General features: G+C 36.5%; 2 protein-coding genes and 1 long non-coding RNA gene across 6 annotated transcripts; all 3 read right to left on the reverse strand.

Moving 5' to 3' along the window:
* Window positions 1-272: 272 nt before the first annotated feature.
* On the reverse strand, window positions 273-29,285 carry LOC115211818 (folate receptor gamma). 4 transcript variants are annotated; one of them, XM_036503350.1, is made up of 7 exons: window positions 29,277-29,285; window positions 18,143-18,145; window positions 10,027-10,060; window positions 8,649-8,798; window positions 4,680-4,862; window positions 4,012-4,150; window positions 273-1,245 (listed from the first exon to the last, which is right to left on the reverse strand). In XM_036503350.1, the coding sequence occupies exons 4-7, from the start codon at window positions 8,796-8,798 to the stop codon at window positions 941-943; spliced, it is 777 nt and encodes a 258-aa protein (XP_036359243.1). In that variant the 5' UTR covers window positions 10,027-10,060; window positions 18,143-18,145; window positions 29,277-29,285; the 3' UTR covers window positions 273-940. The 4 variants fall into 4 exon arrangements, with proteins under 4 accessions (XP_036359243.1, XP_029636385.1, XP_029636386.1 ...); XM_029780525.2 differs by lacking the exon at window positions 18,143-18,145; XM_029780526.2 differs by lacking the exons at window positions 10,027-10,060; window positions 18,143-18,145; window positions 29,277-29,285 and adding an exon at window positions 10,809-10,945.
* A 3,261-nt stretch (window positions 29,286-32,546) lies between these two features.
* LOC115211775 (leucine-rich repeat-containing protein 58) lies at window positions 32,547-63,759 on the reverse strand. The gene is made up of 3 exons (XM_029780450.2): window positions 63,094-63,759; window positions 43,768-44,171; window positions 32,547-33,798 (listed from the first exon to the last, which is right to left on the reverse strand). Exons 1-3 carry the CDS (start codon window positions 63,555-63,557, stop codon window positions 33,605-33,607), a joined length of 1,062 nt encoding a protein of 353 aa, XP_029636310.1. The 5' UTR covers window positions 63,558-63,759; the 3' UTR covers window positions 32,547-33,604.
* On the reverse strand, window positions 34,094-40,421 carry LOC118763645. The gene is made up of 2 exons (XR_004999409.1): window positions 35,516-40,421; window positions 34,094-35,328 (listed from the first exon to the last, which is right to left on the reverse strand). It is a non-coding gene; the product is annotated as an uncharacterized LOC118763645 (long non-coding RNA).
* Window positions 63,760-121,064: the final 57,305 nt, after the last annotated feature.

Genomic DNA, 121,064 nt, shown 5'->3' on the forward strand with positions numbered 1-121,064 from the left:
TGGCATGACAAATGTTTCTGCTTAGTGGATGCCACATCTGACACCTGATCAAAAGTGCACCAGACTAATCATATCACAGGAAAATTTGATATTGTTTGAGGCAGATCCAACTGGCTTCCTTGAACATTACCTAACACAGGATAAGTGTTGGCTTTATCACTTTCAGCCAGAGACAAACAGACAATACATGCAATGGAAACACCCTTCCTCTCCTGCTCCAAAAAAGGCAGAGGTCATTTTATCTACAGAGAATGTGATGGCCTCAGTTTTTGGGGATGAGAAAGGAATTGTGTTTATTGATTATCTTCAAAAGGACCACACCATCAATGGAGAATACTATTTCAGTTTGCTAAGACAGTTATAAAAGGCTATCAAGACCAAACACCCAGGAAAACTGATGAAAGGAGTCTTGTTACATTCAAAGATAGTCCCAAACCAATCAAAGTCTTGTAAATGGAGTACACAAGTCCTTCTTTTCAATGGTTGCTGTGCATGACTGTGGCTTTGAACTGGTTGATCACACTCCCTGTTTTCCTGATTTGGCCCTATCTGACTATTACTTGTTCTCCACCATGAAAAAGCACCTGGCTGGGAACTGGTATTGCAGTGGTGATGATGTCATATCTACTGGTGATGACACTTTTTCACCAATTGAATCCAAGCACTGCAACACTGATGGAAGAGTGAGGGGACTGCAAGGGGTCTTGTTGAAAAATAAACCTCATTGGTCGCATTGCATGCGAGTATCTTGATCAGTCTATGCACTTTACAGCTGACCCTCAGGTGTCAGATGTGGCATCCACTAAGCAGAAACATTCGTTATGCTAAGTTTATTGTGTAGAATAACTCTCTAATGGGATATACTAATAGCATTGGCTATTTGATTTATAGTGAATTGCCTGTCATCCTTCACCAAGAAAGTACAACAGTATTTCTTTTATCACAGAATATCACAATACGAATATTGCAAAACAAAGGCAAAAATAAAATTATACACTATCATAAAAACTGATGAATAGCTGTAAGGTTTTGGATAAGAAGCTTCAGATGTTAATCTATAAGCTTCTGCAAAAGCTACTTGATTGTTTGGATTTCCATTCTTTTCATCAAACCAAAGAACAAAACAAGGTTTTTGAGAAACTACTTTCCATGAATGATCCCAAACCTTTTCACAAAAGTTGGTAGATGTCTTAAATACCTCTGAAATTTTTTGACATTTACTTCCAGTTACGCAAGTATTTGTTCCTGCAATTAAAATAAAATGTAAAGATTATGAGAAACAAAAAAAAAAACAGCTTCTTTATTTGTTTATAAGAAAGTAAAAAGTGCTTACTTTTTTAATTATTTTTTGTACTAACATTGACTTTTTAATACCATACACACACACACAAGTTTGATTTCCAAGTGTGTGGTTTCAGGGTTCAGTCCTACTGCATGGCACCTTGGGTCATAATATCTTCTATAGCCCCAAGTCAACCAAAGCCTTGTAAATGGATTTGGTAGATGGAAACTGGAAAAGGAGTGGACGTTAAATGATGATGATGATACAAGCACACATTCAAGAAAGTCATATAAGAATATACTAAGTACCATACAAGATAAATTCTTGATTTATTGAAATTATCTCCACTTCTAGAGAAAGTAACACAAGTGCTTGGTGACAACTGGGATCAACTTCAAATGAGAAGGGACATAATCAAAAGAAACGAGGGTTCTCCAAAACTGATATGCCATTTAAGGAAAAGACAATCTGAGTGTCTGGAGATATGAAGACAGCAATGTAAATGTTTCTACCTGATTAGGTGTCATCAGCACAGCAATTGCCTTACTTTATTACTTGCAGAAGATGATTTCATTTTCGCAAAGTAACTTGTTCTACTCCTTTTTGTATATATATCTGTTTCATTTGGGACATCAAACCCATTACAAATGTTTTATTATATACTTAGGCAGGACCCTATACTGCAAATTTGTTTGCTTCATTGTAAAGAATAGATGATAGTTGTTCCGGCACACTTGGCGATAAACTAATGTCTTCTCCAATAAAGAATTAACTTAATGTTATAGAAACCAGTTTAGAACTGAGGCTAGTGTCATTAAGGATTCAACAAAGGCGTTATCTTCCATATAAGTAGTATATAAGTTTTTTAGGTAATGCAGTTAACAACAGAAATAAAGTTGGTCATAGAACAGATATAAAATGACAAGAGAAATTCACTAGTATACAGAAAATAATTGGTTTCTTCTTCCCCTGAAAAAAGGAGGCATAAGTGTGGCTCAATAAGAAGTTTGTTTTCCAGTTACATGGTTTCAGATTCATTCCCAGTGTGTAGCACCCTAGGTAAGTGTCTTCCACTATAACACCAGGCCAACCAAAGCATTGTGAGTAGATTTCATAGAGAGAAACTGAAAGAAGCTTGTCATTATGTGTCTGTCCACCACTACTGCTTAGTGAAACCAAATAGTGTTGGTTTCTTCATGTCCCCATAACTTAGTGGTTCGGTGAAAGAGACCAATAGAATAAATATCAGGCTTTGAAACAATAAGCACTGGGGTCAATCTGTTTGATTGAAACCTTTCAAGGCAGTGCCCTAGCATGGCCACAGACCAATGAATAAAACAAATAAAATGGAAAATGGTAAAAGAACCATCTGCTGGTATGTTCCAACGTTTCATACTATGCAAAAATTCAAATGCATTAAAAGCAGCTCAAGCCATATAAACAATATCAAACACACATACACAAGGTAGGTGTTTTGCTCCTTCATGGATTGGCTATGTTTATAGGTGTAAGAAAATATGTTCTTATCAATTCACCTAGTGTTAAAATACCTGGAAGTCAGGTGTATATGTATGTATGTATACAAGTGTGTTAGTTTTGTTTGTTCCTTCTCAAGCCACGCCTGGTTCATACTTTACTTGTACTTGTGGGGACATTCACCCTGGGCGGGTTGAGTCGGCTTCTTCTACCACCCTCGAGGCATCTCAAACCATGGCTGCCCATGCACGACGGTCCTGTGCCAGTTCACTGGAGATAGCGAGCCAGTCACAGTTCCATCGGCACAGGCCGACCACCTGCGGTCCTGTGAGCATATAGAGGTCCTCCTTGATCGTCGTAACCCAGGTCTTCAGCTGCCCGCCCGCGCGTTTCCGCCAGTTGGGAGGTGGAGTTGGGAGAAGGACATCACGGCTCATAGGTGCTGGTTTCCCAGTTTCCTTGGCATATAGGTTCTCCACCTGGACGGGACGTTGGTCCGTCACAGCTGAGTTGTAAGATGCAGGAGGAAAGAGTGAGAGAAAGTTGTGGCAAAAGAGTCAGCAGAAGCTCGCCATTACCTTCTGCCGGAGCCGCATGGAGCTTAGGTGTTTCATTCATAAACACACACATCGCCCGGTCTGAGATTCGAACCTGCGATCCCTAGACCACAAGTCCGCTGCTCTAACCACTAGGCCATGAGCCTCCACAAGTGTGTTAGTGTTTGTCCATCACTACTGCTTGACAATCAGGGTGGATTTGTTTACATCCCCATAACTCAGCAGTTCAGCAAAAGAAACTGACAGAACTATTGGGGCCAATTTGTTTGACTAAAACCTTTCAAGGCAGAGCTCCAGCATGGCCACAGACTAATAAGTGAAACAAGTAAAAGATAAAAGAAATGGAATATAGGTGATGTAAAATGATACTAGAACATGAGCAGTATGTGATGAGAATTAACAGGAATGAACTAGAATAAGTTGAGTATAGTCTATTGAATGTAGAATATGCTCTAAAATCAATATAAATGGAAGAATATCAAATACAGTGGTCAACATATGCAGGATACATGTCTATTTTTGTATGAAAATGGATGATATGTTCAAACTGAAGACTGACATGAGTAGGATGGGTGACACCTACTTTTGAAGTAATTTCATTAAACCTGAGAAGGTTGTCATTGTCAATAAGATAAACAGGGTTATTGAATGACAAAGTAAAAGAGATTTTACTATTGACTCAATATGAAAAATTACCTGTTGTCCAATTGAAACCTCGCATCCAGTTTCCACTGCACGTTTCATCATCTTTACAGCTATCCCACCACTCTTCACAAGTATCTCGACACAGTGGAAGTTCAAAATATCTTTCTTTTCGTATTTTCATGTTGGATTCCTGTCAGTATATCAGTTTGAATAGATGTCACTATAGTATTTCTATACAGCACTACTTAAAAGTCAATCTCATGGAGTTTTTTTTATTTTTATTATTGTAGTCAAGGCAAGGTGCAAATTCATCTAATTGATTTTTACCATCTTAATAATGTAATAATTTATTTCATACTTTTGAGGTACTGATAGAAAATAGTTAAGATATTAGATATTATATGAAATTTGGGTTGCAGATAACACAACTCATGCCATCATGAAAAGAAATTCCAAAATAAGGATGAAAATATTTCATGTGTTACAAAAGCAATTTTAACACGTATGATTAAATTATATCACATATATTATGGTTAAATTTTATGTCCATTTCAAACTCTTTTTAAAAGAATCTAAACAATATTGAACTGATTTGTATGAAAACCATTAGCACAGCTCCACCAAATATGTTGGAACAATTATATTTCAAACACTGATTCCATAATAATACAGCGAACTAACTTTAAAATAGTCAAGTTTTAAATCCTAATATAACTAACCTTATGAATCCATGGTCCACCATTTGGTGTACACTGATAGAAACACAAATCTTGGATGAAATGTTGTAAGCAACGTTTTGAAAGTCTCTTGCAGTGATGAATATTAAATTTGTACAAAGTCTCTTTATGAATATTTTCAGTTACATTTGCCTGACAACAAGACCATTTCTTCCATGGAGAACACTAAAAATCAATTAATCAAGCAAAGAACATTAAAGTTAACATTTGTACAAAGGAAAATATAGAAAAATATGCAAGAAAATAAAGAAAATGGAAAATAAAGCATGATAGAAACAAACTTTTTTTTCAAAAATGCTTCAATATATTAAAATAATACTTTTGTAGAGTATGATTTTCCAAAATAGGTAATATATTAAAAATATTGGTCAGTAAGGATGAATTGCTGATTAACAAGTAAATAATTTAACCATTTAATTTTTTTACCATCCATGTTATTAGCAAGTGGAATATCTATAGTTTCCTTGAAGCTAATAAGGGAGATTCTACATAGTTGCATGAACTGCTAGAAATGCAACCAGATCATTCTTAAATCATTGCCTGCCATCTTGAATAAGATAAAGACAGATAAAGGGAGTTCTATAGATGCAGGATAATCATGGATGGAATGCCTTTCGGTAATAGATTTTTTTCATTTAAGGTTGATCAGGGTCTAAACAACAACTCTAGTTGCCTAAGCTAGTAAATAAAGTGTGATCTATGTTTAGTGCATGATTTATTAAGCAGGAGTATTTAATATGAATACCTTATTTCTTAAACAATGCTCAATTATCAATGGTTATAGATAATATATTAGGACAAGTCATTAAGAAAAATATCAGCTGAAATTGGGTTACACTTTGCATTTTCTATATATATTTGTAAAGGTCTTTTTTTTTAATTCTTAAATGCATCCTTTTCCATGATTTTCCATGTTATCAGCAACAAAGTAAAATTATAGGTTTTCAATTCATTTTCCTACATTATTTAAAATGTGAAAAGCAAAAACATTTTAAAGCCATTTATACAGTCTATGGCACTACAAGTCTTTGATGGAACATGAAAAAGTATCAAGATTTATATATCACTGATTTATCATAATTGAGAATATGTTTGAAGTCCATTTTGCCTCAAGGGAAGGGAATTAAATGCATACTTTAATATCAACTAGTATATATCAAGTGTATAAATCTTACGTCTTGTTATTTGAGCTGCACTTCATCAATCAATGCATAATGGTAAAAATTCATGCTTAATTCTCACAAAGACAAAGGCAGCAAGCTGTCAGAATCATTTGCACACTAGGCAAAATGCTTAGTGGCATTTTATCTGTCTTTGAGTTCAAATTCTGCTGAAGTCAAATTCACCTTTCATCCTTTTGAGGTCAATAAAAGAAGCACCAGTAATAAACTTATCCCTTCTCAAAATAGCTGGACAATGCCAAAATTTGAAACCAATTCTCACAAAGAGATTTTCTTATTTAGCTAAAAGTTAACACTTTCTCCCGAGTAATTTAATCATTTCCCAATCCCAACAATCCATAGGGACTCAGCTCTGGTTTCTATAACATTAAGCGAACGTGTGACAAAATCTTTTGAACAGAACACAAGTGACTTTTCCAATAAAAGGAACTGACTATAATCTAACAAAATAATTGTTAATTCTACATTACATTAATGCTACTACTTGAAATATTCAATTGCACTCCTAGAATATCTACTTAAAGAATAAAGAACTTACTATTAAGAACAAAGGGGTTTAGTTACAGATATGATGCAGTACAGGTAATATAATATAAATAGCTGACCCATTACCTAGTTGTTTGAAACTGTTACCCTTGGTATCTTTCATCTTAAAGAATATGCTACAATAAATGTTTTTACGTACAGAATGCTGATGATTAGCCTATAAAATTTAGAATCTCCTTTTCATATACAATTCAAGTTGATTCTATTTACTTTCAAAGAAATATCATTCATCATACATTTTCATTTAACATACATTTTCCATGTTGGCATGATTAGAGAGTTTGACAAGAACTAGTAAGCTGGAGAGCAGCACCAGACTGTTTTGGCTTGGTTTCTTCCTACCACCAACAATTCCACAGTGTATTAGGTGTGCCTTTCACAAGTCACCAGCATGAGTGTGCTTTATGCGTCACTGGCACAAGTGCTGGCTTTTATTAATGCCTTGTATTTAGTGTATTTAGAGTGAGGTGGAGGAAAGACAATAGATGAAAAATAGGTATGTATATTGAAGTTATAAATCCATTTTTTAGGCAGAATGGTATACATGTAATATTCAAATACCCTATGAGTAAAATCCAAAAGTCCAACAGAGTTTAAAATGGGTCCTTCCAAATATAGAGTTTATACGCAATGTAAGATTCCCTTATGAGTGAGATCCAGCAGTTTTTAAACTTGGTCATTCCAAGTAGAGAATTTATATACAGTGTTGCAGAGTCAAAGGTTTTTATTTAAAGTGGATCTCACTCATTCGGATGGCTCTTTTTATGTACCAGTCAGGTAGTCCTGACATCGATCACGTTAGAATAGTGCTTTTTACGCTCCACCATCACGGGAGCCCATGTTTGGATGGTGCTTTTTACGTGCCACTGGCATGGGAGCCAGTCAGGGGGCACTGGCCACTGCTACGATTTTGGTTTTACTTGACTCAACAGGTCTTCTCACACATATCATACCTCTATCAGGAATTCTTCACTATACTTGTTGCCAACCCTCACCTTACTGACAGTATCCCTGTACATGGCTTGTACAGCTCTTACTAAACACTCATCTATCCCTAGTTTCTGCATTGACCACCAGATCAGGGATTGGAGGACCCTGTCAATGGTGCTTTCCATGTCAACGAAAGCCAGGTACAGAGGTTTACCTTTGGCTAGGTATTTCTCCTGCAGCTGTCTTACCAGAAATATAGCATCAGCGGTGCATTTCCCTGGCACAAACCCAAACTACATCTTGTCTAAATGAACTCTCTTCCTAATTAGTTGGGCTATGACCCTCTCTGTGACTTTCATTACCTGATCCAACAACTTGATTTGTTTCTAATGACTGAAATAAATAAAAGATAAAAAAATATATGTGTCTGTGTGCATGGGTGGGAATCTCTTAAAGTAACTATTATTTACAATAAAAATTTTCACAACTTCTGAGTAAAATCTCACACTACAGTTTGTCTGACTGTCACTCATTCCCACTCCATTTGTTGTTTTAATTCTCCTCAACTGGTGTGACTGACAGGACATAGATAGCATTATATTATATGTGAGATTATTTCGCTTCAAAGTGTTTATAAATACCTTCCTACATTAGTATTTGTCTGAGTTTGTAAGCAATCTTTAGTTATGGTCTTTCCAAATAAAATGCAAATGGGTTGGAAGGGATGAACAGCAGTTGATGTGCATCCCCACCACCATTTACCAAATAACTACTTTTTAAAGTCTCTTTCAATTTTTAAAGCCTCTTTCAATTACTCTCTCCCTTTCTCTCTGCCATTACAATGTCACTCTCATTATATCTTACCATTACTGTTTCCCTCACAGTATTCATTCAAGCACTTTCTCCTTTTGCTTTTCTTCTAATACTCTGACTTACTAATCTATACTCAATTCTTACACTATCTTGCCCTAGATTAGCTGTCATTGCTCTCTCTTCTATTCACCTTCTTGATCATAGCACTCCGTATGAGTGGAGAAAACAGAGTAGTGAGGACTTGCAATGTACAAGATAACCTATTTAGTGCTGATGCCTTAATAAAATGTACCCAGTAAATTCTGTAAAGTGATTGGTGTAGGAAAGGCATTCAGATACAGAAACCATGACAAAAATTGGAATGCATGAGTGAGATTGATCCTCCAACCCATCCACAAGAATAACAGCTGCATATAACATATAAAAAAATACATAATTTTAAAAGAAACATTAACAAGTACAGCTTTTGGTTATACAACACCTGGTCATAGAGAGATCCTTCAGGACCAGGTTTCTGTTTATGATGTAATCCATCCAAGCATCGGTTTAAATATTGTTCAACAGTTTTCCTTTCATCACCTTCAGCCAATGAGCAAAGCACCAGCAGAAATAATACAATGTATGGAATCATCTGTAAAAAAAAAATACAAAAAAAAATGGGCAATCTTACGATTCTAGTATACTTTTCCGTCGATTTCCGTAAAAAACTATTATTTTTTTACATATGGGCTTGCGGGAACTTTTGAAGTAATGAGAGCGAAATAGTCTAAGAGAAAGCGATTGTATGACGAGGGAAGTTCTTTTGAAGTTACCGTGCATGGGAAGCATTGATGTACATGTGTGTGTGTTTGATGGGGTGTGGGAGACAGAAAGTATGTTGTAAGTGAAGTGATTCTGTTAGTGTGTGTGAAGAGACAGAGAGAGTAATGTATGAAAGAGAGAGATAACTGAAATTTTTTACTCGGTTTTTGTAGTGCGTGCGCGTGTATGCATGTATGTGTATATGTATGTATGCATGTATGTGTGTGTGTGTATGTATGTGTGTGTGTGTGTGTGTATGTATGTATGTATGGCCGATTTAGTGTTTACATTATTTCGAGTTAAAACGAAAGATTACCAAAAGGCAATCGGTACAATAATATTTACTTTGTGTAAAAAATTATTTATTTTGTTTTTAAAAAAACCCTATTTTTGCATACGCGCACTATTTTTGCATACGCGACTATTTACGACTAGCTAGCGCGGGTGCACAAGTACCGTGAAAATTTTTGATGTTGTCGAGTTATATTGAAGGAATGCCAAATTTTTCTTTCCTGAATCAAAATTCTTCGTTTTTTTTTTTTTCGTATTTTTCGTACTTTTCTCACATATTACGCAACAAAAAATTTCTGAAAGAAGTGAAAAATGAAGAAATTGGGGGTGGAAACTGAAATTTCGAAATGCCGATTTTTTTTTTTCAGATTCGGAATGTTACCCGTAAACGGGAGGTTTCTGTAAAAAAAGAGGGTGTGCAAATAGAAGCCAGTGTAGCAACGCAACGCATTTTAAATAATTTAGGATAAAAAAATAATTCGAAATTACCTACACGTATAGTAATACATAAAGAGAATACGAGGTTCCCCCTTACCTGATTTCTAATGAAGTCAAGTTATATAACTAAGCACAACGTGGAGGTCGTGATATTAGGAGACTGCTGAATATTCCAGCTACAAGATGAGATACAAACTCTAGCTAGAACAAGATACAAGATACCGGTACTTGTGACAAGTACCCAAGATACCTCTACCTACACATACATACATTCCATCATGCTTTATTAGCCGAATTCTACAATGAAAATAAATTCCAAATATTATTACCTCTTTGTTTTGCTGTCCAGTTTCCAAATTCGCGCTTTATACGTGTGTGCGTACGCATAGCAAGGGCAAGACTTCCTTTTGTTACCCGCCGCTTTTATTTTTCATATTTTTTTCGACACACCTCCGTTTTCGGCTACGGGGAATGCAAATCTGCTAGGGTTTGAGGGTTAGGTTTAGGGTTTTAAGGGTTAATATCTAGATCCGCACCCGGTGGGAAAAATGGATAAATGCTGGTGGTGGTGGTGGGGGGGAATCTCAAAATGCCAATTTTTGTATCCGATAACGGAGGGTTTTGGCAAAAATAAATATAAAAATAAAAAATTTGGGAGAAAGTCTTTCCAATAGCGTATATATGTAGGCAGGTAAAAATTTACTTCTTTGCTGTCAAAAAATGGATCAATTCTCAACAAAACACTCTAAACTCATCTTTGTGTGGGAAGGCAGATGAACGATGTATGTATGTATGTATGTGTGTGTGTGTGTATTTAATAATGAACCATTTCTTAAACATAAACGATATAGTCTATAAATTTAGGATGTTTTTGAAAGATAATATATTTTGTCATCAGAACATATATACTTTCTCACACAACAATTAAGATATATTTATTTTAAATCGTTCATGTTCTCCCACCCCCACCGCCGCTCGCAAAAGTTAGTTTGGGCGCGGAAGATTTTTTTGTTTTTTCTTAAAACGCTGGTATGAAACTGTAAAACTTAGAGAGAGAGAGAGTGTTGAGAGGGATCAGAAACACAAAAATAAGAACGCGACATTTGCTGACCTGTCGTGTAATAGAAAGGATGTCCTGCGCATCTTGTCATCATCTTCATCATCGTCATCATCGTCATCATCGTTTAACGACCGCTTTCCATGCTAGCACGGGTTGGACGATTTTGACTGAGGGCTGGCGAACCAGATGGCTGCACCAGGCTCCAATCTTGATCTGGCAGAGTTTCTACAGCTGGATGCCCTTCATAACGCCGACCACTCCGAGAGTGTAGTGGGTGTTTTTTACGTGCCACCGGCACGGGCGCCAGTCAGGCGGTACTGGCAACGATCTCGCTCGAATCTTTTTTACACGTGCCAGTGAAGCGACGTTGGTAACGATCACGCTCGAATGGTGCCCTTTTACGTGCCACGGGTATGGAAGCCAGTTGGCTGCTCTGGCAATGTCCACGCTCGGATTAGCACCCTCCTAGCACATGCACAAGTACCAGTAAGGCGATGCTGGTAACGATCATACTCAAATGGTGCCCTTTTATGTGTCACTGGCACGGAAGCTGGTTAGCCGCTCTGTCAACGATCACACTTGTTTGGTGCTCTTTGCACCCTGCTAGCACGGATGCCAGTCATCGAATTGATTTTGGTTTTGATTGATTTTGATTTCACTTGCCTCAACAGGTCTTCGCAAGCAGAGTTTAGTGACCAAAGAAGGAAAAGGTATGCATAAGTGGGCTGGTTACGCTCCTGGCATAGGCCACAGGTTATGGTCTCATTTGGCTTGCCGGGTCTTCTCAAGCACAGCATATTTCCAAAAGTCTTGATCGCTAGTCATTTCCTTGGTGAGGCCTAATGTTCGAAGGTCGTACTTCACCACTTCATCCCAGGTCTTCCACAGGTTCCCTCAACCGCTAGTGTGTGGCACTTTTTCACACAGCTACCCACATCCATTCTCACCACATGACCATACCAGCGCAGCCGTCTCTTGCACACCACATCCAATGCTTCTTAGGTCTAACTTTTCTCTCAAGGTCGAGTATGCACACTGACATTACACATCCATCGGATCATACTGGCTTCATTCCTTGCGAGCTTACGCATGTCCTCAGCAATCACAGCCTATGTTTCACTGCCGTGTAGCATGGCTGTTCGTACACATGCATTATACAGTCTATCTTTTACTCTGAGCGAGAGGCCCTTTGTCACCAGCAGAGGTAAGAGCTCTCTGAACTTTGCCCAGGCTATTCTTATTCTAGCAGCTACACTTTCAGCGCACCCTCCCCCGCTACTGACTTGGTCACCTAGGTAACGGAAGCTATCAACTACATCTAGTTTTTCTCCCTGGAATGTGGCGGAAGTTGGTCTCTGCGCATTTTCGGTGTTTATCACTCCCAACCATCTGCCACATACAAAAACTATCTTCCCAGTTAGCCTTCCTTTGATATTACTGCACCTCTTATGTGTCTATAGTTTACACTGGGTACATCTTATACACCTCTACTACAGATCAAGCAGGGCCATCTACCTGAAGGGATTTGTGGTTTGCCTGTCTTCCTACTTATTAGGACTTTGGTTTTAGCTAGGTTGATTCTAAAGCCCTTCAATTCTAATCCTTGTTTCCACACTTGAAACTTCTCTAGTTTTGATAGTGACTCAGCAATTAGAGCAAGGTCATCAGCATAGAGGAGCTCCCAGGGGCATCCTGTCTTGAATCCCTCCGTTATTGCCTGGAGGACTATGATAAATAGGAGGGGGCTGAGGACTGAATTCTGGTGGACCCCAACCTCTACCCGGAATTCTTCAGTGTACTCGTTGCCAACCCTTACCTTACTTACAGCGTCCCTGTACATGGCTTGCACAGCTCTCACTAACCATTCATCTATACCTAGTTTCCTCATTGACCACCAGATAAGGGATCAGGGGACCCTGTCAAAAGCTTTCTCCATGTCAACAAAAGTCAGGCACAGGGGCTTATCTTTGGCTAGGTATTTCTCCTACAGCTGTCTTACCAGAAATATGGCATCAGTGGCTGACTTGTCTCTGATTGGTTGTAACAAAAACCACAACCATCTTCAAACTGCCCGCTTTGACTGGAATAAAGCAGACTGGAGCTCTTATTGTACCGAGCTGCAATGCCCAAACTGGCTCAAATTTTATGCCTCTGGAGATGTAAACACTATACTTTAGAACATTCTGAATTCAATATGGACTGCACAAAAAACCACCCAATAGTGCAATTTGGGAGACTGCAGCAGTCCGACTTGCCAGGAAAGAATGCCGTAATGCTGAACAGGAATGCAAAATTCACAGATCAGAGATCAACAGGAAAAAGCGCAATAGATCAGCCAACCATCTCAAGCAGGTGACAAAAAAGGCAGTGCTTGAATTCAAACAGCGCATAGCAACCAACCCTGACAGCAAAGTGTTCTAGAAGTATGTACATTCAAAGCAGAGACCTCACTCTCCAGTTGGTCCCTTTCGCAATCTCCACACAGGCCAGATTACTGACAATCCCAATGAATGTGCAGAAATCATTGCTGGATGCTATGCAGGCATCTTTACTGTCAAAGATCAAAATGTTCCATCTCCATCACCTCTGACACCGTACTCTATAACTACTATGAAATTTACACCAGCAATGCTACAACGCCACCTTAAGAATAAACGTAACTATGCCTCTCCTGGTCTCAAGGGTGTTACATACCTACTTCTCAAATGTGGTGGATACTTTCTTCTAAACCAACTTTCACTATTCTTTCAATTCTGTCTTGACAATGGTGTTACTCCAAAGCAGTGGAAAACTACCAATGTTATCCCTCTGTTCAAAAAAGGTGACCGCACATCGCTGGTTAAATATCGCCGCCTTAGTCTTACTAGTTGCATTGCCAAACTGATGGAATCCTGTGTCAGAGAAACCCTTTGGAACTTCTGGAAGTCTCACAACCTCATCCAGCCATCACAATTTGGATTTATTCCTAACTCCAGCTGATGCAATCAACTCATCGAGTTTCTTGAGGACATTGCCCGAATCACTGATCATGGATCCTGGGTGGATGTTGTTTACCTGGACTTTGCTAAGGCTTTTAATTCTGTACCACACAAAAGACTTATGGTGAAACTCTCTGCCATGGGTGTAAGAGATGATCCCCATAACTGATTAAAGTCCTTCATTATCAGCCGAAAAGAGGTTGTCACAGTTCTAGGACAGCACTCTTCACCCTATGAGATGACATCTGGTGTACCACAGGGATCTGTTCTTGGCCCCCTTTTATTTGTTGCATATGTTAAAGAATGCCACAGTGCTGAAATATGCAGATGACATCAAGCTGTACCTCAAAATAAAGAGGACAGATCCTGTACACTGTAGATCTTTATTGCAATCAGACCTGGACACAATGCAGCAGTGGATCATGGACTGGCAACTCAAGCTGGCTGTGGACAAATGTACCACCATGCATTTTGGGAGGAAAAACCCAGCATCTACTTACTCCCTCCACAACACTAACCTCAAAAAGGCTTCTTGTGAACATGACCTGGGCATTATTGGCGACAGTGATTTGCGTTGGACAAAACATTGCTAAAATTGCCAAGAAGGCTGAGGGTGTCTTGGCATCACTCACCAAGTCCTTTGTGAGCCGCTCTCCTGCTATCTATCTGCAGCTTTATATAGCTATGGTGTGACCTCACACATGACCATACCAGCACAGTCGTCTCTCTTACACACCTCATCTGATGCTTCTTATGTCCAACTTTTCTCTCAGGGTGCTTACACTCTATCGTGAATGCACACTGGCATTACACATCTAGTGGAGACACTAGCTTCATTCCTTGCAAGCTTATGCATGTCCTCAGCAATCACGGCCCATGTTTCACTACCATGTAGCATGGCTGTTCACACACATGTGTCATACAGTCTACCTTTCACTCTGAGTGAGAGGCCCTTTGTCACCAGCAGAGGTAGGAGCTCTCTGAACTTTGCCCAGGCTGTTCTTATTTTAGCAGCTGCACTCTCAGAGCATCCACCACCGCTACTGACTTGGTCACATAAGTAATGGAAGCTATCAACTACTTGTAGTTTCACGCCAAGTGAAGGGGAGATGCTCATGGGCTGGTGGAGGGGGCGTATCAGACCAAGTTGGAGCATGTGCTCAAACTCGGCCCTAGCCGTTTTCAGACAGTCAGGTGCAAGATGCTGTGGCCGCAAAAAAGCAGGCAGCCCAGTGGTAGCAATAAAATGAAGGGTCGAGTGGGCAGGCTTTGCCAGCTGAAAAGTAATGTCTGCTAGCTCCAGAAATGAAGCCAAAAGAGAATGAAAAGCATTTCCAGAGGTGGCAACAAAAAATGTCGGGCTAAGGACCACATTGGTAGAACCTCTAGTCAGCGTGGTGAGCGAAGTAGTACCGTTGAGAAGCCTCCGGCGCCTGACATCTGCCTATAGATTAAAATGATCCAAGAAATCAGCACCAAGAATAGGATGCGGTATGTCATCGACGACAAAAACCCATTGAAAATCTCAACGAAGATTAATATTGAGGCATAAATAAACCTGACCAAAAGTAGTTATGGGAGACAAGTTAATGGCATGCAAAACAATGGAAGAATGCTTAAGCTTGTCTGCAGTGAGTTGAAGAGGCCAAATGCTACAACAAGAACCAGTGTCTACCATGAAGAATTTCTTCAACACCAGATCTTTGACAAAGAATGCACGATAAGTAGGAAGAGAAAAGGAGGAAGGTGCCGTGCCCAACTCCTCCAAGCCTAGTTTACCGAAAGTTTGAAACTGCACGGCTGGATGCACTTGCATGCTTTATCACCAAATCTGGAATGGTACCAGCACAGTCCTGAAGGTAGCCTAGAGGCACGAGAGGCAGAGCGACTCCGACTACGCGAATGGCGCCTATTTTCCACGCATAGCTCATCCATGCATCATGTCAGCGCGTCAAGTTTGTTTGAAATGGCATCATGTGACAGAGAAGAGGATGAAACTGAGGCTGTCGAAGTGTCCTCGGTACAAACGTACACACCACTCGACGATGGCTGGCCAGAAGATTATAAAATTTGATCTGCCATCATGACAATCTGGTCCATGGTGTTGTGTTCAAAAGCCGTGGCCAGAATCGTCTGAATGTTAGATGGCAATCTGGAAAAAAAAATTTTACGTAGTAATGGCGCGTCAGTTGGGCCACCACTTAACTCTGTGTAAAAACTGCGATGAGGTCCTGTCCCCCAACTCCTCGTCCACCTCCTCAGACCTGGTGTTGCGGTGCAATATTTCTGCTTTAACGGACGTGTAGGTCGCGTCTGGGCTACAATAATTGTAACTAGATCCTTAGCAGAAATGGCAAGTGGTGCGGGCATTCCGCAATACAATAATTGTAACTGTTGCGCTGGGGAAAGACCATGGGCTGAGAAATAAGCCTCTATTTGAGCAAACCACAAGGCTGCATCCCCTGTAAATAGAGGTAACAATGGCAGGGACATGATGTGTTTCAGATTTATCCAATGACTCTTAGAGAAAATGATAGAAAAAGGCAATAAGAAGAGAAGAGTAAATACTCTGAGATGAAACAAGAAATAAAGAAACCAACCAGTGAACCAACAGAAAAAAAAAATTTATTAAAATTTTTTTTTGTGTGTGTAGCAGTGTGTGCACAAACAAGAAAGAAAGAAAAAATATATATATATATAAAAATCTTAAGAAACAAAATTTTTCTTTCGGTTTGTGTACTGTGTGCAGGGAGAAAAAAACGTTTTTCACCAACGTTTGTCACGCTGAAAAAAAATATATGATAAACAAGAAAATACCAGAATGTTAGTGTGTGCGTGTGTGGTCTGGTATTATCATTTTTTTTTTCTTCTGGAGAAGCTGACAAAAACAAAAAATAAATGTTCTGGGAGACAAAAGTCAAAAGGTAATGTCACTGTTAGAAATAACAGCTGAAAAGGAAAACCCGCATAGAAGCACATCGCTGAAAAAAATTGTCTTCCTCTGACGAAGTTGGGAAAAGATAGATGGAGCTTATTCACTGACGTCGAAATCACAAGTCTGACTGGGTTCGTGCCATTTCATCAACCGATTCCAACCGCCACAATAGAATCTGTTTCTACCAATGCTCTTTGTCTGGGGCCACCAATTTGTAGGACTTTTGTTATCTATCTCTGTGTGATATCTGCATCACACATTTCCCTACAATGTTATAGAAAGGAATAAAACGGCAGGAACATGAATGGCTGAACAAATAACAATAATAGTTAATTATTTTCACAGAAGGAGATACTTCATCGCTGGTCATCAGCAGCATGGACGCCTAGGTTAGAAGGCAGCAGGTCAGATTAAATCACCATGGTTAAAACAGTCTTCACAGCCCGCGAAGTCTAGTTTGCCCTTCGAGTCTGGTTCGCTCCTTCACTCGGAGCTTTGTCGGGACACGTCTTAATTCATCGACCACCAAGAGACTTGGAATAGCAGGAAAGGCTAACTGCTCCTGATTACTGTGCATGCGCATCAGGAGACTTCCGGCAGCCTACCAGAAGACACCAAACATTGCACATGCGCAGATGGACATCCCAAAATGGCGTCTAAAACCTGGCATCACTACACCAGCGAATGGTTCTTACACTATTCCTATATAATCATAAACCAGTGATTCATTTCATCCCTGGTTTGACTCAAGTGCATAAATATGATAAAACATAAAACCGACAAAATATCAGTATCCATCACTCCTGAATGAGAGTAGAGGTGAGTTGTCTCATCTGTGAGTAACTTTCAGGTGTTCTAACACCTAGTGTTATGAAGGAGTCATCACTAGACTGTTGTATGGCAGTGAACCAGCAAACGAACAAAACACATAGATTGACTACTATGCATGTGTGGTTCATAAAGCTTATAACATCAGTGCTGCTTTTAATTTGTAATTGAAGATATAAGGAGAGAGAGAGATATGTTCTCAAGACAATCTGATGAGGGCTATTAGATCCATGGTTGATGTGAGGTTCAGCCCAATGAACATGGTGGTAGAATAATATTGCCGATAGTACCATGAAAGTTAAGAGATACAGGATTGGAAGGAATGGATGAAAAGTGATACAGTAGAGAACTATATCAAATAGTTGTCAGGTATTCTTAGAAGCAGAAAGCAAGTTGTTTACATATGTTCTACAATGTAAAGATCAGAGGTATGAGGTGTTGCAAATTGCAAGGCAATGTACTAAAGCTGAATCATCATTAAGAAGCATAGATAAATACAAACAATCATACACACATATATACATACACGAAATGTGTTCAGCTATTTCTCCCCATACTATAATATTTATTGTCATATTTCTCCCCATACTATAATATTTATTGTCATATTACTCCCCATACTATAATATATATTGTCATATTACCAGCTAGCATTGTATTTTTTTTTTGTCATGACAAAACAAAGGTAGTAATAGAAGTCAATTGTGAATATTAAAAAAAAAGAAATTGTGATAAATAGACTGTTCATTCTCCAACAATTAGTATTGAATTTCATAGTTTACATGATGATTAGATTTTATTCCGGTCATATTCTAGAACAATATAAACTGATGACTGAAATGCTGTATACAGATGAATTCAAACTGGCATCAGCAAAAGAATCTGCAACTGAAAGCAACCTCAAATAATACTCTTTACAAATTCATATTTTTGATAAAGGAAAGGGATGAAGCTATTTACATCACAATTTGGTCATTACATATACAAAGAGGAAACTAAATTACTATGTGCAATTGTATCATCACAAGTTCTAACTTATGATTTGTTTATATGATATTCCTGGATATATAATCTATTAATTCTTATGAAATTTTTGTTCAACTGCAATTTGATCCATATCGTGAAGCCATTTTTCTTTTCTTTCTAAAATTTTAAAATAAAATATTGTAAGTAACAAATGTTAAACCTTTTAATCAGTTAAGATAACCTATCTCTCTAGATGCGCATATGTGTGAAATTTTTATGATTATAAAAAGTTCTGAATAAGCATTATTAATTTTTAAAATGAAAAATGCTTTTCTACAACATTGGAAGTAGAAGCTTTTTATAGCAGTAGAAGAGGCTGGAAAAACTGCTTTATAGTGAAACAGTGAGACTTACTTATCCAGTGCGGTCTTCTGATTGTAGTTTAGAATATGTATATGGCAGGCATTCCTTAGTACAACTGGTAAGGTGGTCAGAATGGCTGAAATTAAGTATGTAGCAGTGACAGTGATTGTATGATTAGAAAATGAAGAAACCTGAATGATGCATTAAGTTCTATGAGTGAATATTTTTTCTGAAAGTTTCACAAATTTGTTGTTATTTAGTAGTAAATTTTGAATAAAAATTTATAAGACATTATTTAAATAAAACATAATTAAATATATATATCAAAAGTCTTGGATTTTCAGGAAAGAAGAAAACAAGACTGTGTGATCTTTATACTCAGATGATAAACCCTGAGAGGGAATTTGACTTTATAGTACATTGCTGTTATCTATATATATATATAAAACTCAGAATTTGTGTGTATCTGTCTGTGTGAATCCCTAAAACTTGAGAACTACCCAACCGATTTCATTCAAATTTTATACATGCCTTACTTAGGGCCCATGCAGTGTCATTGGCCCAAAAAATTTTCAACTTCTTGCCTAATACATGCCCGGAGCAAACTCCTATCTCTTACACTATTTCAGTGTTATGTGTCAAAAGTGAAACAATAGCATCTCTATTGTAATGTGAGATAATACTTTCAGTTTTAGTAGTTACACTATTAATACTTTCACCATGTATATAATATATACATAGTAAAACTATTATCTCACATATATATATATATATTTGTGAACAAATACTGTCCACACCCTATACATGACACTCTTCTTTCAATCTGTCTTTACCAAATCCAGTCACAAGGCTTTGGTCAGCCAGGGGCTATAGCAGAAAATACTAGGTTTGAATTCCACTATGTAGTGGGACTGAACAACTAAATCAAAATAAATTAAATATCTTACAGTAATTCATTCTATTACCTATTGTGTGGATGTGTGTGTGGAGAGGGAGAGAGAGAGAGAGTGTGTACACAATAAATTAAATGATAAAAGAGGTTACATCTTAACCCCTTCACACAGAGAAGTGGTTAAAATGTAACCTCTTTATCATTTAATTTATTCTGTAATACACGTGCTGATAAAGGTATAAAGGTGACAGATAACAATTTCTTTAAAATTCAGAGGACACATCAGATAAGAGTGGGAAAACAAACATATTTTGACTTATTGTTGTTCATTACTTTGAAAATGAATTGTCTTCAATACATTTTTGCTTGTCTTTTAGCAAAATTTACAATGAATTACAAGCAACCATCCATCACATTAATAAGACCATATATAATGAATCTTTACCAGTAGTTACACCAAACACCTAACAACAGATAACATGACAACAAATGCAATGAGAAAAACCAGTATGAGATGACTCTGAAACAAATACAATAACAAATCCAAAAATAGGGTCAAAACACAAGCTCATTAATATATGCAAATATCAGTTGAATAAACAAAAACAAAGACTAAATATAATGAAGAGTACTGTGAAGTAACACCAGTTGTAATATTAGTCTATTTTACAGAACATACCTAAAGGAATTTAATCTCTAATACAGAACTAAATACAGAAAGACTCCAAGTAATGAAAGCAAACTGAAAAGCTAGAAAATCAGGACTATGTATTTATTTTAAGAACAATATTCATTCAAAAGTGGTGGAATAGAGTAGTTTACAGGGCCATTACAGTAAAGAAACAGGCTTGGAAGGACTGGAAGGGTGGTGGTAGCAAGGAACTATATCAGGCAGCTAGAAGGGAAACTAGGAAGCAGGTATACTTAGCTGTGGTGAAGCAGAAAGGAAGAAGTTTGTCAGCATTCTATGGCATGAGGACTGGTGACTTGAAGTGTTTCGGTTTGCAAGACAGTGTGCCAACGGAAATTGTGATGTTGTTGGAGAGACTTGGAAGTGCTACTAAGAAAGACTGCTAAATGTAGAGAACTCATGGGAAAAGGAGAGTCTGCCTACTGTGGATCCAACAGAGAGGCAAGCAATCCAAATAGACAGTACCATGTTAGATAAAATCATGAAGATAGGGAAAGCCCCTGTCCCATCAGAAATCAATATTGAGATGCTTAAAATATCTGGTGGTGTGGGTTATGGTCTACTTACTCGTATAGTTAATCAGGTTGTACATGAGAGAGTCATACCCAATGACTGGTGTAGCAGCATCATAATCAACTGCTACGAAAGTAAAGGTGACACCTTGGACAGGAATAATTACAGAGGTATAAAACTGTTGGATCAGGTGATGGAAGTTATGGAGAAGGTCATAGCCCAACTAATTAGGAAGAGAGTTAGTCTAGATGAGATGCAGTTTGGTTTTATGCCAGGGAGAAGCACCACAGATGTTATATTTCTAGTAAGGTAACTAAAAGAGAAGTACCTAGCCAAAAATAAACCTCTGTACTTGGCTTTTGTTGGCATAGAGAACGCTTTTGACAGGGTCCCCTGATTCCTTATCTGGTGGTCAACACAGAAGCTAGGGATAGACAAGTGGTTGATGAGAGCTGTACAAGTCATGTACAGGGATACAGCCAGTAAGGTGAGGATTGGCAATGAGTATAGCAATAAATTCAGGGTACAAGTAGGGGTTCACCAAGGATCAGCCCCTCTTGTTCATCATAGTCCTCCAGGCAATAACAGAGAGGAATTTAAGATGTGCTGCTCCTCTATGCTGATGACCTTGTTCTCATAGCTGAATCACTTCCAGAACTAGAGAAGAAATTTTAGGCATGGAAGTAAGGTCTAGAATCAAAGGGACTTAGAGATAATCTAGCAAAAACCAAAGTCTTAGTAAGTAGGAAAGCAGACAAATCACAAATCCCTTCAGGTAGATGGCCCTGCTTGATCTGTAGAAAAGGCATAGGAAGAAACTCCATAAGATGTACCTGGTGTAAGCCATGAACACAGAGATGTAGCAATCTTAGAAGAAGGTTAACAGGGAAAATAGTCTTTATGTGGAAGGTGCATATGCACAATAAACACTAAAAATGTACAGAAAATAAACTCCATCCAATGCGAGTGGGGAAAGCTGGAAGTAGCTGTTGGCTTCCATTACCTAGGTGACCAAGTCAGTAGCGGAGGTAGATGCTCCAAAGGTGTTGCTGTTAGAATAAGAATAGGCTGCATAAAGTTCAAAGAGCTCTTACTTCTGTTGGTGGCAAAGGGCCTCTCCCACTGAGTAAAATGCAGACTGTATAATACCTGTGTGCTACACGGCAGTGAAACATGGGCTGTGACTGCTGAGGACATGTGTAAGCTTGAAAGAAATGAAGTTAGTATGCTTCACTGGATGTGTAACATTTGTGTGCATGCATGACAGAGTGTAAGCATCTTGATAGAAAAATTGGTCATAAGAGGCATCAGATGTGATGTGCAAGAGAGATGACTGCATTGGTATGGTCATGTGATGCATATAGATGAGGACAGCTGTGTGAAGAAGTACTATACTCGAAGGTGAAGGAACCTGTGGAAGAGGTAGACCCAGGAAAACATGAAATGAGGTGGTGAAGCATGGTCTTCAAATGTTGGGCCTCATGGAGGCAATGACAAGTGACTGAGACCTTTAGTAATATGCTGTACTTGAGAAGATCTGTCAAGCCAAGTGAGATTGTAATCATGGTTGATGCCACTGTTGTGCAATTGGCATCTAAAAAGCACCCTTCAAATGCTGGGCAATATTACATGCTTGAGAAGACCCGTCAAACCACGTGAAATTGTAGTTGTGACCAATGCCAGTGTTATGTAATGGCAACCATGCCAGTGGTATGTAAAAAGCACTGTTCAAACATTGGGCCTCACAAAAGCAGTGACAGGTAACTGACACCTTTGACGATATACTGTGCTTGAGAAGACCTGTCAAGCCAAGTGAGGTTGTAGACATGGCTGATACTAGTGTTACATAACTGGCACCCACTGTACTCTTGGAGTGGTTGGTGTTAGGAAGGGTATTCAGCTGTAAAAACCATACCAAATCAAATTAGAACCTAGTGCAGCTTACCAGTTTTCAGTCAAACCATCCAACCCATGCCAGCATGGAAAACAAATATTAAATGATGATATGTATGCACACACACACAATATATATATGAGAGGTGTAGGTATCCAAATGTATATATATATATATATATATATATATATATATACACACACATATATATATATACTTACATACATATATGTATATGTGTGTGTGTGTGTGTATATATATCCATTCATGAAGATTTTCCAAAATAAATTTTATCAAAAGTTTCTTGGCTTTTATACAAATGGAGAGGAGGAGAGGTGAAAGAGAAAGTTAGGGAGGACTGAAAAGAAAGCAGAAAGGAAAAATATATATTTGAGGAAGGCCTGTGATGGACAGGTAGCTAATGACATTTCAAGATTTCAATTTTGTTTTTTAAACAAAGGAAGAAAAAAAGATAGGAAGAAGCACAAGAGGAAAAGAGAAAGAAAAAACAAAAGTGATAAAAGGGAAAGATCTAATGCCACAACCCTGGCCAAGCACATTTGATCTTTGAAAGAAAGTGCTATTGAGTACAGCATAAAGTGGAAGATTCTAGAGAAATGTAAACCATACTTCAATAGCAGCAGGAAATGCAGGTTATGCCTGGTTGAGAAAAGAGTGTATCTAAGGAGCACCCAGCACTCAGGCATTTATCTGAATAGTAAAAGTGAAAGTTTTAGTTCTTGCCCACATGAGAGGAAGTATATCCTATCATATCTGCATGCGCCATCGTAGCTATAATCACCAGTTCCCCGACTTTGGCCCTCCATCAATACCTTGCAGTCTAGCAAAGAGTTTGATCAGAGCATACATTAACACACACACAAACAAACAAACACACACGCCCTAACGCGGTAAACACCTACCCAACAGAGTATTTTCCACCACCCCCAATATAAACTCCCACACATATTGCACCCTACACACACCACATGCACACATAAAGGTCCCACAAACTTAACCAATATATAAGAGAAAGAAAATAAACTAATGAACACAAATGTATATGCCCACACTCCCTGCAAAGGTTATACATATAGTACCACTACACAAATTCCATTTCCACAAGAACACCAACCTTTAGGACACATTTCCCACAAACTTTCCCCAAAATCTCTGACTTGCAACATAACCACACCAGTGGTGATGTTTTGGTACCGAGGGACATAACTCAATCCCCTCCTCATTTCATTTCATAAACTTTTTCACAGCAACTGCAAACTGGGTATGTCTATTCACCTCCAACAGCAGATGCCATCTTTCATTCCATAATGGCTACATCTGATGGGTTACATAATTGGGTTGTGATCTAACACTCCGTTGAATCCCTGCCATCTTTCATTCCATAATGGCTACATCTGATGGGTTGCATAATTGGGTTGTTATCTAACACTCCGGTGAATCCCTTGTGTAAAACCAATTGATAAGATTGGTCATAATGGGTATATAATACTGTACACTTCAGATAATATATCCACTCTATTGACAGATATACGAGTGCATTTTTTTCCTGACTTATAACTCTTAGATGACACACACACATATATATATATAGTGAAGAATGGAAAGTTCTGTATACACGTGGGATAGGTGTATAAGAAAGAAAAGAAATGTAAAAGTCACAGAAAGTTTGTATAATAAAGTTTATGGTGATATTAGGATTTTCAGTGTTTTTGGCAAGCATACAGTTACAGGAATCATTTCATTTTATACACAGTTAATTATATTACTGTACTAGGTTTTAAAGATTAAGTAGTAACGTGTGAATGAGTGTATATGCATGTATTTTATGCTCTAACATCTCATTTTCTCTCTTGTAAAATATATTTGTATATATATATATATATATATATATATATACATATAAGTATGAACAGTAAAAATTGTGGTTGGTATACATATATAACTTTTTTGTATATGTTGAAATTCCATAATTGAATAAAATAAATCAGTCCAGTAGAAAATGAACAACAAAGCAATTGCCAAGATTTGAATACTTTCTTCATAAGAGTCATGTCGGACCTCTCATGACTCAGGTTCGAATATAAATGGGTGTCCAGGAGTCAAGCAATTAAGTGACAATTAGTAATACAATTAAAATGAATTGGTGTTAAGTTCAGGTTTGTATTTTTGGATGAAATATGTCTCTTTATTGAGTTGGGCTTGTGTAGAAGTTTCTTTAATTACTTAAGTTGTTTGTTGCTTTTGACAATTTTAATGTCAAGTAAAATTCTTTTTAGTTTTGGGTCCTTGTGTAGTATTGGTAGGTTTTGTATGATTGTGCTGAATCCTTCTTTGTTTCTGGGGTTGTATGTGGAAATGCAGGGTAGTGTTTTAAGGAGAGGTTTGTCAATGTCTTTGGTTTTTCTTAATGTCTTGGTGTTGATAGATTTGGCAAGAAGAATCTGCACTATTGTCTCAGAGAAAAAAAAAACTTGAGATTCAAGATTACAAGAACTGAAAAATGTCCTCCTGGATAGATACCACCCAATCCAACTCATTAATGAAGGAATAAAACGTGCCAAATCTATCAACACCAAAACATTAAGAAAAACCAAAGACATTAACAAACCTCTCCTTAAAACACTACCCTACATTTCCACATACAACCCCAGAAACAAAGAAGCATTCAGCACAATCATACAAAACCTACCAATACTACACAAGGACCCAAAACTAAAAAGAATTTTACATGAGGGTAGAAATTGATATTAATCAATTAACATCAATTTAAACCAGTGTCTAGCATATTCAAAATTATTTTATCAATTTTCATTTGCCTTGCTTATTTTTTACATTTTGGCATTTGCTGGGTTTTTTTTCTTCTTGAGGACACACTCTTTATGGTAAGGCGATTTGACGTCTATCTCTAGCATATAGGAATCCACTTTAGTGTCATTCCTCTTATTAATTGTAATATGTATGTATATATATATATATATATATATATATATATATATATTTGTATCTATGTGTATATTTATATATGTATGTATATATATATATATATATATATATATATATATGTGTGTGGAGGTGCAATGGCCCAGTGGTTAGGGTAGCGGACTCGCTGTCGTAGGGTCGCGGTTTCAATTCCCAGACCAGGTGTTGTGAGTGTTTATTGAGCAAAAACACCTAAAGCTCCATGAAGCTCCGGGATGGGGTGGTGGCGATCCCTGCTGTACTCTTTCGCCACAACTTTCTCTCACTCTTCCTTCTGTTGGCCTGCTCGCTTAGCCAGCGGGGTGGCGTCATTTGAAGGCTAAAACAATGTGAAGTGCATTGTGACCAGCGATGTGTAGCAACACATCTGATAGCCTGGTCGGTCACGGTGGTATATATATATGTATATATATATGTATGTATACATATATATATATATATGTATATATGTATGTGTGTGTGTATATATATATAAGAAGTATTGGGGGTGATGTACAGAATGCTGGATGGTTGTAAAAAATATATATATTTACATATCACATTATTTCTTCAAATCACATATTTAATTACATATTTAACCCTTTAGTATTTAAACCGGCCATATCCGGCCAAAATAGCTAATCTGTTTTATGTTCAAACTGACCAGATCCAGGCTCTCACACCTACCCTACAATGTTATTCTACATTAAGTAATTACACCATCAAGATCTTGAAGATATGAGATAATGCATGATTAATTCAAATCAATGGGAATCAATAGGCATTATGTTTGATAGAATAATCTGAACACTAAAGGGTTAAGTGCTTTCAACTGTAGTCTCATCATAAATGTCAGTTTGTAGAGTTTTGCCTGTTTTTATATTATTGGTGAATGAAGTGGGGGGAGAGAGAGAGTGTGTATATAATGGGAAATAGAGGGAGAGAGAAGGTGAAAGAGAGAGGGGGGAGTGATAGGGAAATAGAGGGAAGGAGAAGGTGAAAGAGAAAGAATATGGGTATGTGTGTTTTAAAAATGTGTTTTTTTCTTTTTTTTCCTTTTGGGTCCTTTTGTATTTTTTAGATGACCTTTGTATCATCACTCATGTTGATACCCAGGCCTCGCACTGATTTAGGCTCTGGGATTGTAATCCCTTGTGGACTAGTGTATCCTATAAGTTTCATATTCAGTTCTGGATATTGGCAGTGCAGGGCTTGGAATTTTTCAGTATTAAACTGCATATTATTGTCCTTAGCCCGTCTGTAAATTGAGTCCAACTTTTGCTGCAGGTGTTCAACATCGCTGGGATTCTGTATTTTCTGCAAGACTTTAGTATCGTTTGTGTAGCTAGCAAAGGTGGCTATCCAGGCAGTTGAAGGTATATCTGAGAGGGCCACTATGAAAAGCAGTGGACCCAAGACAGTGTCCTGTGGAACCCCACTCACTATTTGTGTTTTCTTTGAGGTGGCTTCATTGGCCTCTACTGCCTGATTTCTATTTTTCAAAAAGTCATGTAACCACTCTCCAAGTTTTTCAGCTATGCCAAGATAATGCCATTTGTAGCATATCATACCACGATCAACTTCATCAAAAGCTTTTGCAAAGTCAAGGTATATTACTTCCACATTTAAGTTGTTAAGTAACTTCCTCAACACCCAGTCATAGTGCTGTAAGAGCTGGGTCAGGCAGCTCCTACCTGATTGAAAGCCATGCTGGGTACCACTCAGCAAGTTATTTTCTTCAAGGTATGCGATTAGTTTCCCTCTGACTATTCATTCCATGACTTTGCTGATGTGTGAAGTCAGTGAAATAGGCCTATAGTTTTTTGGCATCTACTCTATTTCTTCCTTTATGGATTGGGCATATTATTCTGTCCTTCAGTTTGCCTGGCAGTCTGCCATTTGCAAGAAAGTTCTGGAAGAGGATGTGCTAGGGCATGCTTACATGATTTGAGGAGGATTGCCTGGAAACCATCAGGACCAGCAGTTGAGTTTGCATCAACCTCATCTATGGCTAGTAGTATATCCTCTTTACTAATGTCAATGTAATCCATCATAACTGCCTCACTGGTTATAGGTGAGGCAGCAAAGAAATCCACTGGTTCATTCACTTATCTGTGTTCCAATGGAGTGGTAAAGGCACTTTTGAACTGGTCATTTAATACCTCACTGGTTCTGGTTGGACTATCTGTGAGGGAGCCATCCTTTTGGAAGAGCGGTCCTATTTTGCAGCGTACTGATGCTGTTTCTTTGGCATAATGAGAGAAGGCCTTTGGGTTTGATTTAATGTTTTTTATAACCCAGGCTTCTTTGTCTACTCTCTCCCTCACATAAGATTGTTGCAGGCTTTTTTCAGTCTCCATTAGTGTTGTTTTTAGATGGGACCTTTCCCTACTTTTGGAATGTTGGTTGAAGCGATTTGCAAACTTCGTCCATCGTCTCATGAGGATCTCCCTCTCCCTTGGAATCTTGTTCCTTTTTGTGTTGGCCTTGTGCTCTGAGACATATTTCTGGCATGTGATTTACAAAACAGACATGAAATATTCTAGCTTCATGCCAATGTCTGGTGTGGAGAGACATTTTAGCCAGTCTTGTCTGAGGACTTCTTTTTGGATCTATTTCAAGTCTGCTTTGTGGAAGTTCAGATTGGAGAGATTTTGGGTGCTTCCTTTAGGCTGTCTGTCTCTGGCTACTTTTGGTCCACACATAGACAGCTCTATTATGTTATAATCCAAAACTAATGACGACATCACTTTCACATCATGAACAATGTTCATATTGTTTGTGAAGCAGAGATCCAAAATGTTATTCGCCCTAGTTGGTTTGAGCACAACTTACTCCATGAATAGGGCATTGGTAAGGTTGAGCAGGGACTCCACCTGTGCTTGTTTGCAATGAGTCATTCCTGAGAGCATGAGGCCTTTGGGCCATTTGACATTGGGGAAGTTGAAATCACCCATAAATGATGTTCCAGTTTCATGAGGATTTCTTTAATTCTTATGAGGCAATCTTCAAATTTGCCCATGTGGTTTGGAACACCTGGTGGGTGATATGTATTGCATATGACTATATGGTGTTGCCTTATGTATACTATTAGTGTCACATACTGAATTTGAGTACGACAGTAAGACCTGGGGTGTGAGTTCTTCCCAGATATATACAGCAACTCCACCATGCCCCCTTTCTCTTCTGTCTGTTCGCAGTATGGTATATTTTGGTACATGTACTTGTGATCCTCTATATCAGGGTTCAGATGCTATGCATAGGACTTGATTGCATGCAGCAAGGTCTCAGGAAAAAGATTTTGCTTTTGTTGTTGTGATGCAACAAGCCCCCAATATTTAGCAAAAATATTGACATGACTGTACAGGCATTAGGGGAGGCCATCCCACATCTGTTGATTGTGGTGGTCTTGCAGAGTGGTGGGCAAGGTTCCTTGTTTGCACTTGATGTAGCCAGGTCAGCTGCTGCCTTGTGCATAACATCTGAAGAGCACACTGCATTTGTATAGTTTTTTTTTTTTTGGAGATGATTGGTGCTTTTCCTCAGGGAAGTATTTCTCCTTAAAGCCCCTGTAGTTTTGGTGAGGTCTCGGGTGAACAAACCAGCAGTTTGTACTGTCTTCCCCATGCCAACACTTGCCTTGCAGGTAAAATTTGCATGTCCTTGACTGCACTCCAAATTTCTTCTCTAGGATTCCATTGGAGCCTCCATATTTGAGTTTTCTGTTTTTTGTTTGATGGTTTGGGGTTTCAGTTTTAGTTATTTCATATTTTCCTTTTCCTTCTTTATGTTTGTGCTTGTGTTCTTTCCTTCCCTTTCTGGTGGTAGTGCTTGCATCCCTCTAGTTGTCCAATGGAGTGAGGGCTCCATTCCTTTATAGGACAACTGACACAGGGAACTTCTGGTTGTTGCTTCTTCAGCTTCCTTATCATCCTGATTATTCACAGGGGTGGGGGATCCATTCTTTTGTGGGACCACTGAATCAAAGAGACTTCTGGTTTTTGCTTCATTTTCCCTATCCTTATCAGCCTTGTCACAGTAGTTTTCCATGATGACATCAAGAGTGTCAGTGAGTAGTCTAGTAAGGGTATAGGATCAGATGAATTCATTTTTCTTCCGCTCTATCTGCTCAATGGTTCTAAAGAAGCCATTGTTTTTCAGTGTAGCAGTGATGATGTTGTGTGGTGGATTGCCACTAGCAATCACCCATGCTTACAACAGAAGATTCAAATCTATACTCTCCCACTTTGGTGCCATCTTCATCTTATTCTTATTTTATTTATTTTTATATTTCTTAGTTACATAATCAATCATTATTACAAGGAGGTGCTGAAAAGTTCCTGGCTTTAAGGGTGTTGCAAAAGGCCTGATTAGAGGCCTAACCTTCCAAGTTCTTTTACAAGGCTTAAAAAAACTGAAGGACCGCTGCAATAAGTATGTGAATCTGAGAGGGGAACATATTGGATGAAATCATAACTGATCCTCCTGTATTTTCTTTTACACAAAGCCAGGAACTTTTCAGCACCCTCTCATAGTTTGTTGTATTTATCACTACTTACATATGTTTAGTGGGAAGGCAATAATATAAATCATATAACTTCATTATATGGAATATTTGTAAAGAGCAGCAACTATCCCAGTCAGAGTGGTAACTTGATGTGTGTGAACAAGATTCTAAAATCTCAAGTATCCTTGTATAGCTGTAATTAGGCAACATACAAAATACAACTTGTAGCATTAATGCTTCCTTACCTTGCATTAATAAATTCAAATTGTCCTACTTTGAAGAGAGATGAGTTATGGAAGGTTGACTTATCCTAGATATACTACAAGATCTTCAAGTACTGTCATTGTATTCACTTTATTATGCTTATAATACTCTTTCCCTTTCTCTGGTTTGAAAAATGTTTACTAAAGTTGATTTCTATAAAAATAATCAATAATCACAATACTAGTGTATTTAAAAAAGATACATTGGACTTACCATTATTACTAATTTTGTAGAACTGGTAAATCTATTTCCCTGTGTTAGATCCAATGTTTCTTTTTGCAAAAAATATAATATTCTGTAATACATAATGAGTTGAACTATTGATAATTAAATATCTTCCCCAGCATACTGAGAATTAGTTTAAAAATAAAAGGATCAGTTGATTCTTTACCCATTTCTTTCTAATATCTGAAAAAGAAGGGGTCTGGAGTAAAATAAGGGGTGCTAGATTGATTCCATTTTGTATTTGAATATTTCTAATTTATCTTATTTTCTCTGATGCAACAAGAATATGTTAATTGAAAATATGACAGTGAAGTGTCTGAATAACTATCTTAGGGTATTTAGTTATATCCTTTCTTTATATTTTTGAGTTGAAATTCAGTTGAAGTTGGATTGACCTTTCATTCTTCAGCTATCAATAAAATACTTTACAAGTTGGATACTCAAGCCAGTTTAATTAATTGTAATGCTCACAATCAAATTTGTGTCTGTGCAGTAAAGTTAGAAATTACGAGAGAAGGGAGGTGGCACTTTGAGTTCAAATTTCACCGAGATGGATTTTGTTTTTCATTCTTCTGACTCCAATAAAATGAATATCCTTAAGTTTGGTAATTAAATCAACTATATTACTCCTGATAAAAATATAGCCCATAGCCATTATAAAACATTGTTAATACCATTTCATCAAAGGAAAATTCTGTTACCTCCTTCTCACTGAGCCAACAATTCATAAAGAAAAAAAAAAAATTTTTTTTGTTATAGAGTTTTATAAACATGAGTGGGTATCTTATTTTATCTGAAACATGAAATCTAGACTTGTGATACAGTCTTGACTTTATGCTGAATATAGAGACCGAATTAGAAGTTACATGCATTTACAAGTCAGATTTGATTTGAATACAAGTTATTTATGAGAACAGAGCTTAAGTTCGGCAAATAAAAACACTGAATTTAAGTCCCCCCAATTACTAAAAGCACAGAATTTTAGCAAATAGTATTTTTTAAAATTCTTCTTCCATCAATCTTACAGGTGACCAGTTCAGTTTTTAACTATAACGCAAACTACTCTGATTCAAAGCCTAACTGTGAAAACAAAATTTTTTAATTTGTGTTCTTTGTTTTGAGCCAATTCTTTTAACTGATGAAAATGCTTAATCCACACATGAAGCTTTTGTTTTGAAAATTATAAAACAGGAGCCTAATAATTTATGTTGAATTTCATGAGTATTTTATGTGAGGTTACGAAGGTAAAGTACTAGAGTATTGGTAGAATAGCCATTGATTTATACCCCTGAGGTATAAACACCGCTAGAGTTTGAATGAGCAAAAAGTAAGCTCCACTCCTACTTCACTATCAAAGTGATTATCTGTAAGAAGGATATCCAGTTGTAAGACATTGAGAAATTGATGTAAAAAAACAAAAATTAAAACACACTCTCCAATCTGTTGTAAATACTTTATTTAAATTCATTTCTTTTTATAAATAAATAAAATTAAATACTATTGGATTTTTAAAAGTAATATAATTAGACAAGTTATAACAAGTAAATTACTATATAAACAAATCATTTTCTTTTTAATAACAGCATTCATTCAGTTGATTTGTATTTACTTTCTTCAGTAAATCAAATGCAATAAAATCGCTGAATTTTGATGAAATATGAAGATATATTTAGAAAAATAAATATGAAAGGCAAAACTTATTTTTGAAGATGGTCTCTTAAATATAAACTGCATGATTGTGTGTATGTGTCTGCTTTTCACAACTCCTAAAGTTGTAGTTTAACCCTAAGTCAGCCCTGATTGAGCAAACCTATGATCCAAGGCATTTTAGTTGCAACCATCCCACACTTTTTTTGTATATGAGAGACTAGATTGTTCAGTATAGTATACTTAAAATAGTGGGGTGTGATTAGAAAATTTGGTTATTATTTTCTAGCAGGTCATGCAACTGCTGACTCAACAACTTCATCTCTATAGGTAACTAGACTTGAGTAAGAAAATGAAGCTTGGTTGCAGCAACATTACACAAAAATTGCAAACATTTACATGTTGGGAAGCATTAATACAAACTGACTTTCCTATTTATTTTAATAAATTTAGCTAGATGTAATTTAGAATAACATATTTACATATGTAGAGTATCTATCTGTCTTTATATATATATATATATATATATTATATATATATATATATATAAGAGAACCACACATACAACCAGCAGTAAGTAATATGCTATAAATGATGTAGCTGTTTAAGTGATATGCATTTCTACATAACACTCATGCCAGCAACCAGGTTTTTAATCACAGTTGAATTCAAATTAGTCAATGGTAAATCATTAAATGTTTAGTATTTTAAAAAATTCTTTACCTGAGATAAAAATTGGTTTCTATTCACAGAACATAACAAGGCAAAACATGAAATAGTGATTTTTCCCCTGAATTTTCTTAGTTGTTGCTATGTGTAAATTTAGAAAGAAAATTTACTATTTATAGTATTAACTAACTTTTTTTTTCTATGTATTATTGCAGAACTAAAGACAAATCTGACAGAGGACCAGCCTGCAGAATAAAATAAGACAGGATAAAATTATATAGTCAAAAGGTTTTGTTGTTTTTTTCCCTTTTTCTTTTTAAGTTATAAGATATTTAATCAAAGATAGATTATTTGAAAAATACAGTTCAATAAACTTTGATTTTCATGAAATGGCTTTTGTGACATGCAGGGAGGATGTCTTAAATATTTTGAACATCCAATGGCAGTGAGATTAAATCAAATGCAAAGGGGTAAAATATTAACAATTTGTAAATAATTATCCTAAAAGAACTTTCTTCATGATTCCATTAGCTACGTCCTCTTCATCTGTTTCTGTGTCACTGTTACCTCGCACTGACGGCTGGGATGTGGTACATCTTGGAGTACACAAGTACTGTAACAAGGGCAAACGATACTTGCCACAAAAGTCAACAAAGTTCACACTTTCAAAACGTGATGAAAAGTAAACACCTATAAAATATAAACAGATAATTATATATATATATATATATTCACCATGTTGGACCACTGAACTCAACAAATTTTTTTCTCATTCACTCTCTATTTATTGTCTCTTATTCTTTTTTGTCAAAGAGTGTAGGCTCAAAACTTAAAAGACTTTTCCATTTTTTTCTGAGTGTCAAACTAATACACTTGCTTGTTGTTCCTACACCTGTCTTCATCTTTGTTTTTCTATAAATTTGAACTATATATACACACACACACACACATTGACATTTTAGTACTAATTTTTACTCATAGTTTGGACTTTAGACTCCTGAAAAACTTGGATGAGCTGGTGCAGTTGTGCACGCATTGGACAAGTGTGTTTGGCACTATGCAGGAGGACAAAAGTTTGAGTCCTAAGGTCTCTGGTTCTCCCCGTCTTACTCTATAGTTGTGAGACTTGGACACTGTCTGGGGCCCTTAGGAGCTGCCTGAACTCACTTGGTAGCAGGATGTTATGCAAAATTATGGGTTACCATATTGTATCCAACCAATAGCTCTGCTCAAAAACTGGGATGCATCCTGTTATTTGCTTGAATTGGGAGCATCTGTTCAAACTGTTTAGCCATGTTGCTTGATTTTCCAAGCTAGGCCCTGCTTACCATGCTCTCTTCACTGAGGATCCAGCTGGGTTGACAGCTCATGTTGGTCAGCTACATGGTCACAGCAGATGAGGAGGTATCACGTGGAAATGAGGACTGACTGGGACTTTGTTCAATGGGTTGTCTGGAAGGACCCAAAAATATACCAACAAATGGTGACTGCAGTAATGCACTGCAACAATGCATACCCCAACATCTGGCCTGACTCATAGTGCTGATAAAATAGAACATTGCATATGTTGTATTTTAAAGGGAAATTTAATTCAGTTGTACTTTGCTTTCATTCAGCCTGTTAATATATTTATTCATATGTCACCAAGAATACATACACACACATTCAGTAAAACAAAATAGAGCAAGTGATGAGTTAGGTAGAGGAAGCTTTTGACAACTAAATTTCAACAAGCTGTCAGGAAATATTAGAAAACAAAACAAAATTTTGAAAAATTGAAAATATTTTTGAAAGAAGTGCCTACTTCACTTACAGTCTACTACATTTAAAACAGATGGCATTACTGTTATACCTCCTTTCTACTATCATGTTCTTTATAATTACTGATCTCTTGTGACTTCCTTCGGCTTTCTTACGTTGCTAATTATCAATGAGAACAAAACTAAATAGTATTTGGTAACTATAAGCTTTTTATCAACTTAATGGATATATTAAATCATATGTCAGTAGCAAATATTGTATAGTACTCCACCACTAGTCTTTAGCTATAAGAACTCATGATGATTAAAGCCAGCAATCCAGCCTCTTTGTCTTTACGTTCTCCATCTATTCATCTTATTCTCTCCTGCATTTGCTTTAATGAAGTTTGAAAATGCTGAGGAATTTTGTCAAATAACCTTGTCACTTTAAAACAGGAAGTTTATGCCACAGATAGATGGTCTCAGATAGATTGGTATCAAAAGGGTTAATGTCAATAGTAATACAAAAGAATAGTAGAGTAGGCTGTTAAGTGTTACCAGGATAATATCAAGGAAAAGTTCAAGCCCTAATCAAATCAGTATCATCCAAGTATGTGGATGCAGAGTCAAAGTCAATATTGTGGTGGAATAATGTAGGTATAAAAGACCAAGTGAAAGGTTTAAAAGAAGCAGAACAAGTAGTCTGAATCCTAATCAAGAGGCTAGGCAGAAAGCAAGAATCAAGTTTTCTTCAAGGAAAACTTAGAGTTAATGCCCTACTATAAAGAGAAAAGCTATGGAGGATTCTAAATTGCAAGGCAAAATGTTTGTATGAACCAAGATGTTATTGACAGTGCAAAGAAAAAGAGGTGTTGAATTACTACCATGAAAAGTTGTAGAAGGAGAGTAAATATCCATTCCACATAGATCCAACAGAAACTAAAGGGATTTAGCTTGATTAGTAAGGGTAATTAGTTAGATTTAAGCAGTGAATGCTACTGGAACATTCAAAATAGTTGCAGAAATGTTAGCTCAAATGTCTGGCAAAAACTATCCATTATAAGGCAAAGAAATGTAGAGGAGAAAAGTAATTATCAAATTTTTGATTCACAAAGTCACAACTGTTGGAAGTTATTAAGTGTTTTTGTTTGGATAAGATATTGTCTCTAAATGGAAATATTACATTTGTGCATCCATATTCACAAAGAGACAAATACAGAACAAGTTATTACTTAAGGTCTTACATTCTGTATTCTAGTGGGTAATGGAAAAGTCAAGTGTAGATCAGGTAAGGAAGTGTTTATAGGAAATTTCAGGATGAAGCTTCTGTTCAGCTTAGGTTTTAAAATTACATTCAAAATATATATCTTTGTGAACTTTTTTTTGCTGGTGACCTAGTTGTCATAGCAAAATATTTTGAAGAATTAAAGAAAAAAAAAGGCCTTAAAATGAAAAACCCAAAATGTCAACATGACAAAAACCAAAACTCTAATTGGTAGAGAGAGCTGAAATCTGAAAGTGATATAGTTTGATATGTTTGGGAAGAGTTAGTGGGATCCTAGTATTATGTAATTAGTGTAAGCAATGAATATACAAAAGATACAGTGGGAATTCTAGAGAATGGTTATGAACAAGGATTTCAGATGTGCTACATATACAAGAGTAGTTAACCAAATAAGCACTTATAAAGTGAAGTCCATAAACTTCTCAGATGGGTCATCTGAGATAGTAATTTCTGTTCCCTTTTTCAATTAGGGGTATTTCTAGAGAAAGTATAGCAGCTTGAGTAAGAAAGGAGTGAAAGAAATTCTCATATTTATTTGTAATAAGAGGTTTCTCTCTTCATGCAAAAGACGCTGTATGAAGAAGTGTGATGCTGCATGTTTGTGAAACACAGGCATTGAATACAAACGTCTTTCAGATTCTGAAGAGAAAGGAGTCAAGTGTGAGAGATAGGATGTGCAACACTAATTTCCATGAAAGGTTGAGCATAGAAGAAGGGGTATCAATCAATGAGCGCAAGAGACTATACTGATTTGACAGGAGATACAAATGCACTACAAATGATTAGAGGAAATGTGTTATGTACTAAGAGTGAAAGATACTTCTAGTAGTAGACATGGAAAGAAACAGTGATGCCTCAGTAGGTTTGGTCTCAGATAAGATAATACAGAATTAAGGGAAGTGGCGATGATGATAATGGTGGTGTGATCATTATTATTGTACCACATCCATTACTATCCCTACTATCATCAACATTTCAATATCCAGCATGAATTGGACAAGTCTGTAATAATTCTCCCATTGAGTAATCTTAACTGTGGGTTCCTTTAATCACAGTACTTTTTATTCAGTCATTCATTTGCATTTATTTCTCTGCATACTAAACAGGTTATAATCAACTTATACCTCTCCAATAATTAAAGATCCTCTTGTTTTATAAGCATATAGCCTACTTTTTATACAATGTGATAAATCTTTTGCTGACTGTTTTATGACTATCCATCATTAACCTTATTCACTATGCTTCCACGTCCTATATTTCCTCAACTATTTATGTCACTTAAATAACAAGGTTTATCAACTATTTATGATCAGGAGCAGAGTATAGGTAGAGGAGTGCATGGGGTACATGATGAGGGCCCTTATGTATGTGTTTCAAGTTAGCCAAGAGAGCAAAAGTAAAATGAAAAAGAAGTGGAGGTAGGGTGTTGATGAGAGAACCCGTTACACTTGAAGCAGTGTACAGAAAACAAAAGAGATCCACTACCATCCTTGGTCACACCAGCAACTGTGAGATTGAGAAGAGGGGAGAATGATCAAGAGAAAAACAATGGGGATATGAGAGATAGATAGATGAATGATAAAGATAATGTGTGATTAGAGGTTCAAGTAATGAGGGCAAGTATAGGAATGTAAATGAAGTCAATAATATAGACTTGACAGTACACACACACACACGCACACACATATATGAACCACAAAAGGTCAGAAGGTATAAGAGATTAATATATTTATTTAACCACTTGACATCCTTACACACACACACAATTTTAACATCCATTTTGTTATGCCCGGATGGGGTAGTCAACAGCTTGTAAAACTGATTCTTGTATTCAACTAACACATGATGTCAAGACATGAAAAAATCTCGCTCACAAACACACACTTATACATATATGTATTATAATGGGTTTCTTACAGATTCTGCCAACCAAATTCACTTGCAAGATCCCACTCATGTACCTGTTAATTCTCTTCCTAGTCAATTGTGCTACTTCAATAATTACTGCTCTCTAGTGTGTTAAACTTTATCCTTGTAGCAGTTGATGATGTTATTACACCAGTCATTAGGTATAACACCTTCCTGTACAACCTGATTTAGTATGCAGATGATTTGTCCATATCACACTTTGCCAGATATTTTAAGTATCATGGTGGTGATTTCTGATGGACTAAGTGCCTTCCTGCTACATCCATTATTTTGCTGTCAACTTGAATGGTTGGAGTCTGTTGGATTTACTTGGTGTAAACCCTTTTTCTTCTATGTTTTTCTTCAATAAACAACCTTTCACAATAGCACTTCTATGACTTTTCATTCTCTTTAAGAGGATCATTATCCTCCCATACACACTTCCCCCCAACTGTCTTGATTTTTCTCTTGCACATTGTCTTGCAATCAGAAATGTCAATGATCTTTACATGGTAGAACAACAATAATAACAACATTATGGCAACAATAGGCATTTGTTTTTATATATACACTGAAAAAGATTGATATATTCATAGAAAAAAAAAACTACATTGCTACAAAACAAAAAGAAAAAAATATTCTTGGCCTTTAGTTTTGTTTAGTTTGTTGTCTAGCTGAGAAGAGCAGCAATACTTATGAAACTGAATAAATCTTACTAAACATTCCCGTTACCTTTTCCTTTATACTACTTCAGCATTTTTCTGGCAAAATAACCAAACTAGAACATGATAGGTTACGTACTGAAATATATTTAGAAATGATAGGCTACGTACTGAAATATATTTAGAAAACAATGTCTGCTATGCTGTGTTAATGTACTCAAACATTTTGTTAACAAAACACATACTACTGAAGAGGGAATATTTTCATTTTATATATAATCTTTGATATCACTTGATTTAACCTTTTAGCATTCAAACTGGCCATCTGTAAGCCAAATATTTCACCTGTTTTATGTTCATACCAGCCAGATCTGGATTCTCACACATACCATAGAATGTCATTCTAAAAATAAACAATCACATCCTCAAAATTTCAAAGCTATGAGATAATGCATAGTTAATTCAAAACATTTTGAATAAATTAGCATTACATTAGATAGAGTAATCTGAATGCTAACAGGTTGATACTGATTAATTAGACAAAGCAATATAAGGATCAATGTAGAGCAGGAGATTTTGTAGACTACTAATAATAATTACAAACCATTAAAATACATCTTGATCTTTTACCTTCACATCACATTTTAATGACTAAACAAGTATCTAATATTTTAATTAAATTCCCTTTTTTGTCATCACCTTATTTTACACTGCACAGATATGGTAATTATGATAAACATTTAAAAAGCGAATTAATTATTGTAATGGTCAGTGTAGTATTATGTACAATCTACAAGCACTTATAATCATCAATATTGATTTGTTCATCTCAGAGCGATCTTGTGTATATTATGACCAATAACACAGAACTGGCATAATCATGTAAAAACTTGAGTGTTAGGCTTTTGGACTCAATTGGAAGATGATATTTTAACATATCTATGTGATATAAAAGAGCTAAAAAAAAAGTCTCAATAAAAAAATAATGATTAAGAGGGAGAAAGTTCTGAAAACTTTCAGATCCAGTTGTCCTAAATCTACGTTGTCCTAAATCTACATAAGAATAAGAATGTAATTATCTGTCTGACTTAGCCACAACCAGGGCTGGCCTTAGGAGGTGTGGGGCCCAATTGGGTGAGGTGAGGGGTGGGGGAATTTTCAAGGGTCCACCTCCAATTTCCGTGGGAAAAAAAATCATTTGCGACATATTAGGAGATGAGATTAGTTGACAGTACAAGGAAAAAACATTGATCACTGAAATTGAGGGGTGTTAAACTATAAATTTACCAAAAATTTTCACCATTAGTAAGCAAAACTACATCTAAACTACACTTTTAAAAAATATCCTGGAAAAAATTAGAAAGAAATTCCCCCATCTTTCTCTCTATTACTGTACACACATACGTGTGTGTATGTATACAATTCACCACACATTAAAAAATACATATACATACAATCATACACATACTAGCATAAACATGCATACGCATACATTCACACAAACACCTTAACAAAACAAAACCACTATGAAAAATAATTGAACATTTAACCTTTGTTTAACCATGTCTCTTTGACAGAAATTCCTGTAGCCAAAATACTGAGCACTGAATTCTTTTACACACACACATTTAGCCTTTTGCTTTTCTCATTTTTGTTTATTTTTGCTTTCTTTAATTCAGACACACGCACATAAAATACTCTTTATTGAAATAAAAATGTTTTCTCCAAAATTAAACATATACAAAGTATGTTTATAGCAACTCACACACAAAAACATATGCTCACGTATCATCATCATCATCGTTTAGCGTCCGCTTTCCATGCTAGCATGGGTTGGATGGTTCAACTGGGGTCTGGGAAGCCAGAAGGCTGCACCAGGCCCAGTCTGATCTGGCAATGTTTCTACGGCTGGATGCCCTTCCTAACGCCAACCACTCTGTGAGTGTAGTGGGTGCTTTTATACAATTCACCATACACTTTTATACAATTCACCATACACTTAACAACCATATACATACTCTCACACACACACAAATGTTTTACCCAAACATGCCCATACACACATGCATACATACAATTGACTCTTGCACTAAAAATACAAGCAAGGCTGACTCAAGCAATTTTGGATGAATGGGTTTATCTTTTGGTATCTTGTGTCACTAAAGTGTAGAAAGTATGTTTTATTTTTCTTTCTTTCTTTCTGTTTTGAAGAGCATTTTTATGAGGCCTGATTGGGAGCAATCAGTCCAATTGGCCCTAGCCACAACTTTCATGAAACCTTTTTTTTTAATGTTTGAAACTCCTGGACACATTCTATAATAGTTATACTTACATTGCAAAATATAACAATATACATTCAATGAAATTCAAATATTACAGAAATATGACCACTAGGTTGGGCACCAAATAATATATTGAAGAAGATAGACAAACTATACAAGAAGCTAAGATCTCTTAAAAATTATTAAATGTAAGATAGAAATGAACATTCTTTTAATGCTAAGTGTAAACAAACAACACTGTCATACGTGCAGTATCATTCATTTGCAATCTCCAATGGAAACATGTCCAGCCTTTTTGATGTTTGTGTTCAAAGGAATAAAACAACATTTGAAAAAAATGTGGGTTGGCCATAGAAAATCTGTCTCAACAAATTTCAAATGACACATGCAAGCATGGAAAAGCAGACATTAGAACAATAATGAGGATGATGCACTATCCTATGAATGATCATTTAAATTAGAAATAGAGGAAGAAAAAATTTCAAAATTTTCAATTTCTCTTCAATGATGCTATTTATATTTGTAGGAGCACAACCCCACCCCACATCCAATGGATGGTGCTGAGTTGTCAAACATTTAAACCAAATTTTCTCAAAACAACTTGTCTGACCATCCGATTTTGTGGCATTATTTCATGCCAGCCGGCTTTTTTTGCACAAACTGCACGTGCATTTTTGTCACATACGGGTAGGAAATCATATATGTTGTTATAAGTTTGTAAAGACCATGAAGTTGGTTAAATGTATATATAGCATCAGTTACTGTAATTGCACATCTAAATGAACTTTGATGAATTTTCAAATATAACTAGTATTTTATAAACTATTAGATAGAGTTTGATCTATACATTTATTATAAAGTTATGCAGTATTCTTCTGTCTGTTTAAAATTTTTTTAAACTTTTGGTTACAGTTTTATTTGATGAAAAACAGCTTCTCAAGCTGTTGTATTTTATGCTGGTATGCAGCCCAAGTTTCACAATAGTCTGATATACCATGACTAGTTTTGAACCTCAGAATAAGTGTGTGAAAAGCACATTGTAGTACCAGCAAGAACAAAAACCACAAGAATCCAAACTATCATCAATAAATACCAACTAAAATGGTTCGGAAATGCAAAATGGATGCCAGACACAAGAACCAAACAGATCTCATACTCTGAACTTGCAGGCAGTCATCAACTAAAAAAATGTAACTTGATCAAGAAGATTATGCCATTGTTCAGTATCCTACCTGATATCATCATCATTTAATACTTGCCTTCCATGCTGGCGTTGGTGAGACAGTTTGACAAGAGCTGGCCAGGTAGAAGACTGCACCAAACTTCTGTAACTATTTTGGCAGGAATTTTACATCTGGATGCCCTTCCTATCACCAACTACTCAGCAGAGTGAACTTTGTGCTTTTTACATGTCAGTTTTGGCAAGGTTTTTACAGCTGGATGCCCTTCCAAATGCCACCCTCTTTACAGTGTTAACTGGGTGCTTTTAAGAGGCACCTGCACTGACAGGTCACCAAGTGCTTGCAAGACAAAAAAAAATCTCTTGAGAGGGGAGGGAGCATTGGAGGAGGTGATCTTCTGTCGGATGATGAAAGGTTATAGTGAGACATCGAGACAGAAACAGGTGTCTTGCTCTAGAAGAGGTACAAAGTTACCTGGCAGAGAGAGAGAGATCAGGAATGAAGACATCAGGTGTGCTGCTGCAAAGGAAATACATAGTTACCCAACCTGAAAGAAGTGCAGGAGGAGAGAGAGAGATTGGGAGACAGCAGGATAGAGATGGTGGCAAAGTGCCAGGCATACTCACAAGGAATGGGGATCAGAACATAAATGGGATGGTTGAGTGAAGGAAGAGAGAGATATAGATGGTGGCAAGAGCCAGGGCATACTCTTGAAGTTCAAACACCATAATATAAGTGATAGGATATTGTGATGGAAGCGTGATTAAGGAGTGCAGAGGGGGGTATGGTAAAAATCTGAGTATATACAGAGTCAAGGGCTACGGGATAGCAATGATTCAGAGGACAGGATTGAGGAGTGAGAGCTAGGCATAGTGTATGAAGAAGGAAATGTGAAGAAGAGATGTAGATTGGTTTGTTGGAGTAGGTGGAAAACTAAGATGTGGAGATGAGCAAATGGAGAAGGATTGATTGCTGCAGACCTTCTTTGATACCAGTAGGATGAAGGAAAAACAATGAGAAAGAAGAAAAGAACCCAGCAGCAGCTTCTTGGATAGACACAATACTGCATCTTTAGTGTCAGTCCTGCATTAAAGCAATCTATGTGTACAGCCATGAAAAATAGAAGCAAAATTTTCAATGATAAATGAAGAGAATAACCTAACAATATTCTTGACTTTAATGCAACACTGAGGAAAATTGTACTTTGATTTGTCAATTTTAGTTTTGTTTTTGGTCCAATAAGCTAGTAGAGTGTACATTGCTGATGACAATTTGCTTGATGTTATTTATTCCTTAGGCCTTGTTTTGTTTTCTAACTAAATTTTTGTACCTATCTAAATGCACGTTATTTGTATCAAAATATATACACTTGCTTGCTTAGTGTAAATGTGAATGCATACACCACATACATGTAAGATAAACATACACACAAACAATTTTCAGCAAAGGCCTGGTGTATGGTTAAAATAAAGGTTAAAACTGTATTATTTTATTATTTATAAGCATGTGTTCTATGCAGCACTTTTGCTAAAAAAATTTTGTAATTGAATTTGTTTCTGAGATACAGAAATCAAAATCTTAAATAATAAAAATGAAACTTACCTTTACATTTTGGGTTAACACATCTTTTAGCAGATTCAAGGTATTGGTGAAGGTTTTGGGGCATATCACCTACATCATATTTAATTTTTTCAACTTTTATTGACCTTCCTGCTAGCTCCAATAAGGAAGGAGGATCGCAAACTAGATCTTTCACAAAACGAACAACAAGAGGATTATTTCGTAGACTAAGTTCAATTAAATTGAGAGAAACTATCTCTTGAGGTAGCATAGAAATTCGATTGTTGTGGAGGCTGAGAGTCCTTAATTTATGCAGCTGACCAAGACTTCGAGGCAGAGTATGTATTTTGTTATCACAGAGTGCAAGTGTGTTAAGTTTAGTGAGACATCCAACTTCAGCAGGTATCTCAGTTAACTGGTTACCTCCAATATACAGCACTTCAAGGCTACAACATAAAAAAGAAACATAATATAATGAAATAATTGATAAATAGCAAAACAAGGAGAAGAAAATAAAATGCAAATTAAACTGAATTTCAATTAAGTTGAAATTGATAAATCCCTGGACATAAGTGCAGGAGTGGCTGTAGTTAAAAAACTTGCTCCCCAACCACATGGTCTTTGGTTCAGTTTCACAGTGCAGCAGCTGGGGAAAGTGTCTTCTATTATAACCCCAGGTTGACAAGCCTTGTGAGTGGATCTGGTTGACAGAAGCTGAAACGAGCTTGTATAAATAGATGTGCGTGCACCCATGCAATGACATCATGTGATGTTGTAAACCAGTCTTCCATGAAACACATGTCTGGCTATAGGGAAATATTTCCTTGCCAGGAAGCAGGTGATGATAGGAAGGCATCTGGCTGTACAAAATCTGCCTCTGTAAATTCCATCTGCCCATGCAAGCATGGAAAAGTGAATGTTACAATGATGATAGTAGTTATAAGTTTTAGTTTTGGTTTCAATAAAAAAAATAGCTAATAGAAATGAAAAATATTCAGCTCCATTCAACTTCATCATTAAACCGCACTCAAGTATCCTTAATATGAACCAATGTTAACATCATCCTGTTACACTAAACATCACACATCATTCAGTTAAATATCACTCAGTTACAAATGTCAACCACTTTGACATTATCCAATTAATGTTAAGCATCAACTGCATTAATCACAAGCAGAAATCCTAAACGCATATCACATTAAATCAACCTACTTTGAATGTATTCTCAGGAATACCTTTATGGTAATTTTATTGACAAACTGCAATTTACTATTAAAAACACAAGACAGATTTTATTCCATTATTGGACAATAAGATTTTGCTGACAATCAGTTTTTGCCATCTTTAAAAGTAAGGTTGTGCCTTAGCTGAAAATAGTTGAATTCTAAATATTTCAAGTAACTGACTTCAATTTATAACCTTCAAAAAAATCATTCTTTGTTTAGTAGTTAATAAAGAGCATGCTTACAATGAAACATTAAACCAAGCCATGTCACCCAATAAATTATTACTGAAAAAACAGTTTCACAAGAATTTAATTTCTATTGTTGTTGTCATAAAAGTCTAAACAAAAGTCATCTGGTTAAAATGCTGAACAAAACAGGTTGTGAAGCATCAGTTAATTGCAGTAATATTTGGCAATCTGAATTTATGTAAAGTCATTGTTTTCTAGCAGCGCTCAAAAAGTGGTGCTCACTGCCATGTTTCCTACCATGCCCACTACTATGTTTCCATTCAAAGAGTGCAAAATGAAGTTTCAGTTTTGAAACTGTCATAAAAAGCACAAGCACTCAACTCCAAGGAAACACATGATTAGAGAAAAGATGCTTTTGCAAATTGACTTATACACTCAAAAATAAATAAACCACCTAGTTACAAAAGAAGATTTATAGATTGATAGAATTGTTAGAGTATCAGACAAAATGCTTTGCTGTATATAGTTTTTTTTATTTTCCAAGTTCAAATCCCACCTTTCATTATCTTGGGGTTGATAAAGTAAGGCATCAATGAAGTATTGGTGTTGATTTAAACTTTGCACCAAATTTGTAGCCATGCGCTGATGTTAAAAATTATTATTTCAATAGGGTCAATAATATAAAGTACTAGGGATTGAGGTTATTGACTAAGACCCATCCCCTCAAAACTGCTGGCCTGGTGCTATAAGTCGAAACCACTACTACTACTATTATTATTATTATTGAGTGAGAGAGCAGTGCATGCCATCAAAGTGACACTGGGGTAAAATATACGAAGCCCAATATACCCATCATGACTACCCGTCTGATAAGGGTACACCAGGCACATGCATCACAACCATATGTGCGCGACATGGTGATCTCATATCAAGATAAACAGCCCATGACCTTGCAGGTGGGGCACAGTTAGAATTTTCTTCAGGTTGAGTAGCCCATCCCACTCAAAAGGTCCCTGAATAAGGGTTGTTTAAGGATGTTGAAAGAACCACCCATGTTTCCAGAGGTGAACTATTCAAACCCCAAAGAATTCCTCTCAACACATGGCTATGATGCTCCCCCACTACTTCTGCTCGTGATCAGAGATGCACATATTGTCAGCCACTAAGGGACATGCTCAACTATTATTATTATTATTATCATTATTATTATTAAGGTGGTGAGCTGGCATAATTGTTCAGCCCTCCAAAAAAAGTTTCTCGGTACTTCTTTGGCAGGATTTGAATTCAGTGTTTAGGGTTGGAACAAATAACATAACCATAAAGCATCTTTTCTGACACTCAGACAATTCTGCCATCTTACTACCTTCACCACTTTAATAATAGTTTATTATCATAATAAATTATAACATAATATTGGTTTCAAATTTTGGTACAAGGCCAAAATTATAATATTCCAATATATTTCAACAATGCAGAAATTTTATTCATCAAAGTAGTATTACAATCAACACATTTTTGTGAATGAGTTACATGTTTGTTTATTCTAGTAACATAAATGCCTGGCGTTCCTCTGTCCTTATGTTTTCAAAGGGGAGATAAGAACCTTCACCCAGCAAAGCTAGCATCATGCTGCTACTGTATAAATCTCTCTCAGAGATTTAGAAATGTATTATTTCTATTTTCAAAATCAGTGAATATATTTCACTTGAAATATATGTTTTCAAAGGCGAATAGGCATCGACAGCTAGCAAGCCATGCTACTCCAGACTGATGATGAGCAATGACTCTGAAACTAGTCTATGGGTGCTGGCTTTGCCAGGTGGAGGTGCTTATCTCTCCTTTGAAAACATAAGGATACAGGAAATGTGTCAAGACCAACAGGAAATGGTGTTTCCTAGGGCTAAATAAAAGTAGCATTCTTCTCTTTCATGGGACTGTCACATTAAGTTGACAACATACCATCACGTTATTATTATTTTATTTTCATTAAAAAACAATATGCATATATTGTGGGGCATGCACATCACTATTACTTCTAAGCTGTGCATGTGTGTTTATGTGTGCATACACATTTTTCAACTGGTGCACAGGTTTGTGTAGTAATTAATGATTATACTTATCCATTCAGTGAGCACATAGTTTTGTCACAGCGTAAGATTTTTGAGAACAATGATTACTAAAAGTTAGTGGGAATATTCTTACACATATGAATGAAATCTAAATACAAAGGCTGTGTGTGTGTGTATATATACGCACAAATACATAACTGCATCTCATATAAGTGCAGCATAGTTGTGTGGTAAGAAGCTTGCGTCCCACCCACATTGTTTCAGTTTGAGCAAGTGTCCTCTACTACAACCCCAGGCCAACCAAAGCCTTGTGAGAGGATTCAGTAGACAGAAATTTAAAGGAGTGCATCATGTGTGTAGCTATATATATGTATATATATATATGTGTATGTATATATATATAGATATATATACATACACACACACACATATATACACACAGACACACACATATATACATACACCACTTGACAACCAGTGTTGGTTTGCTTACATCCCTGTAACTTACTGATTCAACAAAAAAAAATACTGGAGTCGATTTGTTTGACTAAACCCTTCAAGGTAGTGCTACTGTATGGCAGCAGTCCAATGACAGAAACAAGTAAAAGGTACAAGATACAACATATATACACCATCATTTTAATGTCCTCTCTTCCATGTTTTCACAGGCCAGGCGAAATTTGTTAAGGCAAATTTTCTACAACCAGCCTTTATCTGTTTCCAAGAAAGATAATGTTTTTCTAGTCTTTCCAATAGGGACAGCACAATGGCCAGACATGTTTTCATAGATGATAGCAAATAACATTGCTTTATAATTAAAGTGTGATGACAATACAAAGAGACACAAACACAGATATGGAGTGGACGTCTTTCAGTGTCTATCCACCATTTCCACTTGCAAAGCTTTGGTTAGCTCAAGGTTATAATAGAAAGCACTTCTACTATAACATTGATGTAGAAGAATGGGGGTGAACTAAAAAAACCATATGGCTGCAAAACAAATTTCTTACCTACAAAGCCATACCTTTATATCCATATACACACACACACACATATATAATCTTTTTTTATATAGTACGCATGTGATACAGAAGCATTAAACGCAAACCATATGAGCATTCATTTACCAGATATTCTCCAATACAGCTGTTCTTGATAAATTTCAGATGATATTCTTATATATGTAGCACAAGGAGCATAACTCACTATAAATTATCAGTATAATGTCCCTTGGTATAATATTTGTGTGAGCAGCAGTAAAGGTTACTCAAGTTATGATGAGTCATTCAATTATGTAAGAAATTTAAGTAACAGTGTCCTTTGTAATTGATGTATGAATCAAGTAACAGCTTATCTAAGTAGTTAGTGTACAGTGTCAACAGTTATAATTTATAACAAATTAAGTATGTAATAGATATGCATAAATATGGAATCAGTGCATAAATTTAGAAGACACCAGTTCAGTGGCAAGGACGATAGAATTCCATTGTGTATACTGAAGGTGTGGAGTAGTTACTAGGCCATAGACTAGTCTATTGTGGGCAATATTTTCCACTAAAGGCAGTGGGCTGGCAGAAGTGTTAACACACCAGCAAACTGCTTAGTGCATATATGAATATTTTTGTAGATCCTATAATATTTAGTACATATCCTTATTTTATGTTCTTTCAAATTTGTATACAAACAAAAATTATAAAATAATAAAACTATTGGCTTACTCTAAACTAAATAAAATTCTGATATTTTATTTATATATTATTAACCTATGATGAAAAAAAAAATAAGGATATATTTTATTCAGACACTAAATTCATTAATAAAAAAAAACTTTTAATCAACAATTCATTCATTCAAAAGTTTCTACTAAATATTCCGACATTAAACAAATGTATAAAGTTATGATTATTATAAACTAAACTATTTCATCATCATCATCAACGATGATGATGATGATGATGATGAAATAGTATAATTTATAATAATTGTAACTTTATACATTTGTTTAATGTCAGCATATTTAGTAGAAATTTTTGAATGAATGAATTGTTGATTAAAGTTTTTTTTTTATTAATGAATTTAGTGTCTGAATAAAATATATCCTTATTTATTTTTTTCATCATAGTATATAGAAATTTTAAATAAAATATATTTCCTACTCCACTATAAATTCTTAACATATTATATAGAGCTTATTATATAATGAACTGGGCAGAGATTATTTTAGATTAAAATTATTGGAGATGTATAAGAACATTTTATGACCATTGTAATTGTTTTGTTTACTTAATTTATTTTATCTATTTGACTTTTTTTAAAATTATGTTTATAGTAACTGTGTATTTTTATATAACTTGAACTTAGTGTTGTCACAATAGAATTAAAAGTGAAACAATATTCACTTTTGACACATAATACCAAACCAGTCTAAAAAATTGCTCAGGGTCTGCATTAGGCAAGAAGTTGAAAATTTTTTGGCCCATGACCTTCCATGGACCCTAAGTAATGCATGTGTAAAATTTGAATGAAATCGATTGGGTAGTCCTCAAGTTTTAGGGATTCACATATACAGACACATTCTCAATTTTATATATATAAAGTGATGGTATGTTGCCAGCTTAATGTGGCAGTCCCATGAAAGGGAAGAATGCTACTTTTATTTAGCCCTAGGAAACACTGTTCCCAGTTGGTCATGACACATTTTCTGTGTCCTTATGTTTTCAAAAGGGAGATAAGCACCTCCACTCAGCAAAGCCAGCATCCAGAGACATCATCAGTCTGAAGTAGCATGGCTTGCAAGCTGTCAATGCTTTTTCGCCTTTGAAAACATAAGGACGCAGAGAATGTGTCGTGGCCAACTGGGAACGGTGTTTTCTAAAGCTAAATAGCAGTAGCATTCTTCCCTTTCATAGGACTGCCACATTAAGCTGGCAACTTTCCATCACTTTATCATGCTGCTACTGTATAAATCTCTCTGAGAAATTTAGAAATGTTATATATATATATATAATATATATATATATATATATATATATACTAGCAGAGATAGGATTAGAATGGCATGGTTTTTTATTTACATTTTTCTGTCATGTGACTACAGATATGCTGGAGCACCGCCTTTAGTGAAATCGACCCAGGATTTATTCTTCGTAAGCCCAATACTTATCGGTTGTCAAGCAATGGTGGGGGTACAAACACACACACACATATATGCACATACATACATACATACATATATATTGAGAAATAAGGTCGCCAGAATTTTGGAAAAAAATCTTATTTCTTCATTATTATTAGCACTTTGGTTTCTTTCTGGAACTTGTCAAATAGAATTTTGTGAATGTACAAACAGCTTGTTCATTTATATAAAATATGATTTTGGGGGGTTTTGTTTAGAAGAGGAGAACATTGTTTTGTTTTTTCTTTGGGTGAGGTTCCATGAAAATGAAGATAGATAGAAAGATAGGTGGGTAGGAAGTTTGATAGATAGGTAGAGAGGAGGGCAAGGGGGATCCCCTTCCTAGTCACCATTCATTTATTCATGTATCCATTGTATTGGAATGGATTTAAGGATGGTGACCTCTTAAAAAAAAAAAACCAAACTACATTCCATCAAAAATTCTCCCCAAAATTGAATGTTTGAAAGAAAAGCAGAGACAGTGCATTCTGTATCCTAAATATAACTCAAAGAGGAGAAAAAGAAGGAAAAGGAGAAAAATAGGAAAAGGAAAAAGAGAGAAAGAATGCAAAAAGAGTGAAAAGATTTTTGTTGAGAGAGAGTACAAGAGGTGCTGTTTGATACCACCTCCTCTCTCATTGTTATTATTATTTTGTCTCTTCTCTATTTTTACTCTTACTGACATTACTACCTCCTTATTGCAGGATTTTGGACAAACTTACAAACAAGTTTATTATCATAATAGATATAAACTAGCAGAAATACCAGGCATTACCAGGGTTAAAGAGAATAATAAAATCTAAAATCACCATCTAAATTACACAGGTCTCCAACCCATGCCAGCATGGAACATACACATTAAGTGAAATGTTGAAAGTAAGTTTTCAACTCACATATGTATATAAAGTAAATACACGTAATTCAAAAACGTTTGGTGTAGCTTATTTCGTAACCAAAAAAAAAGCAGGTATAGACTATAAACAATGAAAGACTAATTTTGGTGATTCATTTGACAGAGGCAGTAGAGAGCCAATCCGATGATAAATCTGACCTTCGATCTTGAAAGTTTGCATGAATCCTGGCTCAGTTAAATCTCTTGTGGCTCCAAATGATGTCAGCTGTAGTGCAGTGTTGTATTGTCTAATTTTGTTTTGGAAGTGCTTGGAATCTTAGTCAGTAGATGACAACAGTTTCTTCAATGGCTCTGAAGGTTGGGGGATTGCAGGGAGTTTAACCTTTCCACCACTGCAGCACAGTGCAGGTGTCTCTCCAGCCCAATTCCTTGCTTTACAATGTAGGCACTCAGTTGTCATTGCACCAATGGAAACTCTAGTGTCATCTGCATAACGAACTGCGGAATCTTAATTGAAAGCTGCTTCATAGAAGTTGCTTCACTGAGCTGTTGCAACTGCACTTCGTTCTGCAGTAGAGATCCTATTCCTTGTCAGCTGTGCATACCTCTGTTCATCACTATGAGATACTCTGGCTTTTGTAGTACACAGTCTGTTCCTTTCTTGATATGCTTCCCTTTCTGCAGCTCTCTCTCTTTCCCTGGACAGAGATATTCTTTTGGCTGACCTTGACATTGTAGACAAATTTGTCACTTTCCTTCTAACATGGGTGCAGAAGATAGTAAACAATGACAATAACTGGGTAACAGAAATTATATTTCTTAATATGACAGGCAGAAAGTAAATAAGAAATTTTTACAGAAAATAAAGAATTACATGGGTTGAAGTGAAATTTGTCAGTGAACCAAAGAACCAGTATCAAAGGAACCAGAAAAAATCTGTTAACAACAGAAAAACTGTTACAAAAATAAATAAGAAATTTTTTAGGGAAATTAACTTAGTGTATGGATTAAAGTGAAATTCTTGAAGTTACTTCTGTCAGTAAATTGTGTATGGAATTACTTTCGTCAGTAATTGTGAATTTCTTTCTGTCAGTAATTTGTCGTTTGTAAATAAAGATTGACAACTTACAGTGAAAACAATAGAGTGAGATATAGAGGGGGCAAGAGAAAGAGCTAGCTAGTTAGACAATTAAGATAGATATAGATAGATACAGAGAAATAGAGAGATACAGATATCACTGACACTAGAAAACCTGAAGTAAATATTTTAAAAAACTTTCTAATATAAAAAGCAATATTTTGTATTTTTAATAAGAAAATCAAATGAAGAGCCTAACATGTATCCAATGTCAAATTATTCATGCATCACAAGTATGGAAGCAATTGGTGAAGCTGTTTTCACATGATAAGCAAATACACACACACATCTCTATTTTATATATCAGATGAGATTGTGATAATTTTTGACCAATGAATGTAAGGGAGATAATCAATTTCTGAAAGTTACTTTGCAAAGACTTACCTCCCTGCTCCATGTAACCTAGGAATGGGTATTTTCTGCCCCCAGGGGGCCTATTACTCATTATGTGAAAAATTTTAAGAGTCTAAAACCATCCCTGGAACACAAGTAATGTATGTTCCCAGTTTGGAGAAAATCAGTTGAAAAATATGGCTGTTATAATCTTTTACACAGACTCACACACATAATGGGAATTATATTCTAGACTAGTTTAAGGTGATCCGCTCTACGCACGGGTGTGGTTGTTACTTTCTGTTTCTTATCGCCACATTCTCCCTCTTTGTTTCTCTCTCACTTTCCCATTCTCGTACTCTTCCTTTCTGTCAGACTCTCCCTTGCTTTCACTTATGCGTGCACATAAAATCACAAAAATAATTCAAAATTACTTAAAATTTTGTGAAATTTGATTTTTTTTTTCTGGTATAGTTTGATGATTCATGATGCAAATGAAAGCTAAAATTTTGGCCTTTAAGACAATGCCATTTTTACCCATGTAAACCAAATAATGCAAACAGAAAAAATTAAGTCTAAAAATAGGGCAAAAATGTACTCTTTTTTAAAAGTTGAAAAATTTTATCCCACTTTCCAAAATCCACCAAATTTTTACACCCATAATTAAAGATAACTGCCTCTAGCCCCTGCAGCAACACAAAAAGCCACCATTACTCAAACAGCACAACCTGTCTATCCCATAAAACTCAATTTTTCCCAACCCTCCTCACACCATTGCCCACCCCATTTTACCCCCCAGTGTAAATTTTGGCGCCAATCCGACCCCATCTACCGCCCCTTAAACTGTTCCCATCCCAAAATGAGACAAACAACCAAGAAATCAAACAACTTTTTCGCATTTCAGCTTTATAGATATTGATGAAAATCAGAGGGAAGGAAAGAGAGAGATCAAGGAAGACAGAGTGATATCCGAAAGAGAGAAACGAAAAACACTTGTCAAAATCTGGGTTTTACGCATTTCAGCTTTATAGACATTGATTATGGGTATGACTATAAACTACATGCAGTAGTGGGAACCTGGGGCTCTGGTTCCAGGGTTTGAGGAGTATGGAACCACGATTATTCTCACTTGTAAGGGTCCAAGCTATGGGTTAACTAGCAAACCCCCTGCAATGGAGGAGGGAATTGGTAGAATGCTTGGCATAAGAGGTGACTAAAAGGGATGGATGTGAAGGGACTAGGAATTCACTCGTCCTAGTAATTTCAGTCCTAAAAATTTCTTTGGATTTCTATGTTTTCAATATAGAATACAATTCCACCCAAAAGTTACATTTTCAAAATTTTTATTTCCCCACCCTCATCTCAATTTTTAACTTTATTGAATTTTTTTTAAAAATTCATATAGAAAAATACAGAAATTACGAATTTGGGAATTTCTTTTTTTTAAAAGAAACACTCAATGCTTCTCCCCATTTACACACCCATCACCTCCCTGCTTTCAAAAAACTAAAAACTCAGAATGTTTCACTTAGAATTCTACTGAAATAGTAGACATCAAAAATGTCAGACCACCACCAGAAAACCTGACAAGCTAGAAACAGACAAACAACATTATTTCTGAAAAAACTTCTCTGCTTTCTAAAAGGCTAAAAGTGAAACATTCGGAGGTGATGGGTGGAGGTTGGGGAAAGAGATTTGAGTGTTTCCTTAAGAAAAAAAATTCTTAAAGATTTGTAATCTCTATTTTTCTATGTGGATTTTTAAAAAAAATTCAAAAAAGTTCAAAATTAAAAAATTGGGGTGGGGAGAGTTAGGGTTGTTAAATTTTAAAAATGTATTGTTTGGGCAAAATCCTAATCTATATCAAAAGCATAGAAATCCAAAGAAGTTTCGGGGAAAAAAATGGTGGGGAGGGGTGCAAATTATCCAATAAATGTTTTTGAAATATTCATCCCCACCCCCTAATTCTAAAACTTTCCACTGTCTTTCAATTTTTTTGTTTTTTTTTTTTAAATACGGACAGACCAATTCTGCCATTGACTTCTCTTTATAATTTCAAAATTTTTTAAGTACTGCAAAATCAAAATTGTTGCATGTTTGTCTAAGAGAAAACCATTTACTAACAAAAAACAATGTTATTAAAACACATTATCTCTAACATACCTTTAAATAATTGCGAGAAAACATTTACTGAAAGAGAATCATGTTATGAAAATAAACTATCTGTAATATACATGAGTGTAGGACAAAAGTCCCTCGGACAAAAGGCCCATAGTTAAAGTGTAAAGGCAGATATAAGCCCTATGATTATATTTTTTTATTGTTTTTCCATTTTTTTCACCTTGAAGAATTTTTAGTCAAACGTATCAACCCCAGAATTTTTTCCCCTTTTTATGTGTTATAGTTATTAGACCGCAGCCATGCTGGGGCACCACCTTGTAGAATTTTTAGTCGAATGTAACAACCCCAGAATTTTTTCAAATGATTTGCAACCAGTGCATGAAGTTAAGCCTAGAAGGTATTTTGACATGCTAGAAATAACAACCAAATCTATTGAAATTTTTTTTTATAACCACCCTTAGTTTTTTTTACATTCTAAAAATCTTTTTACTTGGATTGCGGCCATGCTGGGGTACCATCTTGAAGAATTTTTGGTGGCAGAAAAGTAGCATTTTAAAATATATAAAGTTTTTTGTTTCCTTCTCTCAGCACTGACAGATTAATGGGAATAAGTTGACCTTTTGAACTTTCTCCTTAAAATTATTCTAAAAACGAGGAAAGTAATTGAAACACATGGAACATATCATTATGAAGGATGTAGATATTTTGGTAAATTTTGATCCTTTTACCCACACAATTTTCACTAAGAGAAAAAAAAAAAAAAAAAAGCTCGGATCTCTTGTGTGGAATCAAGTACCCTGACCTCCTAATAGGCTGCAAATCCCGTATTTTTGTTCGGAAAAAAGAGTGGGTGGGAAACTGGAACCCCACACCCACCCATGCACCCATCCTGGAATCATTGGAAATTTTTTTTTTTTCGTTGAATGAATTCTGGTGACCTCCTAATATGCTACAATTACCCTTTTTTTGGGTCCAGAAAACAGGGTGGGGTGAAGTGGAAGCCTCGGAAATTTCACCCCACCCCCACCCCCATTGATCTTTTCACTAAGAAAAAAGAAACTCGGATTTTTTGTATGGAATTATGTAGCCTGACCTCCTAATATAATGCAAACCCCTTATTTTTGTTCGGAAAAGGAGGGAGGGGAACCTGACCTCTCCCCCATATCCTGGAATCACTGGAAGTTCTTTTTCGTTGAATGAATTCTGGTAACCTCCTAATATGCTTTTTTAGGTCTGGAAAACGAGGTGGGATGGGGTGGAACTCTCGGAAATTTCACCCCCACCCCCATTTTCAAATAGTTTTTGCTATTTCTTTCTTTACCCATAATTTTAGATAACATTTAGCAGAAATACGTTTTCAAGAAAGTGTGGATTACATTAGATTGAAACTTCAAAGAAGTTTGAAATGAATGAGAGTGAGAGAGAGAGAGGGGGAGCGAGGAGTGAGAGCATGAGAGTGAGACAAAGAAAGAGAGAGTGAGTGGGTGACGAGGTTTACCCAAACTTTGAATGATGATGATAAATGAATGATATATAATGATATATATAATTATGATATACTAGCAGAGATACCTGGCGTTGCCTGTCTTACATGCAATTGAAGAATTAGACTTTTCTGTTATATTTTCTGTAATGAACTGGAATATCTATGTTTTGAATTTCATCAAAATTGCAGATGAGGGTTATTTCCCTCTTTACACATCCTAAAAAAATTGTAATCGTGCCACATGTATCACATACTACTGATTTTTATGCACATATTCCAAAATTCCAGTCTTATTGAACCTGAGAAAAGGATTTTGCTCCTGAAAAATGAAGGTCATGGAGCTCTAAAATGTGAGAGATAAGGCCCCTGTTGGGGGTGGACATCTTAATGTCAACCAGAGAAGTTGAATTGTTGAGAATCTTTTTAACTATGGGTTTTATATCTATTGTTTGAATTTCTTTGAAATAGGAAATATATGTTCACTAGGTTTGTAAAAGAGAGCAAAGCTACAGGAAACCAAAAGACAAATGATCACAATAAGCAGTCAGCTACCCTACCCTAGTTGTTACCACTCCCAATGTAGGATTCCTCAACATCAAGGTGACAGGCACAGCCGTAAGATGCATTACAAATCTATAGCAACTGGAAGGGTGTGACCCAACTGAAATAAACATTAACAACTGTGTGACGTGAGGGCTAAGGAGAAATGAAAGTGTCACCTCTGGAGTTTGCAAATGACCACTATACTGATACGTAACTGGACAGAATAAATTTACAATCTATAAATGTCTTTGAATAACCAGTCACTCATCTGGGAAGGCCTTGAAATCAATGTTACCATCTGGGGACTATGTGTGACCCAGTGATAATAAAAAGACTGAAAGGAGGTCTGCAATCAAATAACTTTACTCAACACTTTGCAACTGAATCAGTGTAGGCAAAGATGCCTCTCATTTACCTGACAATTTATGCACCACATTGCAGAAATCACAATTTAAGTGTATGTCAAAGAAAAAAGGTTACACTGTTGTACCATTGAATTACAAATAATGCTCATTTTTTATGCTCGGGTAATCCTACAGCTTCCAAGAGCACAACTGTATTCATTTTTGCTTAGATAAAATGACAAAATTGTGGGTGTTAAGTCCCCATGGAGGGGTCTTTCTAACCTATGCCCTTATGCATAGAATATAATTTCCAAATTTCATAAAGATCCATTCAGTACTTTTGACCTAGTTTTGAATCATAAAAGAAATTACTAAAATTTGGGAGTTAAGGCCTCCGTTACGGTGTTATATATATATATATATACATACACACACAAAGATAAATTGATAGATACAACTAAGTGGGCAAACAAAAATATGAGACACAGCCTAGTGGTTTTTTTATGTTGATAAGCCTGGTACTTATTCTATTAATTTGTTCTTGTGAAACCAGTAAGTTATGGGGATGTAAATAAAGGAACAGCAGTTGTGAAGCAGTGATTAGGGAGAAAAACAAAGACACACACATAGACTTAAATATATACATACATATATATATACAATTGATTTTTTTCAGTTTCTGTCTACAAAATCCACTGACAAGGCTTTGGTTGGTCTGAGGCTATAGCAGATGACACATGCCAAGTTACCACACAGCCACACCTGCACCTATGTATGTGTATGTGAATATATGTATGCATGTATATATGTGTATATATATGTGTACATATTACATGTATATATATATATATATATGCATCTACACATACACGTATACATATACATCTATATCTATAGAAATACACCTATACATATACATGTGTATATATATATATATATATATACACATGTAAATTTAAATTTAAAATAATAAGGGTGAAAAATTGAATATTAATTTAATTAATATGAATTGAAAACCAGTGGTGTAGCATATAAGACCATAGCAGATCCTCTAGCACTGTTAATGGTTTATCCCTCTTATATAATAGTTTCAGTATTAAAGTGAAAGCATCTGACATTACACTACAGAGATGTTTTTGCTTCACTTTAAACACGTAATACTGAAATAGTGGAGAAGATATGATATTGTTGTGGGCTCACCCTAGGTAAGAAGTTAAAATTTTTTTGCCCATGACACTACATGGACCCTAAGTAAAGCATGTGTAAAATTTGAATGAAATTGGTTGTGTAGTTCTCAAGTTTTAGGGATTCAGACAGACACACATTCTCAGTTTTATATATATAGATTGTGACACTATTCTCCCCACCCTCTCCACAAAAATGAACCTCATTTCAATGCCTAAAATTGCAAATTTATTTTGCAATCTGGTATTATTATATCCTGTCATTTTTAAGAGGTAGGAAAAAAATATTTTTGTTTTAATATTATACTTTTACTTCTTTCTACACATACATGCAAAAACTCAAACGTTTTTTTGCTTAGATGAATTTATCGTTTGTTATCTCTCCACACACTTCGTTACGACTAACTTCTATAACCTTTACATTTTCACTTATTCATTTCAAACTTCCTTGAATTTTCAATCTAATGTAATCCACACTCCCTCGAAAATGTATTTCTGCTGAATGTTATCTAAAATTATGGGTCAAGAAAGAAATAGCAAAGAATATTTTGAAATGGGGGGGGGAATTTCCAAGGGTTCCACACCACCGCACCTCGTTTTCTGAGTATTATTTGATATTCATTTCATCCGCACGATTTTCAATAACAAAAAAAAAAAAAAGAAAGAAAGAAACTTGGATCTTTTGCGTGGAATCAAGTACCTTGACCTCCTAATATGCTGCAAATCCCTTTTTTTTGTTTGGAAAAAAAAAAGGAAGGTGGGAAACCGGACACCACCCCATCCCGGAATAATTGGAAATTTACTATTTTCCGGACCCCCAAAAGGGTTTTGCAGCATATTAGGAGGTCACCGAAATTCATTCAACGAAAAAAAAAATTCCAACGATTCCAGGAGAGGGGGGGGTCCGGTTTCCCACCCACCCCTTTTTTCCAAACAAAAACAAGAGATGTGTAGCATATTAGGAGGTCAGGGTACTTGATTCTATGCAAAAAATCCGAGTCTTTTTTTTTCTTAGTGAAAATCGATCAATTAATGCCAAACATTAAATTCCTCAAGGTGTTGCTCCAGCATGGCCATAGTCTAATGACTGCAACAAGTAAAAAGAAAAACAAAAATAAATTATATCACAGAAGTGGTTTTGGTCAAGCTTAAAAAAAAATTCTGGGTTCCATACAGTCATCTAAAAATTCAAGGCGGTGTCCCAGCATGGCCAGCCGCAGTCTAATAATAACTGCATCAACTAAAACAAAAATTCTGGTGTCGATACATTCAACTAAAAATTCTAAAAAATTGTGACCATGCTATGAATCACTCTCATTTCAAAGAAAATAAGGGTCTGTTTTGTTAGAAATAAAGAGAGAGTGCGTATTATGTCATTCTTCCAATTTTTCCGGCTTAGGAAGGGTCTCATCGAAAATGAGAAAGAAGAGTTACATGCCACATGTTTCTTATTGAAAACCAGAAACACTGGAAGCGGTAATGATTTAAAGGTATTTTGAGATAATTTATTTTAATAACAATTTTCTGTTATTGTGTCTGGGGAGAGTCATTCTCTTTTAGTGCCTTATTAATTCAACACACCTGTTTGATTTCCACTCATTTACTTATTTTTACTAAAACTGTCGTTGCGTCTTGCAACCTTTTCAATTTTCTGTTAGTAAATGTTTTTCTCTTACACAAACACGCAAGACTTGATAGTGGAAAGTTTTGGAATTAGGGGTGTGGGGTAAAATATTTTAAAAAATTTTAAAATTTGGTAATCCTTCAGTATGTGGTGGTTAAAAAAGTAAATAAAAATTAAAGGGAAAATAACAACTAGGAATTACTGGAAGCTTAAATGACGTTATGTACACTCACGAAGTGATTGTAAATCAGAACTTTGTAGATCCGACAAATAAAGACGTTCATACATAAAATGCGGATGCGTGTAAAAAAAACAAAAAACTATGACGTGAATTTGAAATGTAAGATAATTTATTCGTTCCATATTCATACGAATTTATATGGAGGAATTCTACACCAAAGAAAAAAACACTTGTTCACTTTTTGGTTGCTATAGCCAACGTCTACGTTAAATGTAAGTTGAGTTATTCATCTCCCCTTTAATTTTTTATTTACTTTTTAAGCACCACATACTGAAGGATTACCAAAAAAAAAAAATTGGATAATCGTATTAATTCCATTGTGAAATCCAAGAATTTTAAAAAATCGAAAAAACAGTGGAAAATTTTAGAATTAAGGGAGTATAGGGGTTTATTAAAAAATTATTTTTTATTGGATAACGGTATTAATTCCATTATGCAGAAGACAGAATTGAAAAAAATTGTGAAAATTCTTAAAAATAAAAAGTTATGAGAGGTTTTAGTACGTCAAAAATTAATAATTTCTCTTCCAAAGAAAGTGACATTCTCTTTCTTTCACTTTTTCATTAGAATGTATCGAGACACTATGTTGTCACAACACTATTAAAACTTTACTAATTTGACCGATCTGTGACTAAACCGGGATTTAATTTAATTTTATACAAACTTTGCTATCAATTATATAGATGGATCTTTTCATTTTGAAGGCCAGATTTTCCTAGTTAACTAAACAATTTGAAACTTCGTATACTGGTAGAATGTGTCAAAAGAAAACATTACTGTAAACAAAATTGAAAACAAAATTGTAATTCGTAACTTAAACGTAGTTTAATTTTAAGAATTTTAACCAATGAAATCGCAGCATTCGAGCTCAAATTATTTACCTCTTCTTCTGTCTTCTACATGTGCTAGAAATAACAGCTATATCTCTTAAATCGATTAATTTCGTCGCCCAATAAAAATATTAACGATATTTTTTGAATATTTTCTTTATTTTTTTTTTACCGAAAAGGCGTCTCCCATGGTTTTGAAGGGCCAGAAACAACAAAAACAAAACAATAATATGCCTAAATCGGTCTCGAGTTTGCGCGTGGAGTATGAGTAGTATTGTAAAAATTTGTGAAATATGTTTTCATAAAAGGATGCCCCCAGCTTGTCGGAAGCTGTGACATAAATTGGGAAAAAAAATCCTCGACACCAGTGCGTAATTGGTACTTAATTTATCGACCCTGAAACGATGAAACATTGACCCCCCCCCCTTCTGGTTTATTTACCTTTTGTGCAAATTTGTTGCGGCAAGTGGCAAAACACGAACGTGTATTTTTGCTTGTGTGCGTATATGTATATGTCCGTTTGTATGTGTGTGTACGCTTATATATTAATTACTATGTGTGTGTGTGTATATGTCCGTTTGTATGTGTGTGTGTACGCTTATATATTAATTACTATGTGCTTGTGCAAATGTGTGTGTGTGTGGTGCGTCTGCTATATTTCTTTATCAATATCGATAACGCAGCAATGCTGGGATTTCATTGGTTAAAATTCGTAAAAATTAAACTACGTTTAAGTTACGAATAACAATTTTGTTTACAATAATGTTTTCTTTTGACACATTCTACCAGTATACGAAGTTTCAAATTGTTTAGTTAACTAGGAAAATCTGGCCTTCAAAATGAAAAGATCCCCCCCCTTTTCCCAACCTCTACCCATCACCTCCGAGGTACTACTTGAGAACAGTGGTCCCGGTGCGCGCACTCGCGCTAGCTAGTCATGACTAGTCGATCCTTACTTTGTATTTTTGTGTTTTATTTACTTTGTTTAACAAAAATTATTTTGTTTTATTTACTTTGCTAGGTAGTCGTTGTAGGATCGACTAGTCACGACTAGCTAGCGCGGGTGCGCGATTACGCGAGTGCGCGCACCGGGACCACTGTTCACAAGTAGTACCCACCTCCGAATGTTTCCCTTTTAGCTTTTTTTCCAGAAATAATGTCGTTTAGCTGTTGTTTCTAGCATGTCGGATTTTCTGGTGGTGGTCTGATATTTTTGACGTCTGCTATTCCAGTCGAATTCTACGCATGCGTGAAACATCAGACGAAAGCGGGAAGGTGATTGGTGGAAGGGGCATTGAGTGTTCCTTTAAAAAAAACCAAAATTTTTTTTTAAATTCCCAGATTCGTAATCTCTGCATTTTTTTTTTTACATGGATTAAAAAATATTTGAAAAAAGTTAAAAATTAAGAAATTGGGGTGAGGGAAATAAAAATTTTGAAAACGTGATTTTTGGGTAAAATCGTATTCTCCTATATCGAAAAACATAGAAATCCGAAGAAATTTTTGAAAAAGAGTAAAAAAACACCGGAAATGGTGGTTTACACGTCCTTTACCTTCGCCCAACCCTCGTGTCTATGTTAGAAACAATTATTATCTGTATGTTATTTACATTCATCATGCACGGTTTCTGTTGAATTTATTTTCGTAAAATTTGTTTGTTATTTATCTAAACTGGCAGCAGATGATCTTGATTATAAAAGTACCAAGTTTGTGTTGTGCATCATTACTATAAAAACAGGAATGAAATAGCTTGGAGGAGGTGATTGAATTAACGTTATTCGATAATTTATGTACAGACTGTCTGTGTGTGTGTTTTACAATTTCTTCATTTCACAACGGTTTAGATCATAGCAGAGCACCGTATCAAATAAGAAAAAGTAACAAGATCGAGTTTTTCACCTGGGAATAAACAATTAATCAATTACATAATACATACATGCACACATGCATACGTATGTGTGTATTAGTATGGGACAAATAAAAACGATTTAAAGAAATATGTATTTGACATACTGTGTGAGTTCTTTTACTTGACTGGGAAGTTCTCGAATTTGATTTGCACCCATATGTAAGTATCGAAGTCTAGACAATTTGAGAAAGCATGGTGGAATCTCGGTGAACTGGTTGCCGGACATGTTGATATCCTCAAGATTTTTAAGAGATGAGAGAGATTTACCAATTCCTTCAGTATTAAGCTGATTATTTCGAGCTATAAGTGTACGAAGCTTCACTAAATGATGAAAATCTTCCGATAATCGTGAGAGATTGTTGTTGCTGATATCGAGTTTAATTAAGTTCTTAAATCCTGCTATTTTTGGACCGAGGCAAGGTGAAAGTTGATTGTGGGAAAGAGACAGGGCCCTGAGTTTGAATGATTTATCCAGAATATCATCAGGGATTTCTTGTAAAGAAGAATAAGACATATCTTTAGCACAGTTCCCACTGAAGTCGCTATCAGAACTAGTAGAGCTATCCATGTCGGCGAACAGCTTTTTCTGTAACGGTAAAGGTACTAAGTTTTTCTTTCACAAACTGAATAATGTTTCCGTTTACTCCTAAAAAAAACTATCGAAATAGGAGGTAATTGCTTAATTGTATCCAAACTCTGTCTAATACAGAGCTGGTCCAGCCTCTCCGGCGACAGCAACCGCAACCAGCCGCCTGCTGCTAATTCTGCTGCTGCTTACTGTGTTGTAACGGCCGCTGCTCCTGATAATGGTAACACTAAATCTACAACCAGCCTCCTCTATGTTCTTTCTCACATTGCTATGATTCGACATAAAAATATATTGTGTATTTGTACAATGTTCATCTACCACTTAACGTTATCTAACCTAGCTGAATGTTAATGCTAAAAGTGTCCTACTTAGCCGATACCCCTTATATAATTATACTGCTAAGCGCCTGGAAAAAAAATTGCCGCATCAGATTTTACTTACTATTTCTCATTGTTGATTAGACCATTACAAGCTGAATAGATATATTCTAATTAGTGTGAAAACAATACTTAGAATAACATTGAGTTCTTTCATTCTTACATTCAATTTCCAAAGTAAATGACAAAATTTTATTATTTTTGTTTTTTATTAAGCAAACATATCTTGAAATCTCGGTTTGTTCAGATGACTAATCTAATTATAAAATGAATGTAATCTGAACTAAATCTTTCACAGCCACGTTGTTTGGTTTTCCTTAAGGTGATTTTAACTATTGTGATAAATTGATTTTTTTCTTACAAGGACAGGAAATAGATTTTAATTTCAGTGTGATAAATGGATTTCTATATTTGCAAGGACAGGAAATGTTTTAAGAATTGCACTTTTAAGGCCTGCTGGACATTCATTGGCACTTATTTGTAAACTAAAGCATGAGTTGTCCACTTTTTAAAACAGATCTCTGAGGTGTATAAACTACAGGGATACAATTAAAGTTTTTAAAAAAATCATAAATTGCAATGAACAAATTAAATTATTTGATCAGACTATCAGATGTTGTTTATGCTGCTAGTCACAATGTGCTCCCTACATTGTAGCTTTTAAATGAAGCCTATCTTCTGGCTTCGCAGGCAGACCAGAATGCCAGTCTGTCACAGGGTTACCCATTTACAGCTGAGTGGACTGGAGCAACATGAAACGAAGTATTTTCATGAACAAAATACACCACTGGTCTGAGAATCAAAACTACAATCTTGTGATTGTGTATGCAACACCTTAAACACTAGGCCATGCACTTTCATATCTCGTGTTTACAACATTGCCAAAATTGCATTGAAGACAAAGCTTCTTCATTACAGTCAGAAAATACTTCAGTCCCAATCAATTGCTGACTATCTACCAAGTTCAAGTAAAACAAATTGCAGTACAGCATTGATGTTATATACACAAACATTCTAGACCATATTAAAAAGAAAGCCATTCAACTCATTAGTAAAAGTTCCCTAATCACCACTCTTCACTCATTAGCTCACAGATGAACTGTTTCTTCATTTGACCTCTTCTATCATTATTACTACAACAGCTTCTGCTCCCCTCAACTTGCTTTCTACTTACACCATCCACCTATTTCTCATTTACCTGTCAGCCCAAATATATATCAATTCCTAAATCCAGAACTAAACTTATCACCCTGTCATTCACTCTTACAAACACAATCTTCTGGAATTCCTTCCCTTCCTTTGTGTTTTTGTTTTTTTTCTGCAGAGATCATTTAGATATAATTTTTAAAACTGACCATCAACTACCTTTGTCACACCAGTTTGTTAAACCTTGAAATTGTCATGTATGCTGTCCCTTCTTTGACTAACTTTAAATTGATAAAATTTCTAAATTCAACATCATTGTTTCCCCCGTAACATTTCTGAAGTTAATTTCTGTCAAACTGAACATTTATAGAAACCAATCATATATCTGTAAATGAAATGGATAATTTTTAACCAACATAAATGTGAATACATCTCACTGAATTATACCAGAGGAGGAACTTAAAATTTTTTCTCACAGCCTTGGTTACCTCTCTTTAAAACAGTTCCAATATTGCTAAATTTCTATCCCCAGAAATCTTTAATAATTTATAATAATAATGATAATAATAATAATAATAAAAGTGACAACAAAAGAATGAGACCTCGATATTAGGTAAATAGAGGATATTTATATGTGTATAGTTTAGGATAATCTGTAAGTTGTCATTATAGGCTATTATGACAACTTATATATATGTGTGTGTGTGTGTGCTTGAGAAGTCCCGGCAAGCCAAATGAGACCATAACCTCAGGACCTATGCCAGGAGTGTAACCAGCCCACTTATGTGTACCTTTCCTTCATTGGACACTAAACTTAGCTTGCAAAGACCTATTGAGGCAAGGGAAATCAAAATCAAATATGATGACTGGCATCTGTGCTAGTGGAGCGCTAAGAGCACCATCCGAGCGTGATCGTTGCCAGAGCGGCTATCTGGCTTCTGTGCTTGTTAGGCACCATTCGAGCGTGATCGTTACCAGCGTTGCCTTACTGGCACATGAAAAAGCATTCGAGTTCCGCTAGACTGGGTCCTGTGCAGGTGGCATGTAAAAAACACCATTTGAGTATGGCCATTGCCAGTACCGCCTGACTGGCCCTCATGACGGTGACACGTAAAAGCACCCACTACACTCTTGGAGTGGTTTGCGTTAGGAAGGGCATCCAGCTGTAGAAACTCTGCCAGATCAGATTGGAGTCTGGTGCAGCCATCTGGTTCGCCAGTCCTCAGTCAAATCGTCCAACCCATGCTAGCATGGAAAGCGGACGTTAAACGATCATGATGATGATGATTATATAGTGGTGAATAAACTGTTGTCTAAATTATGCAAAAATGGAAAATAACACTTACATCTCATCTTAACTGATATATTTACCAAAATTACATCAAAATATCTTGAAATAATACTAAAGAGTAAATTTATTCGATAAAATTGGCACTGGCTTCAACCACAGCCTCCAGACTTCGGAATCTCCTGCAATTCTTCAGGACAGTCTCATTGTTTAAGTTGGTGAATGCTGCCATAATCCTTGCCTTCAGTTCATCTTTGGTGTTACAAGGAGTTTTGTTAGTCTCTTGCTCAACTGTACCCCACACATAATAATCAAAGAGGCTGCAGCCTGGGAAGTTAGGTGACCAGATGTTAGGGGTGATGTGGTTGCAGAAATTATCTGACAGCCATGACTGGGTTCTCCTGCTTGTGTAGCATGGTGCAGAGTCCTGTTGCCAGATATAGGGTCTTCCAGCAGCCACCCTCTTCATCCAGGACAACACCACTTCTTCCAAGCACTTGATGTAGGCCTCTGCGTTGAGTCTGAGGCTGTGTGGGAAGATGAATGGAGGCATAACATCACCATCACTAGTGATCACTCCAAACACTATGATGTTGACTGAATGTTTGATTTTTATCACTCTCGGTAGGTGTTTTGGGGACATAGCAAGCCAACGGTTGTTCTGTGTGTTCACGATCTGATCCTGGCAGAAATTTTTCTCGTCTGAGAAAAACCAAAGCATATTCAAGTTGGAGGGGATGCTTGAATTTATTCAAAAGCTTTGTAGCATAGTCTTTCCTCTTGTCCTTGATGGCTTGGGATAAAAATTGGCCCTTTCTCATCTTCTATGAGTAATACTGAATATCTTCTATTATATGACAGTCAATGTCTTTATGTGTGTTCGTGTGTTACTTATAGACTTGAAAACTACTGCACTGATCCTAATGTAATTTGGAACCCAAAATCCAACCCTAGGGAGAAAGGTAATGCTGTACGTTTCATACAATTTCATGGCCCAAAATTACTGAATGGACCCTTATGATATTTGGAACTTAGATTCAATGCATAAGGGCAGGTATAATGCAGTATTCTTGGTTTGAATATGAGGAGGCTTAAAGGGGGCAGTTTCCGTTGTTGATGAAATTTCAACCATAGGTAAGTGACACACATCAAGAAGCATTCCCAAAGTTTCCATTCTAAGACCCCCTAATGGGGGCCTTAACTCCCAGATTTTAGTCATTTTTTATGATCTAAAACTAGTTCAAAAGTACTGAATAGATCTTTATGAAATTTGGAAATTATATTCTATGCATAGGCACAGATGTAATGCAGTATAAGTTTGAAAGTGAGGGGGCATAAATGAAGTCAAATTTTGCTGTTGATGAAATTTTAACCATAGATATTACACACAAATGAAGTAATATTCATAAAATTTCAACTTCATAGGCGTTAGTAACATCCCTTAATGGGGCCTAACCCATACAATTTAGTCATTTTTCCTAAGCCAAGATGAATACAATTATAGACTTGGAAGCTATGAGTCACCCGAGCATACAAGATGAGCGTTATTTGTAATTCACTGGTACAACAGTGTAAGAGTTTGCTTTAAGATTTACATAAATTGTGATTTCTGCAATGTTGTGCATAAATTGTCAAGTAAAGGAGAGGTATATTTGCATCCACTGTTATTTTGAGTAAAGTTATTTGGTTGCAGACCTCCTTTGAGTCTTTTTATTATCACAGGGTCAGAGATAGTCCCCAGATGGTAACTTTCCAGATAAGTAATTGGTTATTCAAAGAGATTTATAGTTTGCAAATTTATTCTTATCAACATAGTGATCATTGGCAAACTTCATAGGTGACTCTTTCATTTCCCCTTAGCCCTCATATCACACAGTTGTTAATGTTTATTTGAGTTGGGTCATGCCCTTCCAATTGCTATAGATCTGCAAATCACCTTATGGCTCTGCTGGTCATCTATATGGTGAGGAATCCTACATTGGGGATTGGTAATGACTAGAGTAGGATAGCTGACTGCTTACTGTGATGATTTGTCTTTTGGTTTCCTGTAGCTTTGCTCTCTTTCATAAACCCAGTGAACATTCATATATTTCCAATTTCAAAGAAATTTAAACAGATATAAGACACAAGTTAAAAAAAGATTCCCAACTTCTCTGGTTGGCTTTAAATCATCCCCTTAACTTCCACATTTTAGAGCTCCATGTGTTCCATTTTTTAGGAGCAAAAACCTTTGAATAGGTTTTATAAGATTTGGATTTTGGAATCTGAGCATGTCATGATTAGAATTTTTGTTAGGGTGTGTAAAGAGGGAAAGAACACGTCATTAAAATTCTTAATCTCCAATTTTGATGAAATTCGAATCATAGGTATTCCAGTCCATTGGAGAAAATATAAAAGAAAAGTCTAATTCTTCAATTCCATGTGACACAGGCAACACTGGCTATCTCTACTAGTATATATTAAAGTTAGATAAGGCTGATTTATAAGATTACCTAAGGTTTCACATCCATAAAGGGCTTAATTTTATGGCGTATCATTAGATCCCAAATCGATGTCAACAAAGGGGATTGTATCCCTTTGGCTATCGATCACTTGTGGGTTCCAATAGGTTTGCAGGAATTTCCTGAAATGTAAGCACTGTCCAAAGACCTCCGTTCTGGAGTTCAGGATGTTCCCTGAGTAGAGGGAGTCCTTTAGGATCCCCGCCCATTCTGCTGTGCATAATTTACAGTGACTGGTCCCATTTATGTAGGAGCCTGGATTTTCTAGGATTCTCCATGATATTGTGTATGGAATCCCGATGCCTATCAGCTGCCTAATGATGTGATGAATCTTCTTTCCGGCATCCTGAAGGATGATGTATGGTTGGAAAGGCATTGTTTGAGTTGGTGGAATAGCCGACATATCTCCATGGTTAGATATTGGCGGTGGTGTGACTATTGGTGTTGGTGTCATTGCTACCACTGCTGCTGGAATTGGCACTGTTGGTACTGGTGTTGGCATCATTGGAGATGGCAATGGTGTTGGTAAAGGTGCCATTGTTGTTATTATGGCCATTGCCATTGATGAAGGCGTTGTCATTAAAAAAGATTCTTCATGTCATTAGCCAGCTATTTATGGCAGCTGATGGGTGCCAGGATTCCATACACAATATCATGGAGAATCCTAGAAAATCCAAGCCCCTACATTAACAGGACCAATCACTGTAAATTATGCATAGCAGAACAGGCAAGGATCCTAAAGGGCTCCCTCTACCCAGGGAACATCTTGACCTCCAGAACAGGGGTCTTCAGACTGTGCTTACATTTCAGGAAAATTCCTGCTAGCCTATTGGAACCCACAGGATAACAGGGTCACCAGTGATTGATAGTCAAAGGACTACAATCCCCTTTGTTGACATTGAGTAATGGGGTCCATTCTCCTCCATATTCTAGAGAGGCCTTTAGCCAACAGGTTTTGGGATCTGATGATATGCCATAAAATTAAGCCCTTTCTAAATGTGAAACCTAAAGTAATCCCATAAAACGGCCTTATCTAACTTTAATATATACTGCTCTATAACTTAGAGTGTGCTTCTTTTTTCAGACCTATGATTATGGATGATATATATATATATATATTATTATTTCTAAGTCTCTCTAAAGGAGACTACAGCAGCTGTACTGGTTATTAATAGTTATCACCAAGCTAATATGGCAGTCCATAAATATAGGATGAATGCTGCCATTAATTAGCTCCAAGAGGCCATCGCCTCTAGCTAGCTATGTGACACATGAACCTGTGTCCATTATAACCTTTGAACAGGGGAAGTCAGCCGCTTCCCCTTGTTGGCCAGGCATCTGCAGACTAGTTTCAGGGTATTTGCCCTTTATCAATGCAGGGCATTGATAGAAATTGAGAGACTTAAAAATAATAATATTTCTATTTTTGAAAACCAGTGGATGTATTCCACTGAATTTAGGTAAATAATCCTTCGAACAGACAGTCAGTAGCGACACCTGCTTGGTTCGGCTGCTCCTGCATGCGATTGTGCAATGCTCTGAAGTGACTGAGCTCTGGGCTTATGTTGAATACCTGCTGTCACATTCGAGAAGAGTACAACTGTCGAGTGAATCTGTAATTAAGATCATTCCGCCGACCCCACTGAATAGGGAGGAGTGAGCCTGTTTTCTCTCGGCAGTTGCCATTGCGAAAGAGGTTGTATGGAAGACGAGGGTGAAAGGAATTGCAACAGGCATGTTCATCTCCAGTCTCAAGCTAACTGACTTTTTCGTTTTGCACATGAAATGGAAAATAAAGCTCTACTATTAGAGCAAGATCATCAGCATAAAGGAGCTCCCAGGGGCAGCCTGTCTTGAATTCCTCTGTTATTGCCTGGAGGACTATGATGAACAAGAGGGTGGCTGAGGACTGATCCTTGGTGAACCCCTACTTGTACCCTGAATTTATTGCCCCGTAATTCTATTCAGAATTCTTCACTATACTCGTTGCCAACCTTCGCCTTACTGACAGCATCCCTGTACATAGCTTGTATAGCTCTCACTAACCACTCATCTATCCTTAGTTTCCACATGACCACCAGATAAGGGATCAGGGGACCCTGTCAAAGGCTTTCTCCATGTCAACAAAAGCCGAGTACAGAGGTTTGTCTTTGGCTAGAAATTTCTCCTGCAGCTGTCTTACCAGAAATGTAGCACCAGTGATGCTTCTCCCTGGCACAGACCCGAACTGCATCTCATCTAGACTAACTCTCTTCCTAATTAGTTAGGCTATGACCTTCTCCATGACTTTCATCGCCTGATCCAACAATTTGATACCTCTGTAATTATTTCTATCTAAGGCATCACTTTCACCTTTGCAGCAGTTCACAATGGTGCTGCTCCACCAGTCATTGGGTATGATTCCTTTGTGTATCACCTGGTTAACTATATGGATGATTAGACTCTAGCCTACACCGCCAGATTTCTTAAGCATCTCTGCGCTGATTCCTGATGGGCTGGGGGCTTTCCTTGTTTTCATACTCTTAATAGCTTTATCTACCAAAGTACTGTCAATTTGGATAGCTAGTCCCTCTGTTGGGTCAACATTTGGCCCACTCTCTTTCTCCCATTCATTCTCTTCATGTATATATATGTATGTATGTCTGTCATCATCATCATCTTTGTTGTGTAACGCCTGCTTTCCATGTTGGCATGAGTTGGATGGTTTGACTGAGAACTGGCAAGCCAGGAGGCTGCACCAGGCTCCAATTGAATTTGACAAGGTTTTTACAGCTGGTTTCTACAGCCCTTCCTAACGCCAACCACTCCAAGAGTATAGTGGGTGCTTTTTATATGCCACCAGCATGAGAGCCAGTTAGACAGCACTGGCATTGGCCACACTTGAATGGTGCTTTTTATGTGAGGGTGGGATAGAGAGGATGGACGCTTTCGAAATGGCTATTACTCAGCCCTAGGGGAAGGAACATATGTCTGATAGTTACCATTTGGTTCGTAGTGTCCTAGCTTTTTTTTTTTTTTTGCAGGTGAAGCCATGGTGCTGTGAATGAGAGAGCATCACATGTTTGACTACAACAGTTACGTGAAGAACAACAAGTCTGTTACAGCAGTTCAGCATGAGTTTGGGTGCCACTTCAACATTCACCGAAACACTATTGATAAAGAGACAGGTGGGGGTGCCATGAATGGTATAGACTCTGGAAAATGTGGAACGCATCAGACAAACTTTGATATGGAGTCCGAATCACTATGCTCGGAGGCATTCCACTGAACTTGGCATCAATAATCAATCAGTAAGGTGTATTTTGCATGAAGACCTGTATTTCCACATGTACAAATTGGTCATTGGACAACAGTTGAAACCATGGGTCTATGCACAGCAGCGTAACTTTGCATCTCAGATGGAAGCTGTTTTTGAGGCAAATGACAACCTCATTTTGTTAGTGAGTGATGAATCTCATTTTCATCTCAATGGCATGGTGAATCAATAGAACTGTCATTATTGGACTCTTGAAAATTCAAGAGAACTGCATGAAAGACCACTGCACAGCCCAAAAGTGACAGTCTGGTGTGCTGTTGGAAAAGCTGTTGTCATTGGTCCTTACTTCTTTTAATAATGGAAATGCTGTTGCTATAAACTCTGACTGTTATATCGAGATGATGAACAACTTTTTGTGCCTGAATTACGACAAAATCGTATGCCTATTTGACATGTATGGTTTCAGCAGGATAGGGTGACAACCCACACAGCTGGAGCATCAATGGATGTTCTTCACCCTTTCTTCAGCAACCGCCTTCTTTCCAGGTTTGCTGACATACCTTAGCCCCCTTGGTCCCCTGATTTGTCCATGTATGGTTATTTCTTGTGGGGAAATCTCAGGGCACGTGTGTATGCACACAAGCCCCATACATTGGACAATTTGAAGGAAGCTATTCGCATGGAAGTTGCCCAAATCAACAGAGCAATGCTGGAGAGAGTGGAGGCCAACTTCCAAGAACGCTTTCAGAAATGCGTCATTGAAAATGGATACCACATGATGGATGTTGTTTTCCACACTTGATTTTGACAAATACTAATTCAAATCGAACTCATTGATGTCAATAAAATTTGTTTGCTACTAAAATTAATGATTTTGTGAATTTTTCAAAAACATCCATCCTCTCTGCCCCACCCTGTATATATATTCATATATATAATCTTACACTACTATGACAAAAGTTTTTGTGTTACAGTTCCCTGAGTTTATGGGACTGATCAGCGAGTTAATAGTTATTTCCAAAATACACAAAATATAAATAAATAAAATTAACTAATTGACTCTGTTTACAACATCCTTCTCACCTTTGCAATTAGTAGTATTTAAAAACTTCATTTGATGAAATTACAAAAAAGCAAGCTGATATCATCAATACTATTGTCGTTGTCATTGTCATCATCATCATCTTTTAATACCTGTCTTCCAAGTTGGTATGGTTTGTATAGTTTGATAAGTCCATATTTGAATGTCTGTTTTGGTATGGCCTCTACAATGTCTTTCCTAATGCCAACCGTTTCTCAGGGTGTAACAGGTGCTTCTTTCATGACACCAACACTAGCGAAATCACTGCATACCTTGCAAAACTAAGATTTTATTCAACTGAATGAGGCTTCTGTAGAGATAGCGGCAGCGTTATTCTAGGTAATGAAAGGTTAGAATATGAAGGAAGATACTGGAAAAAATTCCTTGTAGAAGAGATACATGGCAGCTTACATTACACAAGAGTAGGCTGGAGTAATTATAGTGGAGCTGAAAAAAGAGATAAAGATGATGGCAACAATGTACCAGGGTGGGGCCTAGGGAAAGAAGAATGTGAAGAGGGAGTAGGTAGAGTTTGTAAGAGTGTGTAGAGAGAGTGAGTGATTGCTAAAGAAGGAGTAGGAGTAAAATATTGAACAAGAGAGATAGGGCATGAGGGTTGATGATAAATATGAATTGAATAGAACGTGGGAGAGATTAGATAATGACTAGCGATTTGGTGGGTATGTTGTGAATGGTGGAGGGGAGATCAGTGATAAATATGAGTTTGAGGGAAGGTCTGGGAGAATAGGTACTATTCTGCATCTGCTCTCCCCAACCTACAGAGAAGGATGAGAGAAATGGAGATTATGTGAGAGTGGGTAGGTTGCAAGCGTGTGAGTGGCGATAGATGTAGTGTATGGGGATAGTGTGAGATGTATGGAGATATAGGCAAGTCTAGTCTATGAATCACTGGAGAGGTGAAAGAGAGATAATTTGGTAGCATAGAAAGATGGGGTAATTAATGTAAAATGTAAATGGAGAACAGCAATGTTATGAAAGCAGGATGGTTCTGGTATCACAGTAAAGATGATAACATGTATAGTTCTACCCCCATTTAATTATAGCAGTAGAAAACTGCTGTTAGGCGAATGATTGAGAGATCACTGACAGAAAAATGAAGAGGTGGAGGGAAAGCTTGATGAGGAAATTAGGCAAGAGGCCCCATTTGTGTATATATACATTATACTTCCAGAACTTCAGTTTTGCTGAGATGGGCAGGTTTTCTGTAGCATTGCATATTGCCAGTCATCCTGGTCCTTTATCATATCCACCATGAGAGTCAAGGTCCTGAGACCAATATTCATTACATTGTCTTATGATTTCTAAGTCTCTCACTTTCACAAGTTCCATTTGCCTTAAGCAATGGGTGAGATCTACAGATACAAAAAGAAAATGTCCAAACTTAATTTTATTATGTCTTCTAGTGTTTTTTTTTTTCAATTTTATTCTGAATTCAATTTTTGCAGACTACCTCACCAGCAAATGACAACAACCTTCTCTTCATGGACATATTGAACAGCATCCAGGTGGCTTCCATGGAGGTTATGGAGTTGATTTCCCAATGAGGAAGGAACCAAAGTGTTGGAGTTCTGGGATAGAAATGACTTTATGATCTGCAGTACTAACTTCAGGAAATCAGCCAGTCACCTATTCACCTATCCGTCTGGTGGACACACAAGCCAGATTGACTACATTCTCACCAGAAAGCTAAGGATAAATGATTGATGGGAGCTGTACAAGTGATGTACAGGGATGTTGTCAGTAAGGTAGGGATTGGTAATGAGTATAGCAATGAATTTAGTGTATAAGTAGGAGTTCACCAAGGACCAGTTCTCAGCCCCCTTCTTGTTTATCATAGTCCTCCAACTCATAAGAGAGGAATTCAAGACTGGTTGCCTTTGGGACCTCCTCTACACTGATGAACTTGTTCTTATAGCTTTATCACCACCTGAACTAAAGAGGAAATTTCAAGTGGGGAAGCAAAGACTGGAATTTAAGGGCCTCAGAGTAATTTAGCAAAAACCAAAGTCCTATTAAGTAGGAAAACAGACAATTCACAAATCTATTCAGGGAGATGGCCCTGCTCAATGTCAGAAAGGTGTTGGTAGAAGTTCCATATGGTGTACCCTGTGAAAGCTATGGACACATAAAATGTGCTGTGCAGTGTTATCGCTGGAAGCTTAACAGAGAAAGCAGTTTTGTGCATGGCAGAGGTGCAGGTACAATAAACACCAAGAATATGCAGAGAATAGACTTTTTCAAATATCCAGGGACATCCTTAGAAGTAGTAGATAGCTTTTGATGCCTAAGTAACCAAGTTAGTAGTGGAGGTGGAAGTTCTGAAAGTTTAGTTGCAAGAATAAGAATGGGCTGGGCAAAGTTCAAAGAGCTCTAACCTTTGTTGATAACAAAGGGCCTCTTCCACAGAGTGAAAGGCAAATTGTATGAAGTCTTTGCAAGTACAGCCATGTTGCATAGCAAGAAACACGGGCTGACTATTGAGGACATACAAATGCTTGAAAGAAATGAAGCCAGTATGCTCCACTGGATGGATAATGTCATTGTGCACATACTACAGAATGTGAATGATTTAAGAGACAAATTGGGTATAACAGGTATCAGATGTTGCATGCAAGAGAGAAGACTGCACTTGTATGGCCATATGATGTATATTGATGAGGACAGTGGCATCAAAAAGTGCCAATCTATGATTGTGGATGGGGTAGACCCAGGAAGACTTAGGACAAAGTGTTGAGAAAGTATCTTCAGATGTTGAGCTTCACTGTGGAGATGACAAGGGATTGAGACTTCTGATTATTTGCTGTGCTTGAGAAGATATGTCTAGCTATGTAAAATCACAGCCGTCCATACATACCTGTTTCAGTGTTGTGGAGAAAAACATCCATGCTGGGGCCACATTGTAAGCACTTGTGCTGGTGCCGCATTAGAAGCATTAATGCCAGCAGCACATTAAAAGCATGTGTGCCAGTGACATATTAGAAGCACTCATTCAAGCATCACATTGAAAACACTTGTGCTGGTGCCACGTTAAAAGGACTCATGATGGCGCCATGTTATAAGCACTCATGCTGGTGTCACATTCAAAGCATTCATACTGGTGTCACATGGAAAACACCCAGCACACTCTATAAAGTAGTTGGTGTTAGGAAGGACATCCAGCTGCAGAAACCATGCCAAAACAGCATAGATGTTGAATTATGATTATAATGATGAGTGTCCTTGACTAGCTTCATCATTTTTATTTTCTCTTTAAAATTATTAAATTTTATCCCCACCAAGGGAAAACAGCAGGAAAGCTCCCAGGTTTTTCCTTACTAAATCCCAACAACAGTCTTAGGCATGAGTGTGTGGTTACAAAGCTTAGTTCACAGACATGATTGTGAGTTCAATTACTGTGTAGTACCTTGAGGACTAAAGTTTTTTACTATAGCTTTGTGCCAACCAATGCCTTGTGACAGGAAGCAGTAGGTGGAAACTGAGAGGCAGCCTATTGTGTATATTTGTGTGCATGTGTATGTATTTGCTTGTATGTGCACATATGTATGTGAATGATGTTCCACGTGTCCTCAAAATCATCTTAACAAAACGGTGTTTACCTTTACGATATCTGGAAAGTAAAAAATCTTCTAGTTTCAACTATCAAAGTGTAAGTACCAGTGAAATGAAAAATATCTTACTCGGCAAAGCAGATAAGGGCTGGCAATGGGAACAGCATATGGCCATACCATATCTACCTCTCTCTGCTAATGTTATCTATCCCTTGCCAGTACAGAAATATGGGTGCGCAACCAAATGAATGAACAAACATCCAGTCAGCTCTCCTTAAGGAAAGAATGACCAGATAATTAGTGGAATTAGAGATAAAATATTTATTCTTTTACTTGTTTCAGTCATTTGACTTTTGCCCTGCTGGGGCACCACCTTCCAGAGTTTTAGTTGAAGAAATTGACCCCAGAACATATTCTTTTTAAGCCTAGTATTCTATCGGTCTCTTTTGCTGGTCATCTTCTCTGGCCATAGTGCTGGTGCTGGGGTTGTTGGCACCAGTGCTGGTGTTTCTGCTGCTGTCGCTGCTTCTGATACCATCAATGTTGTTGGATGATCCAATCTGTTGCTACCATTACTGTGATCTCTAGGCCTGGGTATCACCCTCCCACTGACAGTCATTGTACATCTTGCAAGAACAATCTGCCTCCTCCTGTGTTTTATGGGTTTTTAGTTAATATATTTTTCATGTTGGGTGCACAACTAAAGGAGACCCTTAGGCTGTGCCTATTGAATAAATGTCCATATCTGTGTGTCTGTGTGAAGTGTTTGTCTACTAACCTGAGGAATATTCTTTCCACACACGTTAAGTGAGAAGGGTAGGGCAAACCAAATGATGTTTTGGTGGCACTTCCTTTTGTAGGTGTTAGAGCCTGGCATGTAGATGTCCTTAAACCCATTGGATGCCAGTGCCTCATAGTAGGGGTCATCATTGTTGAAGATATCTTGACTTTAAGGATAGATTCAAGATCCTCTTGCTGACATCCTTCACTAGGTTCTTGAACATGATAGCAGGGTCACAGGAAGCTGTGTTAACAGCAGCCACAGTATTATCACTGGACCCACATATCGTGATAACAGCACTAACAGCAGTCCCAACAACACTAGTGGCAACAACAACATCCCCAGGTCTGGAGCCAACCGAAGATGCACCCGTAATGTGAGTACAGCCAACACCCAAGCTTGGAAATATATCGTGTCAGCCAGGACAGCTTCAAGCAATGCCTGTTCAACCACAGGTCCTCCTTCAGGGTTCCAGGAAGACAATTCATCACATTCCTGGCCAGCCATGTATGGTACCTCAAAAATAAAGGGACCCCATATAATATCAAGTGGAAGATCTTAGAGTAGCTAGGGCCCTACATCAACAGGAGTGTACACCGCAAGCTTTGCATAGCTGGGCAAGCAAAGTTACTCAAAGACTCCCTGAAAGCTGGATCACTGAATACTCATCAAGAAAATTTCAGCCCCTGGACCCATTCCAAGCATTATCAGCAGCAAGCATAGGATTCCCTGTTGTCTGACAAAGCCGAGAAGGGTCCTTATGGTCCAGAAGCAGCCCAAGGGATAAATCTCGTTTCCCCATCTCCCAGCCCACAAATAACTTATTTAAGGGAGATAACGTGTCCTTATTGACACCAGATGATCAAAGAATAGTCTATTGTTTGATGATCAATTGACCAAATGACTGTAACAGATTTCTGCCTCCCAGACGTGAAGAGTTACAATTGCCTTCAGCTAAATCCTTTATGGATATGAAACCATTGGTCACTCTATGACCAGACATTAATTCTATTACTTTAATATGTCCTGCGTTGCTGTGTTTTTTTCTCTTTTTTTCTGTGTTTTCTTGTTTGGATTAACTATATATATATATATATATATAACTTAAACAAAAATTCTTATAATTATGAGTATAATTATACTCATAATTATAAGAATTTTTGTTTAAGTTTTACCAATAATGGTTCTTTTAACAAACTGAACTACTTGGTAAAATTATTAACTAATTAATTTTACCCTTTATTATTATTGATAATATATATATATAAAAAAATATATACATGCGACGGGCTCCTTTCAGTTTCCATCTACCAAATCCACTGACAAGACTTTGGTTGCCCATGGTGCCATGCAATGCACCTGAACCTGAAACTATGTGGTTGAAAAACCAGCTTCTTATCACATAGCCATGCTTGTGCCTATTTGCAAACAGTTCTGTAAAAACTGATCTCCTAACTGAGTGTATTAGTTAAAAATAAATGTAGTGGTTATAACATTATTGCATAAAAGCAGTGTGTTCATACCTATTTGTCAACAGCTAGAATTTTTCTCCATGACAAACTGCAGTGAATGACTTTCTTACATGTTCAAATATGTCTCAAACATATTTGAAACAATATGTTTTTATAATTATAATTAGTGTTATATTAAATGGATAGTTGTTTTTTCAGTGGTTTTCATCATGAAATTTAGAATTTAAAGATATTTATAATAACTAATAAATTTTATTTGCAAATGAGTGTGATACTGAGTCTGTTGTAGGCAGCAAACAGCTTCCTAATCTCCAAGTAGTGAATTGAAAATAAAAAGCAGTGATGGTAGCAGTGACAGCTATAATGGTAGTGGTGGTGGTGGTGGAGGCAGTGGCAGAAATGATGATGATGAGAATGGTGTTGGTGATGGTGTTGTTCTTCTTAGTGGTGGTGGTGGAGGTGGTTGCATTTGTGGTGGCACTAGTGGTGGGAGCAGTGGTGAGAGCAGCAGTGATGGTAGTGGTTTCAGTATGAGTTGAGGCGGTGGCAGCAGCAGCAGTGTTGGTATGGCTGCTGCTGCTGATGATAATGATGATGATGATGATAATGAGAGTAGAGCAAGGTGGGTTTACAAAATGTAACTAGATTTTGACCTCATTGCAACAACAATTGCTGATAAGGTCATTGACAGCAATCAGAATCCTTTAATGTCATGTACATGGCTCATGAACAATACCAATATAAAAATGATATAGTGATAAGATTAAAATGCGTTGCTTTGAGGGTAACATATCAAGTGGCAGATATTGAAAGTTTATCTTTAAAAAAGACTTAAATTTTGGTTATAAAAATAGTGCAGAAGAACCTTTTGTTCCCAAAATACACCAAGTTAGTAATATCAGAAATTTTGGCATTAATATAAGAAGAAACATGATAAGGAATATACAAGGCAGTGCTCCAGCATTGCCACAGTCTAATGACTGAATCAACTAAAATGTAAAAAGTAAACACACACACACACACACACACAGAGAAAGGGATGCTGAAAAATTCCTGGCTTTAGGTAAAAGAATATACAAGAAGATCAGTTAATTATGATTTTATCCAACATATCCCCCTTCTCAGATTCACACACATTGCTGCAGTCCTTCAGTTTTTCTAAGCCTTGTGAAATAACTCAGAAGGATGGGTCTCCAACCAGACCTCTCACAACACCCTTAAAGCCAGGAACTTTTCAGCACACCCTCATATATTTATTTATTTATGAAACTGTAACAAGAAGAGGGGTGACAGTGACTTTGAAGTTTCAGATTTTGGTGGGCTGTCTAATAGGCTGAAATATTAAGTACAATGTACATCCATATAAGAGATCCTCACAAAATAAATAAGTTGGGTATAAAGATTGCCTCTTAGTATTTATATTGCTTCTGTCACTTATAATAACTTTTTTAATTAGCCTGTTGACTATTTATGAGATCAATGCCCAAAGCACTAAAATTCTACATATTGTTGGCAGTTAGGTTTGGTAGGTATGTAGGTAGCTACCAGATATCTACCACTGAGGAAACAGGGTGTGTTGAAATCCTGATCTAGCTGTTCTGGTGCCTGTAGTAGACTATTCTTGTCTGCCAATGATATAAATACATGTGCTTTTATGCACCCATATGAGAGGTTCTCACAAGCTTCATAATGTAGTATTTAGTTTTCTATATATTAAGGTGATTAGCATGCCGGGTGAAATGCTTAGCCATATTTCGTCTGTCTTTACATTCTCAGTTCAAATTCCACCGAGGTCGACTTTGCCTTTCATCATTCCAGGGTCAATAGATTAAGTATCAGTTGCATACTGGGGGGGGGGGGCAATCTATATACATGGAAAGCGGACGTTAAACGACGATGATATGTATATATATATACACACATATATATACATATGTATATATATATATGTATGTATGTATATATGTATACATATATATATATATATATATTATATATATATATATATATATATATATATATATATATATATATATTATATATATATATATATATATATAATTATATATATATATATTATATATATATATATATATATATATATATAATATAATTTATATATATATATATATATAATATAATTTATATATATATATATATATATTATATATATATATATATTATATATATATATATATTATATAAAAGGCTTAGTAAAATAAATTACTTTGCCGCATACTGAACTCATTAGAAATAGTAGCTAAAAAAACTTTTTTAAAACTATTTCTAATACTTAAAGAAAACCTCTCTCATATAGTGTTTGCTCAATTCAACTCACGAAAGTATGGGGGTAAAGACATTAAAAAATCAATATATATATATAATATAATTATATATATATATATATATATATATATATATATATATATATTATATATATATATATATAATATATATATATATATATATATATACATATATGCACATACTTACATCTATACATATATATATGCATATGTGGGCACAGGACGTCACGAAACATGTACAACAAAAAAATACGAAGTACGAGTACATGGAATATGATCTATTTTTTCGAACAACGAAAGACACAAATGGAAAACAAGACAAACAACATAACCTATACACCTGTCACCAGTCCAATAATAAAGAAAAGGAAACATAGGAACTATCTGGTTCACACCCCACTATTCCCCCAAAGTGAACTTTAATATAGGTATTTCTTAGCACTGATAGACATTTTCCAGTCAATCATAGTTACAGAAAGCTCTTCAAAAGACATAACTTAAAAATCAGTTTCATCTCAACAACTAATTTAAAAAATATAATCACACACAACACACAAAAACCCCAAAATGAAACCAGCTGTTCATGCAGGGATAAAAATTTGTGCCCGCTTAATGGAGCTTGCATGTCCGAGACCATCATTTTTGAAGCCACCGTAGACTCTACAACCACTAAGGACACAGTTTTGACAAAGAAATATGTGGTCCTTACAGAAGGGAATTTTAAGGCCAGGCTCAACAATCACACCTTGAGCTTCAGGCACTAGGATAAAAGGTAAACGACCAAATTATCCAGTCATATATGGTCCTTAAAAGATAAAGGTGCCAGTTACAACATCTATTGGAAGATCTTAGCTGAGTGTAAGCCTTACACCAATGGCAGTGGAAAGTGTGGTCTTTGTGATATGGAAAGATGGCTCATCTGGAAAAGCAGCTTAGACCCTGCTACATGTCTAAATTCAAGAACTGAACTTTTTGGATCATGTCCATATATGGCTAAATATTTGTTACGTTTTTGGTCCCCCCAAGATCATAGAACCTACTTTTTATATTGTGTCCAAGTACAAGCATTTTCTCTCTATACTTTTTATATATATATATTTTTACATATTTATAGATATATTTTAATATTTTTTTGCTTTATATATTTTTATACATTTTTTTCTGTATTTTACCTTTCACCCTGCATTTTTCTTGTGTATGTGCATATATAGACATGTATAGTGTTTAAAAATATAGTTTAAAACATTATCGAAAAATTTCTAGCCTCTCCTCCAATACGGACATTTTTAATAGCATTGCCCCAGTATATGATAATGCTCTAAAAGATAGTGGATTTACCATAATCATGTGGGATATTGGTGTACAGGTTCACCAATATCCCACATGATTATGGCTAGAAAAATACCCAGAAGAGATCCCAGGATGCATCAACCACAGATTCATAATCACAGCACTCAAATTCATCCTACTGAACTATTTCATGTTCAATACAGTTTACTATCGACAAAAGTGTGGAATTGCAATGGGAACCCGAGCTGCCCCAGTGATTGCGAACCTTGTAATGGGTTACCTAGAACTTAAAATATACCAATCATCACTACAAAAATATGGCACCTCATTTCATTGCTATTTAAAGGAGAACTGGAAGAGGTATTTGGACGATTGCTTTATACTTTGGAAAAATAGCATGAACAAATTCCTCAATTTCAAAATAATGCTCAACAATATCAATAGCAACATACTATTCACCATGGAGCACAGCAATAAGCAACTCACTTTTCTTGACATCCTAATTAAAATAGTCAATAACCACGTCGAAACAGATGTCTTCTATAAGCCCACAGATTCAAAACAATACAGCATAATAACAGCATAATAACAGCAAATATCCAGGGTCTTTATCCGAAAACAAAACAGTGTAAAGTCCCTTTCTTGGAAGAATTAGCAACAAAAAACAACTCCAAAATAATTGGAATTACTGAAAGTCATCTCAACGAAAACATCCGCAACAGCGAAATCACAATCAATAGATTCAACATCTTCAGATGTGATAGACAAGGCAGATCCCATGGGGGCGTTATCATGTATATCCATGATACCTATGCATGCATAGAACTTGTCAATGAATCAAATGCCGACTGCAACCTGCTGTGCATAAAAATCATCCAACTTAACACAGTTGTAACAATAATGTACAGACTGCCAAACAGCCCAACATTATCCTTCACTGAGCCACTGACAAAGTTCCAACAAATTCTGGGAAACATGGCGAGTCCAATGCCAGACATTATCCTCCTTGGTGACTTCAACTTCCCTAACATCATCTGGCCACATGGACACATACTAAAACTGGGGACAAAAGCTGAACAAATACAGGCAGCCAAACTGTTGGAAGTCACAGAGAAATTATACCTCAAACAAATGACAGAAGCAACAAGAAATAATAATACAATCGACTTGGTTTTCACCAACAACGAGGACACGCTATTTGACCTTCACTCAACCCCAACAATCCTTTCAGACCACAATATTATTGAAATGCATTTACACATTGGTAATGAGCCCAATGCCACAACTCTTAAACAAAAGGACATGCCAAAGCTATGCAGGTATGATTATCACCAGGCAAATTGGGAAACTATTAACAACCAGTTACAAATCATTGACTGGGATCTCTACCTTACTGGGCCAGATAAACACAAGAAATTCTTAAACAAGATCGAAGAAATATGTGCAAAAAATATTCCTCTAAAGAAAACCAAGTCCACAAAAAAACCTGTACCACGGGAGCGAAAGATCCTGATGCGCAAAAGGTCAAGACTAAGAAACAAAACATCTAAGCTGACATCAAAACATGAATTACAGAAAGTCCTTGACCAAATATACAGATTAGAAGACAATCTAAAACAACACTATGATGAAGAACGTAACAATGCAGAAAAGAGAGCCATAGAAAACATCAAGAAAAATCCAAAATGTTTCTACAGTTTTGCAAAGAAATACTCGAATACCAAGTCAACAATAGGACCTCTCCAGAGACAAAATGGGGATGTAGTGAATAACCCTATTGAAATGGCAGAAATGTTGGGTCAACAGTATGAAAGTGTCTTCAGTGAGCCATCTAAAACCATGAAGATCCATGACCCAGGAAAATTCTTCAAGGATATCGACCATACTAAACCTACCCTATCCGACATTGATTTCAACCCAGAAGACATAGAAAGAGCCATAGACAAGCTCTCCATGCACTCGGCTGCAGGGCCTGACGGTTTCAATGCCATTATACTTAAAAACTGCAAGGTACAATTGTTGAAACCCCTTTACATGATATGGAGGGAATCTATGGAGAATGGCAAAATACCAAATACATATAAAGAAGCACACATAACTCCAATACATAAGAGGACAGCAAATCAAAACCAAAGAACTACCGACCAATCTCACTGACATCACACATTATCAAGGTCTTCGAAAGAATAGTTCGTGGAAAACTGGTTGAGTTCCTGGAATCCAACAATCTGATGAATTGCAACCAGCATGGATTCAGGTTAGGTAGATCATGTCTTTCCCAACTACTGGCACACCATGACCAAATCCTAGAAAATCTAGAGAATGGATACAACACAGATGTTATTTACCTCGACTTTGCCAAGGCATTTGACAAGGTAGATCATGGCATCCTGGGTCACAAACTTCGAAAGCTAGGAGTAGGAGGAAAAGTTGGTACATGGATACATGAGTTCCTTACAAATAGAACTCAAACAGTCACTGTGAATGGAACCCATTCAACACCATCACCTGTGACCAGCAGTGTTCCTCAGGGTACAGTACTCGGCCCAATCCTGTTTCTCATCCTCATCTCTGACATAGATGAAGATACAACCAGCAACGTCTCATCCTTTGCTGATGACACCAGGGTCATGAGACAAATCAAAGACGAGGTGGATACAGAGGCCTTACAAAAGGACCTGACCACCATATATAAATGGCAGGAAACAAACAACATGTTGTTCAATGATAAGAAGTTTTAACTAATTCGCTACGGAACAGATCAAGATCTGAAAAATACAACAAACTACAGAAACCCATCAGGACAACAAATAATGGAAAAACAGTATGTGAAAGATTTAGGCATCCACATGGGAACCAACCTAAAATTCAGAGAACACCTTGACTCAGTCTGTCTTACTGCAAGAAAGTACAGCGGGTGGATCTTGCGCACCTTCAAATCAAGAGATACCTCAACAATGAAAACCCTCTGGAACAGTATGATACTTCCGAGGATTGACTACTGTTCTCAGTTGTGGTCACCAACAACAAAGGGCCAACTATCTAAGATGGAATCGCTCCAAAGAAATTTTACCTCATACTTCTCAGAAACGAGGGACCTGGACTATTGGCAAAGACTCAAAACCTTGAGGATGTACTCAATAGAAAGAAGATTTGAGCGATACCGAATTATATACATTTGGAAAATGATAGAGCAAAAGGTGCCAAACTTTGGTATCAAAACCTACCACTCACTGCACCACGGAAGACGCTGCCAGCTACCACCAATCAACAAAACGGCTGGCCAGGCAGCAAAAACCCTGTGAGAATCAAGTCTGTTGGTTCGAGGAGCACAACTATTCAACTCCATTCCGGTACATGTCAGAAATCTATCTGGATGCAGTGTGGAATCATTCAAATTGCAGCTGGATAGATACTTAAGCACCATTAGAGATGAACCCCATCTCTCAGGATATACACAATGAGCACAAACTGACTCAAACTCGCTCCTACACATGTCAAAATTAAACAGAGAATACAACCTGGTAACCACACCAGACTCTGAGGGTGGAGTCTTCGACTTGGCCTGAGCATGGACTCAAACTCAAATGAAATGAAATGAAATGAAATACAGGAGTGGCTGTGTGGTAAGTAGCTTGCTTACCAACCACATGGTTCCGGGTTCAGTCCCACTGTGTGGCATCTTGGGAAAGTGTCTTCTGCTATAGCCCCAGGCCGACCAATGCCTTGTGAATGGATTTGGTAGACGTAAACTGAAAGAAGCCTGTCGTATATCCAAAATCTACCCATCAGCACAGGAGATAAAACAATGAACAAAATTTTAGGCTCACACAAAATTATCAAAAGCAAAATGCAACTGAAATGATAAAAAAAAATATTAACAATGGAACCAAAAGTGAAATAATGTGGTCGACCTAACTGTGGTACATATGCCCACCTTTTGGAAGGTTCAGAGTTTCACTTTCAACAAGATGAAATATTTAAGATTAAATCAAATTTCACCTGTGCCTTGCAAAACCCAATCTATGCCATTACCTGCTTAGGGTGTGGTAATCAGTATATTGGCCAAACAGGAATATCACTCTATGGAAGAACCACTCTCCACAAAGAACAAATCTGCCACCCACAATACAGACAGATAGAGGTCAGTGAACACATAGAAAGTTGTGCTAGGAACCTTAATCCTAATTTCCTAATTTTCCCCTTCTATCAGTACAGCAAAGAAAGAATAAAGAGGCAACTTTCATCAATGAATATCTTTCACAACTCAATATCAACATCATCATCATTATGAACACATAACATAATACAGAACACTACTAACCTTTCAATTAATACAACTAACCCCATACATCCCATACACCATTCACATTACAGAATTATATATACCCTAATTGCACCAAATCCAGAACTACTTACCTCCTTTACACATAATCGTTTTACTCAGGGACTAGTAGACCCGACACCATTCGGTAATTGGTGCACATTCAAAGCCAGTGAACAGTAATTTACGAAACTGGTATGCCTTTGAATCTTTTTAACAATTCACAATAATGACTTTTATTACTTTTATTCCTACCTCAGTTCATCTAATTGTATATATCTATCATTACTTTCCATAAAAAGCCTTTACTTTTTTGATTTCCAATGTGCATTTTCACTTTTTTCTTCTTACTTTCCCCCTATATATATAAGTTAGAAATGGAAACCAAAATAATAAACTGAACAATTAAATAATTTAATCATTAAATGATAAATTCAGTTCAGTTTTATTATTTTATACAAACAAATGACACATGTTGTAAATTACACCTGTCTGATGAAACCTCATTATATTTAAAACGGTATTTTATTATTCTTGAAAAACCCGTTTTTATTAATGGTGTAGAAACAGCTGCAATTTACTAGATGTATCATTTGTTTGTATAAAAGAATAAAATTAAATTATCTAATTGTTCAATTTATTATTTTGGTTTCCTTTTCACTTTATATTTATATATTGATAAACTGTATGTTTATTTTATTTATTTATTTACCTGTTTGTTATGAGAGTTCATAACATTGTTATTTATATAGGTAAAAAAACAGTAAATCCTTTGGATATTCAATATCCCTTAGGTGGTTATTTAACACCTAACTAAATTTTTATATATATATATAATTATTTGCAGGAGCCAATAGAATCAAGGTATTTTAATAAGGATAGCAAGTTAGAGTCAATGACAGTATACCTGTGTAACAACGTGTACAGTCATTCCAGTTACACATACATCTACAACTACAGACCAAATACACTCAACATATATATGAAATTACACAAGAGTATACTCTGGCATGCAACACAGTGAAAGTACCAAGTGTGATGTAGTATAATAATAACATATATGAGCTGATGTTCACTATAGCTGTTTCAGACATTTTTTTTTTTATTATTGAACAAAACTGTTTCATCAGGTAAATTAAAGTTAAAATGAAATTTAACATTTAAGATTTTTCACACAATGAGTATAGAATGTATATTGATTCTCTCATGTTAGTGCCTGTGAAAAATCTTAAATGCTAAATCTACCAATCTACCTACTGACCTACCTACCTATCTACCTATCTACCTACTAACCTACCTACCTACCTACCTACCAGCCTACTTACTTGCCCACCTACCTACCTACCTACATACCTACATACATACATACATACATACATACATACATACATACATACATACATACATACATACATACATACATACATACATACATACATACATACATACATACATACATACATACATACATACCCATCTACCTCAAGGTACAAGAAGGTGAATGTAAATGGAGTGGTATAGAGTGGACAGGGTGAGTGAGCAGGGAGTTCATGAGAGTGCAAAGGGGGAGGGAAGAGAAGGAGAATGCAGTGTTTGAGGAACGTAGGTGTAGGAAAGCTATAATACAGTTGGCAGGGGGGGGGTGCAGGAGAGAGAGATAAAGTGTTGTTGGGCTGTAGGTACAGAAGGGGAGAGATAAGCATAATACATGAAGAGATGTAGTTTGGTTCATTGGTGTGAGGTGTGTGAATTAATGTCAAGTGTAATACACTCAGAATTAGTTTTGCTAAGGTAGGTGGGTCTTCCCACAAGCCGCATATCACCAGACATCTCGTTTCATTATCATCTTTTCCATGAGGCTCAACATCTTCAGATTGGCCCTCACAATTTCATCCCATGTCTTCCTAGGTTTTCCTCTTCTATCAGTTCCATCCACTTTAAGTGATCAGCACTTCTTAGCTGTCTTCATTTGTATGTACCATATGTCTAAACTATCACTGTTTTCTCTCTTGCATGTTACACCTAGTTCCTCTTGTGCTTAACTTCTCTCAATATATTTGTTCTTAGTAGTACATACAAATTGATGTTGCATATCTATTGGAGAATACTACTTTCATTCTTCTCCAGTCTTTTTATGTCCTCTGCATTCAGAGCTCATGTTGAATAGCTTTTCTTACACAAGCATGGAGCATAGCTGTTCTTACACAAGCATCATGCAATCTATCTTTCACTCTGAGAGAGACTGCCAACAGAAATAATAGATTTCTGAACTTTTTCCATTCTATTATTTTTCTAGCAACAATACTTTCAGAGCTTCCTCCTGTACAGCTAATTTGGTTACCTGGGTAACTGAAACTTCCTACAACCTCTAGGGAATCTTCTGGGCATATGAGAAAATCTAATTCCCATGTATCTTTTGTGCTTATTGTTCCTGCATATCTACTACACACAAAGACAACTTTCGTGGTTAACTTACCTATGATTCCACTGCATCTCATAAGAGTCCTTTGCTTGCATTGGGTACAACAAATGGAATACCTTTCCTACATACTGATCAGGGCCATTTACCTGGCAGAAAGAGAGTCATATCTGCTGTCTTGTGCTAACAGCCACTTTGGTCTTTGCTAGGTTAACATTAAGGCCCTCTAATTAAAGATTAATTTTAAGACCCTGGTGAACTATTTGTACACTAAATTTGTCACTGTACTCATGGAAAGATGTTACCTACTGATAGCATCTCTATAAATGACATGTATGACTCTAACAAGACATTTGTGTCTTCCTAACTTCTTTAGAGACCACGAGATGACAGAGTGAATAACTCTGTCAAAGGCTCTCTCTCTCTCTCACACACACACGCACATGTATAGATGGGTAGATAGATAGACAGACAGACAGATTGATAGATAGATAGATAGATAGATAGATAGACAAACAGACAAACAGATATGAGATGGTATCAAAAGGTTCCAAGACTAGTTATGTTTAATAAAAAATAACTTATTTACCTAAGTTTTAACATCATCATCCTTCAAAATAGTCACCTTGCATGGCAATACACTGGTCCCAGCATTCCTGCCACTTTTGAAATCCAGTCTGGAAGTCATTTTCCATAAGCAGGACAAGGACCTTCTACAATTCAATTTTAATCTCGACAATGGTGTTAAAACAACAACTTTTGAGCTGCATTTTCATCTTGTAGAAGAGATGGAAGTCTGCAGGTGCTAAATTTGGAAAAAGGGCAGGTGTGGAAGCAATACCATGTTGCTTTTGATGAGAAACTCACAAGTGAGGAGTGCTTGGTGACAAGATGCATTGTTATCATGAAGAATCCAACTCTTCATGATCCACAGATCTGGTCACTTTTGCTGAATGTCCTTCTCAAACATCAGCAATGTTGTTGATGTTCATCTGACGATCCTCATGCACAAGCAGATGAATTTTCTCCACATTTCTAGGGTGCCATTCATGGCCGGTCTTCCAAATCACTCATATTCTAGGGACGTTCTTTCGCCTTTGAAGCACCCATTCCACTTGAAACATTGCATATGACCAATTGCCACATCACCATAAGCTTGCCAAAGCGTGCTCAATGTCTCTGTCACAGACTTCCCAAGTTTAACAGAAAAACACAAATTTCACAACTTGCGAAGTAAATACAGTGATGTCACTCAGCGCATCAGTGTTCAGCAGCCTAGAAGCATATATCATTGAATGATGGGCTTTAATGTTAGTGGAAAGCAGAATCACCAGTGCATTGGAAAAAAGACTTGCGGTATTTAGTTGTACTCAACACTGCTTTTCATTCTTCCAGGGTCAACTGTTAGCACATGAAAATGCTTAATGGCATTTCTTCCAGCATTTAACGTTATGAATTTAAATCCTACCAAGAACTTGGCCCTTTAACCTTTCAGGGTTGATAATGTAATGTATTAGCCAAATATTGATGTTGATGTAATTGACAAATCCCATCCCCCTGTAACTGTTGGTTTTGTGCCAATATTTGAAACAATTCTCTTGGGATCAATGCATCAGTCAAGTACTGAAACTGACTTGAGATTCCTATAAGGCAACCTAAATGCAAATAGAATCATAATATAAAACTTAGACTAAGACTTTCTTTTAGGTACCTTCCTCATGCTGTAATTCTGGGTCTTTCACTCCACTACATGCAAAACAATGGCCAGGACACAACTTTGAATCAATCAATTCAATCATTAGATATGTTTGTTAGCCACATGGAGGTTATTGGATTTCATCGCATGCTATTTTAGTTGTCCCTCCCAAGCATCCTTAAGGAAATAAGTGGTAACTCATTTGAAAATACCAGATTTATTCAGCATGTTCAAAAGGACATGCTGCACGATTGGAAGCATTATTTTATATAAGTATTATTATTTGTAGTCATACCAATTTTACAGCTGCTTTTGAAGTATAATTATTGTCAATACATATAAATGGATTCGTCTAGTCAGCTTAAAAGTGGTAGAAAGCCTAGATCATCTTATTGATTTAGCTATTGGTGTACACTTTCATGAAAGTTTACAACAATCTATGGAAAGTGTGTATATGAAAATTAAAGTGGGCTCTAGTTAATGTGTGACTATTGATTAATCAATGTATTTATGCCAGTTATGCACTAAATTGGGACAGAATGTTTTAAAACAGATTCTCTCTAAAAATGATCATGGTTGATCAGTGATATGCAAACAATACGGTTTAATCAAAGTGAGACATGTTTATTTGGTTTGTGCCAGTAAGTCATTTTTGAAATTTACTTATTTTCTTTTCCAGCATTTTCATTGTTGGTTAGAATTGGTCACTTTTTCCAAAATTTCAAAGTTTTATGTCTTTGAAAGAAATTATTAAATGCTTGATAAATTTTCTTCAATTTTCAAACATTTAGGAGCATTCTGGATTTTTATATGACCAATGAAGTTATTTCTTAATCCACCATCTGGAATTCTTGTTTCCACATCTCCTCAACTAAGATGACTTTGTTAGCATCAGTACTATTGAAAAAGCCTTCTAATTTTTTTAGTCTGTATTCTCAGTTGCATATAGTCAATAAAATTCCTATCATACTTTTCTCATCTCTGCCCCATACATACAGTCACTATTCTCTGTATGCACTGAACTAAGAAAACAACCAGTCCCAACAGTGTTTCTTACATCACCCTCAAAGTGTTCCCCAGTGCCATCTTCTACTCTCAATAAAATCATCAATTTCCTTTACAGGAGTCTATCTTAATCTTTTTAAGACATGCTACAGTGTGTCTGTTTCCAAGTATAAAGCATTCCCTTTCTCCTTACCAACATTTAATTTAGTTCTCGTTTCAAACACTTCAAAAGTCTTTAAGACAGTCATAAACAATCAACCCTTTATGATCTTTTTCGCTCAGTAACTACAAATATGACTTCCTTAGAGTCAAGTCTATAGGAGACTTGTTATCCTTTGTCACTTACTAGAGGTCTTGCATCTTCAGAAGTCCAGTGACTACAATGTATCAGCAGTTACTAACTTATGCGTGCCATGTGAATTTCAGTTTTAGATCAGAAGATTCCTTACAGATTGTAGTATTTACTGATGGGTACACTCTAACCCACATTTTACTAATTCTTATAACACACAAAATTTAGTTATATTTTCTACAATATCTTTCTGTCTTTTGTAACATGCTTCATCTATTGCTTTTCTTTCCCTCTGAATATTAATGACCTACTTGCTGACACTTCTAACAATTCATGCTCATATGCTGATGATGCCACCCTGAAGATGTCTGCCAACAGACATCCTCCGCGTGAAGCCTAAGTAACCCACACCAAACATTTACTGCTGTCATCTGGTAAACTGATATAGGAGACTTACAAGTATTTGTTTTTTTTTATAAATACAATATTTATTTAAGCCACCACAAATTTCATATATCTATACCAACATGTGCTGATACCATGAGTAAAAATATTGCTGCTATAATTAATTCTAGCATGAGACAAGGTCATGTTTCTTGTTTAGAGAATCTTTAATGTTGATTTAATAAAGGTTGTATATTATACCAGGAGTTTTACATACATTTTGGATTAGGTAGTATACGGAAGCATGACTCGTAATGAAAGCCTCAAATCGATCAAATACATGGAAGTAAATGATAATGATGAAAAAATGAAGGTGCTAGTGCAGGTGTTGTTGCTGATTTTAGTGCTGGCACTAATGCTGGTGCTGGTGTTGGTAGTGGTCATTATGCTCATTATCATCATCATTACTATTGTTGTTCTATTAGTGTGAATTGACATATTTCAGAAAGCACTGTGTATTTTCTTCTGTGATTTACATCAACAAACCAAGATTTTTTTTGCTTCTTTTATTTATAAGAGAATATAGAAAAGTGGTCAACTACCTCATTAACTGGGCTAGAAGAAAGGTCAGTTTAAATTTTTTTTCTTTAAACTGTTACACACTTTTGACATTTTCAATAGATAAATGTCAAAACTGTTTTGCAATATGCAGATGTCAAAAAGATTGTAAAATGACAGCCTTAGAAGTATCAGTAAGAGGCAGCAGTCACAGTGCTGGTAGCAATAAACAAGCATGACCCTTACCTTATTAATTAGACATACAAAAAACTTAGACATTTCCATTTGCAAAACATAAAAAGGAAATACCGGAAAGAAAAATAATTCAAATTTGAAGACAAAATATGCCAAAAACACACAATAACAATACTATCACAAACAAGAGTGAAATTCCATAATTTTTTGCAAACTTTGTGGAAGAAATTGGGGTAACTTGGTTGGGTCAGCTCAGAGGGAAAGAAAAGCAATAGATGAAGCATGTTACAAAAGACAGTGGCTCCTTGTCTAATGATTTTATGTAGGAGAAGGAAAGGAGAGTGTCGTATCTTTGTGTTTCAAAAAACAAGGGGGCTTCTATCATCAGAAAGCAGAGGAAGCATGAGGAAAGATAGAGATTGGAGAAAAGTGAAACCCCATCACCAAAAAAAAAAAGGGGGAAAAGAAAAAAGAATGAATCCAAACATAAGGTAAATAAGACAATGGAAGTTCCTCACAAAGCAGCATCCACCCCTATGAAATGTCTGAAATTTGTAGTGTTTAAAAGCTAAACAGGGTCTCATTTGACCTAATTTTGGTCTTAATAAACAATTATATGAATTACACACTGATAGTGAAGGAGATGGGATACAAGTACCAGAAGCCTCATAAGAAAAGAATGTTAGTATAGATGGCATGAGCAGTATATCAATTGTTGAGGAATTATGCCTGAGATGTAAGAATTTTCACAACTCTGCTGAAGCCAAAAATGTTCAGGGTCAACTTTAGAAAACTCAATTTGTGGAAGTGATCAGAGTAGAAGATAGTCAGAATGGTAATGTACCCTGATTCCACATAAGTGGCAATTTCTTAACCTGTATAAATGTATTGCCTTTATTTATTCTTTTTTGTATTTATTGGTATTTACATCTATTTTATTTATACATTTATTGATAGCAAGATCTAAAATATAACTATTGGTGTGTGTCTGCATCCTTGCTATAGAGAGCAGTTGTAAAAGCTTAATTTTTCTTAATTATCAAAATGTCCAGAAATAGAAACTCCTTTCATTCATTTCTCTTGTGACTTGGATCAATTCATGAATGCTATTAATTTCTGTAACATGAAGCAGTCATATAGGAATCTTTTCTATCTAAGAATCTCTCCCTTACATTTGAGTCCTGAGGTTGACTGCATCAACCCCTCCCCACAAATTTCTCTATAGCAGAAAGGACTATTATTATTGTTGTTGTTGTCATCAATAAAATAAGGTACCAGTCAGATACATGAGTCAATGACATCAACTAATACCCTCCTCTCAAACTACTGGCCTTGAGTCTAAATCAAAAAAATAATTATTGTTATTGTTGTTGTTGTTGATGTAATATATTATAAGTGTCAGTTTGTGATAGAAAAGAGGAATACACTGATGATAGGACTTTTACCTGATATTTATCTCTTGTGTGACCTAATTTGAGAAGTAGTAATAAACAGAGTTACTAGTAACACAGTTGTCGTGATAGACACGTGGCTTGAATAACATACACGACTCTATTTCACATTTGTATCTCAAACTGAGATATCTGATGTCTCATGTCATTTATATAAAAACTATCATAAATTAATTCATAATTGTTGTTGTTGTTGTTGTTATTTTGCAGGCTTGGCTGCATGGTAAGAAGTTTGCTTCCAAACCACATGGTTTCAGGTTCAGTCCCACTGCATGATACCTTGAGCAAATGTCTTCTACTATAGCTTTGGGCTAGCTAAATGTTGTGAGTGGATCTAGTAAATTTAAATTGAAAGAAGCCCATCATGTATACATGCATGTATGTCTTTGTGGTTGTCCCCTCCCCCACTAACAGACAATTATTGTTGGGTTTTTTTACACTCCTATAAGTTAGTGGTCCAGCAAAAAGTAACTGATAGAATAAGTACATACTGGGGTGATTTGTTTGACTAAATCCTTCAAGGCATGGCCATAGACCACTGGCTGAAACAAGTGAATGATAAAAGATCGTCATTAAGGTGTAAGAACCAAATACTCAGCCTGAGTTCAATTCCTGGATAGGGTGACATGTTGTGTTCTTGAGTAAGGCACCTCTTTTCACATTGCTCCACTATACTCAGCTATAATAAAAACCAGTTGAGTACTCTCGCAACCTTTTCTCCTTCTGGCTCTCACATTCTGGATGTCTTACTGGGTCAAAGGCTTGAGGGCTGAGTGGTCGTCTGTATCTGCTTGTAACTACATAAGTGCCTGAAACAATTAGTGAAAGTACAGTGCATACTTTCAAATCATACTCACTTGCAAATGATGGTTATGGTTTATTATTATTATTATTGTTTATTATTGTTGTTATGTTGTTATAGTTATTATTATTTTTATCTTCATCATCATCATTACATGTTTTAACAATTATGAAGTATAACTTTCAATGGTCTAAAATAATCTCACCATGTGTATTTCTTGTGTATATATATATATATATATATCATCATCATCATCATCGTTTAACGTCCGTTTTCCATGCTAGCACAGGTTGGACGGTTCGACCGGGGTCTGGGAAGCCAAGAGGCTGCACCAGGCTCCAGTCTGATCTGGCAGTGTTTCTACAGCTGGATGCCCTTCCTAATGCCAACCACTCCATGAGTGTAGTGGGTACTTTTTACGTTCCACTGGCACAGGTGCCAGGGGAGGCTGGAAGCAGCCACGATTGGTTGGTGCTTTTCACGTGCCACCAGCACGGAAGCCAGTCAAGGCAGTGCTGGTATCGGCCACGTTCAGATGGTGCTTTTTATGTGCCACCAGTACAGGTATCACAACTACAATTTCCATTTGATTTTTATTTTGATGTTGATGTACTTGACTCAATAGGTCTCCTCAAGCGCAGCAGGTCACCCTATGATCCAAGGTTAGCAGAGCAGGTCGTTCTGCGATCCAAGGTACTTTGGATGGGCTGGGGCTTCTATGCAAAACTGGTGCAGGAAACAGCCATGAACTCACATTAGTTGTCGGGTCTTAGTAGTCACAGCATATCTCCAGAAATCTCAGTTTTCATCATTGCCTCTGTGAGGCCCAACGTTCGAAGGTCATGCTTGACCACCTCATCCCATGTCTTCCTGGGTCTACCTCTACCCCGGATTCCTTCAACTATTTGGGAGTGGCACTTCTTCACACATCTCTCCTCATCCATCTGTAGTACATGACCATACCAGTGCAAACGTCTATCTTGCACACCACATCCGATGCTTCTTATGTCCAGCATTTCTCTCAAGGTGCTTACACTCTGTCGTGTGTGCACACTGACATTACACATCCAGTGGATCATGCTAGCTTCATTTCTTTCAAGCCTATGCATATCCTCTGCAGTCACAGCCCATCTTTCACTACCATGAAGCATGGCAGTTCGCACACATGCATCGTACAATCTACCTTTCACTCTGAGCGAGAGACCCTTTGTCACCATTAGAGGTAGAAGCTTTCTAAACTTTGCCCAGGCTATTCGTATTCTTGTGGTGACATTCTCTGAGCATCCACCTCCACGACTAACTTGGTCACCTAGGTAGCGGAAACTGTCAACTACTTCTAGTTTCTCCCACTGGAGTGTAATGGAATCTGTTTTCTGAGTATCTGTGGTGTCTATTGCCCCTGTGCATCTGCTGCATATGAAAGCTATCTTGGTTAATTTTCCTTTGATGTTGCTGCACCTCTTATGCGTCTATAGCTTACACTGGGTACATCTTATGGAGTTTCTACCTACAACTTTTCTACAGATCGAGCAGGGCCACCTACCTGGGGAGGGGGGTGAATGAGTTTGCCTTCCTACTTACTATAACTTTAGTCTTTGCTTTTCTCTCATACATAGACACAAATACACTTAATGGAGAGACTACCCTTGAATATATCATAACAAGGTCATGTATAAATTGACCCACTGAACAACAAATTATGGACTGAACTGAACAATTTGACTTACATTTTTTACTGCCCATCGTAACTTCAGTTGACTTTTTTTTCTCTTTTTTAAGCAGGGAGTGGGGGTATATTTTATGTCACTTACACATTTCGTAATAGTTATTCTTTCTCTACAATAAATAATATATCTGTTGGTCTTCAGTTTTGTTGTCTTATGACAAATGTACTGTATGAGGATTACTGAAGCATGTCTCTACCTGTAATCAATAGCAGCAATAATAAACACCTCTATTGGAAAAGAAATTAGACCATTTTCATATCGATATCTTGTATATAACCCTTTCTCTTAAAGGCACAAGGCCTGAAATTTTAGGGGAGGGGGGCTAATCAATTATATCGACTCCAGTGCATAACCAGTGCTTATTTCATCAACCTCAAATGGATGAAAGGTAAAGTCAACCTCAGCAGAGTTTGGACTCAGATCATAAAGACAAGAAATACTGCTAAGCATTATGCCTAGCATACTAATGATTCTGCCATCTTGCCACCTTACATATCTTGCACATAATGCAACTATACACACAATGCTAAAAGCTAAAACTAATATGTTCTATGAGATTGTTGTTGAAAATTATTGTATATCAGATACTAAATAATGACAATTATAGCTATGTTAAATCAATCCCAATGACACAGCAACATATTAATTTGTTCCACGTTTTGATGGTGTGAGTCATAGGTGAATGTTGTCTGTAACTCAATGTAAAACAAATATTGTAAGAGACATCATTCAAAAAGCATGGGTTTTTAGTCTTCTCATCAATGTTTACATTTTTTTTGCTGATCTGCATCAATGAAATAGGTATGCATACATACTACACACACACATACACACACACACACGTATTTATACATACACATATCATCATCATCATCATCATCATCATCATCATCACCACCACCACCATCATCATCAACATCATCATTATCATCATTTAGTGTCCATATTCCATGCTGGCATGTATTGGGCGATTTAACTGAATTTGATTGGTCAGAGGACTGCACCAAGCTCCAATGTCTGTTTTGGCATGCTCTCTACAATTGGATGCCCCTTCTAATAGCAGTTGGTTTACAAAATGTAGTGGATGCTTTTACTTGTGATCAGTACCCAAGATGGTGGCAAGTAACTTGCATGACAAGTTCCCTTATTAGGGTGGTATAGTTTTGAGGAAGGCAGCTTATGCCAGGTGCTGAGAGACAAGCATATGATACAAGGATAAGAACAATTGGCTTGCTGTAGAGGAAATACATAGTTACTCCAACAGGAAAAGGAGAGAAGATGGTGGTGATGAGGTTTCAGGATGCATCATCATCATCATCATTTAACATTTGCTTTCCATGCTGGCATAGGTTGGATGGTTTGACAGGAGCTGGTTAGGCCTGGGGCCATACCAAGCTCCATTGTCTGTTTTGCCATGGTTTCTGCTACTGGATGCCCTTCCTAATGCCAACCACTTTACAGAGTGTACTGGGTGTTTTTTATATGGCATTAGCACCAGTGCTTTTTACGTGGCACCAGCACTAACAGGGTCACCAAGTACCTTGCAAAACAAAAAAAGGTAAAAAAACCCTCAACTGGGAGGGGACATTAGTACTGAGGAGTGGGGTGGACTTTGTGCCAGTTGAGAGATTAAAGGTATAGAGGGACAGTGATAGGTGTCTTGCTGTAGATACATGGATACCCACATGAGAAAAGAAAGGAAATTGAGTTGGAGAGTAATATTTGGAATGTGACAGTGAGAGAGATGATGGCAAAGATGTGTTGAGATATGCCTTTGAGGGACATATGAGGTTGTAGGGTGATACATAGGTTTGGACTGGGTGAGTGGACAGGATGAAGTGACTGTAGCAAATGATGGAAAGAAATATTGGAGAGGTTTGGAGACAGGGGTTGCAGCAGATATGTGAGTGCATTATGTATGTGTATGTATGTATTCTTTTATTCTTTTACTTATTTCAGTCGTTTGACTGCAGCCATACTGGAGCACTGCTTTCAACAGTTTTATTTTTAGTCGAATGAATCAACTCCAATACTTATTTTTTAATTCTAGCACTTATTCTACCTTTCTCTTTCACCAAACCACTAAGTTACAGGGATGTAAATACACTGACACCAGTTGTCAAGTGGTGATGGGGAGACAAACACAGATACGAAGATGTACACACATATACATACACACACACACACACACACACATATGTAGAAGGTTGAAAAGGAACACACAAATTGATATATATGGGGGAAAAAGTCAAGGTAGAAAATGCTAAAAGTTTCTGTGTTGTTGTTGAGCGTATTTGGACTTGTGTTCGGAAACTTTTCATAGATTTAGGCTACTAGTAGGGTGTTTTTGTTTATTGTTTCAGGAAGGTGATTGAGCATATCCATGTTGTCCCTTATATAGCTTCTGACATGCTTGAGGAATGGTTTTAAGAGGGTATCTAAAAAATTACTGAGGTGGTGGGTTTCGCATGTAGAACCTGCTATTATAGGTTTCAATTTGAGATCATTAGATCATTATGTCTGTGGCTATCTTCCATGCGTTACTTATTTTCTCACTTTTGTGTATCTTGGGAATACTGTAGATTTGACTGGTTTTACTTTTGAATTGGTCATATAGTAATATTCTTTGTGCTTCAGAGAACCTGATATATGCACTAACCTGCTCTGGGTGTCAAGAGCAATACATAGGCCAAACAAAAAACAGTCTGCATAAAAGGATGGCTCTGCACAGATCCCAGATCAAAATTCCGCAAAACAGAAAAATATTTTAAAATTATATTTGAAGATAAATAACTATTGATTAAAAAAACTGCCTAACTATTTGTAATTTATGTCTAGTGTTTTATTTTATTCTATTAAATTATCTAATAGCTTTGTTTCAATAAATATATTTTAATGAATTACAGTTAAAATATAATAATCCTGTGTTGTTATAGTCTTCAGTCATTGCTCTTCATTAGATGAAAGATGTTGATAAGAGAAACAAGTTATCTAAAGTACCATTAGGAAAAGATATGACAGATGCTAACATTTTAAATTATTACCTTTAACATTTATCCAGAACAATATTGATTCTATTTAAAGAAAAGATATGAATAAGATAAACAAATGTTTATCCTTAAGAGTAACCTGTACCTTTAAAAATAGAACTACAGATAAATAACTTTCCTTAAGCTTGTTTATAAAACTCTTCAGAAAAAGGATAATGTTATTTTATTGCTGTTAGTCTAGAAATGGCTTAAATCAAGGTTCTACAATTTTTAAGTGTGGGTGAAAGGCTCCTAAGAAATACATATTCTATTGATGAAAGGATAAAAAGTTGTGGTTGGAGTTTGTCCTTTAAGGTTCGTACACCACTTCCATGATTTTCATCTTAGATTATGTTGTTATTATAAAAGATTTCAGTCCATGGAAGCTTCTGAATGTACACAGGTAATGAGTATTCATTGTAAATTGAACAAAATATTTCAGGAAAAGTATTGGACATAGAAACATCCAAAGATGATCATAGATGCAACCAACATCTTAATTAATAAGAATCTCCAAGACTTAAATGGATAAAATATAAAATATCCATCCATGCTTACAGATAAAAATTAATTCAGGCATTACAGAATTTTTGCTGATGAAGAAACTTATAATTTAAGTGTGATTTCCTAATATTATTAACTTGAACTAGGAAGTCAACTGAATAGATGATGTGTTAGAAATAGATAAATTATGTTGCTTGGAAGATAGAAATGGATTTAAAGGGAGAGTTTTGCTAATGTATGTGCTCCTACTACAGTGGATACTGATACTTGTAAACTTCTGATAGACTATTCCATTAAACAGATTGCTTCATTGAGTGAGCTTAAGCTAAGATTAGCGAACAAGAGAATCTTAGGGAGGTTATGATACTGAAGAATTAAAAAATGGAAGGGGCATAATTAGAGATAATCTACAGGGAGTGGTAAACTTGGTGGCAACAAGATATGATAAAGGAATAGTTAATAAATCCAGCAATAAATGACAACATCTAGGCTTGAAAGTAGAGAAAAGAATATGCCAGAATTCTAAATAAAGTTTGGAATATATCAAAGAGATTCAGGTTAACCCAATATTTCTCATGATGTGGCCAGAGAACTCAAATGCTTGTAGACAACTTAGCATCCTTAATAAAATTAAAATGGTTTTAAACTTTTTGAAGTTGTTCAACACTGGCAAAGAAAGAAAAATTATATAACTGCAAATTCTATCACATGCAGGATGAGGAGGTGATAACTGAGTTGTCTAAGACAGGTTCTAGAGCTAGCCAACATTATAAGGGGCTAGTATTGACAGAAGGAATGAAGGAAAGGCATTAGCAGACTAGGACGGAGAGGAATCCTGAGAGAGTCATTGAGGAAAATAGAGGTGTTGGGATCATAGTAGGGGTAGGTCAGATAGGGAAAGATGAGAAGTGGTGTTCAGAGTGCAGAAAAGTATTATGTGTTAGTATATATGTGTGCATGCCCACCAATATTTTTTTTCACTTTAAATTATAATATAGTCATAATTTACACCTTCTGAAAGGTATTTGTAGAAAATTTCATCACTAAATATCCATTTTTCTGAAAGTTACATTGAAATAAAGTTGGAGGGAGGGGGCACACTTGTGTAGGTATGCCATCAGTTGTATAAAGAAGTGTTGAGTACTCACAGTGAATGATACCTAAGAAAGAAAGAGACCCAGGAAAACATGATCTAAAGTATTGAAGACTGCCTTCAATAAAATGAACTTCATGAAGTAGGATTGCAACAAGAAGTAACAAGTAAGAAATACTAGAGGGATTAGTCCACCTATGCAATCATGACAAACTAGACATTATAATGGGGGTGATGAGGAATTCTCACTCATTATATTCCTGTGAAGGCCCTATTTAACACCTTGCCCATCTTTTTTGTTATCCTCTCATCTATCACAAGTCCTCCTTACTTTATCACACTATATGTAACAAGGGATAGCATTGAATTTGTCTATATTCAATTCCCTCTACTATCACTTCTTTATTGCTAGCCATCACTCTCTTGCTCCCTCCCTGATTACTCCCTCATCACTCATTACTAATGTCCATCACATTCTATCTCTTACCTGCACATGGTCTTATTGCTACTCATTTGTTCTCTCTCATTTACACATTATTTCTCTTTCTATTGCAGAGCCTGTGAAAGACATGGATACTGCTCCTTTCTCAAGACCTATAAAGCTGGAAAAAATTGTGTTAAAACAGTGATCAGAAAATCCCCACGGCTAAAGGTGTATGAATGCAACTAAAAGAAAAACTAGGCTAATGAGACCCCTACTACTTAGTGGGAAGAATCGCATTAGTATAGTTGCTACACTAGTGGCAGGGATTTTACTTGCCTTGTTGCTCTATTAGTAACAGGGATTTCATTTTGGATAGCTGCTGTCTTAGTAGCTAATATTTCATGTGTTTATTTAATTTTGTAGAAGCTGGAATCTCATTTTACTAGTTACTGACTTATTAGAATGGAACACATTTACATACTATAGTTACTCTCTTAGAGGCAAAGATCTCTGTTGTTAGTTGTGTTATTATTAGCAGTGATCAGATTTCTGTTAATACTTTCTTAGTAGCAAGGACCTTGAAAAGTTGCTGCTTTGTTAGCTGGGATTTCATTGAGAGACTATAGTATAATTAGTAAAGTGACTACCTACTTGCCTTCTTATCTACCTACCTATGCACACACACACACACACACACACACACACACACACACACACATATGTATGTACATACATACATTCTCAAAGGATATAGGGTTGGAGTTTGGTCAGGATAAATGTTGTTATATGGTTGTGAAAAGAGGAAAAACTGTAAACCAGACTAGCAACATCTTCAATGACTTAACTGTTTTCTCTGTATCTGACTAGGAATGTTACAAGTACATTGGGGTGGATAAAAACATATCTTACGATGGCACCTGTAACAAGACACATGTCACTAAAGAATATTACAGCCGAATAAAGAAAATATGGACCTCAGAACTCTCTGCTTTCATTAAAACAGTGGCCCACAATGTGTTTGCAGTACCAGTACTCATACCAACGTTTGGGCTACTTGACTGGATGCTTGATGAGATCTGAGCCATTGATGTGAAAATCTGGAAGATACTAACCAGCATACATAATTTCCATATCAACAGTGATGTAGACTACCACTACCTAAAACAAAAATGGCCAGTGGGTGGTTAACATCAACCCAAATTGCCTTTGAATGTCATATCATATCCCTTCAACAGCATAGTAACATTGATCATCAAAGAAGTCTATCATGGACCAACAAACAGATTACTGTCTCCCACTTTGAAGGGTATATGTTTGCAATCCAGGAAGAGGAAATATTAGCTAAATGCAGACTTCATGGAGTTAGCACTGAAGATATCACCCACATCATAAGCAGTTGCCTGAAAATGTCATCACAGTATTATCTACCAATAAGACATGATGTTGTGGTTAAGACACTGTATGAGATCCATTGGAAGAATAAACCTGACGTCAAAGAAATAATAACCCACAGTATGATGGAAGCTATAGCCACTCGTAATAAGAAGGAGTACTGGTGGAATGTCCCAGTGAAAACCTCAATAAAGTGTAGATATAATAGACCAGACATAATGATTTGGGATACAGTTATTGAAGTCAGCATACAGTTATTGAAGTCAGCTGCCCAGTTATTGAAGCCAGTTATTGCATACAGTTATTGAAGTCAGCTGCCCAGCAGATAAAGCTAAAGATCAGTGAAAAAGAAAATAACCTATGCTAAACTATTGAGAAATCTACAGTTACTCTACCCAGATTACAAGTTCAGGTTTATACCTGTAATTATTGGGGCACTGGGATATGTAACACATAACCTAAGTACCAATCTTGAGAAATTAGGCTTCTCAGAACCAGAAAGGAGAAGGCTGATTCGAAGACCACAGATCCAAGCCTTCACTGGAACTGTAAAAATCTGTAAAACTTTCCAGAAGTTTATCATTTAAATATATATGAGCATGCCTAGATATGCAACTATATGCATGAGAATGCATACATAAAACAAAACATACAAATCTGCACATATACATACAAATATACATACATACTCTATTGATGTTGAAATTCCAATGAAGGAGCCTTGGGTTTCTAATTGGCTCTTTCTCTATTCGCATGAAATTTTGAAATAAAACTAAATAACAACATACATACATGTCTATCTCTATGTATGTATGCCACATGGTATAGAAAGGTATATCAAAGACTGCTGTAGCAACAACATCATCAGCCACAGCAAAAACAAAGATGCACAAGAGAGAAGATACTACATATAAACATAAAAGCATGAAAGTGCAATCGAATGGAACTATCCAGAATGTGTGCAGAGTGATGAAATTATCTTGTATGCATTCAATGAGTGTGCAGTCATTATTAAACTGTGGAGTCACGTCAAATAGCTGTCACCATGTGCAAGATAGGCCCAGCTATAACCTGAGTCCATTGCAGAGATCACCCATTGCATAAATCTCCTTTAACTATGAAGGATAGAAGGTTTTTGGCTGTCAGGTGACTATGATAAAAGAGGTTGTGTGATAGACAAGGCTAGGGAAACTGAAGACAGGCACATCCTTTTCAGTCAAGCCATCAATGACTTTTCAAAGTTCCTCTCAGAAAGAAAGGTGAGGATGGAGTAGGCGGTTCCTTTTTCCAGTAAATTTGTTAAAAAGTAGAGGACAGTAGCAAAAAATAACCACAATGAATGGGTCTACTCTCAGCATGTGATTAAGGGTCAGAGAATGACAGCTGGAAGAGAGCACTTGTCCTTGGTAAACAAAGTAACCTTGGATCTGTAGAGCCACTCAAGAATGAATACATCTCTTTTTTTCTCATCCTTATCCTATTTTATGTAAACCTCTGTACTATGTATAATATAACCTCTCCTTGTACTTCCCCTTTAATCCAATGCCCTTCAGCAAATAAAAAGAAATCATCATCGTCGTTGTCATCATCATCATTATCATCACCATTGTTAAGGTGGTGGCAAGCTTGCAGAATCATTTGAGCATCGGAAAAAATGTCTTGCAGTATTTGTTCTGGTTCTGAGTTCAAATTAACTTTGCCTTTCATACTTTCAGAGCCAATAAAGTACCAATCTACCACTGAAGTTGATGATAACATCTTTCAAAATTGTTAGCCTTGTGTCTAAATTAGAAGCAATTATTATTAAGGCAGCCAGCAGCAGAATCATTAGAATGCCAGGCAACATGCTCAGTGGTATTTTGCTCATCGCTACATTCTGAGTTCAAATTCCACCAAGATTGGCTTCACTTTTTGTAAACAACTTTGAGTTGTTCATGAATAGCAAATGGTTCAATTTTCTCTTACCTCTCCCCAAATCATACTCCAACTTTGTTTTTTGTAGTATTTCACTCACAAGGATCAGTGGGGACACACTATCCCCCTGGAAGACACCTCTCCTAATACTTGATTCCTTGCTGTCAATAAGTTTCCACATTAGTGGAAGACATGATATTGGTCAAAAAATGGATGCAACACTTCCCTTTTCAGGATCCTTGGCACATTATAATGTCTTCCCCTTTGTCATCCAGCTGAGTACTGCGCCTTCCTACAAGCATTCATCTAGCTGTCTCACTATCCTTTCATGGAGCCCTCTCAGTTTCTTCATCCAATAACCCTGGACCCTGTCCAGTCCTGGACTCTTCCAATTAGGGAATTTTCTTAACTGCTTTTTTATCATTTCTATAGTTATTTTTATGTCTTCTTGGCCTTCTATATTACTTAATCTATCTTGGATTTCATGCAGCTACTCTGCTTCATCATTATGCTCTACAGGTTAGTCCCAGATCCCTCCCAGAATGCCTTGCTTTCCTCTGCATCTGGTTTCATTGTTATGTGTAATTGCCCATCAAGTTCTTGAAACAGTTTCTTCTGATTAACTTCAAATAATCTGTTTTTGCCTAAATTGTTTCATTCTATTGTCGCATCTTTCCAGTTTTGCTTTGATTACTACTGCTCTTTGTTTCATTTCTTCCAATATCATCTCATACCCTTTATCTCTTATTCTATATGTTCTTTCTAGTATTATTCTTATGCTTTCGCTCTGCAATTACCCCTTACTCAATCTATCAACTTGTCCTAAATGTCTTTTTAACTTTGTTCCCCACAAATCCATCTACACCAGTATGGTTCTTTATGTTTTGTTTGTTTTCTTCCTTTGTATCTAACTCTATCTGCAGCAACTATAGCTGCAGCCCAAATAATGTTGTTAGTTTCAGTTATATTTCTCATGTCTGGAATAGCCCAAGGACCAACTCTATCTTTTTGGTTTCAACTTTGAGTTTACATCAATCAATGTACTGCAGATTGAGGGGTGCACAATCCTGGTCTTCTCTAATATATCGGCATAGCAACCTCTCTATGTCTTGTTGGTCATCATCATATTCTTGTGATATAGCTCTTCTCATTACTTCTGCTTCATTTTCTGAGAATGAATTTACATTTACACTTTGCTCTACATCTTCACTGCCGCAATTCATTTCTCTGTCCTTGCTGGGTATATTAGGTTGTCAGGAAAGTTCTTGCAGAATTTTTAATTTTGGTTTTAAATTATGTATTTTCAAATTAATTCTCGTTAAATTACTTTGACTTTATATATCATTTTAAAACCCGTTTTTCGCTCTATCTAATCGTGTTACTCTTTTTCTTTTTGAACAATTAGGCCATTTTTTCTGGAATGTTGAATACAACATGGACAAAAAGCAAATTCGCACAATTTTCTTATTCCAGTTCAAGCTAGTCAGAAAAGCTGTTGAAACAGCTTGCAATATCAACAATGCATTTGGCCCAGGAACCACTAATGAATGTACAGTACAATGGTGATTCAAGAAATTTCGTAGTGGTGACAAGAGTCTTGAAAATGATAAGTGTAGTGGTCGGCCACTATGCTTAACTAAGAGCCACTACGATCAACTAAGAGCCTTAGTGGAACCCAATCCATGCATAACTGTTCGAGAGCTTGCTTTTGAATTAGACATAACCTATATGACAATTTCCAACCACTTGAAAGAGACTGGAGAAACAAAAATACTTGAGAAATGGGTACCGCACAAATTGAATAACAACCAAAAAAACGCCGTTTTGAAGTGTTATCTTCCCTTCTTTTACACAACAAGAATGACCTGTTTCTTGACCGGATTGTGACGTGATGAAAAGTGGATTCTTTACGACAACCGGCAATGCTCAGCTCAGTGGTTGGATGCCGATGAAGCTCCACGGCACTTCCCGAAGCCAAAGTTGCACCAAAAGGAGGCCATGGTGACTGTTTGGTGGTCTGTGGTTGGCCTCATCCATCACAGCTTTTTGGATCCAGGGGAAACCATTACAGTGGAGAAGTACTGTTAGCAAATGGATGAAATGCAAAGAAAATCCGACAACAGCCAGCGTTGGTCAATAGAAAAGGACCAATTCTTCTCCACAACAATGCTCGGCCACACATCGCACAGCTGATCCTGCAGAAGTTGAACGAATTAGGCTACGAAACTCTGCCTCACCCGCCCTACTCACCAGATCTCTCGCTTACTGACTACCACTTTTTCAAGCATCTCAACAACTTCCTGCGTGAGAAATGCTTCAAAAACCAAGACGATGCCAAACACACTTTCAACGACTTCATCACCACCAGAATGCAGGGTTTTTACACTACTGGCATGAATAAACTTGTTTTGCATTGGCAAAAGTGTGCTGATTCTGATGGTGTTTATTTTGATTAATAAAGTTTTGTTTGAGCCAAGATATGTGCATCTGAATTTAAAGGTTAAAAACTGCAAGAACTTTCTTGATAACCTAATATTATCTGTTGGTGAAGTATTATTTGTATTTTCTACATTCCTTTTTATCTCTTTAATTTCCATGCCTGTTAAGCACCCTTTTGCTCTTATTGTTCTTGCCTGGTCGGCTAGCCGTTGCTCACTTATTTCGAAGAGTCCCGTTTCATTCCATTTTGCTTTCATGCATTGTTGGAATCCCCTTCTACTGGGTTCACTCCTGATCAAGCATTCAATTACCATTCGGTTTGCCTCCTTCTTCTCTACCTCTGACTTTGTGTATAAGCAGTCTCTGGATAAAGACCAAGCCTGCGTTGCTCAACCACAGGGCACCTGCTAGGCTTTCACCTTTGGTTCCAGCCTCATTAACACCATTATTTGATACATTTGTATTAGAAATTTTCACTCAACATTGAGGTATGTGTTTTAAGGTTAGCCACCAGCTGGTATTTTTATTGACATACCATCTCTAGTAAGATTGTCAACTAAGACTGCAGAGCTCTTATTACCCATAAGTTGGGCCTGTTCCCATTGCATTTCTGTGTGTTGTGGACCATGATCATGAATCTCATTAGGAGATAGGTGAATGTCAGTTGGTCTTTATCTTCATCCAAATATAGCTCCAGAGTTAAGTCATGATTCATTCACGTTCATCTCAGGCATGGAGCCATTGGATACTGACAGGTTGACATCACTGACTAAGGAGTCCTATCTACCCCAGTTTTAAATCAGAATGTTCCTTCTCCTAGACAGACTGCCAACCAAGGCTCACGAGTTCTGTCTACCCTTTTCGGAATGGCCATTGACTCTTCTGAGTTCCTCTGCCTTTTTTTTTTATCACCATCACCATCACCACCATCATCATCATCATCATCATCATCATCATCATCATCATCATCATCATTCATTTGTTTTTCACTTTTTATTGTTCAGTTATGAATATCCACTCTTTAATCATGAAATTATCATCAAGTGACCTTTTCACTAATACCTCACATAGTTATGCTTTATATATTGTCAGTTCTTAGATGTTGGTTTGAATCATTTATTCATTTATCCATTTGTTTTTATTACTATTATATCTCATTGTGGCACTAGTGTTCTTTGAATTGGTAGATTTGAATTTAACAAAATTTGAAGTGTAGGTGTAGGTGAATCTCCTCTGTCACACATACACACACAATAAATACATATTTTTTTTCATTTCAAATTCATATTCAAGTTCACTTTATTGTCTTTTTCCTGCTTTTATTTCAAGCTTATATTCAATTTAGTATTATTTCAATTGTCTGTTGTTTAATTATACATCTATTTGGGCACTATCTACCAATTTAACTGAAGGTGATAGATAGATAGATATATAGATAGATAGATAGATAGATAGATAGATAGATAGATAGATAGATAGATAGATAGATAGATAGATAGATAGACAGACAGACAGACAGACTGACAGACAGACAGACAGACAGACAGACAGACAGACAGATACACACACATACATGCATACACACAAACATACATACATACATGCAGGCATACATGGATACATATATAAGTATGTACTAGTGATTGCTCCATCTTCATACATGATTGCTGTCTCTCTGGATGAAATCTTACTGGATGAAATCGTTGGAAGGTAATTTCCAAAGTTATATGTACATTTTTTGTGTCTTACTACTTCAAAACGGTACATTGTAGTGGGGTGGACTATTTCCATTTTCAGACTCCCCATATCTCAAAGCATATATAATACTACACTTTTCACGGAAAACGGGGGATGGTGGAACACTCGGAAATCCACCCCCCACAACCTTGGTGGCATGAACTGCATGCCCTAGCATCCTAGTCACCCTCTGTTACTGATACATACATACATGCATGCATGCATACATATATACATGCATGCATACAAATATACATACATGCATGCATGCATACACAGAGGTACCCAGAAGTAATGAGAAACACTCTCTGTAGGACAAGCCCATTGTAGTTCAGGCTTCTGCTACTAGAAGCCACTCGATGCAACCCTCAGGCATCTACTGACTGGTATTGTCAAGTAAAGTCATACTGCCACATGGTACATCTTTGTTTTGCAGTGCTTCTCCCCTATTTGTCAATTTTCGCAATGGCTGAAATGAAGGGACAGCGTGTCTCCATGAAATTCCGTTTTCTGCTGAGGAAAACAGTGGCCGAAACAGTTGTCATGCTTCAAACATCCTACAAGAATGCTACCATGAGCAAAACACAAGTTTATGAGTGGTTTTCATGTTTTAGGAATGATCACTTGTCACTTGAAGACCAACTTCATTCAGGACAACTCTCAACCTCCCAAACAAATGAAAACATCATGAAAACTCATGAACTGATCTTGGAGGACCATCGCCAAACAATTGATGAGATTTGAGTGAGGAATTGGGAATGAAAAGTGTTGAAGCAAAATGTACGTCTTGCTCGCTCAAGGAAGATCAAAAGCAGTCATGACTGAAAGCTTGTCATGAACTGAAAGAACGATTGGAAGTTGATCAGAACCATTTTTCAAAGGTCATCATGGGCGACATAACTGGTGCTGAAAACGAAGCAGCATTCAATGTCATCACACTCCCAAAAAGTGTGTCAAGTGAAATCCAATGTCAAAACAATGCTGATTTGTTTCATCCATGTGAAAGGAATTTTCTCCACAAATTTTGTTTCTCTTAGTTAAACTGTTAACGAGACTCTTTACTTGGCAATTCTGAAGCATTTGCAAGACGCAATGAGATGAAAACACCCCAACCAGTGGCAAAGTGGAGAGTGGTGGTTTCATCACAACAATGCACCTTTGCACACTACCTTGCATGTAAAACAGTTTTTGACCAAAAATGGCATTACTCAGCTTACCCACCCTCTCTATTTATCCAATCTTGCTCTCTACAACGTTTTTTTTTCTTTTGTTCTTCTGAATGAAAAAGTCCTTAAAGGAAAACATTTTGCAGATGTGGAAGAGGTGAAGTCAAAAACAACAGAGGCATTAAAAGGCATCACTTGACAAGAGTTCCAGGACTTCTTCGAACAATGATAAACACATCAAGACTGATAAATTGCTTCAAATGGGAAATATTTTGAAGGCAATAAAAGTGTAAACATGTAAAGCCAAGTGAATAAGATAATATTGCAAAATTCCAGTTTCTTTTGGGTACCCACTTGTACATACATACATACACACACACATATACAAACACGAAAATGTATGTTTAGTTTGTTGATGTATGTGAAGAAAGGTCAATGTTTGGTAATATAGATATTGTTTAATATTTACATGTTAATTGTTGACAAGAGAACATTCAGCAAAATCAATATAGATGTATAGAGTTTCACAGTCATAAGTCTTGACATCTTAAATGTACACTGAAATTCAGACCATCAAATTAGATAGGTGTATCTAAAACAGAAACAGGCATTACAGTGTGGTTAAGAAGTTCACTAATATAGTCACATGGTTCTGCATCCAATCCCACAATGTGATACCTTGAGTACATGTCTTCTAATGTTTCAAGTTGATCAATGACTTATGAGTGAAATTTGGTAGAGTTAAACTGTATGGAGGTTCATCAGATGTGTGTGTGTGTGTGTGTGTATTATTTGCAAACAACTTGCAGATGCAAGTGTTACCAGTTGAAAGCTCCACATACTGAACACTAGCAGTCTCATAGAGTCATGAAGAGAGAATGCACATCATCTTAAAGTCTTCCTCTTGGCGATATTATTGCACACTGGCCCCACTTGTTAGATCAACTGGTTTCTAGACTTCCAGTAGCTTGCCTTCTCCACTGTAGCCTGGATATCACTCATGGTGGTATTTACTTAATGATGAGTTAGATCTGACAACAACAATCATTGCCTTGCACTGTTTCCAATGAATCTTCTACATCCAACTTCGATTGGATAATGCTCTGCTTTCTAGTCTATGTCTTCACATTACTTGTGATGTTTGTAACTGTCAATCTTTTGAGTATAAGCAGTGTCCATGTTATCCTCATGAGAAACTGTTAACTTGACCAGATTTACTACTTTCTTTTTCTCACATAATATTATAATATCTGGTTTTTTCATCACTGGAATGGGGTAGAATCCTTGGCACCCTGGTAAATCTACAGCCACCTCTCGATAGACATTCCACTTTTCATCGTTCACAGCATGTTTCTTCTTCAAATAGATCTGCTGTTCTGGATGCATGAAAATAATGAACTCTCTGGCTGGTTTCTTCTGTGATTTTTTTGAAACTGTTGGTTAAGGCATCATAGGATGAATGAATAAAAAAACTCAGACATGATGTACTCCACTTCCATATTTCATTCCATCTTATTTTTTTCTCAATTATGTGTTTCTCCCATCTTGTTATTTATCCTTGTTGAGAACATCAAATCAAATGAGGTCCTCTTTTCCTTGTTTCCCTTGTCTTGATATTGCTACTAACAACAAATCTGTGTTTGCACTGCATCTTGCTTTCAAATGGCCCAAACTGATCTAAACCAAATCCAAGCTGTTTCCAATCAATTTGTATGGCACCCACCATATCTCAGTGTGTAAGTGTAGGCAGGATGTCATCAGTTTCTGCTTCTGCTTTCCACTTGGCTGTTTTTACATCTGATAAATTATGCCTTATTTCCCTACCCTTCAACTCTCTTAGCATCATCACTGTTCGTACCTTCCCTACTTTATACATGTGTGCATGCAAGTAATAAACTGATAAATTGGTGTAGCAAATAAAAAATATCTTGCATTTGTTCCATTTGATTTGCTCAGATACTGCCTCAACACTCTCATCATGATAACTCACCAGCATACAATATCCTGTCTCAGTTCCTTCCATTGTTAATACATTGGTTCCTACTCCATTTAACTATCAAGATATGAACCATACATCTCATCTACCACTTAACACACTTAAAGGCACTCATCTCCAAAGTTTGAAAATAGAAGTTTTTTTCCCCTCAGAATTGCAATTCTCTGTACATGTTTTTTTTTTCCTGCAGAATTCAACGTACATAAATGCAAGCTAATCATAAATCACATCACCGTCACCAGACTGGAAGGACTTACAAAGGTCATATGTACACTCTTCCTATCTCAAACTATAACTGAAAAGGTAAAAACTATATTTTTCATTCAATTGGCTTGTAAGTATGACAAAGGTTCATTTAGGACACTGAAACACTCTGTATTGAACATAATTTGGTGAATTTGATTGTTGGTTGTATAGCATAAATGTCATATCATCATTGCTATCATCTACATTGCACAGCTACGACTATCTTAATGCATACTAAAAAATGACATGAGATGCTAACATGATATTATCTTTAAAAGTAATAATTCATGAAAAAAGATTTTAGCTTCCATTAAGTCAAAGATAATAAAAGGTGACCAGGTAACTTTCCATATTTTAAGGGCCATAATGTTCTATATGTATCATTTTTGTTTTTGAATTTTATGAACTAGCACCAAGTCTTGAAACATAGTCCAAGCTTCAAGTCTTTAAGTAGGGTCAACCTTTAGTTTTCACCACATCCTCCTCTGGTTATCAGCAAACAAGAACCAAAGTCAGGACTGTGTGTTAAGAGAAATAAAATTATTTTGAGGAATTATCAAATAAATTATAATTGCAAACCATATGAAATACTGTGATTTTTGTCATTATATGTATTTTTATCAATTAACTTTATTAATTAACCATAATGTGATTGATTAATAGGTAAATTCTATTCATGAAATATAAAATAACTTTTGCATATATGAATTTGTTATATAGGATTTCCTTACAAGCCTTTTAAGCTTTATACTTCACTTAAGAATTCAATATTTATAATCTCTATGTTAATAGTGCAGTGATTTGTTGTAATTTGTATTTTGAGAAACACACCATTATATTTATTTATTCATTTACCTAATTTTTCAAATTTCAATGTAGAGAAAGAAGAAAGCAGTAAAATTTAATATTATTTTAAAGACAAATAATAAGAAAAAGTTATGTCATATCTAGTACAGAAACCGAGTTCTAAATAAGAATATATATTTGGTCTTCTAGTATAATCTCATAAGTTTTGCCATTGTCTTATACTATTTAATCATATTGCATACAGTCTATATATTACTCTGTGGTGAATAAATAGTAAGAAAACTACCCATTGCAGCTAACCATTTTCAATTCCTCTCTTAATACTTTCTAAGCAATCAAGTTTTCAAAAGATAGTGTTGGAAATTATAACATTTTCTATTATAAGATATAATTTTAACATTTATTTCAATTCTGTTGGGAACAACTGCATTTGTTTCAATTTTGAGAAATACATTTGGAAGCTGTCTCCAATTAACGTTTCTCACAAGCCTGTTGCTTTATTGTTTTATTTCCTATAATGCTTAGTCACGCAAGAATATAATTATAGCTTTATAGCAGAAAGGTCAGACTCTATTATTCTGTTTAAAGAGAGATAATAAAAATCAATTGTAACCATATCATAATATAAAGAAAAACATTTGATTTAGCTGCGTTTTTCTAATTTATAATATTTATTCAGTAAAGCATGTAGTTGCAGGGATCATCAGCTGACGCAAAATCCCTGCCTAATCATAGTGCTCCAATGATAGGTGAACTGATGTACTGATTAGAACACATGTTATCACATCAATATTATCTCTGTGTTTAACCTTTTTGCTACTATATTTATTTGGAGACGCTCTGTGTTTCTTTCAATTATTTTAAATATAACAAAAAATTTAGTAAAATAACTTAGTTATTCAGCTGGTGTTAGGAACATAAATTGTGACTACGGTTTGGTGGAAGATTTTCATTCAAAACTTATGAAAACATGACATTTGTACTCAGAGCCAGAGCCGGTTTCAGCCAGGTTGGTAACAAAAGGGCAGAAAGCTGGCAGAATAATTAGCAAACCAAGAAAAATACTTAGCAGTATTTCGTCTGTCTTTACATTCCACCAGCATCGACTTTGCCTTTCATCCTTTTGGGGCTGATGTAATCAACTTCCCCATGCCCCTGAACTTGCTGGTCTTGTACCAAAATTAGAAACAATCATTAAATGCTTCACATCGTTGGTTTACAAAAGTAGAGCTCAAAGCTATCAAAAGATGGGTATTGAAAAACAGCAGCAGAAGAAGTGATGAAAATACAGTTCCTACTGATAAAAGTAATCTCATAGCAGAAAACAGAGGTGAAATCTCAAATAAACCACAGGAAAGGAACAGTGATAGCTTGCTCATTGAGAGACATAGATGGTTTGGAAGACGACAATAAAACTAATGGTGACGTAACAGGTGGGCAAAAGGCAATCTATGACAGAATAAAGGTAAGCTACAGGAGAAAAAAATGACATTATTTGCAACCTTAAAAAGATTGATCGGTGGAAATTGAACCAAGAAACAAAAAACGTGAATGAAATTCTGAAATACATTAGAACAATAAACATCACATAAACAAACAATTTGATCAAGGCAGCAAGTATTGTTGTAGCAGAAAATGTGGGTGTTTATGTCAAGAAAAAGAAATATAATGGGAGTGACAAAAGAAAAGATCCCTGATGGAAAAGAAGAATACAGGTGGGGTTAGATATGCTCTCGAAGGGCATTTCCATATTTCACCAAAAAGAGAAGGGGGTGCTTAAAAGTGAACAAAAATACAGGGCACTGAACAGGAAGTATGATATTGAAAAAAGGGCCTGAAAGTGGTAATGGAGGAACTGAAACAGCGCCTCGTTGCAAAGAAAACAAAGATGGTGAGATACAACCAAAGAATGAAGGGATACCAGCAGAATAGGTTATTCAGAGTAGATCAGAAGAGATTCTACAAAGAAATAAATGGAGAGTGTACATATGAAAAGTTGATACCAGATAACATTGAAAGTCAAAGGCTTTTGGAGTGACATCTGGAGCAAAGACAAGGAGCACAAGAACTGAAGCAAAGAGTAGTCTGTCCAAAACAGGCAGAACTAGTCATTTCAGATAAAGAAGTGAAGGAAATCAGCAAAAAAATGGGTAACTGGAAGGCCCCGGGACTAGATGGATTTCAAAGTTACTGGATCAAAAGATTTGGTGAATGTCATGCACAAATAGCTGCACAGCTCAACACCTTGTTAAATACTGACCAAGTAACACCAGAATGGTTGACAATGGGTAGGACAGTGCTGTGCTTGAAAAACATTGAAAAAGGCAATATGATAGACAATTACAGGCTGATATCCTGCTTTCCACTTATGTGGAAATTATTGACTGGAATAGTTGCAGAGTCAACGTACAGATAAAAATGGAGTCCTGCTATATGAGCAGAAGGGTTGCAAGTGTAAGTACAGAGGTACCAAGGATCAACTCCATGTTATGGATCGATTATCATAAAATGTACGATATGATCCCCCATTCTTGGATTATGGAATGTATGATGGAACTGACAGCATATGGAAGAAGTTTATGGTCAATAGAAATCAGGAGAGGCACTTATCTTTGTACTGTGCATGATACCGCTAACACTGATTCTGAGGACAGCAAAGGCTGGGTATGTATTCAAAAGCTGCCAACAAAAAGTCAACCACTTGTTATTCATGGATAACCTCAAACTTTATGGTAAAGATGAACCCTAAGTCAGTTCCTTCGTTGATATGGTGTATACTTTCAGTGCTGATATCAGAATGGAGTTCAGACTGAAAAAGTGTGGTATGTTAGTCTTGAAGAGAGGCAAAATCAAATGTATGGATAGGCTAGCAATACCGTCAGGGACGGTTACAAAGCAGACAGAAGAGATGAGCTATAAGTACTTGGGGATATTGGAATTGGATCAATTGATGGAGAAAGAAATGACAAAAAATTTTAAGATAGAGTACTTGCACAGACTGAGACTGATCCTTAAGTTGAAATTAAATGGACAGAATAAGATTGAAGCTATCAACACCTAGGTGGTTTCACTACTTAGATATGGAGTGTGGGTAATCACATGGACAGTAGACGAACTAAACCCCTTAGACAGAAAGACAAAAAAGTTGCTGACTAGATATGGGATACTCCACCCAAAAAGTTACACAGACAGATTATATGTATCAAGAAAAAGAGGGGGAAGAGGACTGATTGGATGTGAACACAGCATTAGCATAGAAGAAAGCAACATAGCATGGTATGTAAAAAATTCCAAAGAACCACAATTTTGGAAGTAAGAAGGTCAGACTTGTGTAGGATGGAAGATAGCAAAGATAAAGAACTGTACAAGGACTTGAGAATGTTGAAGATAAGACAGACAGAGTAAAAAGATGGCTATGGATGACTAAAAGTGATTTAAAACTGGAAACAGAGGCTCTAATCTGTGCTGCCCAAGAGCAAGCATTAAGAACCAATTATATCAAATACAGAATAGACAACACAACTAAGTGCAGAATTTCTGGACAAAATGGTGAAGCCGTATGGCATATTTCCTGTCAATGTACACCACTAGCCCAAAAAGAATATAAGAGACATTATGACAATATAGCAAGGATTGTCCATTGGACACTTTGCAACAAGTATGGACTTGACAGAGCAAGAAAGTGGTACAAGCATAAACCTGAAGGCATCATCAAAAGTGATAATGCAAAGATCTTATGGATTTTGTGATTCAATGCAACCATGAGATAGAGAATAGGAAACCAGACATAGTGTTAATTGAGAAAGGAAGCAAACAATGCTGGATCATAGATATAGCATGCCCAGCTGACAGTATAGCATGCGATAAGAAAGAAAAGTCGATAGGCGCAGGAGTGGCTGTGTGGTAAGTAGCTTGCTAACCAACCACATGGTTCCGGGTTCAGTCCCACTGCGTGGCATCTTGGGCAAGTGTCTTCTGCTATAGCCCCGGGCCGACCAATGCCTTGTGAGTGGATTTGGTAGACGGAAACTGAAAGAAGCCTGTCGTATATATGTATATATATATATATATATATATATGTGTTTGTGTGTCTGTGTTTGTCCCCCTAGCATTGCTTGACAACCGATGCTGGTGTGTTTACGTCCCCGTCACTTAGCGGTTCGGCAAAAAGAGACCGATAGAATAAGTACTGGGCTTACAAAGAATAAGTCCCGGGGTCGATTTGCTCGACTAAAGGCAGTGCTCCAGCATGGCCGCAGTCAAATGACTGAAACAAGTAAAAGAGTAAAAATGAGAGTAAAGAGATATGACAGGTTAGCTTGGGAGTTTTAGCAGTTGTGGTCGATGAAAAAAGTGGTAGTAGTACCAATAATTGTCAGAACCCTGGGTACAGTGAGTTAAAAGCTTGAGAAGTACATGGAACAAATAGGGGCTGCAATAAGGGGGGAGCACTTGCAGAAAACAGCACTGCTTGGAACCGGTCAATTACACTGGATGGTGCTCAAAAAATAAGGGGCTTTACCTTAGTTCACTAGTAGTGAACAGCTGGCACCATAGAACATCTCCAGCATTAGAAGCTGTGCATAGCCAGTAAATAATAATAATGATTCTTTTTATTGGCCACAAGGGCCCAAGACATGGAGGACAATATTGAAGGATGAGTTACAGCACAAAAAATTACAAAAACAAAAACATGTGGGATTACCATCAGTCAATGGGAGATACTACCACATTAAAGAATATAACAGAGGACATATAATAGAAAGTAGAGAAATAAATAATAAATAAATAGAATCCCCAAATTGGGGCTGTCCACTTAGAATAATCGAAGGTGAACCCCACATAAAAATCTCAGATTACTCTGCCATCTCCAAGGTATGGGAAAGTGCTCTCTTCCTCCTGCTTAGAAAAGCACAATCAGAGTAGATACATTCAGTCTCACCAGACTTGCCACTGTCAACCACCTTTTGATAAACATACTAGAAGGCAACTCCCTCTCTACCCTCACCTTCCTCTTCAAATGGTATTGAAGAAATTGATCAGGGCTTGACTAGATAAGACTGTGCCTGTCTTCAAACCTTTCAGACGGGTCCACCACACAGCCTCTTTTATCACTGCCACTAAACAGAGAAAGACCTGCCTTCCTTCTCTGTTATGGGAAGGTGGTGCATTGATCTTAACTATACACTCAGCAGACAGCTGAATTTGTCTTACACACAACAGCAGCTGCTCCACACAATCCTACAACTTTCTAATGTACTGACACTGAATTATTGCATACAGGACAGTTTTGTCCCCATGTAAGCATCTGGGGCAGGTTTGGCTGTTGGCACTTTCATGCCTTAAGAGCTGTAGTACTGCCAAGCCAAAGACTTTTGGAAATTGCCCATGATCTTCGGCCCAAAGGTTCCCTGGAAGAGACTACTCAAACTGTTCTTGTTGATGCTTAGATTCAATCCTAGGCCATCATCACTCATACCTTCAACTAGTTCCCTATAGATATCTTGTGGTGTTTTCCCGCTAACAGTTTTGGGCAGCTGGTACAATGCAGTGAGTACCTGGCATCATTCTAGATGCCAAATGCCCAACCATGGTCTATGTTTGACCCATGACTGCAGCTCTGTCAATGAGATGAGCTGCAGAAAGGCGTGTTACACGAAAGGCGCCCACACCAATTCACCCTTATTTTATTGTCATTGTCATCCATGTCATTGCAGTGATTTAGATATTTCTATAGGTACAACAACCTCAATGTGTAGTGCCACATCAGTAAGCATGGCAGCCTAAGACCACCATGGTCTGACTCTTCCATAGGAATCGGAAAAGCAAGTGCTCCAATCTGGTCAGAGTTTTCTTAGGACGAGGTACAATAGCTAGGTGGTAGTGCACTACCAAGGCGATATATGCATTCACTACTTCCGCCCAGCCTTTCAGGGACAGCTTCCTTTCTACTCATTTCTGGGTGAGCTTGGTTACCCTAATCATGACCTCTTCCCAGTCTCTGTCTACCTGGAGATCTGGTCTGAAGAGTCTGACACCATGACAATGTTGTCGTCCGCAATAATAATGATGATGATGATGATGATGATGGTAATAAGGTTTCATATTGGTGGCACAAGATCAAAGCTTGCTTACCAAAAACTATCAGGATAACGTTCTTCAAAATGGTTCTAACCCTAAATGCAGATTCTGTGATACATTTGAGGAAACAATAGACCATCTCATCTTGGGATGTCCTCTGCTGACACCAAACAAATACAAAAATCACCACAATAAGGTAGAACAGTGTTTACATTGGAAAATATGTAAACACTACAAAATTAGCTCTCCTGCTTACTGGTATGAACATCATCCTGAACCAGTTATTGAAGGTAAAAATGTCACTATCCTCTGGAATTTTCCAGTCAACACCAACAGAACAATCCAGGCAAATCAACCAGACATAGTCATTAAAGACAGAGAAGAAAATACTAATAGACTAATAGATGTAAGTGTTCCCTCTGATAAAAATATAGCTGTAAAGGAATTTGAGAATTAAGTAAATACAAGAACCTGGAAATTGAAATACAAAAGATGTGACGTCTTAAAGTGAGAACTGTTCCTGTTTTTGTAGGTGCCCTAGGTATGATAAAAAAAGTGATGTCAGAAGCATCTAAATAACATCCCAGGAGAACCATGTCTCAGAGGTAAAACCACACTCCCTTTAACTCCCCCATATTAATGAATACAAAAGAATAAAGAAACAAGACATGGAAATGCAATTATAATTTTTACTGAAGAAAGTCACAAACAACATCTGGTTTTTCAATTAAAACATTG

The sequence above is a fragment of the Octopus sinensis genome, linkage group LG5, assembly GCF_006345805.1.
Source record: "Octopus sinensis linkage group LG5, ASM634580v1, whole genome shotgun sequence".
In the NCBI taxonomy this organism is placed as follows: domain Eukaryota; kingdom Metazoa; phylum Mollusca; class Cephalopoda; order Octopoda; family Octopodidae; genus Octopus; species Octopus sinensis.

Coding starts and splice junctions, on each gene's coding strand:
- LOC115211818 (XM_029780525.2), bottom strand. CDS start 8,798: ATGATTCCATACATTGTATTATTTCTGCTGGTGCTTTGCTCATTGGCT. Junction 4,863..8,648: donor AAGGATCTCTCTATGACCAG/GTGTTGTATAAC, acceptor ATTGATTTTTAG/TGTTCTCCATGGAAGAAATG. Junction 1,246..4,011: donor AGGTTTCAATTGGACAACAG/GTAATTTTTCAT, acceptor TTTTAATTGCAG/GAACAAATACTTGCGTAACT.
- LOC115211775 (XM_029780450.2), bottom strand. CDS start 63,557: ATGGATAGCTCTACTAGTTCTGATAGCGACTTCAGTGGGAACTGTGCT. Junction 44,172..63,093: donor CAAGTAAAAGAACTCACACA/GTATGTCAAATA, acceptor TTTATGTTGTAG/CCTTGAAGTGCTGTATATTG. Junction 33,799..43,767: donor TGTTAACCCAAAATGTAAAG/GTAAGTTTCATT, acceptor TATATTTTATAG/GTGTTTACTTTTCATCACGT.